General features: G+C 28.7%; 19 protein-coding genes and 2 pseudogenes across 26 annotated transcripts; 11 read left to right on the top strand and 10 right to left on the bottom strand.

Annotated features, from left to right (window-relative positions):
• The first annotated feature begins 1026 nt into the window (after nt 1–1026).
• On the top strand, nt 1027–3635 carry LOC145755779 (uncharacterized). The gene has a single exon (XM_082572027.1). The coding sequence runs from the start codon at nt 1241–1243 to the stop codon at nt 2951–2953; it is 1713 nt and encodes a 570-aa protein (XP_082428153.1). The 5' UTR covers nt 1027–1240; the 3' UTR covers nt 2954–3635.
• On the bottom strand, nt 3504–38132 carry LOC145755761 (dynein axonemal heavy chain 1-like). 2 transcript variants are annotated; one of them, XM_082572011.1, is made up of 78 exons: nt 37935–38132; nt 37540–37641; nt 37206–37278; nt 36762–36942; nt 36221–36513; nt 35717–36008; nt 35334–35456; nt 34861–35018; nt 34577–34680; nt 34100–34210; nt 33714–33881; nt 33308–33479; nt 32918–33122; nt 32733–32831; nt 32169–32394; nt 31757–31959; nt 31359–31500; nt 30826–30981; nt 29639–29837; nt 29310–29458; nt 28849–28998; nt 28451–28618; nt 28098–28262; nt 27855–27976; nt 27579–27684; nt 27097–27310; nt 26684–26868; nt 26346–26428; nt 26070–26180; nt 25674–25911; nt 25297–25467; nt 24997–25086; nt 24706–24817; nt 24180–24401; nt 23693–23865; nt 23275–23414; nt 22943–23075; nt 22476–22649; nt 22269–22388; nt 21283–21441; nt 20866–20991; nt 20528–20668; nt 20111–20242; nt 19737–19923; nt 19436–19609; nt 18624–18805; nt 18313–18441; nt 17946–18050; nt 17524–17720; nt 17053–17212; nt 16703–16887; nt 16346–16515; nt 15991–16187; nt 15684–15803; nt 15268–15444; nt 14976–15137; nt 14401–14561; nt 13513–13670; nt 13061–13263; nt 12558–12779; nt 12106–12279; nt 11742–11902; nt 11350–11575; nt 10934–11129; nt 10597–10712; nt 10267–10419; nt 9888–10052; nt 9401–9622; nt 9164–9295; nt 8680–8850; nt 8282–8461; nt 7820–7996; nt 7223–7393; nt 6826–6956; nt 6456–6600; nt 6070–6276; nt 5380–5555; nt 3504–4325 (listed from the first exon to the last, which is right to left on the bottom strand). In XM_082572011.1, the coding sequence occupies exons 1-78, from the start codon at nt 38070–38072 to the stop codon at nt 4145–4147; spliced, it is 12702 nt and encodes a 4233-aa protein (XP_082428137.1). In that variant the 5' UTR covers nt 38073–38132; the 3' UTR covers nt 3504–4144. The 2 variants fall into 2 exon arrangements, with proteins under 2 accessions (XP_082428137.1, XP_082428144.1); XM_082572018.1 differs by lacking the exon at nt 3504–4325 and having other exon boundaries at nt 5476–5597.
• A 614-nt stretch (nt 38133–38746) lies between these two features.
• LOC145752266 (lariat debranching enzyme-like) lies at nt 38747–42691 on the bottom strand. Its single transcript, XM_082568524.1, has 10 exons — nt 42365–42691; nt 41391–41593; nt 41025–41137; nt 40742–40890; nt 40554–40641; nt 40336–40481; nt 40050–40229; nt 39826–39880; nt 39502–39637; nt 38747–39260 (listed from the first exon to the last, which is right to left on the bottom strand). The coding sequence occupies exons 1-10, from the start codon at nt 42638–42640 to the stop codon at nt 38939–38941; spliced, it is 1668 nt and encodes a 555-aa protein (XP_082424650.1). The 5' UTR covers nt 42641–42691; the 3' UTR covers nt 38747–38938.
• A 313-nt stretch (nt 42692–43004) lies between these two features.
• LOC145763800 (malignant T-cell-amplified sequence 1-like) lies at nt 43005–44426 on the top strand. The gene is made up of 6 exons (XM_082575326.1): nt 43005–43095; nt 43280–43432; nt 43527–43624; nt 43770–43906; nt 44005–44072; nt 44190–44426. Exons 1-6 carry the CDS (start codon nt 43085–43087, stop codon nt 44269–44271), a joined length of 549 nt encoding a protein of 182 aa, XP_082431452.1. The 5' UTR covers nt 43005–43084; the 3' UTR covers nt 44272–44426.
• LOC145763799 (thioredoxin domain-containing protein 9-like) lies at nt 43908–45573 on the bottom strand. The gene is made up of 4 exons (XM_082575325.1): nt 45368–45573; nt 45174–45292; nt 44943–45099; nt 43908–44667 (listed from the first exon to the last, which is right to left on the bottom strand). Exons 1-4 carry the CDS (start codon nt 45527–45529, stop codon nt 44446–44448), a joined length of 660 nt encoding a protein of 219 aa, XP_082431451.1. The 5' UTR covers nt 45530–45573; the 3' UTR covers nt 43908–44445.
• Nucleotides 45574–47112: 1539 nt separating this feature from the next.
• LOC145753780 (retinol dehydrogenase 12-like) lies at nt 47113–49190 on the top strand. Its single transcript, XM_082570231.1, has 6 exons — nt 47113–47390; nt 47640–47778; nt 48023–48132; nt 48279–48447; nt 48532–48757; nt 48846–49190. Exons 1-6 carry the CDS (start codon nt 47205–47207, stop codon nt 48937–48939), a joined length of 924 nt encoding a protein of 307 aa, XP_082426357.1. The 5' UTR covers nt 47113–47204; the 3' UTR covers nt 48940–49190.
• On the bottom strand, nt 49186–52231 carry LOC145753792 (14-3-3 protein zeta-like). The gene is made up of 6 exons (XM_082570242.1): nt 52013–52231; nt 50691–50825; nt 50414–50618; nt 50124–50287; nt 49922–50017; nt 49186–49846 (listed from the first exon to the last, which is right to left on the bottom strand). The coding sequence occupies exons 1-6, from the start codon at nt 52130–52132 to the stop codon at nt 49799–49801; spliced, it is 768 nt and encodes a 255-aa protein (XP_082426368.1). The 5' UTR covers nt 52133–52231; the 3' UTR covers nt 49186–49798.
• A 687-nt stretch (nt 52232–52918) lies between these two features.
• On the bottom strand, nt 52919–55228 carry LOC145757757 (14-3-3 protein gamma-like). Its single transcript, XM_082572464.1, has 6 exons — nt 55052–55228; nt 54617–54757; nt 54054–54234; nt 53821–53984; nt 53571–53666; nt 52919–53415 (listed from the first exon to the last, which is right to left on the bottom strand). Exons 1-6 carry the CDS (start codon nt 55163–55165, stop codon nt 53368–53370), a joined length of 744 nt encoding a protein of 247 aa, XP_082428590.1. The 5' UTR covers nt 55166–55228; the 3' UTR covers nt 52919–53367.
• Nucleotides 55229–57442: 2214 nt separating this feature from the next.
• On the top strand, nt 57443–60815 carry LOC145763523 (14-3-3 protein gamma-1-like). The gene is made up of 7 exons (XM_082574982.1): nt 57443–57557; nt 57755–57876; nt 58910–59086; nt 59299–59428; nt 59949–60112; nt 60185–60280; nt 60369–60815. Exons 1-7 carry the CDS (start codon nt 57551–57553, stop codon nt 60423–60425), a joined length of 753 nt encoding a protein of 250 aa, XP_082431108.1. The 5' UTR covers nt 57443–57550; the 3' UTR covers nt 60426–60815.
• Nucleotides 60816–60976: 161 nt separating this feature from the next.
• LOC145760182 (hypoxia-inducible factor 1-alpha inhibitor-like) lies at nt 60977–62994 on the top strand. The gene is made up of 5 exons (XM_082574062.1): nt 60977–61489; nt 61600–61753; nt 61910–62027; nt 62124–62497; nt 62566–62994. Exons 1-5 carry the CDS (start codon nt 61037–61039, stop codon nt 62646–62648), a joined length of 1182 nt encoding a protein of 393 aa, XP_082430188.1. The 5' UTR covers nt 60977–61036; the 3' UTR covers nt 62649–62994.
• Nucleotides 62995–64623: 1629 nt separating this feature from the next.
• LOC145752146 (uncharacterized) lies at nt 64624–71713 on the top strand. 4 transcript variants are annotated; one of them, XM_082568369.1, is made up of 17 exons: nt 64624–64765; nt 65426–65653; nt 65966–66171; nt 66279–66482; nt 66630–66785; nt 67105–67518; nt 67893–68015; nt 68200–68277; nt 68363–68453; nt 68571–68730; nt 68927–69024; nt 69233–69333; nt 69480–69593; nt 69800–69985; nt 70245–70481; nt 70604–70690; nt 71084–71712. In XM_082568369.1, the coding sequence occupies exons 1-17, from the start codon at nt 64722–64724 to the stop codon at nt 71335–71337; spliced, it is 2781 nt and encodes a 926-aa protein (XP_082424495.1). In that variant the 5' UTR covers nt 64624–64721; the 3' UTR covers nt 71338–71712. The 4 variants fall into 4 exon arrangements, with proteins under 4 accessions (XP_082424495.1, XP_082424504.1, XP_082424512.1 ...); XM_082568378.1 differs by lacking the exon at nt 67893–68015 and having other exon boundaries at nt 71084–71713; XM_082568386.1 differs by lacking the exon at nt 67105–67518 and having other exon boundaries at nt 71084–71711.
• Nucleotides 71714–72868: 1155 nt separating this feature from the next.
• On the bottom strand, nt 72869–80421 carry LOC145749072 (gamma-tubulin complex component 2-like). Its single transcript, XM_082565006.1, has 22 exons — nt 80245–80421; nt 80084–80159; nt 79866–79957; nt 79334–79529; nt 78917–79108; nt 78482–78638; nt 78194–78271; nt 78027–78094; nt 77688–77887; nt 77326–77412; nt 76732–76879; nt 76366–76500; nt 75869–76031; nt 75685–75772; nt 75540–75613; nt 75052–75173; nt 74788–74894; nt 74590–74710; nt 73918–74061; nt 73639–73761; nt 73391–73554; nt 72869–73213 (listed from the first exon to the last, which is right to left on the bottom strand). The coding sequence occupies exons 1-22, from the start codon at nt 80298–80300 to the stop codon at nt 73096–73098; spliced, it is 2709 nt and encodes a 902-aa protein (XP_082421132.1). The 5' UTR covers nt 80301–80421; the 3' UTR covers nt 72869–73095.
• Nucleotides 80422–80848: 427 nt separating this feature from the next.
• LOC145764238 (phosphopentomutase-like) lies at nt 80849–86356 on the top strand. Its single transcript, XM_082575853.1, has 15 exons — nt 80849–81131; nt 81237–81336; nt 81491–81558; nt 81704–81795; nt 81997–82081; nt 82333–82462; nt 82807–82957; nt 83250–83439; nt 83683–83815; nt 83990–84135; nt 84299–84392; nt 84592–84721; nt 85001–85220; nt 85448–85578; nt 85947–86356. Exons 1-15 carry the CDS (start codon nt 81060–81062, stop codon nt 86047–86049), a joined length of 1845 nt encoding a protein of 614 aa, XP_082431979.1. The 5' UTR covers nt 80849–81059; the 3' UTR covers nt 86050–86356.
• On the bottom strand, nt 86062–88429 carry LOC145764239 (uncharacterized). Its single transcript, XM_082575854.1, has 5 exons — nt 88305–88429; nt 87388–87468; nt 87226–87300; nt 86619–86717; nt 86062–86536 (listed from the first exon to the last, which is right to left on the bottom strand). The coding sequence occupies exons 1-5, from the start codon at nt 88342–88344 to the stop codon at nt 86517–86519; spliced, it is 315 nt and encodes a 104-aa protein (XP_082431980.1). The 5' UTR covers nt 88345–88429; the 3' UTR covers nt 86062–86516.
• A 1044-nt stretch (nt 88430–89473) lies between these two features.
• LOC145761681 (solute carrier family 23 member 2-like) lies at nt 89474–93885 on the bottom strand. The gene is made up of 12 exons (XM_082574602.1): nt 93778–93885; nt 92887–93053; nt 92587–92764; nt 92317–92498; nt 92103–92223; nt 91876–92012; nt 91619–91786; nt 91427–91547; nt 91126–91298; nt 90282–90463; nt 90085–90211; nt 89474–89594 (listed from the first exon to the last, which is right to left on the bottom strand). The coding sequence occupies exons 1-12, from the start codon at nt 93883–93885 to the stop codon at nt 89474–89476; spliced, it is 1785 nt and encodes a 594-aa protein (XP_082430728.1).
• Nucleotides 93886–94989: 1104 nt separating this feature from the next.
• LOC145745422 (dnaJ homolog subfamily A member 3, mitochondrial-like) lies at nt 94990–113276 on the bottom strand. Of its 3 annotated transcripts, none has more exons than XR_014281259.1 (12): nt 113103–113276; nt 112354–112496; nt 112050–112133; nt 111386–111610; nt 111068–111220; nt 97776–97923; nt 97588–97652; nt 96408–96536; nt 96162–96277; nt 95672–95766; nt 95283–95507; nt 94990–95153 (listed from the first exon to the last, which is right to left on the bottom strand). XR_014281259.1 is itself a non-coding variant. In XM_082563500.1 (12 exons), the coding sequence occupies exons 1-12, from the start codon at nt 113242–113244 to the stop codon at nt 95092–95094; spliced, it is 1461 nt and encodes a 486-aa protein (XP_082419626.1). In that variant the 5' UTR covers nt 113245–113276; the 3' UTR covers nt 94990–95091. The 3 variants fall into 3 exon arrangements, 2 of the variants coding, with proteins under 2 accessions (XP_082419626.1, XP_082419637.1); XM_082563500.1 differs by having other exon boundaries at nt 95409–95507; XM_082563511.1 differs by lacking the exon at nt 95283–95507.
• Nucleotides 104003–105461, top strand: LOC145763385 (thyroxine 5-deiodinase-like). 2 transcript variants are annotated; one of them, XM_082574824.1, is made up of 3 exons: nt 104003–104322; nt 104635–104705; nt 104864–105461. In XM_082574824.1, the coding sequence occupies exons 2-3, from the start codon at nt 104697–104699 to the stop codon at nt 105224–105226; spliced, it is 372 nt and encodes a 123-aa protein (XP_082430950.1). In that variant the 5' UTR covers nt 104003–104322; nt 104635–104696; the 3' UTR covers nt 105227–105461. The 2 variants fall into 2 exon arrangements, with proteins under 2 accessions (XP_082430950.1, XP_082430949.1); XM_082574823.1 differs by having other exon boundaries at nt 104505–104705.
• LOC145763649 (thyroxine 5'-deiodinase-like) lies at nt 105978–106895 on the top strand (annotated as a pseudogene).
• Nucleotides 107602–108997, top strand: LOC145763577 (type I iodothyronine deiodinase-like). The gene is made up of 3 exons (XM_082575042.1): nt 107602–107874; nt 108043–108243; nt 108413–108997. Exons 2-3 carry the CDS (start codon nt 108235–108237, stop codon nt 108776–108778), a joined length of 375 nt encoding a protein of 124 aa, XP_082431168.1. The 5' UTR covers nt 107602–107874; nt 108043–108234; the 3' UTR covers nt 108779–108997.
• Nucleotides 109654–110558, top strand: LOC145763647 (thyroxine 5-deiodinase pseudogene; annotated as a pseudogene).
• A 577-nt stretch (nt 113277–113853) lies between the features above and the next one.
• On the bottom strand, nt 113854–118857 carry LOC145757634 (uncharacterized). The gene is made up of 8 exons (XM_082572455.1): nt 118719–118857; nt 118355–118540; nt 118141–118190; nt 117806–117993; nt 115495–115696; nt 115232–115312; nt 114976–115099; nt 113854–114869 (listed from the first exon to the last, which is right to left on the bottom strand). The coding sequence occupies exons 2-8, from the start codon at nt 118530–118532 to the stop codon at nt 114175–114177; spliced, it is 1518 nt and encodes a 505-aa protein (XP_082428581.1). The 5' UTR covers nt 118533–118540; nt 118719–118857; the 3' UTR covers nt 113854–114174.
• Nucleotides 118858–119278: the final 421 nt, after the last annotated feature.

Raw genomic sequence — 119278 nt, 5'->3', positions numbered from 1 at the left:
AAACACAAGATAACATTGTCCTGTCTTGGCGATATTCGTATTTTAAATAAGTTTTGTATCGTTTGTGTGCTTTGTAACTGGGGCCTTATGAAACTTTAGTGGGATGTGTTTGTTGTTACTACAAAGTAGACAAATTCTTGACAAATCGTTTATGAGTATTCATTTTTACTAATCTTTTAAAATTTTAAACTTCATTTAAAATAACAAACAATATATTATTCGCGACATTTGAATCAAACTAAAATAAATAAGTCATCTGCAAATAAATACAAAAATAATTACTAATTTATATTTTTGATATCAAACAGTTACAATCAATCAAAAACATTGTTGTTTAATATTTTTATGATGACTTATTGATATATTTTGTAACAACATTATTAAGTTATGCAATTTATACTTGCCCAAAAAATCAAATTGATATATGGAAATTAACTTTTCATTTATTTAAATTATTGGAACGTAACGCTTGTGCTAGTGTTCTGCTCGAGATATCAAGTACTTAAATTAAGTAAAGGAAGATTAAGTTAAGGAAACATGTTTCAAAACATTTAACGGATTTCAGTCCATAGGAAGGATACAAGTTAAGGGGCTGTTATTTATGCCAGAGCACGAATATAACATGTTTGTTACAGCAAAGAAAACATGTCAGTAATAAAATTTTAAGACAGCAATAAAACTATGCCTAATTGTTTGGGTAACCGTATAACACGCTAAGAACAGCTACTTATAGCCCGCCTTAAATAAGTTCGGTGTGGTCGAGACAAGTGTTAATAAAAATGTTAATGTCTAAAGCCTTATCAACGGTTAAAAATCCACAATATTACCCCTAAGCACCTTGTTATAGATTTATGTTAACCACTACGAGAATACTTTAAGCATTAATCAGCTGGCACATTACAAACAAACCACACCTGACAGGATACACATGAGTGAACATCGTCATAACATATGACCTAATCTCATGACTACGGTAAACTAATGTTTCGTTTTTAGGGGCAACACCCTTGGACTTTAAACGTGACCAAATGGAAATTTTTCTGTATTGTTGTTAGTGTAAGATGGGTATAAATTAGTATGTCCCATGTATGTTTAGTCGTTAAACCTTGTAGTCTGTTACTAGGTTTGTTCTAAAAATAGTGAAGCATAGCCAGACTGCCAAGAGGGCTTGTAAAACAAAACGGTTACGGTTAACAATTTAAATTAAATTTTTATACTTATACAATTAGATTTTTAAGGTATGCGGATACTTAATTTTGGTTGCTTACAGCCAGAATTAAACAACCCGTTTCAACTGTCCATACCTTGTTCATGGAATCCCATAACCTGTGAAAATGATGGGCCAGCACAAAGAAACAGACACACTGTGTGCCTTCACCAAGGCTTTTTGTATCTCTATGGAGGCAGAAGTTTAAATGGAACAGAGAATGATTTCTGGCGGTATAATATTGTGTCGGAGACTTGGAGTGAAGTATGTGCAACTGGAGATAAACCTCCACCTCTTGAAGGTCATACGATTATAGAACATAACGAAAAATTGTATATTTTTGGGGGTGAGATGTCGTTTTCATGCGCAGAGGAAACACCACTATGGATATTTAGCCCCAAGTTTAACTTGTGGTCAAAAAAAGCAACACCATCCAATAACTGTAGCTCTCCATGTGGTAGAAGAGAGCATGTAGCAGTATTGTATAGAAAACAAATGTTTATTTATGGGGGTTATATTGACTTAAAAGGTCCAAGCCAAGAAATGTGGGCTTACAATTTTAAAAACGATTCATGGAGCCAGAAAAAATCTGCTATGACTGGTAACGTAGTTCCATCAGGCCGCTATAAGCATTCTGCCATTGTCTATGGTGACACCATGTGGGTAACAGGGGGATTAATGGGTGTTTCTGACAAAAATCAAATTGAGGCATGGAACTGGAATTTCACCAATGAGGTTTGGACGTTGTTACGAACGAGAAATGCACCACAGCAAATATTTGGGCACGCCATGTGTTTAGTTGGAAATCACATTTTTGTCTATGGTGGTAATAAAGAAGATGGTCAAATCGATTCAAAATTGTGGAGAATAAAAGTCTCCTGGAAAACAACTCAGGTCTGGCACACTTGCCATTTTTTAAATGATGTTCACCCTTCTTTGTCTTCCAGTCATTGCCTCGTTACTTTACCCAATTATAGTTTTAACAATTTAATTGAATTAGAGGATGGTAAAAATAATATTTCAGTTGCTCCTTTTCATAAAAAGTCAAACCGAAATTCTGCTAATTTAAGTGGCGTGACAAATAATTCCCAAATAAACAATAGCAAAAATTCAGATAATATAATTCAAGTATCTGAAGTGCAACCACAAGAAAACTTTTCAAGTGGGAAAATTGACAATTTATTCCATAAGGAAAAAAAAAGATCAAATTCTGGTGAAAATGGAAGTTTAAATAGAACATTCGAACTGAACAATGACAAAACACAATTGCTTGGCAAAGCCAGATCTTCAAGCATGACTAAAAGTTCAATTTATTCATACACAAACCCACTGTTTAATATTAACTCATCCCAAAGCAGTCTTCACAACTTAGAAACTGTCAATCATTATTCATACAATTTAAACTCAACGGAAAAGTTATGGCGCCCTTATGATAAAAAACAGTTTGTAAAATATGAAACAACATCATTCATAGAAACACCTCAAACAATTAACAGCAATAAAAATGATTTTGTTATTGAGTCTTATGATGAATTACCTGCTAAAGAAAACTCGTTTTACCAAAATTCAAAAATTTTACAAAATTTAGAAAATATTGAAAATGACTGTGCCAATCTTAAAGTATCGACAGGGGGTCTTATAGATAATTATTTGGTACTTGTAGGGGGTAAGTTGGATGGTGAAACCAGTCAGCATGTTGCTCACCCGATAACTATGTGGAAATGCAAATTTGTTACTAAAGATTAGGGGCATCGAATAAATGACTTACTTTTTTTTTAGCATAATTTTATATTGCAAAAACACATAGCTCCCAGCAACAGATGAATGTATATCTCTCAACAACATTTTCAATACTAGACTTTGTCATTTTTTTTCCAAAATCAATGTATTTAGTTAGTAGGGTACTAAAAATTGCACAATTTATTTTTTTATTAGTATTAATATTTTGTTATTTATATTTTATGCAACAACGAAAAGTGTGTATTTTTATTTGCAACATAAAAAAAGTTTCTGTACCAATCTAGTGTCTTATATTTTGTATATATTAACAGCTTTCAATTTAACATTCTTAGAATATACGTTTAAAAGAGATTTTGTATAATGTTACTTACTAATGCATTAAATTTTAAGTATATTGCCTATAATGGAGATGTAATTGAATTGTATTAAATTTTTGGTGGCTGCAATTTAAATATTTTTGTTTGTTTACCAATTTAAAATTTTATTTGCGGTACTTTCTTGGATTTTGTTTTATTTAAAGTTTTTAGTTTTATTTTTAAATATACATTGTTCCAGTTACAATTAAATAATTACACCATTTATTATAAATGTATGCAGATATAGTTTATATTTATATATTATTTTGCAGTATTTTTAACAGAATCTTACACATTTATGTTATACTAACAATAAATAAAAAAAACAATGCTGTGTTGTATTTAATATATGTAGGCATTACTTTTAGAAATATATGAGTTAAACAAGGAAGTATTATAATCATGTAGGCTGTTTTTAATTTTTCTTAAGCGGTTTTGTATCTAATTTGTAATCTGCCTTAGGCAAATTACTTGCTACGTACACAAGAAACAAATATTAATATACATTTTTAAAGCAAATACCTAATTTGCTAATTTAAACAAAAACGAACAATAAATTTTTTCCTACCTGAAATTTACAAACAAGGCAAAATATTAGCAAAACCTGTGTTTATTCGCTAATTTTAATACATTTCTTTTCTGATCTTATCTAAAAAAAGACTATTTAATAAATAAGCCAGCATCAATATAAAAAATACACTGAGTTGCTACAAAAAATATATAGTTTATAAACGCTAGAAAAACAAAAACTTAAAACAAATTTTTAAAAACTAAATACATAAAATAAAGCTTAAATACATAAAATCGAGAACACACAAAAATAACAGTGTCAGTATAGGAACTAATAATCAAGGGCACAAATCATAGCCACTCCTCTCTTAACCCAATGCTTTTGACTTTTGTTTGTTGGAACTTCAACAGCGATAACATAGTTGGTAGAGTGACCAGTTGTAGATAGGGTGCCAGCTCTTGTGAGGGTTTTGTAAATTGGGCACAAATAGATACCAGTAGTAGGTACAGTTCTTAAAAAGAAAAAAAAAAAATTTTGAGGCAAAGTTTTATAGCGTGGTATGCCAATTTTGGCTCTAGACTACTAGCTAAAAGATTTTTGTTTAAGCCGCACCAATGTCACACTATTCTTTCTTTAGTTTGGTGCCTACGAATAGCTTAAAACAAGTCCCAACAACACACCATATAAAATAATTACAAAAACCCCCAAAAAAATTACAGACAAAAATATTTTTTAACTAAAAATTTTTACATAAAAAACTGAATTAACTAAATGACCAAAACTGCACTGTACAACGGTAAAACTGCATGTACTCTAATAACCTATAGGCCTATGTATTATGTGCAGATTTTTACCGTTAAATAAATAATACAGTTTCGGATTTGGCGTATTTAGCAAATCTATGCATGTTTTTAATTATTGATAAATCAAACCAACTACAAGTTCTTATCAAATTATAGTTATAATTACGAATGAATAAGTTAAACATATATTCTACTAAAGGTGACTAAAGTTTTCTTTTTTTTAACTAACCTCGCAAAACACAGAACAACTACAAACTCTTATAAACCACTTTATTTATTTACTGCTAAGTTAAAATACTACAAACTAAAAGTACAATTACCAGGTATTATGCAGTCACAGAACCTAATTTTTCATACAATAAAAAAATTAAACACTAAAAATTTAACTCTTAACTAAGCTGTGTTAATAAACTCTAAACTTGTTAAGTGAATTCTAAAAATCAGATAAAGTAGCTAAGGGTTGGCCTCCCACGGCATTGGGAGGCCTCCCATTTCACCTAACACATAACTTTAAACAGCTACATGGCAGCACTACTTAATAAAATAATCATAGCATTTGTGGGTTATCATCAAAATTCTTAAATAATAAAACTACAATTTTGTAATAAAGTATGTAAAATGTGAATTGTAAAATAAATATGATATAACATGTGAATATGCTTTTTTAAGGATAATTTCTAGCTTATTAGAAATGAAATAATAACCTAATATAACTTGGTTTAAATCTAATAATGACTTAAGATAAACTTTATAAAATCTCACCTATTTCCAACAGGAACAAGCCACATTGGGGCCATGTCAGTGTACAGCTCCTTTGGTCTAGATTCACCCAATAATCCACTTTCATGATCCCATCTTGCACCCTCTACATATAACCCCCTGATGTAACAACCATCAACAGGGCGTTCTTTAATGTCCTCATAATTTCCCTTCATCACCTGATAATTACGTTATTATATTGGTGAATAGTTTGTCCTTGGCTAAACAATTTAGTTGCATTTGTTTAAAAAATAGAATTTAAATTGTGGAAATATATATGTAATATAGCTTAGTGGATGAAGTATTTGTATATGTACATGTATATTTAAATTGTAGACCTTTAAAAAACTGCTTTATGCGGTGCGTGAGTAACATACAAAGAACAATTTTAATTGTAACCTCATTGTAAAAGTAAATGGTGCAGCCAGCAAGACAGGCAATAGACTAATTGTGTTGTGAATAAATAACATCTTTTCATCAAACAGTTTATTTTTTTAGTAGTAAAAAGTAATTTTTTTTTTTTAATTAAAAAATTTGCTAAATTTTTTTAAAAGTTTTTCTTTTAATTAAGAAATTTTCTATATTTTTTTAAAAGTTAGGCTTTGTAACTAATATTAGTAACATTACAAACCCATTATTAACTAATAAAAATATATCCAAATCTCTGAAACTAAATTATAATTACAAACTTACAGTAAATCCAAAAGTGATGGTGTCGATAGAAATGACTTCTTTTCTTGCATAATTCTGCAATGTACCGGTCAAGAAAGCTTGGGGGAAGAAAAATCCAGAAATCCAAAACACGACCGGCACGCCATGATCAATCCAATGTTGAACAAACTGCATACGAGCTAATAAGTCTTCGATCCAAGATGCTAGAGGTTTAAGTGATGGGTATGCCTAAATAATATAAAGATTGTTTTTTATTTCTTTTTTACAAGTTTTTTTTAAGAACAATTTTAAGCATTGGTAAAAAAAACATTCTATATAAAATAGGATTTAATGCCCAATTTGAAAGACATTGTAAATTTATAAGTCCTTATTTTTAAATGTTTATAAAAAGAATTTAAGCTGTTTACCTTTCCAGCCCACATAGTAGGAACTTCGTTAATGTACAAACTATTAAACATCTTTTCCAATGACTCTGACATTACAACCAGTCCCTTTATGGCCTTTAACAAATCTTTAGATGATGAAATAATGGTGTTCAATAAGCGGTTATATCTAAAATGCAGGCCAAAACAATAAAAAGTGACATATTAACATTCATTGAATAATTAAAACATCAAAATTATAGAATTTCTATTTAAACATCGAAATATAAAAAGTTAATATACGGATAAATAGGATAAGGCAATATAAGAATAAAAATATAAAAACACATTATATAGTAATATAAATATATAGAGCTTTCAGTTGTGTTTATAATAAAGAATTAATAGGTCAAACCTGATAACTTCCTGTATTAACACAGTGTTCATAGATTCCTCATACATGACAGGATATTTTTTCATCACAGCTTCAATATCAACAGGTGGGGGTACCTGGGATAATATTCCTTTTGCAACTTCCTCAACCGTCTGAATCAATTAAAACAATTTAAGATGTTAAATAAACTAAAAAATGGCCAAAGAATTAGTTAAGATGAGATAAAAATTGTAACTTATTTTCTATTGTTTAATACTAATATGTATTAAAAATATTAACAAAAAAAAATTTTTTTTTATTTAAAAATTAAAATTTGGCCTTGTTTATAGTTATATTAGATAAAAATATCACTTAAATTTGCATTACAATATTATAAAAAGTTAAATAAAATTGCTAAGAAAATTATTTTTGAACTTACATCTTCACTAGATCTTCCAGAAGCAGATGATGTCTTTGGTTGCAAGTGGATTAGGGAGGAAAGAGTGGAGGAAGACTCATTTTGTGCAAAAGTGATGTTAGCATTATTGTGCATGCTGAATATTTCAGGTGTATCATTGATGGGCAAGGTTCGAATATATTGAATGTAACTCTAAAAAAATTAATGCATTCAATATGATTTATTAAATTGTATATAACACTTATTTTTTAACTTTTTTAACTAAATTTATTTTTTTACGACAATTAAATGTATCAAATAATTTATATTTGGATATTATTATAAGCTTGTTGTAAAACAAAAGTAGTGACTTTTGTTAAAACATTTTTATTAAAATGTTGGAAACATTATCATTGTTTTTACATATGACTTTTTCAGCCTTAAGTGAATAAAAAACATATTGGAATGGATTTTCATAGTAAAAATAATTGTAAATAAAAACAGTTTATACAATATAATATTATAATATATAACATAACAATTATGAAATAAGCAATTTAAACATAAATATAAGATAACGTGGTAAGAGTGTGCTTATAATCACACCATAATATTTAAAAATATTAAATAATTACTCACATTGTTATCACAGTCTGTGTCAATCTCTTTATACAACCCACTCTCAGAAAACTTATGATCAGGTTTCAAAACATCAAAACTATAGAAATCAGATAAAACATTCATCATACATCTTCTATCCCAATCATCAGTTACTCGACCTCCATAATTAATGTGGCCCGCCGTGTAGGTAAGACACTAAAAATTTAAAACAAGTTCTGTTTTGAAAACTCAATCAAGATACACAAAGACAAACCTTAGTAACTAGTTATCTAATGTTACTATAACAAGAGAATCCATAACACCATACAATTATGATAAAACAAAACTAATGGGACTGTCTGTGAATACTTTTAAGTTAAGTATAAAAATATTTTTGGACTAATCCTATTAATACTGATTTACTTTTTAAAGTAAAATTATTAAATTTGTATTTTATATAAAGTTCAAATTTAATGTGCTAAAACAAAAGTTTTCAGCTACCTTAAACGGAATTTCTTCATATTCATCCAAAAACATCTTCAACTGCGAAATACAAATCCTCAAATCTCCAGTAGTAAACTCATAAGGAATGTTAAAACCTAGAGCTCCAAATTTTCTCCTTTCAATAGCAACTCCATGGAACAAACAAAGAGAAAAGAGTAAAGACTTGAACACACCAACCTTTAACAAATGTAAATGCTCTAATATTATTTTTTTTAATTTAAATACAATTTTTATAACATGCCATTAAAAAATAACAAAGAAAACTAAAATAACAAAAAATATGCATTTTTAAAAACACAATCCGAAATAAAACCAATTTTACAAAAGCCACACTAACCTTATGGTTGGGCTTTTATTAATAAAGTAAAAAAAAATTTAAATTTTAACACACTTACCTTACTACAGGAATTTAGGAAGTCATCATTTTGTGCCATGTAAGCTCTCAACAGGTTAGCTTTGATACCACGAGGGGGCTCAATTGTCATTTTACTTCCATTCTGAAGAATTGAGACTGGAAATTTGTTGCTGGGCATCGATGTTAGCCATAAACGGAAATCGCGATGTACCTGAAGTAACAGATTTGTTAAATTTAAAAGTTTTCTGCTAAAAATATTATTTTTATTGTTTTAAATTATATTAAATTACTGTTTGTTGTTAAAGTTTCTAAATTTTACCTTTACAAAAAAGAACTAGATATGAGTTAAAAATGTAAAATTGATAATTAAATGTAATTCACTTTTAAATTTTAGTTGTATACTGGTTGTATTAATATTGTTGCTGCTTGCAACCAATATACTCTTCAAGTAATTTTACATATGTGTATATACAGTATAAATAGCCATCAAGCTTGATCACATATAAATTAACATTGTTAAAAACCTTATCAGGATCTATGGATTCAATCAACCTCTCAAGACTTGGCATCCAACTTGGTGCAAGATGACAGTTTTGGAAGAAGACCCATTTTCCTCGATCCATTGCACTTCTTATCAGTGCCTCTGCTCGAGGACCCTACAGTGAATATTTACAAATATTTATAATGCTTAAAAATTATTTTGCAAATATTCATTTTTTAATAATTTTTTTATATTAACAGTAGTTTTTAAAATAACAAACCTGCCCTTGGCCAAGTGAAATGGCTGACAACTTTTTTGAAAATCTCATTTCATCAGCAAATTTATACAAATCAGCAGCTGGGTCAGTACCGGCTGACAAAACAAAAATAAGGGGAGTGATGGGAGATGAATCTTTAAATACAAGCCCCAGATCGCTTGTTTGGGGCTCAATAAACCGTTGACCCATGTATCTGGCAACATAATCTTGCATGGCATTGGTAACCTGCAAAGTAAAGTATTTTGTTATAATATGTAATTTTTTTTTAAACGTAAGATATCAGGTTATTCTTATATTTTTAACCCTTATATATCTACTATGCAGAGTAAGATTAATTTGTAATAATTTCTACCATTAAAACAATCTAAATTGTCACACTTTATTACAATGCTAAATTTTCTTACGATATTTTAAAATATATTTTACATTTAAACTTGAACAATTCAAATTTTAGTTAAATAGTAAATTATAATAATCCAAGTGAGTTTACCATATCCAGCCTCAAGCATCTGAGCACAATAATCTTCTGAAAGTCATCCAGTTCAGTATTCCACTGACCAGGCATATCTTCTCTGTGGGGTTGCGAGGAATCAAATATTCCCTTGAATCCATCCAAGTGGTTTTTAAAATCTTCAGCAAACTTGGAGAACTTGGGCTAATAAAAAACAAAAAATTTAGAAATACAAACTTTTAACCCCTCTTTCATTAAAAATTTTTAACCCTTAAAATTTAAAAAAAAATTTAACCGCTAAAATTTTTAACCCCTCTTTCTTTTCAAAATTAAAAACTAACAATTCTTATTTTATATAAATACTTAAACTTTAATAATTAAAGAATTTTATTTTTATTTATAGTAAATAAAATCTTACTAGAGCAGCTAACATGAGGATGTCACCCCAGGATCGATCGGAGATCCAATCCGGAGAAGGATTCGGAAGTTTCTCTGGGACATGGGTTCCACCAGCTAACATCCACCTCCATTCATCTGGGTTGATCTTGTCTTCATTCATTTGGATCCGGATCTAAAAAGAAAGAAATTCACAGATTTTCATTATTTCATGTAACAAAATATGTTCGTTTTTTTTTTTCAATTTTTAATTTAAAAAAAAAATTAAAGTACTCTTTTTTACTATTATAGAAATAATATCTAGACGAAATTTTTATAAAAACATTAAATTAATGACAAGAGATAAACTTACACAAAGCAAAAATGCAAACATGAGCTTGTGTCTCTCAAACAAGGATCTACAAACATTTGAGTAAAGACTGAAAGTGTTGTATTCATTGATGTTAACAATTCTTTTCTCAATGGTGTCTAAAAACATTATTATCTGTTAGTAAGTATACCTTAGTTTTTTTATAACCTTATTTGTTTTGATCAACATAGTTGCTATTTTAATTAAAATGTCAAAATTTATTCCTACAGTACGTTTCAAAATATTTACAAAAATCATAACTAAAAAAGTAAACAGAAGTATCGATATCCAAGATGTAATTTCGACTTAAATTTAACTCTCTCAAAAAGTATCGACTTACCTGCTCTTTCAGCATTGGCAATAGAGCTCAAGAAAATGCCCACAAACCACTCCAATGAATATTGATACATGGGATCAATGTTAGCGAGATCAGACACACAGAAGAACAAGATTTGAGTGCGGACAGCCACAGGAATGTATTGAGATCGTGTTGCATCAATGTCTTTCTCTGTTTGTTCAGCAATTACCACTTTAGCCTGGAATATAAGATGAAGAATAATTTATAGTAAAATAGAAAAAAAAAATTTTTTAATTTAATTTTTTAGAAATTGTACTTTTAGGTTTACAGAAAAGGGTAAACTTAGGTTAATAAATAAAATGTAAAAATTTTTGGAAAAAAATTGTGCACATAAAAAAAGTAAACTAAAAATAAACATTTATATAAATCTTAGTCAAATATATATTTCATAAAATGACCTTAATTTCCCCAGCTTTTATTTTCGATTGTTCCAGAACTTCAATCAGTTCAACATTGTCAACAGGATTCCCTTCAGTGGCACTCAGTCGGTATAAAATTTGATCTTCTATTTCCTTTAATTCTTGTTTCATTTTGGCGTTGGAGACAATCAGCTGGTTCTTTGCCTCTTCCAGATCTGGTCTTTCTTCTGCAACCACCCGACCGAGAAGTTGGTCTTCCAAACCACTAAGTGAACCAATTTATAAGTTAAAATTTTTAGGTGAAAACTTTTAAAATTTGGTAAAAAATAACAATTAAAAAAAATTTGCCAAAAGCTTAATTTATTTTTTCTGTGTTTTTTTTAACATTACAATATATTTATCAAAAAATATAATACAATGCTTTATATTACCTTGGTGCAAGGGTGAAATTGACCACAGTTACTTTTACAGATACCTCAGGGGTGTAGTGAGGATTGGGTAACTTGGTTGTGATGTAAAGTTTAAAGTCGTCGTGGTATGGTATTACTGCATCTCCAAGTTTAATCACAGTACCTCCTTGTTGTTTAAATGTCTAACAAAATTTACAAAGTAAAACAAAGTTGTTTATATACTGTTTACTTATTCCAAAGCCGTTATTACTATAAAAGGCTGAAAAACATATTTTTTATACCTTAATTTTAACTAGCATGTAATAAACTTATGGTTAACATTTTAAAAATTAATCTATTTCTGTATTTAAAAATTGTATGTTTGTAAATAAGAAGCACAATTAACCTGTTTAAGTAATATAGGTTCAATAGCTGGATCTAATTCTTCTAATACATTCTCTAAAATCATTGGTTTTCCAAACCTAACGGCATTCTCTAAACTTCTTAAGAAATCACGATCAGTCAACTTTATTACATCAAGACCATTGTCTTTTTCCATTGATTTAATCCATTTGTTAGCCTAAAAAAATTATTTAATTTCAGATATATTTATATTATCTTCGAATTTTTAGACTAATATAACAAGCAATAAAATCATTTTCGAAAAAAAATTTGGCAATGTTAAATTACCAAAAAAATGCTTTAAAATGTTATTAAGTTAACTATCAATTTTGCTATTCTATATAATTCAACATCTTAGTTTGATGTTGCAATATATTAAAAAGGTTTTAGTTCATTTAAATCAATATTTTTATAATTGATTTATTCATAAACAAGTTAACTACCAACTTAACAAACCTGTCCTTGGGGATCAATAAAAAGTGACCACCTCTTAGAATATTGAACAATGACACCGTTTTCAACACTCAGGTTGTCACGGGGCAAACCATAAATCTGCCAATTTCTGATCTTTACAGGGTCACCAAGGGTTGAAACAAGACTTGGTGATTCTGTTCTAGGTACATTACAGGAAACCAAATGATCTTTCCATTCATGTAACAAGGAAGCTCTATACTCTCCCTAATACAAGTTATAAGATAAGTATATTAACAAAATAAATAAAAAAATAAATTTTAACTAATTTAAAACTAACACACTTTATTACATGATTTTGTAATGATATTCTGTTTTAATGATACATTTACTAGTTTAAATCTGAAAAATTATTTAAAATATAAACTTAATCTTATTGTATCTTTATGTTAAGAAAAATCATTACAATTAAAAATATAAACTTCAATTTAAATTTTTCTCTATTTTATGCAATTTTAACAACAATTTCACTTTTCAAACCAACTTACAGTGAAGGCACCCAAGTATGCCACAAAGCCGGCGGACACCATTACATCACCAATTATATTTGCTATCATGTGATTCAGGTTGGTGACCGTTTCATGCCATCGAATTTTCTCATCAGCCAGCCCATTAATAAGTTTATCAGCTCTTATTAATCTTTCCTCACACAGATTACATTTCTTTTCTAGTTCCTCTTTTTTATTAACACCTGTTTTAAAAAATCAAAATATTTTAATTTAAAATTGATTATTTATTAATGTGAATTTTGCAATTAATAAATACTTGGTTACCAAAATAAGATGGCCTTTAGCTCAATTTTAATGCAAATATATTTGTACAAACAAATTACAAAACATTCATTTCATACAATAAAACAGTTATAATCAAAAGGCAAAATATTTGACAAAAAAATCTTTATATACTGATTACCAAAATAACATATGATAACACTACTTACATTGTGTGAACTTCTCTTGTAGTGTTGCAATACCTTGTTCAACTTCATCTAATTTAGCTTTGGCCTCATCCAAAATTTTTTGGGTTTTGGCCAATTCAGATTGAGCTTGTGCCAAGGCTGCCCTTTTAGGAGCAACGCCCTTTGCCACATAATGGTATCTAAGATTAAACAACATTTTATTTGGCATTTTTACATAAACCAGGCTCTTTTTTTTCTTTACCCTCGATGTGGGAAAGTTGAATGCACAACTTACTCTGACCCAGTCTCGAGTTGCCTGTGGCAGTTTGGGATATTATGTATTATAATTGCCCAATAATTTTACTGCTAATTAAGTGCTGGGTCAGCAGAAGTTTGTACCGTTTATAGTGCCTTACTCAAGGGCGCTACAGCATGAGATCAGTGGGGATTGAACTCACAACGTCGTGTGTGGTGTAGCAAGTGTTCTCACCACTACATCAAGCTGCCGGTCTATACTTACATATGGCCCTAGATTTAATCTTACAGCTTTTATACTGCAGCAACCTTAAGGTGCCATAAACAGTATAACCCAAATTCAATTTGCATATTAGTTATGAGGTATTTAAAATGTAATATCCCAAACTAAATATGTTACTTTATGTTTGGCCATGAAGTTGACTTTTTCACATCAAGGATAAATAAATTGAAAGAAAAATTAATTAATAAAAAATTTCATATAAATTAATATAGATCAACAATTAAATGCATTATAATTTGTATAGGATCGCAATTAAAACTGGGAATTGTATAAGCTTTACTTCAACTGTTATATATATTCTCATAATCGTAATATATGGTAATGTGTTGTTTTATAAGTACGTAATTTAGCTATTCACAGTGACTAAACTGATATATTTTACTTGTACTTACTTGTGCATAGCTCGCACCCACTGACAAATAGATGTACAAGCTTTAGATACTTTTGCTATAGCAGCTGGCATAAAATCCTCATTATCAATGTAGGGTTGAATTTTTGTTATAGCTGTCTCAGTGATGTTGTCCTTGTCATATTTAAACAAAGACTCTAAAAACTAGAAGTAGATTTTGTATTATTAGGTTAACTTAAGACTTAAAAACTTTAAATTGTCCAAAGAAATTAAAGATATTTTCATAACACTATTTAAAATAATCTACATAAAAACGTTAAAAATAAGTATAATATAAAGCTAACTACAATATAAAATCCATTTTTTAAATTATTTTATTAAAAATTATTTTGTTTAAAATGCTATCTATATATGATTGAGCTAAGTTGACAATATTAAATATGTGTTTAATTTATGGGCCTTCAGAATAAATAAAACTGTCATTTGTGGTAAAAATTATTGCAGGTATGTATGAGTTTAGAATAGTAAACATATGACAACAATTGAAATTCCAACTGAAAGGCAGGTTGTTGTCAAGTTTACATATTAGTGAACCGTTAACATAAAAAATAAACCCACCTTTGTAGGATCTTGCAGCAAAGCTTTTCCAGGTTCCCAATAATCATCAACTTTTGTTCCAATCTTCTCCCCTGCTACCTTCTTTGCTTTAACATTTTGCATAATACAAACTGCCTCTATTACCATTCTTACACCAGCTGGTGGCCTCATCATAGCCCTAACCTATAAAGGAGTTTTTAAGTCCTATTAAATTTTACCCTTGTGCGATTGCAATAGCAATATTTTCAATTAAATACAACCAGGTTTTACTTCCTTAAAAAAAAACTAGTACCAAAAAACCACAATAACCAACCTCAGTGACATCGTTCTTGTTTAGAGATTTTAAACTGGCCAAAGCAGCTTCCAAGGCAGGTAAAGCCTCATCCAAATCTCTCTGTGCATCAGCAGCAATCTCTTGCGATGTCTCAGCCTGTATTGTAGCCTCTGCTTCCTGTTTCTGGACAACTACCTGAGTTTCTTTTGCAACAACCTGAAACACAAGTTTGGTTATAACAACAACATTTATACCCCTTTTATTAGGTAAACAAAATAAGTTATGTAGTTATAAAAATTTTAAATAAATATAATCTCAAATAACTAGAAAATAAAACAAAATTTTAGCAATATGTAAAATATCGGAAGAGCATTTCATTAAAAACTTTTCTAGTTTAATTTTTTTATCGCTTAACTAATTTATAAAATATGTTTTTAAATCAAAACAGAAATTACCGTGTCAACTTCAATTTTCTCCATCGTAGCCACAGTTTCCACTTGTGCTTCAGTTAAAAGTGGTCGCATTGTTTCCAGTTCTTCCTGCATTTTTGCCACATCATCTGCTGTTCTTAACAACTACAATACAAAATAAACACTTTATTAACATTGTGTGTCCAGGATAATAAATAACCACACAACTTAGGCAAAATATAATAAGTACCTATAATAACCTAGGTTCAAAAAAATAATGAAAATTTATTGAAAAATAAAATTTTATTTGGGTTTTTATATATGTTTTAAATCAAATATATTGTTACTTTACCTTATCAAGCCCAATTTTCATTCTGTTTCTATTTGTTGTCAGCTCTTTAAGTTTCATGCCAACAAGTTTGCTAAAAATGCTCAATAATTGCAAATAAGAAGTTGGAGTAACATAATTATGCCTTGAAAGTTCGGCCAAAAACAGTTTAGATTTTGATGCAACAGACTGGTGCATTGTAACACACATTTCAACCATTCCTAAAAATAACAAAAAAATAAATTAATAAGACATAAATTAAACCAATACATAGAAACCATATTCTGACTTCAAGTTTTGCAATTTTTTGCTTTCTGAAATATATATTTATAACAATATATGTGTATCTGTATAATAAATAGATAGCTTTTACATTCACCTTTCATAAGTGCTTCATTAGACATATCAATGTCTGTAATTTCACCCAAGAAAGTGTTGGCAACACTTTCCAAAGCCTGATCTGGCCACTCACTAAACCAATCAATTGTACAACATGTGATAAGGGAGGGGAACATACGCAAGCGAGCACGGAAAATTTCACCAATGGGGCTAAAATACAGATAAAAATAAAATAAATGTACTTTTGCGTTTTTTTAAATAACTTGCATTTACTAAGACAAATTAAAATTATAATTCACTTTTTTTAATAAAAATGGTAAAATATTCTAAAATTTAATAAGATCTTTAAAATAACAAAAACTATTAAACTTGAATACCTGGGAAAAATATAACTTACCTCATGCAGCAAATGGTGTGAAGATTTGCTTTGACTCTCTTTGTAAAAGCATTAAACAAATTAGACTTGGTTGGTGGAAGTTCTTGATCCATGACTATTGGTTTCATTGCACCAAAAATATTATCCTGATCTTCCAATGCATAAATGTTGGGCACATCACCAGAGTTTAAAATGTTGTTCAAATCCTTAAAAATGGTAAAAAATGTAAAACAATTTTTTTTTCCAAAAAAAAACTGTTGCAGAACTTTAGATTTTTTTTAAGAACTTGGTTTAAATTTATTAATGGTTTGCTAGGAATAAAATTAAAATCTGTTTTTCATCTAACAATTCATTTTGCAACAATTACTTACCTCCAAAAACGATTCGCTTTTAATTTGTGTATCACTAAACAAGAAAGTGATAGGTTGGTTTTGTAGTCCAGCCTTTAACATACATTTTTTTATATCTTCTCTCCACTCTGGTACACCATAATTCTTCGCCAACTCAATTTGAAACAACTCATAATCAGCTCTATTAGAAAACAAGTTAATTATAATTTACTTAATATGGAATTTAGCATTAGGCCTTGAACCTTGTCGAAAAAAATTCCTTATTTTGATGATACATTTATATTAAAAGCTGATAGCTGAATACTAAAACATCTGTAGTTGAATTTTAATAATACAGTTGCCTTAACTAGCTTTTTAAATAATCTTAATGTATTTTTTTTTTTAATATTTGTACTAATAATTATACTAAAGACACCTTTCTTGAATGGCTTTGACAATCTTATAAACAGGTAAGAAACATTAAAAAACAAATACAATATTTTCGAAACTTACATGTAGGTTGCCAGTCTTGAAAGTGATTGCCTTCCACTTCCACCCACACCCAGCAACAAAGCATTACCAAGAGGTTGTCTGATGATTCGAGATATTCGACAAACATGCTGCACAGCGTCCATGAACAAAACCAACTTCATTTGAGCTGTATTGACTTGGTTGTAATCTTCCAAGAATTCCTCCATTATTGAAATCATCTAATTTTTTTCATTTTTGAAATTTATTTTTAATAGAAAATCCAAATTTTAATCTTTTTTAAAGAAGTGATCTTGGCTTGATTTTAAATTAATTTTTGAATGCAAAATTACAAATTAAACTTATACCCCTGTGTTATATACCACTAACAAAACGATGTGTTATATACCACTAACAAAAAGATTTATGGAAGACTGAAATTTGTTTAAAATAGTTGAACTAAATACCTTTGGTTGGTCTTCAATGTAGACGTAGAGTTTAACATCTGAACTTGTGTTGAAAAAATCACCAAATAGAACAGGTCTTTGTGGAAGAACTGCATCAACATCAAGCTAAAAAGAAATAAACATTTAGTAAAATGTTTTTAATATAATTAAATGTTTAAATACGAAATACGAATTTATTATATACAGTTGAATTTTCTTTGTTTAATTTTTCACATTTAAATTTAACAGCTTTTTATTATAAGAAAAATTTAGCCTAGTGTTTTTAAGCAATTGCATTTAACAAAAAATGTTACATATATTGGACTTGCTATTTTTTTTAAATCGAAATAATTTTATTTAGAAAAATCATTCCTTTGGGAAACCAAACCTTAAAAATGTTCTTGATTTTATTTTCGAGTTGATCAGAGAACCAATTTCGGTCTTCATTGTTTACCAATCTATCTTGAAACACTCGACAACTTTCATGATACCATAATCGTAAAAGTATCTCCTTTGACTGCAAAAATAAGTTTTTTATGTTAAAATAATAAGTTATTGTAAGTTTTGTGTTTTAACCAAAAATAAGTTAAAACATGTGATATACAATATACAAATATTTTAAATAAAAATTTAAATAATACCAACAATTTGATTGATTTTACTACAAAAACCACGAATTTTTTTTTTATTATTATTTACCTCGACTTTTGAGACCTCCATCATTAGCATGCCTTGAAACACTTTGGATAAATCTCTCAGGTTAAAAGTGTAATGAGATTTTGCAGGTGTGGGTAACAACTGGGTGGTTATAAGTTCGTAAACCTCAACTGTACTGTTTACAAGGTCACTGCATAAATCTTGAATGTCCTGTGAAGCAGGAGCTGGAATAAAAATTAGATTTTAATCAAAAGTACATTGTTTACATACAAAACATATTATATTACAATTTTAATTTATTAAGTATTTAAAGTTATTTTGAGATATTCATATAATATTATTTTAAGGCATAAAATTTTATTTGAGCTAAGTTAAGCAATATAATTTAAGTTCCTTACAATATCTTTTCTAAAGAATTAAATAAAACTAAAATGTTCTTATTTCACTAGTTTCTGTATAAATTTTTTTTATTTTTATAAATTTACTCTTGCCATTTTATAATAACTTCACTTACTTTTAAAACTAATGATGCTTCTAAGGCCCCCTGTGAAAAAAAAAATAAAAGCAGATCTAAATCAACAGTGCAGACTAAAGTACTTGACTAATAATACTTTCTTAAACATATTTTTTTAACTTAACTTTTATTTTTTTAATCTTACTATTTTGCAATACTTATCCAACCTTGTAATATGTACTTCACATGAAACTAAATACTGTTTACTATATTTTAATACTTTAAAACTAGCAGACACTTCACCAAGTTAAACAAGTAAATTATTTAAACAAATATATTATACCTAAAACATTTCAGAGAATTTATATTTTGATATTAATTATTGAATTCAATAACTTACAAAGCCAACTTGAAACAATTGTGTTGAAAATTCTTGATTTGCTCTCACCACCCATTTCAGTACATGTTACATAGTTAAAATGTCGAAGAAATCTAGCTGTGATCGGGTTACGACCACCACCAGGAGGCCCCATTGCGCACAAGAACGATATGTCAACAAGGGTTCGGAAAGAACCTAGTGAAAGTGTTAAATAAATTTGGTAAACACATTTCTAAAAATATTTAAACCTTTCCTTTATAAAATACAACAGTTACTTTAACAAAATGTTTATTTTTTTGCTGTATTCACTTTTGACACTCACCGATTGCTTTTCTGTCATACCATCCATGGTGATCCATCCACTGTCTTAACAACTCAATAGGAGGTTGAGCTCCATAAGTTTCAAGTGATGGCATGTTCAGATCATCAATAAAGAACACTGCATATTTGCCCAATGGAGGAGCAAACACACCTTTACGACGTTTATCTAATTTTCCATCAATAAGATCCTAAAATTAAATAGTTGAATTTATTGTCAGATGTTTGAATATTAAATTTTTTTTAAATTTTCTAAAAAATTGTCTAAATTAAACCCTGTTATTTGATATAAATTTACAGCTAGAATTATTGATGTTAATTTACTGATACATCTTAAGCAGGTTTAAAATAAAAAACACAATATAAAACTTGTTATACTTGTGTTTGATTGGCAGATGTCTTAGCAGAAAACATCATAAAGTTTGGAATATATTCTGCAGGCATTCCTTTCAACAACTTTTCAGCCAACACCACAGTTTTACCTGTACCTGTTGGTCCAACTACCAAAACCTAGATAACAAAAATTGAATGTTCAAATAACATTGGTGGCGTGAAAGAGTAGTTGGGATCCTTGGCTTTACAACATGAGGTCGTTGGTTTAATTTTCACTGACTTTATGTCAAAGTGTGATTAAGTAAGGCGATAAACCACCCAAATCATATTAGTAGGTTAGTTATCTTGCAATATCATATAATACCAAAAACAGCCAGATGCAACTCGAGACTGGGTTAGGTTGACTTTTGTGATCCTATGTTTGAGTTGTAAATTTTTTTAAATAAAAGAACTAAGTACAACCTGATGTTTATTTATAATAAGAAGTTCGGTAAGCATAGAAGTTCTAATTGTGTCAATAGTAGGAACAATAATATCAGCATAAGGAGTGGTTGGCGAGATTTTAAAATTTTGAGCACTCTCCATCCAATTTCTCCAACAAACCTTTCAAAAAAACATAATTTTAATATAAAAAGTTTTAATCTAAATAAGTGTTATTAAAAAGAAAAAAAATTACTACCGAAAAAATTAAAAAAGGTCGATGTAATAAAATTGTACTTGAGTTTACAATTTTTTTACATAAAAAAGTATTAAAAATTAGAAAAAAATAAAATATTAAATTAAAAAAAAAAAATTCAAACCTCATGCAACTCATTATGTGAAGTTTCTTCATCGTCCTCATCCCCTGGTTTTGTTTTCTTTGAAATCCCTGCATCATCCAACTGATAATCATAAACTAAACCAGCATCGGGGAATTGCAACTCAATCTAAATTAAAATATCTACTTTAGTATATAAATTAATTAGTTTAATTTAAAGAAGGTCCTTACTTAATGTTAAAAGGGTTATTTTACGGTTTAATTAAAATATTTACCATTAAAAATTATGATTTATCTAAAAGCTTGTTGGCTTACTTATTTGGTACTAAAAGAAAGAAAATTCTAAAACCCAACTTAAAAGTGTCACAAATGGCAAAAAAAAAATTAAAATTATAAATGTAGAATGGCCAGAGTCTAACTTATGTTACAAGAGAAAGCTAGTTTAAAAATAAAGCCATACATTTTCCTCTTTCATTCTCTTTTTTAAATAATCGCTGAACTTTTGTCTTCCATCATTGTCAGTTGTTCCACCCACACTCCATATTAGTGCAAAGAAAAACCAGGGTTCAATCAACTGCGAGATTTTTTCCAACTGTGAATCACTAAAAGTTGGTTCTCCCTGCAACATTTGATTTAATAATTAAGTTAATTTACAGGTAAGGTTATATACCGCATTTAACAAACACTTACAGTTAACAAAACAACAAATATTGTTTTTTAAACATAAGAAAAACCGTCCTACAGTATTTAAACATACATGCAAAATATACCTATCTACACATAAGAAATTAAAAAAGTTAATTAAAATTACTGATTTAATAATAGAATAATTAAGGCTTAAACAATTTAATACTATTTAAAATAAGGTAAGGTATAAACAAAAATACATACAGTGCTAGTACAGTAATAACATGCAAATTGTAAAGAGGTATCTAAACATTTATCTATTTCTTCCTTTTTTCTAGCAATATAACACTAAAAGTCAGCCTACTTTTTCACAATTTAGATTGATATAAGAAAAAAAGCAAAATAGTCTAAAGCTACATGCACATAACTTTATTTATTCAGTCTAAAATATCAAATTTTGTTAGTTTTTAATAAAATAAATTTTGTGGTAAATTAGACCAGTGCTAAAATTACTTGGATGCAAACTTACTCTGCTCATATACTTTGCAAATCTGCTGTTTGCTCTTGTGCTTGCTTTTACAACAGGCTTACAAACCAAGTTAAATTAGTTTGGGTAAGATATTAGATTTAAAAAGTTATTTAAACAGCAGTTTTTTTAGTTTTGAGAAAGAACAATGTATCCAAATCGAAGACTTTTTTTTATATATATAAAAAAATATATAAAAAACAAATATATTTGTAGCATGGGTTGTTAACATTTTATGCAAAAAATAATTAGCCTAAATTAGTTTTAACATTAACTTTGTTTTAAAAAAGTACCTCTTTAGGAATAAAAGGGGCAAAGAAGCAATCCAAAAAGTTAAGAAGGCCAAAAGTAAGATTGGCGTCAACAGATGCCACAATTTCCCTTAGATCATGCCTCACAAAAGCAACAGACGACTAAAAAAATAAATTTTATAATTTTAATTTTCAAAAATATCATATTCTAGAAAAATATATGTAAAACAAAAATCAAACTACACTAACCTCTAAAAATCTATCAAACAAGCTTTGTAGTTTTTCTTGGTATGGTAAAATGGGATCAGGTAGTTTTAGCATCCAGCATAGAACAAACGGTTTCAAACCAATATAACCAGGTTCTAAATACACCATTCCACATCTTGACACAGTTGCAGGTGAAGCTACAGCTAGATCAGCAACCTGAATAATCAATTGGTTTTAAAATAAAATTGTTTTATAATACATTTATGTTTTAAATAAACAATAAAATGTAAAAAAAACATATTGAAAACGAATATTTAACACTAACAATTTTAACGCATCTTTTAACTTGTTATCATTAAATTTTCTTAATAGGTTTAAAAAATTTATCAAATGTTAGTATTTACAACTTTTATATTTTTAACTTTAACTTTTATATTTTTAACTTTATCAACTTTCTTTTATATATTTAAATGTTGTTATCATAAACCTTATATTCACATTTTTTTTACCTCAAACATCATAGTCATGTGCTCGGTTAACTTAATGATTTCACCACTGCTTAAACACAATTTTTTGTTGTCATCCAACACCGTGTTCATGTTTTCAATCCATACAGCATCTACCGGACCATCAAACATGTACCTAAAACAAAACAGCAAAAATTTAATCTCCTACTTAGTTAAACCCAAACCACAGTATAATTCAGACAATTATGATTGTTAATATTCAAAATGCCTTAGTCAACTTAAGACTGAGTTAGAGTAACAAACATTCTTAATTCGTGAAGATTAAGAACAAAAATCCAAAAAAACAATTTTGATATTTAACATTAATTACATACCATCTTTTATCATGATCAGTTGCAGCAACTCCTTGTCTGATGAGAGTTGATAATATCCCATCAGTCCACTCATGAGTCATTGCATCAAATTCACCATACAACTGACCCATTGTAATTGATTTTGGGTTCAACACACTTGTCTGAATTATAATGTTATAACAGTTTAACTACTTAATATATCATAATTTGAGCAAACTTAATAAGTAAACTAGTATCCTAATTTTTACTCTTACCCAAAATGTAGACAAAAAATACAAAATGGATATTCTAGAGATATATTTCAATACAATTTTTTGCTTACTTGTAAAATAATATTTAACATAATTTAGATATAAACACATGGTTAAGTAACTAAAATCTCATAAATAAATGTTGCCAAAAAGTTAAAAATCTATTGTTTATTTTGACTTTGACATACATGTACAGCTTCATATGTTCCACCACTAATTGAAGGTTGTCCTTTGAGTTGAGTCAAACCTTTTGCCAGCACATTATAACATTTCGTTTTACCCGAGCAAGTAGGTCCCACCAACATGAGACCGTGTCTCACCACTGTGGTTTCATAAAGTTGGATACATTTGGTAACAAAACCTGAATAAAGAAACCAGAAAATCAAAAAAAGGTAAATTTGAGTAATTTGAAAAAACATTTATTCAATGTCTCATGTATACAATATCCAATATAGCCTATAGCATTTAAGTCAAAGCCCATTTAATTTCACAAAATCAATTAATTACTGTAACTTTTATAATAAATTTTTTTTTTTAAATTGGAATTCAAGGTAGTTATGTTTTAGTACAATCACTATTTAGATAACAAAACCTTTTAAATCAAAAACTTGTTGAAAGGTTTGGTCTATAAGACACATTTAAAATATTTTAAACATTTTCAAATACAAAATTTACCTTCAACAGCTTGCACCCCCATTTTAGGGCAAGCATCTTGAATAGACTCCATTAGGATTCCATAATCAATTGCTTCTTCTTTAATTTTGGGGAACAAATCAGACACAATACCTCGGAAAAGTTTTAAATCGTCCAATAAGAACTTGGGCACGTTGACATCACGGATCGCACGCAGACAAATCACTTCTTCATCCATAGTTTGATGTTCTCGTTTTAAGTTACCTTAATTTAAAAAAAAATTTGCAATATTTTTTAAGTCATAATTTTTTTACTACTTAATTGCATGCAATACAGTAGGCACTTTGATTGTCGTATTATAGTTGCAACTCTCAACTGAGATTTGTCCGTGATAATTTACCTGTTCACTACAAATGACAGCTTTATTTATTTTGTAGGATTATAAATTTCACATACATTAATATATATTGTCCATAAGCTTCATTTTATAAAAATTATAAAAAAATATAAAATTTTATTGTAATAAAAAAAGTTTAGATGAAAAAAATTTATGTATAACAATAATTACCAGCAGCAGAAATGACAGTTTTTACAGCTCTCATGCCAAAGTCATAATGGTCCTGAGAACTAAGTTGTTCTGATGACAATTTAAATGTTGTTACAATTTTCTTGGCTAGATGCTACAAAAACAAATTTAGGCATAATTAATAATTAACAGACCGAAATTTATAAATTCAGTTTGTCCAAAAAATACTAAATTAAAACTCTTAGACTAAAATGCTCAATATTAAAAATAAAATATTACAATTATAAAAATATATATATATAAATAAAAAAAAAAATTTAATTCAGTATTTACCTTTGCATTGCTGAACCCAAAACTGTAGAGTGAAATTTCAGCAATCATGGCATAATCAGGAACCATCATGGCTACTGGCCGAAACAAAGCCTAATAAACAAAATTTAATTAATACAAAAATATATTAAGTTAATACAAAAATTTACTAGTATTCGTTGTTTAAAACCAACCACAATCAATAGGCAAAATTTGCCGTGAAAATTTATTGCACATATATAATGGGAATTAAAAAGAAACACAATAAAAAAAATTTATACATTTGTTAAAACCAACCAAAATTTATAATACCAGTTATAATACCTTCAAGTTATCAGGCAATTCAGTTCTTCCTGCATACCCAGGGTTCATGGTGATAAACACAGCACAAGCTTGTTTTAATGCAATTTCAACACCTTCAAACATAAACCTCTCCATACCAGCAGCTTGGGCATTTTGAATAGTTGCGATTTGTTGGGCAACAACAGACAACACCTAATTTTTATGAGAAATTGAGTAGAATTTGGTACAAATATAACTTATAACAATGATAACATTTATATTAAAAATTAGAAAACTATTTACACAGAAAAGCTCTTTAACTAATATACCAACGTTGACATACAATAGCAATATGGCAAAAACAATTGTATAACATTTTTTATTCACTAAAAAAATAAAATAATTTTAACTTAAATTACTTCAATGTCAATTCGATTAAACTCATCAAAGCAAGCCCAGGCTCCTGAACTTGCAAGTCCTTTAAAAAACTTTCCCATAGCCATGAAATCTAACTGATCACTACAGTTAAACACAACTGTTTGAATGGCTAATGCTTTTCCTAAATCTTTTGTTGTCTCAGTTTTACCGGTTCCAGCAGGACCAGCAGGTGCACCACCAAATTTTAAATGCAAAGCTCCAGTGAGTGTAAGATAGCATCTAATAAACAATTACAAATTATTTCACTGTATTTAAAAGACACTAACAAAATTATTCAAATGCGAAAATAATGATAAAAAGAGCATTCTATTTAGTAAGCCATTTGTGTGTCAGTGAAATTATTTTAATTACTTAAAAATACAACCAAGAATTTAAACCTGTCAGTCAAAGGTGTGATGACCAGTCTACCAGTGTTTCCCAAATATTCGTAGCCATACTTAAACTCTGCATTTACTGCTCTTACCAACATATCATTTTGCCAGTAATACCTTAAATAGAAAAAGAATTTAAAAACTTTTTACTTAATCTTTTTTCTTAACACAATAAAACTTAATTTTAGGAATTAGAGAAATATAATAGGTTTCTACAACAAAACAAGTCTTGAATTTAGAGGGTTATTACAACATTGTTTAATAAGTTTAATAAAATAATACCTAAGTTGGCTAATCCATTCGAAATCGTTGACAGTTTTAACTTCTTCGTCGCACAATGTCCCTACAACATCTCGAGCATGCACCTAAATGTTTTATATTAAATAAGATTAATTTTAGTTCACCCAAATAAAAAAAAACTGTATTACAATAACAGAATGCTTATATGACAAAATTAATAAAATTTTAAAATTAACGAAAAAATTTTTAATATTTTCATTGATGTATATAGTAATGAAGATAAATGGTGAAGGACATGAAAATAACTATCTTTAAAGAAAAAAGATAACAAAAATAACAAAAAATAAAATTTTAATTTTAAGCCAATCATTCTAACAAACCTCAATGACAATTAAAGCTGACATCATCATTCGTTGAAGACCTGTTAATTTTCCTCTTACCAGGTTTACCAAGTCATCCAACATTTGAATTAGTTTTTGATGTAACTCAGGCAATTTTCCAGATTCGATTGCCTCCTCAACTGTTATTGCCCAATAAACTTGGGAACCGCCTATTACCACTTGGCCTAGTAACAATTTTTTTTAATTTTAAAGTAGGTGAAAAAACAAAAACTGTCAAAAAAAATAAAAATTTTCCTACCAACATAGTCCTTTATTATGTTATTGATCAATTGCCATTTGTAACAATTTAATAGTTTTTCTTTATTTAAGCAATTTACCAAATATTGCTTGTAATAATTATAGTTTTCTAGCCTCAAAATTTTATAATTTAAATGTTTAAAATGTATTCAAACCTGGCCATTCAAGGACCCATTCAGTTCTCTTAGTGTTAGGATAAGCCTCAACAGCTTTTTCACATTGTTTCCTTACACTCTGCATCATCGTCGTTTCCACCTCTCCTAACCAGTCCTCCACATTCCCAGTTGGATAAAGATCTCTCGAAAACTCAACATGTTCTCCTTCTCCTGAGATCATTTCAGTCATCTTCATATCGCTCTCAAATTTGATCTGTTAAAAAAAATCATTATTTTTTAACAAATACTTTAGTAAGATATTTATAAGAAATTTTATAATACCTGAAACAAAAAAAATCGTTAAGCAGCTGTTGAAAAAAAAAAATCAACAAGTGTAATTTATTACATGTTTTTAAATAAATGTTATTGTTATTTAAAGTAACTCAATATTAAAACAGAAATTTAATGCTTCTGAGTTGAATTAAAAACCTATTTAAAAACCTATAAACAAAATACATAATTGTTAATCTCATTATATTTACCTTAAATATATTTTCAAAGCATTTTCTGAGATGAGGTTGCACAGCAGTGGGATCTTTAGTTTGAGACAAGATTTCAAGAAGTTCATCATCAGACAAAAAGTAGAACCTGAAAAAGTTCATCATTAAACAAGCAATCATGTTTTGTGGAATTGTCATAACAGAAGCCAGAAACATCATTATGCCAAAAACAAGACTTCTTTTATTAACCAATAAAGAAAATATAAAATAAGATAAATATAAAATGGAATTTTCAAGTTATTTATTGAATGAACTAACCTTGGGAAAGCAGCTCTTTTAGTCTCCAAATATTCACTCAATCCCTTTTGTACTTGTTCAAGAAGTTTGTTACATTCTTTTAAACTTTCAAGTAATCTTGAATCAGAACACAAAGAGATAACCTAAGCCGCAAAAAACAAAAATTAATAATAATTTAAAACTATTAGGTATAAAAATTGTTTTTTTTAAATTTATGTCCAAAATTAAAATTATTGTTCTTAAAATAAAAATGTTATTGTTTACCTGTTTGTTATCATTTGCATTCTTCATGATCTTCCTCCAAACTCTTTCCATTGTCTGATATCTCTTTCCTTCCACTGGAAGTTGTCGATTGATGTCCTCGGAGCTAAAAATTGGCTCCAAATACAACCAGGATCTTTGGCATACTAACCACTCATCCAGCACATCCTAAACAAAAAATAAGAATTTTTAAATATTTGTTTGGCCATTTGCGTTTTAACATATTTAAATTAAAAATAAAATCTTAAAATGTAAGATGTAATAACTCCAGTCTACCGGTGAAAACAGACTCATTAAAATAAAATTTACAATGTGATGACCAGTCTAACAGTAATAGCAACTAAAATGAAATATACCTGAGTCATGTTTAATTTTCCCTCCCAGGTGTTAATCCTGTCTTCAAATGGTTTCTTGTAAGGTGAAAATGACATGGTTTGTGTCATTACAATATGGTCGTCAAGCAATTGTGAGGCTTCTTCTGGTGACTTGATAATAAAGGTTCCAGTTTCTTTGTAGGGTTTAACCTTAAAATGTAGTGACTTAGTTATTTAAAACAAAACTAATTTCAAATTTACATTTGCCTTGTTTTTGTTAATTACAAATCACTGTTCTTAAATTTTCAACAATATGTTATTTCTTAAAATTTTACCAGATAATTTTATTTGTTTGTATATTTTTTTCCATTTTAATTCAAGTGTAGTTAAAGGCTCATGCTAAAATAAATAAAAAACAAGTGACGTTAAATAATACTGACCTCAAATTCGACAGGACCCCATTCTTTTTCCATCTTATCAAGGGCTTGTTCAATATTGAACTCCTTGCCAGCGACCTCTGCTACCTTTGCTATCTTGTCAATATGGTCAGCTAGGTTCATTTCAAGACATTTACTGAAGGTCAGTGCTGCCTGCAAACAAAAGTTGTAATATTAACATCACTCTATTAGATGCAATACTTATTCTAGAAATAAAACACCTTACATAAAAACAAAAATTCCAGAGGTCAAGTAAATGCTTTTATGATACTTAATTAGTTAGGGACATTTTGAGGTTAAACAAAAATTACCTAAAAAGGTGAGGAATTAAAAAAAAAATATATGTTTAGCAGAAGGTACAAACATATTTATAAAGCAAATTTTATTGGCTCGATGTGTTAAGGTCTTCATGAGATTAAGTGTGTATAACGTAACAAAGTGTGTTTTATTATTAAGCACTTTACCTTTGGTTGCACAGGGAAGCCAAGATCTTTAGAAAGCATATCCCAATGCCTTATTCTCATTCCTGGGTTTCTCAGGCCTTGGATGAGGGGTATAAATGGTTTAAAGTCCTCCACTTGACCTTTCATTTGCAAAGCCACTTGCTGAACACCTGTAAAATCGTAACAATCATATTTTAAAAAACAGTATCTACTAATTTTTTTAAATGGTTTATGTTTAACTACACTTTTTATCATATTCAAATTTAAAACAGATAAAAAAACTAAAAACTTTTATTAAAAGAATACAAACAAACCCTTTTCATAATTACAAATATTAAAAAATAACAAACCAGGAATCTCTTTAAATTGTTTTGCACATTTGTGCAAAACTCTAAAACTTTCATTAACAGTCCTCTCCAGTTGTTCCGGATCAATGGATGTAAGCGGATCGTTCATCCATGACTCGTGCCATCTGATCCAATCAGAAGTGTTTGTCCAAAGGTCACGATAAGGTTGAAAGTCTTTGATTAACTTGTTCAACTTATCGTACTATGTTGGTTGAATTTGTTATTGATGTTGCATGGAGAAGCAATGTTGATGACAACAGAATTATTGATGATACCAATAAAGTTGAATGATTAAAAAATGATGATAAAAGCAAATAGATGAACATGAAAATAAAAAAGGTAATGTATTAAAAAAGTTGAATAATATGTAACCTTCGAGTGAAAATTATTTAGATTTATAAGATAAAAACAACAACTAAACTACTGGTGATGACAAATGAAGCCAAACATTAAGTTTAAACAAACTAAAATTTAATTAATCAAACAATTGAGGTAAAATGTCAACAAAAAATTAAATGAAATATTAGATAAAATTAGATGATTTAAAATAGGCTTACCAACAATTTTGAATGTAAGTATTCTTATATTACATAAAAAACTTTAAATAACATGATTACAAAGCATACTACCAACTAACTACATGAAAACATAGCTTTCCATAAAAATACAAACAAATTTTAATTTCGTTTACAATATTTTAAAACATTTTTTGTTTAAAATTTTTTAAATATTGTTGAAATAAAAATTGATTCATATTTTTATGCACGAATAAGTTATTCGAATTATTTAAAGACCTTCAAAGCTTTAACCAAACACTTCATAATTAATCATAGATGAATTGACAAAAAGTTTTTGTTAGCTACTATTTAATGTAACTAACAATAACTTGTGTATTGCCAACACAAAAATTTTTTGTCACCAATCATAAAATCATTTTCGCTTATGTATATATAATTTCCCGTCATAAATCAAAAAACAAAAATTTAAGTGAATTTTAACAAACTTTAAAAATAACAATCTAGCTTATATAATGTGGCATTTTTACTATTACCATGCCAACTTATATCTATGTGCAAGTTTTTTAAATTTAAAATTAGGAAAGTAAAACATAATATTAAACTATCTATTCTTAAAGCCCACTTTTTTTTAAATATTATAAAGTTAGTAAACAACAATAGCACGAAACTTACGTTTGTGACAGACATTCCAAACAACCTTTCTCTCTGGTTATAAACTTGAGCAAGTCCTTGACATTCCTTAAGTTGTTTGTTGATTCTTCTCACCTCATTTGCAACCTCATGAGCTTTGTTGATCTCATTATGAGCAGCAAAACCAGCAACAACCATCTAGTGATTAGAAAAGAAAATTAATATAAATACAAATATTATTGTACCAAAAAATCTACTAATTCAATGTTTAGTTAACGAAAAAATTTAAATTGTTCAGTTAACGAAGAAATTTTAGTGTACAAAGATTTTAGATTTTTCAAAGTTACTGTAATAATAAATGCATTTTTATTGCATCTAAATATATACTAAAACCATAAATAGAAACTGTTGTTTTATAGGCATATTTACAGTGTTTTTTTATAGGCATATTTACAAAGCTGATTAGTCATATTTTGACCCTAAACATTTTTTGCTAAATTTAGAAAGATAGGGTTAATATACCTTGAAATTTTAAGTGAATTTTAATTATTTTACTGAAAGAGTATAAGACTTACCTGCAAAGTATCCATCCGATCTTGGAAGTTGTTCTGATCCCCGAGTTGAAGTTTATGGAAATGTTGTTCAAGTTCCTCCAAGTTGTTGTAAGTTGCTTCCATCTGATCTTCCAACTTCTTTGGCCATCCTATTGCTGTCCATCTAAAAAACAAAAGTGTTTTAATAAATTTGATCACAGATCTAAAACGTTGAAACATTTTTAAATATACTTAAACAAAAATATCTTAATTTCTTAAACATTCAAGTTATTTATATACTATATATATTCGATTGTACCTTGAATAATACCTTAAACTACAATGCTATAATGTTATATTGTAAACTATATAGACCAAAAACTTATTTTTAAAAAAAAATTACAATTTGCTATGAATTTACATTTTTTTCAACCACTTACTTTGCAATAAAATCATCTTGTGAAAGGTTGTAATAGAACTCTTCAATAAGTTCGTAATCTCCCATTGCCCTGTCAATCATCTCTTGATGCTGGAGCAATTGCTCTGGGACTCCCTTCATCCAATCACGCATCTCCGTCAACTCTTCAATTGAGTTTGGTTTGTCGTACAACTTTCTACTGATCATCTTGCACTCTTCACAAGCCTAAGTTATAGTAACAACAATTTAAGCTAGTTCGAAAAAAAATGAAATCATTTCTTAAACTTTAACTTTTTATTTGTATTTAAAATGTTATTTATTAAGTAAAAATCCAAAAGTAAAGCTAGTTATATTGCAAAATGTTTTTATTCTTCTAAACTGAAGCAAGAATAGCACCGTAATATGCTAAAGTTATTCTAAAAACATATTCAAACCTCATCAGCTTGTTCCCTTAATTTCTTGGCTAGCAACTCCAACACCGCATTTCCAAGAGCTTTACGTTTCTTTGAGAGCATTTGTCTCATTGTTTCAGTGTTGATCCAAAAAGTTCCTATCACAATACTGGAAGGAATTGTTGTTTCAAGTCTTTCCTTTTCAGCCAAATGCATGTCTACTTCTTGCTTGACTTGAGCAGCAGTGTGTTCTTGAGCATCAAATTCCCTTTAAAAAAATTTTAGAAAAATTTTATTATTATTTTTAATTGAATTGGATTACATTGAAAACTGTAATTTTTTGTTTTTGAAATTCAAAGTAGTTAAAATTTGGATTGTGATAGTTAAAATATTTATCAAGAATAATTTAAATAATAAATTAATACAGAACTACAGTCAGACAAGTTTAAATCAACCTATAATATTTTTCTATTTGTTAAAAAATACTTTTTGTGTTACGGAATTTTAGCTTATTTAGAAATAAAAGTTTGTATTTAAAACTATTACTTTAAAACACCACAGAGGCCAAGTTTAAAATTTTAGACTAATATATAAATACAGACTTACTTGATATACTCATCAATGTTAAGGTTAGCAAGCTCTAAATGTTGTTCGTAACACTTTGCGTATGCTCTCATTGGTATAAGAGATTTTCTGACAGCATTGCTATAATGATAATAACATATATTTTGACGTTTGAAAACATTTGAGAATTTTTTAACAATTTTAATAAAAAGTTGTAATATTCTTACATAATCTTTTGCCTTAGTTCCTCAACTCTTGGCTCATGAGCCCCTACAGATTCAAGAAGAGCAGCTCCTCTCCAGAATAACTCCTCCAGGACATATTTCTCCAATTGAGGTACATGCTGGGTAGAAGCAATCGCTTTGTCAAACAAACTGATTATTACTGGTTCAAAGCTGTCAAGGGGTGTAGAAAAGTGTACACCAGTGTTATCTAAAAAAATGAAATATATAAGAGTTAATAACAAACCTAAAATCAAACACATTTAATTTAAAAAAAATTTTGTTGAACTTTTGAATCGTAGACAAAAAATTCAAAAAATAGGTTCTACAACAATTTTCTATTGAAACATCACCAAATTAAAAACAAAATAAAGTTTGCCAAAATTACTACTTTACCCATCATAAGATCGATCAAGAAAAGTGGATTTCTTTTTGGTTTGTATTCAGATACTAAAAGGGAATTTCCCCAAACCATGTCCTCATTGCAGTTGATAACTTGGTAGCAAGCATCCATAATCATTTGTGTGAAGTTGGCCAGTGAATCTTGTACTAAATATCTCAGAGAATCCTTTTAATATAAAAAAAAATTATGTTAATTTGGAATAAATTGAATTCATTAACAATCTTATGTTTATAAACCCGATAAAATATAAACAATTATCAGGCATTTAAGATTGCTTTAAATAACAAAAAATTGCAACAAACAAATTTAATTCAAAAATATTCCTAATTTTATTACATTAATAACCACATATTTGCTATAAGTCAATTATCACAATTATTTTACCAATAAATGATTTACCTGCATACAGAACTTGACCATGTCCATGTATTTTTTTAACTTGGAAATTCGATAAACCTCCCAATTAGTCTCATACATGTTGAACCAGCCTTTTCCAACATACTGAAAACTTCCACGCACAACTGCACGGAGAGTTGATATCCATGAATCTCTTAAAAACAATTGAACCTAAAAGAAAACAAGTTAGAGGCAGAATTTAAAATAAGATCAAAGTGTAATGTTAAAAACAAGTTTTTAAAAAATCAGTTTTTTTAATTAATGTTTGTAATGGTAGGCAGAATATTAAAAAATAAATATTCTTAAAAGCAACCGTTAATCAAAAATCATGTTTATTTTAAATTTCAACAAGTTCAATTAAATAAGGTATATGTATTACACAAACATGCCTGTGTGTAAGCCTGGGATTGATTTTGTTCAAATTCTTCCAACTTCATACTTTTAGTTAAAGTTGTATTAAACAGAGACATTATTTTAACCTTGTTACATTCTGTGTGAACCTGAAAAATGACAATAAACTATGATTACTAAAATTTAATAATGTTTAAATGCAATTACATTTTAAAATATAAGACATTTTTAAAATGGAATAAATTATTTTTTCTGGAAGCAAAATAAATTGTTTGTAGTAATGTGTTACAAAAACAAGTCTATACATGTAGTGTCAGGTATATCAAATAACAATTGTTTTACAAACCATCAACAGTTTAAGAAATAAAAGTGAAACAAAAACTATTGCTACAATATATATTTTTTTTGTGCGAAAAGATTTAATAAAATTTTGAAATTGTTGATAAAAATAACAATAAAATGCACAAAGCTAAACTTTATAAAAAAAAATATAAAAGCAAAATGCCAAATTTTACCTTGCCAGATGCCACAATAGCCTCAATTCTTGTCCACAAAGAATTAAAAGAAAAACTATCTCTCTGTTCTTCAAAATCATAATCTGGCACATCATTTACAGAACCTACAAAAATTATTATTTAAAAATCAAACATAAATAGGGTATTTATTAACCCCACTGTAGGGTATTTATTTTATTTAAGGTATTTATTAACCCCGTTGAATTAATAAACAGAAATACTTTTCCACTTGAAATATTTTTTAAAATAATTTTTTTTAAACCTAAACCCAAAGTTTTACTTACTAGCATGAGCTCTGCACTCTGGTAAAGGATCTGGTAAAGTGACATAAGCAAAAGATTTTGGATCATTTGAAACAAAGTTGTCAAAAGTTAGTTTGTTCATTGTTCGCATGTAATCAATGCCTACTTGTCTTCTCATTGTGTCCACATAATTTAGTATTCTAGAAATAATTTCTAACAAAATTCAAAAAGTGGCCTTTGCTTACTTTACAAAAACAATAAAATAGGTTTGTTGTACATCAAAAAAACTATAAATTTACAAAATTATTATTTTATATAACAAAATTAAATTTGAAAAGAATTAATAAGTAACACATTAAAATAAAAACTAAAAATAATATACAGCTACAATATTTAACATTTTTGGTTTAGTTTAGTTGTTTTTTGGTTTAGTTAATTTTTGAGCTATTCCCTAAAATCTACAAAAGTTTTAAAACCAGATTAATAAAAATTGATAAAACGACAAATAAATTTACACTGAATCTTCATGTCTTAGGTTTGGAGTAGCTAACGAACGCTTTGTCATTTCTTCAAAAGATTTTGCATCTAACCTTAACACATTTTCATCCAGGGGCATACAGTCAACATAAAGATTGTATCTAAAAGTTAATTAATAAAACAAAATATTAAGTTAGAAATAAACAAACAGTTACAAAATAAACAATGGCTTTATATATCATATAGGTATTACATAATCAATGGCTTTATCGTACAAATTTATATAGGTATAAAATAGTCTTTTAAAAATTATTAATAACACTAATAGCTGTAAGAGAAAACTCAAAGTGTGCAAAAAAGATTTAAAGTTTACATTCAAATTTTGTAAAAAGTTCACGGTACAGTACTACAAATGATTTACCTTATTAATCCTTCAATTTTTTTCCTCAAGTTATACGCTTCAGCTACTCTATGAGCAAAAACTTGTGCGTCTTCAGCTCTAAACATGAGTCGAACCCGAGGAATCCAATATTGGGGTAACCCTGACATTCTTGACCCAGGTGGACCCCCATTAGTTATCGGATGACCCCTAGTGTCAAGTACCCGACCCTGGTCGTCAATTTTTTGGACAAGCCATAATTCTTTGTCCTGGTTGTAATCTAACACACCCACATTGATCCATTTGTACACAATACTTGGATCAAGTGGATCACCTAAAATTTACAAAACATGTAAAATTCACATTTTAATGTTCATAAAATATTTTAAATAGGATATACACCTTTTTACATTTAAATAAAACACCTTTTAAGTTAACCTTTTTTTGCTTAAATATTTTAAGGATTAGTAGGTAACTGTACTTCATCAGCTTTTAAAATTACTTTCTTTGAAACAGTATTTCTGTTTCAGTGTAAATAGTATTAACCTCTTCCTAATCGATCATCAGTAGGCAACAATGATTTTCCAGGAATTGGATTTCTCACATTTGTTGCTGGGTCCACTCCAAGTGATAACCACTCCTTTGGGGTTCTGCAATCATACTCCGCATCATCAAAGATGTCAAGTGACAAAAAAGGAGGAAAGGGAGCAGGATCTGGCGACTTGTTTAGGAGTACTTTGTGATCTTTAGATTGATGTTGTGGCATCAGCTTGGCGGAGTCAATGCCTTCAATGTGCAGCAAACGACTTAAACTTTGCTTGGCAAAAGTTCTTTTACCCCTGTGTAATAAAGAGTTTTTTGTTAAAAGATTGAAAAACAGAAAACAGACCTGATTAAAATCTAAACTTAAAGTTTTAATTCACTGTTTACATTTTTTTATCACTTTTATGTTCATTTTATATATTTCTACCAGCAGCATGACAAGTCAAAAAACTTGACGAAACTACATAGGGAATTTTCACACAATAGATAAATAAATATAAAAAAAAGTATTTGCATATTTTAGTAACAACTTGAATAGTTTTACCTTTCAATCTCAATTTTTCGTGGAACTTCACCAGGAGGAACATAAAAAGGAGTTTGAACTTTGGGTTGCCATGACTGCGTCAAGAAATCAGTTTTAGTTGTCAGTTTGGTGGTCGGACCAAATTGTTGGGTTTGTAAGAGAGAATCAAAAGTTTCTCTGTCAGGCTCTTTAAATGATGTTACTGTAATAACAAAATAAATGATATTACCTTGAATGAGTTAAAGTTAATTTGATTGTTTTTTTGAGAAAATTAACAGCAATTTTGTATATTTTGTAAAAGTCATATTATAAAACACTAAATCTAACTTTAAACCCCAGTATTTTAAGACAAAATCCTTAAAATGTAATTCGTTCCCTTTTTTCTATTAAGCTTGCATTTTGTGCTAAGAATACATGCATTTTAAGCAAGAATACAAAAATAATTAATATGCTATTTGTATAAACCTGATGGCAAGTTTTCCTTCTTTAAACTTTTGTAATAAAGATCTTGTTGAACATCAGGGCCATTTAATATGTTCTGAAACAAAACAAATTTTAATTATAGTTTACAGACAGCTAATACACAGTCTGTTTAATTAGTTATTTAGTGAAAAATGTTAAATACAAACTGCAAAAAGAATTGAGATTAACAAGGAGCTTTTGTTACAATTATGACTTAGGCAAGTAAACTAAAAAAATTTTAATAAAAATTACTGAGCAAAAACTTCAATTTTATGTAATAACTTTCAACACATTTTTTTAGTTTGTTCAAGTGAAATGCAAAAGTTATTTTATTTACTCCAAGTTGCTCAGAAGCTCCCGGATTAATAACGTCGGAATAGAATCCGCGCTGACAAATTTCCGCATGTCTTACAGGTGCAGCAGTACTTTCTGCAATAGTCTAAATAAAAAACATATTTAGTAATTTAAATCATTCTTAGTATTATTATGGTGCAGTCCACTAAGTTGTCAATTTGTCAACTATATCCAAACTCCCAAAGAAAACTCGAAACTCGGTTGAGTTCAAAAAATGTTACCCTTTGTTTATGGCTGTAAAGCAGGCCTTTTTACAAGAGGATAAAAATATACAAACAAAACAAAAACCCTAAAATACAGTGTGGTCATTTAACATAAAAAATTACAACAAAATTGTAAAAAAAAATTGTATATAACCAAATTAAATTCACAACATACATGTTTTGAGGTTGATCTCATGCTGAGTTGAGAAGGTTGTGCTGATGGAAATCTACGTTTGTTGTTGGGAGCAGTAGAAGGCGGGTAAGGACTTCTCTTGTTTCCCAAAAACTCGTTTCCAGAAGAACTTCCATTCATGATGAAAAGCTCTCGTTACACTTTTAATTTACAATTTTATTCTATTTAAAAATTTTCTTTTTCTGGTAAAAAAAGCTTTTTACAATTTATATTAAAAATACGTTTTATTTGTTCAGTTTAAATATACTTTTGAATGAATTCTGCGCGGCCAAAGTTATCGTAAATTGTTGTCTGTTTGCAAGAAAATAAGCGCGTACAATTGTTTTTGAAAAAGGTTTTCGTAAAAATTACCTTAACTAATAACAATTTATTTTATATATCAAGTTTAAATTAAAACAGTACGCATAAAAAAATTAGCTTAATTGTGCTAACTGCAAAAAAAATTAATACATAAGCTCTAACTAACTTTCCACCATTTGAAAAGCAAAATTTGTTTCTATAGCTACAGACATTCTATAGTCATGTTGCCAACAATTTTTTTAAAATTTTTTATATGTTCGGAATATCACAAACTTAAAGATCCCACAAAGTTTTACTATAGAAACACTCATACGGAATTTAATGTAAAATTTTACTGGTGAGTTATATTATTGCATCTATGGTTTTATCAAAACTCTTCTTATCCGTCTATGCTGTCTTGTTAAAACAGTAAAGACTCTTAAAAACTTTCGACCCGATCTTACAGCAAAACTTAAAAACATTTACTAAAAAATAATTCAAAGGTTGCTGACAAATTTATTTATTTTTCACAAACAAAATAAACTAAAGTACCATTTAAATCAAAATTTTCTGTTATCAGAACATTAAAAATGAGACAATTATGATTTTGGATTGAATTTTTTTTAAATTTGTAACAATCACAGAACAAAATACTGTACAGTACAGTTAACAAAATACAAACTAAAATCTATTTAAAACAATAAAACTTAAATATTATCGTCTTCACTTTGTGAAGCATAAACTGCTTGATTTCTTCTTTTAAATTTACGATTTAAGGGCACTGAAATTAAGGCTTCTGTATTATTTTCTGATAGTTCAGAATCAGGGTCACTTGACCTTTTATTGCTGTTGCCCCTTTTTAGGGGTTTAGGCAAATAGGTTTCAGTTTTATTTTCATTATTGGTGTTGTTTATATCATTAATAGGTTGTGGCAATACTAGAGATGATGAATTTTTGGGTGAGGGTAATTTCATCGTAAAATTAGCAGCTAGCCTGATTGGGGTTTTAATGTGTGAGGAATCAGATTTTCTAAATAATTTCAAATTTGTAAAATTTTTTGGAAAAAATAAATGCATTAAAAATTTTAATTAAATAAATAGATTTTGGTAAATTAAAATTAGTTGATAAAAACATAGCAAAATGAAATAATTTAGAAATCATAGCTTTAAATAATTTTATGTGTTTAATTCGTTTATAAAATTTTTTTAATTAGCTTAGCCAAAAAACCTAGCCAAGTCTAAAATTGAAAAACTAAATATATATTTTTTACTTGTTTTTATTATCTTCTTCTTCTGCACTGGACAAAGAAGAGAGGGATGTGGTGGCAGTCGACTCTGTAGGATCACTTGATTCTGTGGGATCACTTAAAACAACTTCACCACTGTTTTTGGTATCTTCGAGTTCTTCTTCATTATAAACAAGTAAAGTCAAAATTTAAGGCAGGTATATTTTTTAAAAGAAATCGATGATAAATGAGATTGATGAAATATGTCAAAATATGCATCAAATAAAATAGTTTTTTTTTACCTAAACTAAAAAAACACTGCATAAGCAATTAAATTCGCAAATTAAACAAACAACACTAAAAGTTTACCTTCATCGTCATCAATATCAATTTCATCTGGGTTAATTACAACAGTTTCTTCTGGCTTGATACCAAAAAAAAAAGTTTTTAAAATTTATATGACAAAACATAAAACAATTTTTAAGAAAATATTATTTTTTTAAGTCAAAATATTTCTTAGAGAGCATTTAAGGCTTAATTTTATTTAGTCAGAATTTAATGAAAATCTACTTTAAGCAACAAAAACTACTCACCTGCAACAAAGTTGCTAAAGGGTCTTTAATTTGCAATTTGGCACAAAATTTTGTTGTCTGTGAGTTAATTCGACATTCAACTGTTTTAAAGGGAAAATGGTTTTCTGGATTGTATATACAAGAAGAATCTGGTTGAAAATTTTCTGGAATTGTTAAATCATTGTCAAAATCTTCAACAATCTAAAACAAATTGAAATTAAAAATTTAAAAAAAAAAAATTTCATGTAAAACAAAACCCTTACTTAAACCAAGAAAACAAAAATAATAAAACTAAGTTAATGCATACTTTTTCAATTTTTGTTGCATCTACACTGTAATCCCACTTCTCATTTAGTCCTTCTGTTGGTAATAAGAAAGACATTGGACTGGTTGATGTTAATTCATTTGTTTCTTTTAGTATTGCTAACCACTCTGCATCATACATAAGCTTATCTACACAAAATTAAAATTTTAAACTTAAGGACAAGTGTAATTAAAAAAAAGTGTTTTTTTCAAGTTTTCTACCTGATGAATTATCAGTGGATTCAATTTTCAAAACTTGCAAGAAATCTCTTTGTGGCAAGCACTTGTCCAATGCAAGAAATTGAGTAGTCTACAATGTGTTTAATATTTAAATTTTATTTTAAATTAAATTTTTCAACATTTTTCAAAATTTGTTATTTTTTGGGTAAATATTTATTTGTTGCTAAAACCTTGTTGTTTGTTGTTGTGTTGTTTTGTTTATGTTCAACCACAGCAGCAAACTTAACATGCAAGTGCCCAGAAAACCAATATTTTGGTTGCACAAGATTTAAAAGTTGCCAAGCAGGCAAGCTACCAAGCTGGTTAATTCTAATATCCTCTAAAAATTATAAAATTGTTTATCCATGGTCTAAATTCACTAACCAGTGAAACTAAAACAATTTAAATAAAAATAAATTATCAAAAACTTTTAAAATAATGATCGTAATAAATTTATATTGATTTTTGATATACTTTCAAAATGTCTCTTTTTTCGAATTAAATTATTCACATCACCATGATGAACAATTCCATTTGGCCAATCATGCGACATCATGATATCCATTGGTAATTTTACCTGCTTTAATCTGTGTACAATAAAATTTGGTTGCATTAGTTACTCTGGTAAAAAAAACAAAGCCTACATTACTAATTTTATGGTAGAATCTGTTTGTTTTTTATCATCATACATTTCAATATTAATTAAAGTTAAGCCTGTAATGCCTTAGTAGTGTATTCCTATTTTAGTCAATATAAATTTTATTAAGTAACTACACTTTTAAAAATTTTGAAAAAAACAAATATTAAAACTAGTTAAACTTAGTTATTTCTTTGTAGCACCTAAACACTTCAGTATTTCTTATATGATAAACACTTCGTTTGGTTTGTTCACTATAAGGTGGTTTCTCATAATGACCTTTAGAGTAATCATGTTGTTTAAAAATGCCCGAAATGCCTGATATCCTAAGACCCTTATAGTTGATAACACCGGCATAACCAAGATAGTAGATGTTAGGAGCTACCCAACCACCGTATGGAAGTTCCTAATTTAAAATAATAACAAATTTTCTAATTACGTTCAAGAGACAAAATGCAGTTGAGAAACAAATTTTACATTAGTTATTTTAGATTTGCAATATTAAAGCATAAAGCATTGTGTTGTATTATATATAATTAAAATTGCAATGCCAATATATGTATTGCATGTAGGTCTATAAAAAAAGTAATATTTATATAGTTCACTAAAAAATCATTAGAGTTTACTAGGCAATAAACTTGATATAGCGTACATAACTTGTTTACCTTCTTATTTAAACAAATAAATTCCAATGTTCATATAGGTAATAAATTTTAGGTATAACAACTCCTACAATGTAACGTCAGAAAGACAATTATTGTTATTCAAGAATACCAAAACGCACTTTGAGAAAGTGTGTTTAACCCCAAAATCAAAAATTACATTAATTAACATAAACAGACAACTTGGTGTACCAACAGCAAATGCCATGCTTAAAACATTTGGTTTTACTACACGAGTTTCTGGATTCAATCCCCACTGCTTTTACGCACAATGCAATAAAAATAGTAGCCCGAGTCAAAAACAACTACAATAATTATCAGACAATTATGTAAAATATTATTCAAAACTACCAAAGTCAATTTAACTTTATGTCTAGGCCGTCAAATCAGCTTTTCCACACCAAAATAAACAAATGCAAAAAACTACACTGAATTACCAATATCGTCAAACCAAACTAGCAACAGCATTTCAAGAAAATGCTTAAAAGAAGTTAAATTCAACTGTATATACATACTTGTAAATAGTTTGAAGCTTCATGATTTCCTCCAATAAACACCGTAAGGCAAGGTGCCTTTTTCACTCCAGAATAATATTGCCAAAAATTTTGCATTGACTTGTACTTATCAGGTACTGCCATGCATTGCAAATCAGCTTCATCACGAATCGACTCAAAATCGCCACAGCAAAGCAAAATGCTTATTTTAATTTGCTCCTTTTCTTCAATATATTGTAAAGTTTCATATATTTTATCTAAAGCACCGTGACAACAACCTTCTATGGCTATATGCATGTTAAAAGCTGTTTTAAGACAAATTAATAGGTTTTACTGAAAATCTGTCATCAAAACAATGTGTAAAACCGCTTGAAAACTTGATTGACATACTACGCAGTGACGTCATAACAGTGCTTCCCAGATTTTAATATTTAAACTAACCATTTTTTTAAATCTTATTAAGATTTTATAAACTCATTATCTTAATAAAAAATAAAATAATAAACATATTTTTATTTAACAAAAACTGTTTTTAAACTAATCAAATATTTAAAGTTGTTTTAAAACAAACAAAACTGTTCAAGAAAATATTATGTTATAAAACAAAATTTCCTTTTTGGCAACCTATGTAATTTTTGATACGCATGACTGGTTAAAATCAGATAATTTGTTGATTTCATAATTCCTTTGATTTAGGTGTTTATTTTACTAAACGTCCGAGAAGCATTACTCGATATCAAAATGTTTCGAAAGTGAGTTAATAAACTTTAAATATTTGTGTAATGATTTGTATATTTTAAATTTTATTTGTTATACCATATATCTGTATATGCAACTACATACTTCCATGTATTTAAATTAATAAATTTAAATAACTGTTAAATAATCTAACTACCAGATTAGGCATTTAGGTAAAGTTCTATACAATTTTTTTAGATTTGATGAATCTGAAAATATATCATCAACAAATCAACTAAAAAGTTCGGTACAAAGACAAATAAGAGCAGCTGTAATTGAGCAGATGCCAAAATTGGAACCATATTTATTAGACATATGGCCAAAGAAAGAGAATGCAAAAATAATAAAATGGTAAAATTTTTTGATCAATTATTCATTATCAAATACTGGCTTTTTAAAATGTTTTTAAATGTAAAAACACTTTTAATGATTAATTTTGTTTTAGTCATGATCATATTGAAATTCTTACTGTGGGAAATGAATGTTTATTTTTTAAACAAAGAGAGGTTACCTGGTACCCTACTTTAAAACTTCTACATAAATGTAAGCTTTGATCATTTAACAATTAAACTATTTAAGCTCTTTCTCAAACCCAAAACAAATTTTAAAGGATCACATAAATATTGCCACAATAACCTTACTTAACATGATATAAATCCCCAAAATTTTTAATAAATTTTAAATTTAGATCCATTTATTTTACCTAAGCAGCAAGTAGATAGAGGGGCTATTAAATTTGTTTTAAGTGGTGCCAATATAATGTGCCCTGGTTTAACTTCGCCCGGTGCAAAACTAGATTCCGATATAAAAAGCAACACTGTTGTGGTTGGTATACATGTATTTAAAATATACAAAAATAAACATGCAATGCAACAACAACACAATTACCAGTAAATAATTTTTGACTAATTTTTTTGTTTAAGGCTGTACATGCTGAAGGAAAAGAACATTCATTAGCAATCGGTTTAATGAAAATGGATGCCACCGAAATGTAAATATTAAAGTTTAAAGTTGTTTTTATATCCATAAAATTTTTTTTAATTTATAGAACTGTATTTTTAAAAAGAGTTATGTTTATTCAATTTACATTTCTGTACATTTGTTTTAGATTAAAAGTTAACAAGGGAATAGGAATTGAAACCATCCATTATTTGAATGACGGATTATGGCATCTAAGAGCAAATAGATGATAAACATTTTTTCAGTTGAATACTCAAAAATGTTTTATCAGGTCATTACATAAAAAAAATTTAAAAGATTTTTTTTACCACATATTAAATATTTGGTTAAATTTCAACAATAAAATATTATGAAATCACCAGCTAATAATTTGTCGTTTTTAAATTGAAAAACATTGAAGAAATTTATTCAAAGTCTGAATCTATATCACTATCATCATCATCTTTTCCTCTGATTGTCTTTTTAGAAGTTGAGGCTGTACTTTTCTTCTCAGTTTTTCTGTTATCAGGTGGATTAGACAAATCACCTTTGTAGGTTATAATCTCACTTAAACCTAGTCTCCATTCTAACATATCAGTGGAAAAATCGTCACAATTTCCCATATCAGTAAATCCTACAATATAACCCTAAAAGTAATACAAAATGTTTAATAGCAAAACATATTGGGAAAAATATCACTTAAGCTATAAAGTTCAATTAAGCTAATTCTTTTATAAAGCTAATCTTTTTATAAAGTTAAAACTACCAAATTTACCCTAAAGAATAACTACAAACATTCATTTAGAAAAAAACACTTCCCTATTTTGTGACACTTAGTGCAAACAGAAAATAATGACAAGAATCGATTAAATATTTAAGACAAATAAACCTAAAAATAAAGGACTTAACTCCCTTTAAATACCTGAGTTTTTCCATCTTTAATAAGGCCCATTGTTGGTATGACCCGAATTCCTAAGCGTTGAGTTAAAAATGGAGCCTTTTCTACATCAAGTTTAATAAATCTGGTTTCAAGATGATTTTGTGCAAGTGTTGATAAATGACCATCAAGGATTTTGCATCTGTAAAATTAAAAACAATTAGTGATATTTTCTAGCAATTTTATAAGGTTATGACTATAAGCGATTTAACCAACCGGAATGTTGTGCTTTTGTAAAAATGACAGACGACATTTTTGCTTTCTTTGCAAACATCAAAGAATTCTTTTTCTGAAGAAAGTTCAGTGAAGGTTCCATGTCCTTTACTTTGCCATTCCTTTAATAAAAAGCTAATTAGAAATGAAAACCTTTTTAAAAAATATGTGTATTAGCATAAACTGTAAGAACAAACTTGTTTTAAATTCTGTGCTTTTTTCATTGCTTGCAATCTTCTTTCACGAATTTTATCCAACTCATCTTCATCTAAATTATCCAAGCGTTTAATTTCTGAATCAAGTTGCTGTTCAACAAGCTGAGCAGCTTGCATGAGCTGGTTTTCAATTGCTGCTTCCATTATATTTAAAATGTATTCCTAGTTATTTGTTTAAAAAATTTAGATTTACTGTAAGTAAGACACAAGAATGACAAATGTTTTTTAATGAACAATAATAGATGAGTTGTTAAATAAATTTTTGTTGTAAAACATAAGCAAATGCAGAAGTTAAACTAAAAAAGGAATCTCATCCAAATACTCTTGTGACTACGTTGTTTTACTACAATTGATATTATCTGGTCAGCTAGTACCAAAAATAGCATAACTGATGTTAAAAACGCCAATTTTTATGGATATCCTTACTTTACCAACTGTCCACTGCCCATGCAGGTTGCAGACCAAGCTCGTTTGCTCGATAACTTATTGTATAATACTTAGCGTCTACTGACAGTGACAGACTGAGCAAACGGAACGGATAATATTTACTAATACGCTGATATAAAATTATTTTACTTCAAAAAAATTGTTTATCTTTTAACATAGTCGTAATAATTATACGCTTTATATCATTCAGCCGTGGGTACAAACTTAACAAGAAACTGTGCCGCTCATAGCAAATCACCTACGAGATTTCATTTTTAAACATAACAACCGTTGCTAGAAAAACTAACATGGTTTAACAAGAGTTGTAACCCTAAAATGTTTAACAAAAGATATTACACAATTTTTATATATTGGGGATAAACTATTCCAGTAGTTAACTTACACAACAACATATAAAAAAATATTAAACGTTGGTATATGTATTATATTTGTTATATTATTATTATATTTGTCTAATTGTTTATTTATGTATAAAATTTAAATTACATAAACCGACTTTTTTAATATTTACTTCTTACCTGTACTACTTACTAAATCATAAAAGTAATAAAGGTAATAATCTTAAAAAATGTTATTAATAAACCTATTGTTTTGGTTGAACAGAGTAGTCCCGCTATTACGTAAGTAAAGCGACATTTTGGTATCCACATGAGAGCTTTCGATGGGTTGAAAAGTTCACAACTCAACCTGAGTCACTCATTCGCTTTACTGTGTTTAACAAGCCGATTCATACTGTCATTGAAGTATTTAGTTACAGCATTATAAAGTAAGTCTTATATAAAATATAAATTAAACTTGTAATACTTTGTAGTTTAACTTATAAAGTTTAGCGTGTATTTCAATGCCAGAATATCAAATGCAATATAAAAAAAGGCTTGCAAATATTTGGATAAAACAATTCAGTATTTGTATTAAAAACTAAGGTAACGATAAAGTATTTTAATTTAATTGTATTAAGTTAGTGTTTTTTAAAGGACGCGCTTTAACTGGTATTTTTTCATTCAGGTAGAATAAGAAATAAAATGTAGTACCTGGGTCTATTTAAAAGCAATGACGTAGTTTTTAGATAACCAATTATCTAATCATTAATCTTAGCCTTAAAAAGTGCAGTTTTTTGGAAAAAACGTTATTAATTTTGGCGTTTTTGGAAACTGCAAATGGCTTTTTTGATATGCAATGTGATAAAAAGATATGGCAGCCCGAAATTATTCTATTTATTGCTTAAAACGTGATGTCGGATTTACAGATATAATTGCTCATGTAGTCTCATATGTTGTTTTATGTAAAAAGATCTAATTTGTGCTTTTAGTGATGCGAAGCAACATGATGTAAACACACAAAAAACTGATACGTTTATATTTAAAACAAAACAATGTCGCTTACTGTAAGCAATACTGGCTTGGTCGAAAGCAATATTCAACTAACAGGCAAAACAGCCATTATTACTGGATCTAACTCGGGAATAGGATATGAAACTGCGCTTGATTTTGCTAAAAGGGGAGCTAAGATTATTTTAGCTTGCCGAAATTCGGAAAAAGCAACCGCAGCACGAGAAAGGGTTGGTTTTAGATTTGTAAAGCATGCTTATGCATCAAATATTTATAATGCTTAAAAAGATAACAGGTCATATTTGTTAGCTTTTAACTTTATAAGTAGTTTATTTAATAAACCACAAGAAACATTTATTTTTATTTTCATACCAGTTAAACCTTAATACACTTACTTTGAAAAGAGTGTATATATTTTAGTTGTATTAAGCATTGGCATAGGTATGATAACAATTAAACAATTAGATTGTTTTTATTAGATAATAGCATCAAGCGAATGCAAAGCGGAACTAATTGTATTTAAACCATTAAACCTTGCCTCATTTAAAAGCGTAAGGGATTTTGCAGATGCCATAAACAAAGAAGAAAGTAGGCTGGATATTTTGGTCAACAATGCTGGTAAATTACCCGACGTTAATTAATTGTGCTTTAATAGTTTCTTTCGTGTATGTAATAGATTAATTTAAAACATAATTAACTTACCGAAATTTAGCAATGCCGACACAAACAAAAATTGTGATTTTGTTGTGAACAAAACTATAAATTTTTAACTGTCGAAAAAGTTATGTCGCATGTAAAACGTAACAAGAAAACCTGAATCAATACGATGCTAAGTGTTGTAATGTATTGTTTTTATGGTTAGGTGTCATGATGTGTCCTCAAACAACAACTGAAGATGGTTTCGAAATGCAATTACAAGTAAACCATCTAAGTCATTTTCTACTAACCAATCTCCTGCTGGATTTACTAAAGGTTAGTTAGGAAATATTTGACTAAAATTCAAAGATTGTTAAACAAAATTTCAGTCTAGTCTAAAGTTATAACAAATCTAGAAAATATGTGTTTTAAGAATATAAGTGTTATTGTCAAATGCTCGTAATTCGTTTTATATTGTTCAGAAAAGTGCGCCTTCTCGAATTATAAACCTTTCTTCTATTTTACACGAAAAAGGCTCGATAAATTGGAACGATTTAAACATGAGCACAAATTATAAAGACCAAAACGGGTATTACCAAAGCAAACTTATGAACGTTCTATTTACAAGAGAACTCTGCAAAAAACTAGAGGGTAAATGTAGATATGACTTTTGCCATGTTTAAAACAAAAAAACAAAGTACCCCTTAATTTAAAAAAGAATTATTTTATATTAAGGTACTGGCGTAACTGCAAATAGCGTTCATCCCGGATACGTCCAAACTGACATTACTAGACACATTAACCGAACAGGAGGCAATTTTCTTTGGAAATGTCGTCTTCTTTTTTCGTACATGCCTATTGTCGAATCACTAATTTGGGTTGATTCTAAACAAGGGGCGCAGACGACTATATTTTGTGCTATTGCGCCTCAATTAGAAAATACGAGCGGCAAATATTTCAGGTTTGCGCATTGAAGTGTAGTTTTCTAAAAACTTGAAATTAAATTTCGTTTCTCGAAAAAATACTTACTATTGTCAATTTTTACTTAGCAACTTTAAAATCACTAAAGAAAGCAAACAAGCACGAAATGATAAGTCAGCGGAACGATTGTGGAACATCAGCAAAGAAATGACGAAATTGTAGTTGTAAAAAATGCGATTTTTTGATATCCATTAAATAGTATAATACACTTTTTGTAAACACTCAACAGCGCGATAGAGTTTCCTCATTAGCATAGGAACTAACGCATTAACTTCCCCCTTCAGTAAACAATAAACGAATTATTTTCAATCAAATAAACGTCGGTAGTAAACGTTCAATATTTAAAAATTCGATATAAGACTGTTATTTAAAACTCAAGTATGACAATGCATTTTTGTCAACTCAAAATACAATTCTGACCAAAGCTTATTTTATTCATTTTGTCTGGTTAACATAAAAAACGAATTGGCAAAAATCGAGTACAGTTAAATATATGTTACATTACAATATCGATGCTAGGCTAATATATAATACAATACAGAGGGAAATTTTAGATAATTTAAATTCCAATTAAACGAGTTAAAGAAAAAGGGCGTTATCATTATAGTGAAACAAGTACAACAACAAAGTTAATACCATGCTTTAAAAGTCAGAACTAAAATTTTATTAATCTGTTATTAGTGTGTACACCAAGTGTTATTTTTCCTACTAAATAAAGCAGAAGGGTAAAACATTGTCCTTGGAGAATATGCTTCAAAATTTTATTACATAAATTGTTTTAAGGTTTAATGCAAACTATTAAAAATTATTTTTCGATAGGTTGTAAACAAAAAGGTAACTTAAACATTTTTAGGTCAGTAAATTATGCACACCAAGTTTTAAGGGGAACTGATTTGTTTATATATTTTTTTTAATACTTTCGGTGAAAAAAATAATTTAAGAAATCCTAACTGTGTGCAGCTGACACAAATTTGGGGGAGGAGTGTGAAATAATACCTGTACAATTCGGACGGAAAACAAATTAATCTTCAGTCTGTTCCTCTTCCTGTGCCGTGTCATCAGTCCATAGCTAAAAAAGGTAAAAAAAATGATGAGCCGTAAGAAACTAAACACGCACCATTTAAAAATTTTAAATTTTACTTACAGTCAAATTGTCTCGAAGAAGTTGCATTATTAAAGTGCTGTCTTTGTACGCACTTTCTTCGAGCGAGTCCAACTCAGCTATAGCATCATCGAATGCCTAAAATACAATTAAAAAACTCTAAAAAAGATAGTAAACAAAGGATTCATTGAAAAATACTGAGTTGAAAAAAAAACAGACATGTTATTAATATAATGTTTATTACCGACTTAGCCAGCTTGCATGCTGCCTCTGGATTATTTTTGATTTCATAATGAAACACAGAAAAATTGAGAGCTAAACCAAGTCGTATTGGGTGAGTTGGAAGCATGTTTTCTGTACTAATGTCGTAAGCACCTCTGTAAGCTTTCTCTGATTGCTCTACAATACCTTTTTTCAAAATTTAAATAATAAATTATAGTCAAGAATGCAGTTACCGTAGCACAAAAAAATAAATAAAAAGTTTCAGAGAAAAACAAAAAAATATTAACATTAAGTAAAGATGGAAATTCCTACCTCCCTTTTCTTCTTCACTTGCTACCTCCGCAATATAACGATGGTAGTCACCCTTCATTTTTAAAAAGAAAACACGGCTCTCATTTTTTTGCTTTTTTTCTTCATCCGATAGCCCTCCTTGGTCTTCACTTTCGCTCATGGGAATTAGAAAGTCATCGAGAAGCTCTAACACTTCATTACAAATTTTCCTAAGCTCGTCTTCAATCTAAACATTAAAAAGATTTTTAAATATAACCTACCATAGTGGTATGCAAAAATTTTGCTGATTTAAACTAACCTTTTTCCTATATTCTATAACTATGTGCGTGAAATTCTTGGGACTATCTTTTTGTTCTATTGATGTTATAACTCTCCAAGAAGATCTTCTTGCACCAACAACATTTTTATAAGCAACTGACAGCAAGTTGCGTTCCTGAATACAAAAACTTTTTATTTTTAGAAATAGAACTCACTTTTTTTTCAACAAGGCATATGAAGGTAATTCATTTGGGGACGCGTAATTTGAGGGAATGGAAAATGAAGGAACGGAAATCGAAGGAACGGAAAATGAAGGAACCGGAAAATGAAGGAACGGAAAATGAAGGAACCGGAAAATGAAGGAACAGAAAATGAAGGAACCGGAAAATGAAGGAACGGAAAATGAAGGAACCGGAAAATGAAGGAACGGAAATTGAAGGAAAGTGAAAAAAGGAGAGGCGGAATTCTAAAAAAATAAAACGCGGAAATACCATTGACTATTTATTTGTATTTAAGTCAATATTATTTTAGAAATAAACGGGCATTTTATAAAAGAGGGTTAGGGTATGCTGGGGTAATAAAAATTAACTTATTATCGCTTATCAGTTCTCAAATAAATGACAGTAAACCTAAATAAACAGTCAACGGTATTTCCGCGTTTTATTTTTTTAGGATTCCGCTACTCCTTTTTTCACTTTCCTTCAATTTCCGTTCCTTCATTTTCCGGTTCCTTCATTTTCCGTTCCTTCATTTTCCGGTTCCTTCATTTTCCATTCCTTCATTTTCCGGTTCCTTCATTTTCCGTTCCTTCATTTTCCGTTCCTTCAATTTCCATTCCCTCATTTTCAGTCGACCCATTCATTTGCCATTGTTCCATTTATAAAATAGTAAAAATTTTAATACCATTAGTAACATAACTATTTTTGTATTTTTACCTATTAATAAAAAATACCCACTCTGATATTACTATTTTAATAAAATAACAAATACTTTAAGGTAACGCACTGGTTTTTATAAGGCATAGTTATTGATTACCATTTATTGCAACAATATTTTTTACATATTAATCTGGTATAAAGTTTCAAATTTAAAGTCACAGGATCATTAATAACTATCAATGCAAAGAAATTAGAATGTAAAAACCGTGTTTTATAATAGACAAACTTTGTTTCTGAAATTATAGACGGATGGTTAAGATATTGTGCGGATACAAAAAGGGGCGTACAACAAAACAGTGAACACAAATCAACCAACTCTATTTCTCACTAATTTTAAAGGTTTTGTTTTACACAATTAGGCTAAAATACAAAAGGAGGTATCGTCCATTTGATTTTTATTAAAAGAAACATAAATGTTTTATACCTCGACTGTGAGTAATCTTTTGCAAGTGGTTACAAGTTCTTTCATGTAATCAGACATGTTATCATATCGTTCAGCTTGTTCAGCTAATTTAGCGCGTGGTAAAAGAGATGATGGATCCATCTTGTTATTTTTAGCTATTTTAACACTAACAAATATTCTGAAGAAATGAAATAACAGAAGCAATTAGCTTTAAAAAAAACTTTATACCAATATCGAACAAATCGTAGGTGTCAATCTAAATTCTAAATTTAAGCAATCACTCAGCCTTGACCTGTTTAAATTAGCGACACCCAACGCTACAATATTCCTATTAAAATTTTTACATTAGCATTTTTACAATTCAGTTAAGAAATAAAAATAACATTTTATTTTTATAAAATATATTGATTTTTGTTGACCTGGTTTTGGAAAAACGCAATATAAAAAAAGTAAGAAAATAGTAGAGAAGAGCATTCAAGCCCCAATAAAAAAGACACAATTCAGGAATATTTACATAGCTTATTATTTATTTAGGAAAAAATAAATAAAAAAAACACAAAAATAACCAATTATACCCAATAATATATACTAAACATGATGTGTCTGTTATTAATTAATCATTGATTATATATCGCACTTTTACAATATTTTTTTTATACCGTGGGATGAAAAAGGTACTGCTTTTCTACCCACATGAAAATTTGGCTCTTAAAAGAAACTGGTCAATTAATTAATGCCTTTATTGATAAAATGATAAAAAGTGATTTTAAAGAAGGAAATTCGTGTTTTAGACTTTAAATATTTCTTAGGTCAGATGAACTAAAAAAACTAAATAATATTTAAACCTTATTTCATTTAGTTATTTGATCATGTATTTAAACAAGTCATATTTTAATTGTTTTAACCTAGTAATATATTCAAAATAAATACGATATTGCTGTCATATTTATTTATTTGTAATATTATTGATTTACTAACACAAAAATTGAGTGGAAAAAATTACAGCCAAAAATATAAATGTCTACGCATAATCGTATATAGCATTTCAAACCGAAATAATTTTTTTATTTTAGGGAACACCAAAAAAGAAAAATTATATACAGAAAACTTGAAACAACATCTAACTTACATTTAAGTCAAAAAAACAAATTTTGCAACAGTGGGACAAAAATTTATAATTTGTAAAAAGCTAGCTAACTTTGGGGGCTACTAAAAATCAACCTAAAAATAAAAGTTGCAACATTGTTTGTTAAGGTGTTAGTTAAAAACTCTAATTTAAAAAAAATTGTCGGTGATAAACAAAACGAATTACTGGGCTAAGGTGTTTAGGCTTAAAATTTACATTGTCATGCTGCAGATATTTGCTTGGAAAGTTGTTAGTCTTCAATTTGTGCTTCATCATCGCCTTTGTCAGATGTCCACAACTAAAAAATTGTTTTATAAAAAAGTCACATGTAATATTTGAAAAAAAAAGTTTATCTTAAAGTTTGAAAATTTAAATTGTGTGTCTACAGAAAGTCTTAGACTAAAATTTTATGTTTGATTCCTATAGCATTAAAAGGCAATTTAAAAATCTTACTGTTAGATTGTCTCTAAGCAACTGCATGATGAGCGTGCTGTCCTTGTAAGAGTCCTCAGACAAATCATCTAATTCAGCAATTGCATCGTCAAAAGCCTATTTAAAATTATAAAGTTTATTGTTATTGTGAAGAAAATAATAAAGTATATTAACCAAATTTATGCAAGAGTGCAAAAACTAGCAGCAGTCAGTCTACAGATGCTGTATGCAAATAAAACATTTTTGTTATTTAAGATGTTTTTTAACTTACCTCCTTCGCAAGTTCACAAGCTCTTTTGGGGCTGTTTTGGATCTCATAGTGAAACACTGAAAAGTTAAGAGCTAAACCCAACCTAATTGGGTGGGTTGCTGCAAGCTTTTCACAACTTTTTTTATGAGCCTCACTATATGCATCACAAGAATTTGAGATGACCTCTATAAAACAAAATTTTAAGTTTTTGTTTGATTTTTTATAAAAGTTTAGTTTAATGCATTATATCTTGCCTTTTTTTCCTTCCCCAGTTACAACTTCAGCAATGTATCTGTAATAGTCTCCCTTCATCTTAAGGTAGAACACACAAGCCTCGTATTCCTCAACTGTAGCAGTCTCGAGGATATCTTTTTTGATCAATAGATCCAAGAGGTCTAGAACAGCTTGACAAATGTCACGAAGCTCCTTTTCTATCTGTATATAACAAAAAAAAGCTTAGTACTAGCAAAAAAAAACAAGTTCAAGTTAAAATTTGAAGATGTAAGTGTAAATAAAAAACAATGTTGTCGTTATATTACACCATATATGCCTTTTCTGTTATAAGTAAATCTTTTTCTTCCTGTATAAATTTTGTTTATTAAGAGGGGACCTAATATTAACTAAACAAAAAAGAACTTTTTATACCTACTTACAAATATATATAAATGACTGAATTGTAATTACTCTACAAAATTAAAACTTAACCAGTTAGATGGTTATTTCGATGTTTATATTTTAATCTAATGCCCTTTAACAGCAAAAGTTTTCACTTAACAAACATACCCAACCAACTGTGGGATTAGTTGTAAAGCTTTACCTTTTCTCTCATTTCCTTGGCAATAGATAGCTTTTTTTGGTCAGGGGCATCGATTTTGGATTCAATGCTTGACATAACCCTCCAGGAAGAGCGACGAGCACCGACAACATTTTTGTAAGCAACTGAGAGAAGATTTCGAGCCTGAAATTTATTTTAGAAATAAAACATCTAACCAAAGAAAATTATTATAGGACAAAATCTTGAATTAAAATAAATTTGTTGTATGGCTATGTAAATAAACTGGTCACTAATGTTTCTAGGTTTGAGTTAGGTGTTAAAAATAACTTACTACTACACCAAAAATGAAACATTAAAATTTAAAAAAGTTTATAATTCTTTTAGAATACTTATACTTGACAGTGTTGAAGTTGAATAGCTAAAATTCCTACATCTAAGATTAATAATCATTTAAAAATAAAACAAGCAGACAAGTACCTCAGTTGTTGGTGTCACTCCCAATTCAACATAGTTCTTCATATAAGTTGACATATCATCATATCGTTCTGCTTGTTCTGCTAATTTAGCACGGGATAGATATTCAGCTTCCATTTTAGGTCCGGTTTTGGAAAATTAACAGATACTAAAATAACTTTAAATTGACAAAGCTAAAAATTTCCTGAAGAAAATACAAATGCAGGCACTAAATTAAACTATTTATTTATATATTATTAAAGTTAAAGGCTTAGGAAAGAATTTAACTAAATTTATTTTAAAACCTCCAACAAGTTTAAAATAAGTCGTGTCACATTTCGGTCATAACTCTCATACACAAAACTTTAAACATGATTACTCAGTTCCCAAGACAGTAAGATTAATTAGTTAAGTTAAATAGTTTAAACTGCCGCAAAAATATATATATAATTTCTATAAAAAAAAAATTTAAAATAAAATATATATTTTAAGATAAAGTACACAATATGGTCAGATGGTGATTTAGGTAAAAAATACAATTATGTATTTCTGTTTGTTTAGGAAGTTATATTACTTTCCCAAACGTTTACAAGACGTAACAAACTATTTAGAAATTGGTAAAAAATCATTTACCACTATTACCCTATTCTTACTGCCTGTCCAACATTAAAATGTAACTATTTTTCAAAAACAAATTCTGACCGCGAGGGCGACAAAGAAGCGAGGTTGGTAGTTGCGCAAACAGCGGAACCGCCTAAAAACCGTCATTCATTTTTTCAGAGTTGCCAACAAAAAATATTTATTTGGTGACTACTAATCACACACGAAAACAGTCATTATTACTCATAAGCCTAAGCACAAGTAAATCTAAATTGTGTAACAAAATTATCTGTACCTTCTGTGACTCGCTAAATAAAGTATATAAGGAAAGCTTTATAAATTTAACTTGCATAATATTGTACACTTTTTGTGGTAACGAAATAGCTAGATTAAGTTATAAATTTATTATAGTTCAGTAGGGGTAGATACAAATAGTATGTATTATATAGTTTTTAAATAAGACAAAGAAACTATAGCCCTACATTTGTTGTTCAAATCAAAGTTGCAATTCTGCAAGATGTTTGACAAAACACGCATAAATAGTAGTCGACTTGATTTTTAACGTTAAATTTATTAATGAAAGTTTTTTTTGACCCTACACGACAGAACGGCAAGCAAAAAAACATTTTGGTACCTCGAAACTATTGAAGCCAAACCTGCAGAAATAATTCAAACATGTTAATATATCCAAAAATGGCATGAAGGAGCCTTTCGACCCTCAGGATGAGTTTTAACATGTAGTCAGTATATTTTGTGCATTAAACTACGCAACAGCCGGTTCATGTAATAAAGAAATACCGGTTGCTCGCATATCTTGTAAAGAGAAAAGCCGAGAAACATGATAAAGTAAAGAGAATAAGAAAGAGGAAAATAGGAGGTCTACGGAAGTCGCGCCTCATACGCATTCTGTTTCTATCCCAATAAGAAATAAAACTAGTGTAATGAATTATGGTAAAAGAACACCGTGCAAATATACCTTGACTTATTTAAATAGCGTTAAAAATAGTTTAACGTGAAGTTATTACTATTTAATAAAATGCACCAAAGCGCATATTAGAAAAACTGAAGAAAAGTACAGCATATATGAATTTACTAATAAAAAATAGTTTAATTAACGTAAGGTGGGTTTTTAAGTTAAAAATTTAGCACAGGCATAAATTAAAAAAATATTAATAAAAGTGTAGTTACTATAGTAAAACAAAAAAAAACCTTTAAGTATTGACCGCATTTGGTTGTCCATGTTGTTCGCAGTTAGTGTAGTAAGTTTTAATATGGTGATCTACAAAAATGTCGTCATCTTTCAAAGTGGATACTATAAAAGAAATGCTATTCGAAACTAGAAAGCGTTTTATTTTGGTCAAACCGCATATGTGAAAGCACAATTTGATACGACGTCATCTTTGCATTGTCTCTTTTGGTTACCGGCAACAACGAGACCCCAGCCGAAAACCAGCAATCGATTGAGGCACGACTGGAAATGAATTATTTCACAGCGATCGATTAAGAACTATGCCAAAGGCAATTTATGACGAAGTAACGCTGGTCTAAGGCAAATTTTCGTCGTCTGTGCATAAGCATAATTGGCAATATCAAACCTTACTAGTACCTAGCAATTTTCAAATATTCCAAGCTTAATGATAGGTGTCGCGCTTACGAATCTGATCTAATTTTGACGTCATGACAAGATAGTGTCACCAAAATGTAGTATATGCAGCCGTGAGGTGTATGTAGAAACATATATAAGCTTATAATTGTGTTGTGTAAAATTAATTTAATTTATATATTTATATACATTTTGTTTGGTCAGATAAATCAGTTTTTTTTTCAGATAAAATACGGTAATAATTAAGCAACTTTATATAATAAAAATCTGTAAGTGCATCTTTTAAAAAAAATCTATAACAACATCTTCAAATCAAAAATATGTCTGGTAAGTTAAAATTATCTTGACAGTGATAACATTTTAATTTTGAAAACTTATTTGTAACTTAATACAAGTAAAGTTTTTTTTTATGTAATTTATTTTGTTAAGATTGTGGCATAGATATAACGTTTAATAACAACGTAACTGTACTTTGAAATATCCATAATCTTTTAAGCAATCTCTTAAACTATTAAAATACACAGAAGGAGAAATACGTGATTCTTTGATATCATCGGCCAAACTAGCTGAACAAGCCGAACGTTATGATGACATGGTTGATGTAATGAACAAAGTAGCAAAACTAGGAGTTGCATTAACCGCAGAAGTAAGAAATAAAATGCCTTTTTAACAATAAGTAACACACCTATAACTTTATGAATTTTTTTAAAAAATCATTAGCATGCGTTTTTAAAATAGGTGTTTTTTGTATTCCATTACTATATTAGGTAAATGAGATAAAACCGGTTCTCATAAACTCACTGTTTTTAAAATTTAAACCTTCCTTAGTTATTTAAATATTTCGTAGAAAATTTGGTCAACTTGCACAGTGCATTGCATAGAAACTTATTGAGTCTTATATTTGGGAGATAAATTTAAACTAGAACTTTTCGTGTATTGGTGTGTAACGAACTTTTTTAGTGACTGTTTTCTTTAAAAGACTTGTATTATTGTTGTTAATTACACTGTGAATATTATCATAAGCGAGTAAGTAGCGTTGCTTATCCAACCGGATATTGTTCGTCGATGCTTCCTAGCTCGTTGGTCACGTGACACTTGTCAAAGCGTCATTTCAGTTTGGTTATTACGCTAACGCCTTAAGTTGTTCCAATTAGGTCATTAATTGTTTTCTTAGTCTGTTTATTTGTGCAAGAAGTTTACTTTTTTTAAGTCGTACTAAAGATATTATGATTGGCCATTAGCAATTTAAATCAATTGATTAGCTTAAATATATTGTTATTCATTAAAAGAAACTTAAAATGAAAACGCCCCTCGAACAAGTTTGTTTTAATTGATAGTCTTTGTTTTTGCGGTTTTGTATCGATTACACATGGGTACCTATAACGTGTGCCGTCTGCAATTGTGCAACTGGGCCCATTAATAATTCATGCTAAACACATCACATGCTTTGAAAGAAGCGCTTGTATACAGTTGGCATGTTTCTTTAATCGATGTTTTTATTTTCCTAAAACTTTTGCACATTTATGAAATTTTTTTCAAAATATTTAATTTACACAAAAAATATCCATAGAACTTTGGTCAACGTCTATATTTCTTTGCTGTACTAAACTAAAAGGCAAGGTATTTTCGCGCAAAACCCCTATAGGGTTCCTTTTAAAAATTTTAATTATTTCTTGTAGGAAAGAAACTTATTGTCAGTTGCTTATAAGAATGTGGTTGGAACCAGGCGGTCATCATGGAGAGTAATTTACAGCATTAACCAACGAGAAGATCATAACGAAAAAAAGAAAGAAATTGCTCAACAATATCTGACCAAAATCAGCTCTGAAATCGAAAAAATTTGCGAAGATGTTGTGGTAACCAGTTTTTAATTTAGCAAAATTGTATTTAACTACACTGTTACTCTTGTAATTTTATCACCATACGTTATAGTTTTATTATAGACCCTGTCATGGTCTGGGGCCAAATGTCTTTCATTAAATGTTTTAAAGACATTGTAATGTTAGCTACAAGAAAATTAGAAAAAATGTTATAACTTTTAGATATTAATTTTTTTTTTAAATTAAAGGAATTGATTGACGCCCATCTTCTGAAAACAGAAGACAACAGCGATTATGATTCGCAAACCTTTTATATGAAAATGAAAGGTGATTACTACAGATATGTTGCTGAAGTTGTACCCGAAGAAAAAAAAGAAGGTTTGCAGTTAATTTTACTTTCAATTAATATAAGATTAAAATAAAAACTAAAATTCAAAGCTATTTACATAAAAAAACTTAAGTTTAGTGTAATGTTAAAATAAGGTTTAAATAAAAAAAGAATTTTTGTAAAACATTTTTAAATAACCGACGATAATGTGAATTCATTGACACACATTTATTGTCTGGTTCCCATCTGTTATCTTAGTTGTAGAATGCATATTGTTAATTGAATTCGATCGCCAGTATACCTCCCGATGGAATAAAATTGACAAACGTAATATACAAATTCAATCGTGTCCTCATTTTAAGCACTATTAATTAAACTGATTTGTTTTGATCGTAATTTTTTGTCTCATATGTTTTATGGCTATTCTGTTAAACATTATGCTATTAAATATAATACGACACCTCATAAACATAAGCTGCCTAAGTCAAGAAATTTATGTTAAAAACTTCAATTATGGTAAAAATACAAAATATGCAATTTTTTTTAAAATATGATCATAAACTTTTACAGGCTTTGCAACGAAAGCCGACACTGCGTACTCTGAAGCTTACGAGCTATGCAAGAAAGAGATGTTGCCATACCATCCTATTAGATTAGGTCTTGCTCTTAACTATTCGGTTTTCTACTATGAAATTAAAGGCGAGCATTCGAAGGCCAGTGAAATTGCCCAGGATGTAAGTAAAATAAGGGCGTTTGTTGGATTTATTTGACAGTGATGATTTTTTTTATGTTATTTTGTTAAACAGGCCTATGATCAAGCCATTGCCGAGATTGATGTACTTGAGGATCACCACCATAAAGATAGCACTTTGATCATGCAGTTACTGCGAGACAACCTTACAGTAAGATCTTTGTTTCTGTTTAAGGTTGACTTTAATACGGGTTCACGTCTGTTGTTTTGTTAAAATTGTTTTTTGTTGCGTTGTATAGCTTTGGACAGCAAAAGACGATGATGACGAAGAAATAGACGATGCGCCTGCTGAATAAACAAGCTCCTGACTGCCATCTACCGGTCGTCAAAATAATTCAAAATACTGAACTGTGACTTCAGTTGACTTGAGTTATAAGATACAATTGATTTTATCTTAAAACATATTCTACTGCAGTTATTTGCTTGATTATTGTACTAAAAATGTTGTTTTAAAATATGGTTTTAAAGTTATCATTTATGTTATTTATCCACACGTTTTTTTGCCTAAAACAAATAAGTTTTTGTAGTTAGACAACTTTATCCCAATGTAGTCCTGTGAATTAGTGAAATAACCTGTTTTTATAAATACCACTATTTAATATTAACGCTTATGTTATAGTTGTTACTATTTGATTTTTGTTCGTTTAATATATGTGTTACGGCAACAAATACAATATATAGAATAAAATTGCATATGCTTAATCGTGTTTTTTTTTGTTATTATCATTAGGGGCAAAATCACAAACTAAAAAAAAGAAAAGTTTTTTATAGTTAAGAGAACCTCGCAGGAAGTTATTTATATGTAAGTCTGTAGGCAGTTGACTCAAATTCACTTTAGACCATACGTTTTATAATTAACTCTATTATACAGTGCAGCATATAAAACAAAGTATGACAAAAATTTAACATGGCAAAATATAGCGTACGGTATGCCAATATATTTATCATCAGTTTGCTAGTTCAAGTCAAAGGTGCATATCTGCTAAATCCACTTGGATATAATAACCCACCTATTGGAAACATTGCAAGTTTAGATCAACTTAATTCAAACAGTTTTTACGATCAGTATGTTAGTCAAAATCAACCTGTTATAATCAAAGACTTGCTTGCTGATTTTAAGCCTTTGAAATGGACTGATGAATACCTGAGAAACAGGTTTGGTGATTTAAAATTTGATGTGGACAATAAGAAAGTAGATGACCGCTCGTCAGGAAGAAAAATAACAATGAAAAAGTTTCTGTCGATTTACAAACACAGCTCATTCGAAGGTTATATGATATCAACATTACCAAAGCTAATGCGAAATGAATTTCCTGTACCAAATATTCTTAGTTGCGATATATTTTTACATCGCATGCAAGTAAGTAAATATTTCGTTCTTTATATTGTTTACAAAGATTATACACACTTTAATATTCCAAAGTGTATTCCTAAATAAGAATAACTTAACAACTGGCATTTGTGTTTTAGGATTATGTGCTTTGGTTTAGCAGCGGTGATACAAAATCCAAACTCCACTTCGACAACGTGGAAAATGTGTATTGTCAGTTGTTCGGGGTTAAGAAGTGGTTTATGGTTGAGCCTAAACACGGAAATATGCGAATTCCTCTGGATAGGCCAGAAGGTAAGCCTTATTGTTTATCATAAATGCATTTACATTGAAAACAAACACTGGACTTTAGTTTGTTGTTTGCAAACCTAGTGTTACATTCTTACTTAATTGGTTGGTTGTTAGTGTTGTCAGCATAAATTAACTCTGATTTCCTAATATACAAAATAGGACAATATTGTGACGTAAATGTTTCTTCCGTTGATTTCGAAAAATACCCAGGCCTGCAAAATATTGAATGGTGGAACGCTACACTCAACCCTGGTGACTGCCTATACGTTCCTTACAAGTAAGTATAAAATGGTTAAGTATATGTTACTTCATTAAAAAAATATACAGCACTAAAATGACACAATATATAATTTATTTAAAATGATTATTTTAGTTGGTGGCATCAGGTTAACTCAATGCCCGGTAAAAACATGGCAGTCAACATTTGGTTTGCGCCATTGTTTTTAAGCAAAAGCAAAAAATTACAATGCAACGAATCAAAGTCAAATCAATATCTTGGCGACCTTAAGTTTAACTACGGAGAATGGTTTCGATTTGTTTTGCTTGAAATGTTATTAAAACATGGTGGCAAGATATCGACAGAGCATATCAAACGAATTGTATTGCATGAACACACTAATAGGCAATTATTTACCAATAAACGATTGCAATTGCTGGATATTAACAGAGATGGAATACTCGAAATAAAGGAATTGGAATTTGTCAGTTCACAGATTGTACACGAGTCTGTTAAGTACTCAGAAATAGGTAAAATGCGTTTTTTTAAAAAGACTACCTTAATACTTGTAGCATTTAAACTTATTATTATATTCTAGGAGCTGTTTTTGTAAATGAATCCAAGGCTGTGTTGTCAACGGTAACAAAGCACAGCAACTTCGTGAATCATGATTTTCTTTAGTAAAATCGTACAAAATTCGTCCTCCTTAGAAAAGTTTTAAAACCAGCGTAATACTAGTTTTAAAACCAGCGTAATACGTTACTTAATTTATAACAAACAATAAACCTTTTTTGTTCTGTGCTTGTGTAATTTGTGGTGGGAAAATACCGCCTGTTTCCTGGAACCAACCTGTACTTTGTTTAATAGAATAACTTACTTTGCATATATTACAAAAAAAACAACATTAAGGTTACATTAATAAATTTAGGCTTTTAATGCAGACTCATAAACTAAGTTATTGTTTAACTTGTACTATGATTAAAAAATCTTCTATCTGTGTTTTGACTTTTTTTTCAATAATTAATGATTAAAAGACACAAGTAAACAAAATTATGATTATTTGATTAGGAAATAAGTGACTGGGCAAGATGAAACAAAACCTTAAAAAAATTAAACCAAAAGTCTGATGCCTACGCAAATTGTTTCTCCTATTATCGCCTTGGGCGAAATTTGTCTACGATTACATTACGTCATCTTTTCAACAAAAGTCATGCATGACAAGAACAGTCCAAACTGTCATGTTTACACATTAAACCACTATTTATCCCACCTAGTTTTAAAATAAATCTTGTACTTTAACTTTATAGGCAAGGACAGTATGGAAACTTAGTTAAATTTGAGTATAAGTGTAACTTCGAGAGGTCGATATCATTAAAGAGTAAATAATTTTTTGTTGACTTAATTTCGTTTCGTTTTAACTTTGTACTGGATGCGTAGTTCGGCCGACAAAAATAACAATCTCATAAACATTATATCAGCGATTTTAATTCAATCCCGTAGCGGGAGTTCTATTATGTTATCTAAAACCGACTGCAGCTTGAAATTCGAGTACTACTTTACAACTACTGTAAACTTGTGCTATTCTGTTGTTAACAAAAGCCAGATACAAAGAAAGAACAAATACGCAAGTTATGTTAGATTTAGTTATTTAATTGATTGCTGTATAACAAAAATAAAATGCTCAGGGCAATATAGTTTTTTAAATGTAAATTACGTCATTGTTATACAAAGTTTTACGGTATTAAACCTTGATTTCTAAATGTTTTAAAAGTAACAGGTTTTGAAAGCAGAAGCAGGTAGTGTGTGATATGTTATATGGTGTATATACATAATGTTTAATTAAATATATTGCGCCACGAACAGCTTCGATGCAGTAAACTATCACGATGTTGTGTAAATAAAGTCGTTGTCAAAAATAAAATAGGAATTCATCTGCATTTGGGTCAGAAAAACGAACAAAATTTAATTTTACCTAAATTACATTTAGGACATATATTAAAGTACGTAAATTAGTATGTGTCAATTTAAATAAAACTACGTCAAAAAAAGTCATTCAAAAGCGTTTATTTGGGTTAGTTGGTCAACAAAAACGTCGATCTGTTAAAATTGAACAACAACAATAATATTTAAAGGTTAGAATTTTGTTGGTAGTGTATACAACAAATTATTTTCCAATGAGGAGATAAAAATGTCTGCAGATTGTTTTTCTTATATTAAAGAAAGTAAGTTTAGAACAAACAAGTGTGTCATAATGCATTTACAGGTCAAATATTTACGCGAATTATGCATTTAGTTAAATAAAGGCAAAATAATACTTGGGCTATGAATAATAACTCTATACCTTTGTAAAAAAGAACAGTAGAATATTTTAGGATCTGAAAATACGACACCAGTCCTTATAAGGACGTAAAACTTAAATTTTATTTAACGGGTCAGGAACTCAGGGAAATTGCATCACAATGGATTTCGAAATTGTGCTTTCATCAGCAGATATTTTAAAGAAAGGGGTTTATGAAATATATTTAACAATGACGCAGTAAGGTTCCGGTAAAACAGAGGTTAAGCAATTTTCGGTTATATTAAAACGTGCACCTACTGAACTACCCAGTCTGCGAAAATTGGCATGTTTAATTTGGCATGCTTTGTAATGATTAGCATTTAGCAAATACTGTTACAAGAATATGTTATATTGCAGATGAACGTTAAATAATACCAAATAGTATAAAATATTGATAAAACAATATAACGAAAAAAATGAACCAACAAACAATTTTTGGACAACCGAATCGATCGATATTGTAAGTTTGTATAATTTTGATGTTGCTTCTGTATGAAAATCGTTTTCTGTTCAATTTAAAACAAAAAAAATGTTTTATTAGTATCTATAACAAACTTATAAGCAATATGTAAGTATTTATATATTTTGATTTAAAAATGCCTACTATTTTATCTTTTAACATTTAGAGTTGGAAATTATATTTTATATTATTTTAAAGGGAATACAAAGTAGTAAAAGCAATTTTAATTGGCAAATGGAAATTTTTAATTTTGCAGTAAAATTTGCAAATTAAAAATGCTGTACTTTGAAAAGCCAATTAATTAAACATTAATCTTCATATTATTTGACGCATGTAAATGGTAGTTCACTTAAATTTAAATAAGGAAATATAATGGCTTGCAAGAGTAATAAATAGCACAATTGCGTAGCAATAATCAATAATTTGGTCGAAGATGTGGCCACAAACCCCTTGTACCCATTTTATTGGCCCCAATTGTAAAGTAAATAGTTTTGTCACAAATGTGATTTCGTAATGCATAGCACAATTAAGTAAGAGTCATCGTATTCATTCAAGGGGTTTTTAGGCAGAGAATTACGTTAAACCCTTGCGCCCAGATAAGGCCAATGTAACAACTTCGAATATTAACATAATTTATTTTGAGTTTTGTTAATTTTTTAGGCTGTTTCTTGTTGCCGCGCTATCAGTCCTACCTGTCGCATTTTCACAATGCGGAGAGGTCATACAGAACTCTGGTTCGGGTCATATCACTTCACCTTACCACCCAAGCAAGTATCCGAAAAATGCAAATTGTGCATGGACTATCAAAATGCACATGGGGGAAGGAATAAGGCTAGTTGTCGATTATTTGGATAACAAGGAAACTTCGTCAAGCGGCCAAGGCCGATGGTAAGTTATGATTGTCGTTAAATAGTTTAGAATTTCGATAATCTAAACTAATTTGTTAAAAAAAAACAAAGCACTACCATAAAATTTTGTGTTTTTTTTTTAACTTTTGCGAGATTTTTAATAAAAAACAAATCAGGCTAAGTATAAATAATTATCTGTATAAATTGTTTATTGATATAACTTAACGTACATAACAAGAATTTTTTTGTTTTCCTTTCGTCCACCACTAATAACGATCGAAACATATTTTTTTCCACTGTATGTTTGTATATTGTGTAATAAAATGTTTATGCTTAAGTATATATTTTACAGCTATGACACTCTGATTATCTTCAAAATTTTACCAAATGAACAAAAAGAAAGGGTATCAAACTACTTGTGTGGCTCTTCCGTTGCTGATTTAGAACAACGTATATTTGATGTTTCTTCAACTGGAGATGATCCCACCGTAGTTAGAATCGAATTTAAATCTGACTACGCAACTCAGTTAACTGGATTCTCGATTTCTTATTCGGCGCGTAAGTTATAAAAGTTTATTAAATGTGATTTATTCAGTTATAATATATATTATATTTCGCGCGACAGCATGGTTTTATTAAGAAAATGAAAATTTATCTTAATATAGTCTGTAATCAAACCATCAATTCAATATCTGGTGTCTTGACATCGCCATGGTACCCAAGCTACTTTCCCAAAAACAGCAAATGTTTGACCAAAATCCAAGTTCCAATAGGTGAACGAATAGCAATTCAATTTACTAACTTTGATCTGGGAAACGAAAACATCGTTTGTGACCACGATTATATTTCGATGACTACGGGAGACGAAGGTAAACACAGGCATTTCAAAAAACTGAAGTCATATTTATTCTCACCTGCAATCTAGATATATTTTTTTTGTATAGAGCTAAAATCTGTGGATAACCTAGCGTATATAGACAATTAACAATACTTAAATTGGGTTATATAATTTTTAGATAGTTTTGGATATGCAATACTTGGTGGACAACAAAAATATTGTGGACATGAAAATCCAGGAGAGTTTGTAACACCTTCGAATGAGTTTTCACTTTTATTTATATCTGACGACAGATTTCAATTTCCTGGGTTTAGATTGACTTGGGGTATCTATGGTAAAAATTAAAACTTTTTATATTTATAAAAAAAATTACACCAACCTACAATTAGCAATTCATTAGTATGACTATATGGCAAACAGTTTAATTCAATAGCAACTAATAACAACTGTGGTGTTATTTTTTAATTGACCTGCTTGCATTTTTGTAGTGTTGTTTATGACTCAGTGTTATTAATTTATGTAATTTACATACAAGTAACTAGAATATGCATGGCATGTCTTTTTGTAATTATTTTTCCAAAGACCACCATTTGTTGCTGGGTTTAGCAGTAAATGGTTAGGCCTTTAATTAATTTTGCCAAACAATGACACAGAAAAACCCACAACTACTACAATTCCAACAACAATTTCCACAACTACAACAATACCCACAACAACAACAAGAACTTCTACCACAACAACAACACCAAGAATTTCTACAACAATGACAACATCTTTAGCTTTAACAACAACCACATCTAGTCCATCATCTTCAACATCTGAAACAACAAATCAACAAATAATTTTTCCTACTCCAATACCTATTATCGCCTACAATGGAACATGTTCAACTACGAGACTAGGCTATACATGTCAATATTGGAATACAAGTAGACCACACGAGCCAAAGTATACACCAACTCCAGACAATCATAACTATTGTCGAAATCCAGACAATGACGAAGATGGTCTTTGGTGTTATACAACAAACCCAAATCAAAGATGGGATAATTGCGATGCAGAAAATTGTAAGAAACTCAAAAACTTGTGTTCTTTCACAATCCACTTTTAATTTTTGTTATTTTTTGTTGTTGTTAACTTTTATGTTACAATATATAATTTAAAATGATATAAATTGTTCCATACTGCAATAAAAAATGTTGAATGTTAATTTTTATTGCCTCACTACTGTACCCAGCATGATTTTGCATGTGTTTACCAAACTTTTTTAAAACTAAACACTTTTGTTGTTGAAAATGGTTTTTGTTGATTGTTATTTCACATTTGAACATTATTTTAAATCACACCTAGCATGTACTTTTATATTTCTAGTGTTGCAAGAAAAAAACTTATCAACATTAAAACTAATTTTAAGTGTGTAGCAACAACTATTTTTGTTTAGGTACCACAGAAGAAACCACAACACTTGCTTCAACAACAACTCAACAACAAATTTCCACCACTACAAATTCTGTTTTTATTAGTTCCATGTTAACAAACAAGATAAATGTACTTGATAGCCAAGGTGATACTACTCTTGTAATACATTAATTCAAGCATGTTATATTAGAGGCTTTACAACTAAAGCTAGCACAATACTGCATGTGTTTTTTTTTTGCATGTACTTTTAATCTTTTTGGTGTTTTAAGGTAAAAACTTGTTAAGATAAAATTGAGATATGGTTGGTAACACCAACGACATGTGTTTAGGTATTACAGAGACCACTTCAACTACTGTTACAACTGAGATATCAAACAATGATAAAACAACTACATCCACACTTATAAGTAAGTGTAACTTTATACAATTTTGTTGTAACTTGCAAAATTAAAAAATTACTGATGTAAATATAATATCAATTTTTTATGCAAGGTTCAACAACTGATATTACAAATCCAAACAAAACAAAACCAATTATACCCATAGCAGGAAGAAATGCCACACCAACATCACAAAATTCTTGGTAAATTTTAAACTTAAAGAAAGAGATACAATAAATAATAAACACACTTTGTTACTGGGGTTTTTTAAGTAAAAATATTTTTGCCGAACAAATAAAAATAAAACTTAAAAATTTTAGGTTACCTTATTTGTTGGTGAGTATTGGAGTTGCCATTGCTCTTATTGGTATCATAGCGTTCTTTATTATACGAAGAAAAAAGAAGAAACATGAAATACAGGGCAATGATGTCACTTTCCATCATTTGCATGGCGATGAGGGTGATTTCTATGAATCAAGGGTAAAACTTGACTTTGATTTTCCATCTTAACAAACTGGAAATTTTATGATTAGCTAATACGCCCAACAGATTTTTGCTTTGGCCTTGTTTTGAAATAAAAACCATCATTTGGTACAGCTTGAACCTAATATTTAATCATAAGTTTTAATGTACCTTTTTTGTACAATCACTAATTACAATTTTGCAATGAATTTAGGCTAGAGAAAACACTTATGCAGAAATCCCATTTTTAAGCACAGAAGAAGCTAATTTTAGTGCCAGATTGCATCAACAATCTCCAACTCTACCTGCAAGGTAAATTAAAAGTTTTATGTAAATGATTGTTTTAAAGATTTATTTAATGTATATACATATCATTTAGATTGATAATTTAAGTTCTTTAACAACAATCTTGTAATATAACCATTTTTTTCTATTACTAAAACAAAAAAATATAATTTTAATTAAAATAGGTCGAGGTTGTTATTTAAAAAAAAAACTTTTAGTTTATTTGATTTTTTAGACCACCATCTCAAGAAAGCATTGACTCCGTTTTAGTGGAAAAGTTAAGGGCAGTTGAACAAGATCATTATAATAAAAAACATAACGCCCAAGAATGCCAAGGTAAAGAAGTAAACACCAATCGAAATGGAAAATTATTAACATTTTAAAAATAGCAACATGCTTTATTTATTTTAAAATAAATAACAAGTAGTTGATAAAAGAATTAGTAACAGTTTTAAAAATAAGGATCATATATTATAAACCAGAGCACGAAGAAAATTGTTATGCAATGGCTAGTGATGTTGGTTGTAATGTACAAATTTTACCAAATACTGCCGGAACAAGTAATTCAAATCAAGTTGGTGGTCAACCAACAACAGGTATTGTGTGAAAAAAATGTTACCATTGCTGCATAAAATGTACTGTTTTTTTTAACAAAAAATTTAAATGTAAACCAATTCTTTGGCAAATACATGCTTACCAAAAATATTACTGTTAAGTTAGCAAATGAAAACTGCTGAATCTTGTAAAGTGTTAAAAAAATTATACCTACAATAAGATGTCAGCAATGTTGATTTATTGTTAGATACAAAAGGAAATGTGTCAACAACCGAACAAAGTACATCGAGTCCTGCAAAAGCACCAAAGAAAAAGGGATTAAGCTCTTTATTTAGTAACAACAATAAAAAGAAATCCCATGACCTGGACAATATTTTCCCTGATGCAATCCCAGCAAGTGGCTCACAAACTCTCCCACCCACAAAAGGACAAGGTTTCTTTTTAAAACAATAGACAAACGTTAATGGTGCAAAAATTTACCTTTGTACTGTAAACTTTAATTAAAACACGCTGGTTTGCTAAAATAAAAGGAAATATATTAAACTGTTTTCCTAAAATAAATAAAGTTAATTAGATGCCTTATATCAAATTAAAAAAATTGCCCAAAAAAAGTTTTTATAGAATATATACTATTAAAATAACTTTTAATTGAAGTTTAAAAATTTAATTTTAAATAAATTAAAAATACTCAGAAAGCACTTCAAAAAAGACTCCAGTTGCCACACCAAGAAAAAATAAACCAGTGAACCGTCAATCTACAGAAACAGATAATGTCTTTACTGAGGAAATAGTTGGAAACCATTATGCCTCCCCCCTTTCAATAAAACAAAAGTTTGGTTTTCCTTCTACTGACCAACCTGAAGAGTCAAATTATGCGGTACCAGATGAACCCAACATAGCTTACAAACAAGAATTTAAAGAAACAGAAGGTATATATTTAAAAATTGAAAATGACAATTTTTGTAAATTGAATACAGAGTGGGTAATATATATATATGTATAACCTTTTATTACTTCATTAGGACTTACTTATTAAAATGTTTTTTTACAGCAACTGTAGATTCCCAAACTGAAGAAACAAAACTTCCATGTTCCTCATTTAAAGTCCACATTGATCCATCTATAATTGACCAAAAAGGTATAAAATGTTAAATTATGACTATTTTAGCAAGTTTTTTTTAAAACAACTACAACGGAGACTTGGTGTAGAAGTTGAAACATTTGGCTTTACCATATGAGATAATTGGTTCAAACTCTACTCCCTGTATGTTGTAGCACTCTTGAGTAAGACGCTATAAACAGAACTGAACAACTGCAAGCTTAAAACTGGGAGCTTAATTACTTGGCAATATCTAATAATATCCAGAACTGACAATGTAAACTTGAGACTTGATCAGGACAATAACTGTTACCCCTATGTTTAGGTCAGAAAGGTCAACCTTCTCATATTGGGGATAAATACACACGAAAAAAATTAATAAGCTATGTTTTTTAAAAATTGTAATTAAAATAAGCCAACATATATTTTTAGACACTCACTTGAATGAACAAGAAAATGCTGAAGGGTTTTATGCCATTCCCACATCTCCAACAGTTGCTCCTGAAAACATAACAACAATATATGACCAACCCAGATCTAATTCAGACCCAGAAGCTGAAGCTTTAAATGCACTTGAGAATAGTTATGTCTCCATGAATAGCAATGGTAATTCTGAACCTGGTATTTATACTGCAATGCAGCCTCAAGTTGGTCTTCATCTTGATAATGTTTCATATGGATTGTAAAAATACAAAATCGTTTTTTTCTGACACTTTAACACAATGTTAAATCATGTTTTTTTTCGCAAAGTTCTGAACAAAAATGCATTAGCAGAAGTGTTATAAATATATATATATATATATATTGAACAAGTAGTTGGGTTTTAATAAAAACACTGCCATTATGGATTGTAAAACTAACTTACATTTTTTATTTTAATATTGTGCAATTTATGAAAATATTATGCCTATCATTTTTTTTTGTTTACTTTGTAATATTGTTGAAATTATATTCCAGAATACATTTTGAATTTAATTGTAAACTGTTATTATGACCAAATGCAATAAAAACATTACATGTATTCCTAAATGTAAACAAAAACATTTTTCTGCAAACTCTTTGATGTTGCTTTCTAGTCTAGTACCTTTTTGTTATTTTTTCTATATTGTCGGTTTTTTTAGCAAACTGTAAGTATATTTTTACTTGAAATATCATATTTAAAAAAAAACATTGCTTTTCTTAATATTAAGATAAATCTTAAGCCTGTAAGTGGTTTATAGAAAATGCCCATGTGTGAAATTGTTTAAATGCCCGCTGTAAGCGATACACGCGACCTGAAATTGTTTAAATGCCCGCTGTAAGCGATACACGCGACCTGAAATTGTTTAAATGCCCGCTGTAAGCGATACACGCGACCTGAAATTGTTTAAATGCCCACTGTAAGCGATACACGCGACCCCGATATGCGCCTGATGTTCCTGTCCGAAAAATGAATAAAACTTTTTTATATTTTATAAAAAAGGATCTATAAAATGAAATGGTCGACCGTTATCATAAATTGTAAAATAAATAAAAGTTCGAAGAGGACCACTAAGGTAATGAGTTTGTTAAAGAATCGTAAACCAGACGAGATAACTCATAGTAAGTTTGCTTCCTTACAAAGGTAAACTGCGTTTGGTCCCCAATGTAGGGTAAGCCAGTTGTTAAAAGTTTTGAAGCTGTCTTCATTTGGAGAGCTTATTTAGTAAAAATATCACACACAGTAAGTACTGCTTTTAGGTTTTGTTGCATTGGGCGATTCTCCTATGATTACATGACAGGGCTTTTGTGTACCTTTATAAAATTACATTCGTAACTTTTTCACTAAAAGTCCGTGTTTTTTCTTTACTGGTACCAGTTATTCCTTTTCCTATAATCTTGCAGCAACAAGAAACACTAAAAAGCCATTTTGTAAAGCTGCATTTTCATATACTATAGCAAAATTTAGATTATAGGCTAAAAAACACGAGCTGCGACATTTACTAACAACTCTTGGTAGAGAAGTTTTTTGTTATAGCCTCGTTATTTAAATAATTACTTTTTCTTTTTCGAAATTTTGATTTGGAATAACTTTGTTGTTGATGGTTAAAAAGTTTATGTAGCTACAAAGTATTATTGTAATACTATTTTCATTTTTAAGATGCTTGTTGGTCAAAGATCAATATTAAGTTTTAAAGTTCCATTAATTTCTGCAACCAATAAAACTTAAAACATCACTTAAAAAAATATTACAAAAAATGTTTTATTAGCAAATAACAAAGCTAGTAAACTACGTTCGGAAGCAATTAAAAATATAAATATTAGAGACGGAGGAACCCCAAATCAAGTTTTTGTATAGACATTTAACAAATTAAAAATTTACACAAGGTCAAAATATATTGTTTGACTTAAAATTAATAATTTTTTATTATGTGAAAATATAAATAACCAACAAACACCTAATTTACATCAAAATGGTGCTTATTTTAGCTTATACTTGGTTTTTGATGTTTTGAAATAAGGTCGCTGTTAAGACTAGTTGATTTTTCCTTATTTTTCTCCTCCTTTGTCATGTTAGTTCGATAAAACTTATTAAAATCTAACCTGGAAAATATTGATTTGTTTGACACAAACATAAAAATTTCTGTCTATAGAAATTTAAACTTAAACAAAAATTTTAACTTTTTTGAATGACTAAACTATTACTGTAAAATAGCTGACTATATTTTTTTCTTTATATTACAACCAATTTAAAATGCCGCTAAATGTATCACTACTTACTTGTGTAATATATTAAACAAGCAGTGTTGTCCTTGTTCTCGACTTATAAATGAAACCTGTTTTAACAAACTCATTAAAATAGTCGAAAAGTTTGTCTCAAAAGTCTTGACTGTTGTAATATGCTCTTCAGAGCTTGCAAGGTCCTCCAAGTGAATGCTAGTTTCCTGTACAACAAAGAAATATTCACAAAAATCAAATTTACTAAACTTGTAAAAAAATTATTTTACAACAAAAAATATAATTTCCACCTTTGCAGCAGTAAGAACTCGGTCTTTAGCAGCTTTCTTTTCTAAAGCAGTAGGGGGACCAGATAATGTGGAATGTTCAAGGGTTTCTTGCAACATACTTGCATCTACTTGTCTGCCTAGTGACTTTTTAAAAAACATTTTTGTAATAAGTTTGATCACTAAAGGTCCATAGGTATTAATGGCTTATATATTAAAGTTCCTTAGCTATAACAAACTATTCACTGTAAATATAGGATTTTTTCAAATAGTTTTACATATAGAAATTATAGTTATTTATACCTGCATGAAGTTACTAAATTGAACACACAACATCAACAATTTGCTCAACAACCTCAATAATTCAGTGTTGGTGAGCAAACAATCCTGCAAACACTGTCGCAAGAAATCTGCGTGAGAATCCAGAACTTCATCAACATTTACAGCCTAAAAAAACAACAAAATTTTACCAAATTGTCAGTAGAAAATACTTTTACATAGATCAGTTAAATTGGTGACCATGCCATAACATACTTAAAATCTTTATGTAAACATTAATACTTTTGGCATGTTTAAAATCATTAAATTGATTTTTTTTTTTTCCCGTTGCATTGTTGTAATATTAATTGTATATCGTATTTATTATTAACTTTCATCAATGTGCGAAAAACCAAAATAAAAAAAAAATTGCCTAACAAATATTTCTAAACATGGCAGAAAATTTTTTACATTTTTAAAGGACAAAAGTATATGATAACTATTGAATAACACTGATAAATAGAAATGTAGATTAAAGGAATAACAACATAATATTCAAATTTTATACAAATTTTTCAATATCTTAAATGTAAAAGGAAAAATTAATTTTATTTACAAATTGTTATATTAAAAATGCCTTATAACAAAAGTAATGTAATTTAAAGGTTTGCCTTACTCAATAATTTAAAATAAACTAACAAGAGATAAATAACTTACTGTTTTTAGTTTTTTCTCCAGTTTAATCCAGTTGGGTTCCAATATTTCAAACATCATATAATATTCAAAATTTTGAATAAATTGAAGCATCTTGTGTAAGTTATTCATTGCTTTCATAAACCTAAACAAAATACTATTTAATATATTTAATTTTAAATATTGCATTAATTATAAAACTATTCAAAAACTGTAAGTTACCAATGTTGTGAGTTCATTTTTTCTTTTTTGAGACTTTTAAACTTGAGCCAAACGTTACTTAAATGTCTTTCTACATGTTTGCAATAAAACAAATGACGAAATAACATCTAAAGAAATAAATATAATTATTTTATTAATTAATTTAAATGTATCTGAAGTTTTACTACCTAATACAAAAACTTTTTAATAAATCACTTTTGTTTTAAAACTAGTCCGTAAATACACACGTAGTTAGATAGAAATATAAAATAACTTTAGCAATACCTGATATTCTGTAAGTGATTTTCGAGATATAACAAGTGATAAGGGCCAATGTACAGTGTAATCTAATGCAAATGATTCAAGACCGCTTAAATTTAACTCAGTTGGATCCAATGACTTAATCACTGAACAAAAAATTTCATAAAGTAAAAAAAATTTTTTTTTATTAAACTGAACCCAATTTGTTGCAATTCGCAACTATTTAATAGCAGTGATGATTTATGCCCCATAAATTTACAGAAAATATATTTGTTTATCTAAAAACCATTCACTATGCTTCAGTATATTAAAAAAATAGTCTCCCCTTATTAACATTCATTTTTTAATCATCTAACTAGTTAAAACTTAGCAGAGTTATTAAACAGACCAGTTATACTGCTACCTATAAAACTTATTTAAAGCTATCTGTGCCAATTAAAAATAACTCCAAGATATCTAAACTTATAATTATAATAAATATGTATTAATTAGAAAGACCAAAATAAACATACCGCTTTCTTCAACTGTGTCAATGGAAAGAACTCGAACCAGTTGTGTTATAAGATCGTAGTTTAACAATACAACTCTAAAAAAATTTTTAATAATTAATTTACGTATATTCGTTCATTTAAATTTTTTTAAATTTAACAAACTTACTTTAAGTCATCTTTGTAGGGGTCCTGGCCAGCCATACTTGTTCTTAAAGATAATTCCAACAGTGCTTCCAATCGATTTGGCATTATTTCTACAAAGAATCAAAATAAAAAAAATTTTTTAAATATTATATATAATTAAATTTTTAAATGACAGTATTTTTTTATATTTTAAGTACACAACAAACCTTCCATGGGCATTTTCATTTCATTCTCAGTAAGGTCCATAAAGTGTAACAAAAAGTCACCATCATTAAGCAAAAAATAACTTTTAACAGACCTCAACCTTGCAGTTAAGTTGTGTTCCTCTAATAATAGGTCAAGAAGTAATTGACTAGCATAACTGTGTGCCTTAAAAGTAAATTAAATGTTTAAACATAATTTTTCTCAGGTGAAATAAACATATATTAAAAGGGAAAAAATGTATACTGTAGGTCTGATAATTAATGTATGTTTTTTAAATCATTGTTCAATAGAATTCAGTGGACTTAAACATAAATGTGCATGTTTAAAATTCCTGTTTGAGTGCAAGAGTAAATTATCGCTGCCAAATATTTATTGGGAGTTGTGACCACATTAAAACAATTACTATGTCAACTGTAGGGCAGGCTACCAACCAGTTAAAATAAATAAAGAATTGTTTAGCATAAAAATGTAAGACTTTAAATTTTAAAATTAGGCTTACTTTTTCAATCTGCTGCACATACTCCTTTTTAGTTGGACTATAAACTATTTCCCGCACACCAGGGCAGGACACCATTCTACCACATTCATGAACAACATTTAAGTATTTTCCTGTACTTAATATCTTGTCAGCCATCTATTCATAAAACAATTATATACTAATTACAAACGCTTCGCAAAAAATTTTTGTAAATCTAATCAAAAATTATAAAAAAAATTGGTAATTTTCTAATTCTAACAATAGCTTTGGTATTACTACAATTTAAAAAGCTAAAAGTAGTTTTTAAAATTACTTTTTTTAAATTAAGATTTTTAAATATAATATTTTTTATAAAAAATAGTTTTCGTTTAAAGCAAAAGAATTAACCTGTTCCAGGTAGACTGGAATTCTGTCACGACACAGAGTGTAACGAGCTGTCCAATAATGATCGTTATAATCCTCAATCAACTTTTGTTTACTAAACTTCTCCTGTTCCTCTATCAAGAACTCTCCATATCTATCCTCTATTTCACCCCTGAAAAAAATTTTATGATTTATATTTGCAATTTAAATTTTATTATTTCGTTAAAGCAAAAATAAAGGTAGTAACTTTTTGACAATATCAGATGGCAATGTGTAATGATCAAAATTTTTGCTTTTTAACTTAATTTTTCATTATTTCATGTAAGAGCCCTTGAGTAAGGTGCTGTAAATAGTCTTAACCACTGCCGAGCCAAAAACCAATCAGTAGATTAATTATTTGGCAAAATGCTCAATAAAACATCCCAAACTGCCTAAGACAACTTAAGAATTGCTCAGGATAACATGGTACCCTATGTTTAGGTCATGATTTAGGCCTTCCCTCATCAAGGATAAAAATAAAAAAAAGTTAATAAAGTGTTTGCCTACTTTACCCATTTAAACTTTAACTTTTATACAAAAATAACAGTATAATTTGTTAAATTAATAAATCATACTAACTTATAAATCCATTTTTCTAGCATTTCAAGATAGGGAACATTAGCAAGTTGTGCAAGGTAAGTATATAGTTGTTCAGATACTTTGTCACTGCAGCAAAAATAAAATTTGAATAAATTTTTTTAATAATATACACAATAATTTTTTTAAAATCCATTTTATTTAGTCATAAAAAACAAAAAGTTAGATCTAGATTATCTTACTTGCATTTCAAAATAAAAAAATAAAGTAAGAATCAGTAAAATAAATACTGTCTCAAAAAACTTAAAATTGGCAACAAAATGCCCATATTATAGAAAGTATTACCTATTATTTACAAAAGTTAAAAGGCCTAGTTTTAGTACAGCCAACTTGATATTACTTACCCTACACTGGACATAACACGATTATGCAACAGAGACAACACTGAACCTCCCACACAGTTTCCTTTATCTATAGCAGTTGCAACAGAGGCCAATATATTCATATGTTGTATGACTGGCTGAAGTAAAAACACAAGTCTCTGCATAGACAAGTCTCCCTTTCTTTTCTGGTCATCCAACTGTGCCAAGCATATTTGATGCTCCTGTGTAAATTTTTAAAAAATAATTTTTTTGAGTTTACTTAAAAAATAATTATGAGTTTAATTTATACTATTTAATTATTTTTATCATTTAGTTTTTTTTCAAGGTGGGATTTTATGTAAATTTGGTGTTTATAAATACCTGTAAAATTGATTTCATAGCTGAACATAGAGCATGATTTACCTGACCATACTCAAATATACATCGCTCTAAAAATAAAAAGATTACATTAAAACTTGTTTTCGTCCTATAAATAATTAGGTTTTAGTAGAAAACGATTTTAATTACATAAAGATTGCATAAACCACCTTCTATAAAGCTTGTAACAATAGAATAAGAACTTGCAATGGACACAACAATATTACTCATTCCAGCTAGTGACACATCTAAATAAAAAAAAAATCATGACTGTGTTTTTTCTTCAAAAGCTTAATTTCCGAATATTTTATAAAAGCTTCCAATTAAAATGTGTAATTTACAATAACTAATACTTGTTTTTTGTTTTGGTAACGAGTAGGATTGATGATAAACTTAAATATATCCTTGAAAAAAATTAAATTAATGTATACCAAAATAACTGAAAGGATAAAAGTTACCCATCGATGGTTCCAAGATAAATCTTCTGGGGGCATGTTTATCTTCACCTTGTCTTACAAGAATATGACTACCCTCCACACCTGTTAAAAGTGAAATTAAATCTTTGATAACTTCCTGGGCTTGATTTTGGTGACTTAGTTGACCAATTGGAGTTACCTAAAAATTAATAAAAATTAGGTGTATATATAGAATAACTAAATCAATTTTAAATATTTATTTATTCTTGATTTTAAAAACCAAATTTACAGACTCAACAAAGGCTGATATACAATAGTGCTACATCAAGAAAACAGAAGTGATAACCAAATGTATTATAGAATTCAGTTAACAAGTCTAACAGACTTTCAGTTAACAAGTCTTATATAAGTCTAACAGACAGAATTATAAAGTTAGGTAAATAAACCATAGTATTGGATAAAATTATTAAAATTTACTGGATGTTGGGTGCTTGAGTTAAACGAAAAATCAGAAGTCAGATGGGGTTTTCTCATTGGTCCAACAAGCCAAGGAGGTTGGGTTGGAAACTTGTATTGTGTTTTACGAGCAAGATGTCGGTCTTGCAACATCTTCCGGATTGCATCAGAAGAAGGATGACTGGGAGTTGCTTTTTCCAGATTGCTGTGAAGCTATCAAAAGAAATTTTGAAATAATTAAAGCTACTCCATTAAGTTAAATTTTTTAATTAGTTGAAAATGCTGTATTAAAAATTACTATAAAAAATAAAAAAAACGTTTAAAAATTAAAGTAGGACGTAATGAAAAATAAAGTGTGGTCTAAGCAATTAAGCAAGCATGGTCTTTTAAAACATTTGACCTATCAATAAATGTAAGGATAAAAAATATTTTAAAAACCTCCATTAGTTCTTTTTGTGAAAGTTTTGTTCCAGATCCTGGCACCACAACCATAGAAGAACCACCTGGTAAGTATTTGGGCACCAATTTGGCAGCATCCCCCCTCTGATTAGCACATTTTTTTAAAGTTGCACATAACTCAGGTTTGTCTATTAAATTAGATAGCAGAAAAACCAAAGAGTCGATGTTGCGAACACTAAAAGATGAGTTATCTTATGTAAGAATTTATTTGCACTGTTTAAAATCAAATTATTATCAAATAAGAGAGTAGGTAACTTGCTGGCAGGCAGTGCGAATAGAACACTTTGTCTATCAACACAAGGTTATTGGTTCAACTTTTACTGCTTTTATGTTACAAAGCTCCTTAAAGCAATTTAAATCAACCAGCAGAATAATTATCTGAAAAATGCTTAGTATTATTCCAAACCGTAAGGGTAACAAATGTTATATTTGGGTTAAGACATCTTCCTGATCATATTGAGGACAAAAATATACAAAAAAACTATTAACAACATAAAAATACAAATTTTACTTTTTGGATTTTAATTCCTCATATTTTTGCACAAATGCTTGAGGCTTGCTAGCATTTTCAGTAATGTGGACAGTGGCAGCATGAGTGTTAACCTAAAAAATAATTTTATTTATTTTTAAAAGAATTCAACAACTAGCAGAATAATATTACAAGACCACAGAATAATATTACAAACCTTTCTATTTTTTAACAATAAAAAATTGAAAGTTCATTTTTACCTGAGTTGTTATAAATGGTGTTCGATTTTTAAGAAGTAATTCTGTTGCCTCTGACAAACCTTTACCACCATCAACACTAAATACAAAAAATAAAAGTTTTAGCTTAGTTTAAAAACAACACATTCATTTTAAATAAATAATAAAAGTAAAAAAATACTTACCGCAACAATCTATTCAACTCATTAACACAGTGGTGCACACGAAACTCATCACTCATGATTTAATCAAGCTTAACAAACTAAAATACAAAAATAATTTTGAATTTTTAATACTCTTCCATTTTGAGTTGTTATTTGCGTTTGAAGTAAGGTCAACCTACAAAACGTTTATCACAGAAAGTATTTAAGTTTGCATAGGCGTAATTATGTTATTAATTGCTTGTTTGCAACATAAGACTTTGGTTTCATGGAAAAGGTCTTTTAAAATACAGATATCTGCACATTTTAAATTTAGCATGTTCTTTTATCCTCAAATTTTAAAAAGCGGTTTGTTTTGTTTGCCGCGCTTGATTGGACACACAACTTGTAGCAATGGTAACTACTTTAAATAATGGGATAAAATTAAATTTTTTTTTTTTTCACAATACTAGGTTTTATTGAATAATAATTTAAACAAGGTAAATATTAGTGCTTAATTATTTGTGGTTTTATAATTACCCTTAGTGCTTATAATAAGTTAATACAACATTACCAAAAAAGTTACTTTTCTAAATCTCGTATATATCGCTGACTCAAATTTGAAGGACGTGTTTTCATAAACGTAGTTACGGTAGTAGTGCGAACGAAATATTTGTAGCTCCAAGCAAAATTGGTTTCACTACTTGAAAACTAACACACGTGTTACGTTATTACGTTTTCTTGCATAAGCACTTGCTAAAATATCGGCTATAAAAGCAAGTCGCGTTTAATATTTATTACGCATTTTTAAATGTTTTGTCAAATTAAAAATTTAGTTTTATTAAATTTATATAAACAACATGGGAGACTTTGAAAAATCTCAAGACAAAGTCCTAGACACCGCAATTGCGAATTGGTTAGAATGGGATAAGGTAATATTTAAAAAAAAATTGTGTATACGTATTTACTATCTGACTATATAAAAAATAATTTTAAATTTACATTTTGTAATATAATATTAACTTAACTATTTTTAGAACCCTACAAGTCGAAATTTAATTATAAAACTTGCACAAAATAACAAATGGGATGAATTAAAAAAATGTTTGCTAAAACGTATGGAATTTGGCACAGCAGGTACATAACTTTTTAAATTGGTCAATTATTACTACCTAAATTTGAAAAATAAACTTTACTTTTAAATTAATATAAATATGTATATATATACATGAAATATGTATTAAAAAAAAATTTTAAATAATTTTTAACTTTCTTTGATTTTTTTTGATAGGTCTAAGAGCAGAAATGGGGGTAGGAAATGCAAGAATGAATGATCTAACAATTATCCAAACCACCCAAGTAATTTAAAGATTTAGTTAAGCAGTTGAATTTATATTTACAAGTTACATTAAAAAATAACATTTGTCTATGTTTTTTTTATCCCTTTTTTAATACAAATTTTAAATAAATCAAACATAAAATAATTTTGTTGTTGTACTTTGAGGGGTTTTGTAAATATTTGCAATTCAAGTTTCCAAATGATCTTCAAGAAAGGGGAGTTGTTATTGGATTTGATTCAAGACACAATAGTACAAGGTTTTAATATAGCCAATCTTTTATTTTTATAGCAAACTACCATAATTTTGGTTTTCTTATTTATTTTTAACACTTTTTGTACCAAAACATTAAAAATGAATTTCATTTTGTAGTAATTAAAAATTGTTATAAATTTTTTTTTACCATTGTGTTAAACTGCTTGTTGTTTGACATTGTTATATTTTTAAATTTTATTTCCAGGTTTGCAAAACTAGCGACCAATGTTTTTGTTTCAAATGAAATTAAAGTTTATCTTTATCCAAAAATTGTTCCAACTCCATTTGTAGTAAGTCAATGTTAGTAAACAAAAATAATTTGAAAATTGATAATGATATATTTAAGAGTATCTAGACTAGACATATTAGCAAATCATTTATATAATTTAAGTGTTATACTGATTAAATTGTTTTTTTTTAGCATTAAGTTTATATTTTTTTTCAAATTAAGTATTATTAACTATAATCAAAATAAATATAAAAATGATTTGCTTCAAGAAAAATTACCAGTATAATAGGAAAAACACTTTTATTATTTTAGCCTTACGGAGTGAACAAGTACAAAGCTTGTGCAGGAATAATGGTAACTGCTTCTCACAATCCCAAACAAGATAACGGTTACAAAGTTTACTGGGAAAATGCTTCCCAGATTATCCCACCACATGATGCTGGTAATTTCACTGTTTCGTTAAAAACCAACTACAACTCCCAATTTTCACATAAAAAGAGCCTCAAATGTTTACAATCTTGATTAGAAAATATTTGTACTAAGAAGTACCCCCACAGATTTCTTTTTACTCAGTTCTTTTTATTTTTTGAAAATGAGACTTGTTTTTAGAAAAGTGATTCCATTAAATATTTGTACCCAGCAAAGTAACTTATTGGAATGTCATCAATTTAATAATTAATTCCAACGTATTTTTGGTAAAAGAAAATTTACAATATAAAATTATATTTGTTAATATTTTATCTTTTTTTTTAATTTCACGTATTTTTAGGCTGTAAATATTTTTAGGAATAGCATCATCCATTAATAATAACCTGAAACCATGGTCAGATAAAATTTGGGAGGAAAGCGCTTTTGAGAACTCCTCAAAAATTGTTGACCCTTTGGAAGCTGTAATGAAAAGTTATTACCAAGACTTGAAGAAATACTCCTTGTACAGGTTAATTTACTAATATTCTTTGTCGATTTTTTGTTACCATACATAATACTCCTTAAAACATGTTTTTAAAAATTGTTTAACATCCTGGGAAAAGTTTTATAGCTTCCTTTTTAACATGAATATCACATTGCACGTTTGTTATGTACCAGGCAACTTCTACACATTGTTAAAATATCAAAAAAAAATCAACATTGATGGCATTTTTATTTAACAAATGTTAGAAAATAGCATTTGAATTATCTGACAAGAAATGTAACTTTTTATTTCTTTTACAAATTTTTATTTTGTTTAGTGAACAAAACAAAAACACAACACTGAGGTTTACATACACTCCAGTACATGGGGTTGGGTTGGAGTATGCCCGCGAGTCGTTTAAAACTTTTCAGTTACCCATGTTTGAGGATGTTCCTGAACAAATGAACCCCGACCCCGAGTTTTCTACTGTCAAATACCCGAACCCAGAAGAGGGGAAGGGGGTTTTGGTAAGTTAATTACATTCCGTTTTTTTTAGCAAATATTATTTAAACATTTAAAAATTCAAAAAATGGTATTATTGTTGATTTCTATGAGATCAATTTACAATTTTTTTTTAAGTTAACATTAAATTGATGTAATTTAGGTACATTAAACAATAACAACTTTTTTGCTATCTGAAGTACTACATGAGAATACTTGAAAACTTATACTTAAGTTTACGCTTGTAATTTATTTTTTTTTTGTTGAAGAAACTATCGATGAGAACAGCTGATAACACTGGATGTAGAGTAATCCTAGCAAACGATCCGGATGCGGACAGACTTGCTGTTGCCGAAAAGCAAGAGGATGAATCTTGGAAGGTTTTTACAGGAAACGAGCTTGGTAAATAGGCTTACTATAATTTATACAGAAAATTTTTTCTGGAGACATTTTACTTTTTTTATATTCATGGCATTTGATTAAACTTTTGGAAAATGCAGACCTTAATTGTGGTGCTCTACATTAAAGTATTTTTTTTTCTGAACTAACTTAACATACTCCTTTTTTTTATTGCAGGAGCACTGTTTGGTTGGTGGGCGTGGCATTGTCATCACACAAAGAACCCGGATAAAACCGATCATTCTGATGTCTACATGTTGAGTAGCACGGTTTCATCTATGATCCTTAAATCTATTGCTGACAAAGAGGGATTTAAATTTGAGGTTGCCACAAATGAAAAAAATTTACTTATAAAGTTCTTTTTTATTAGAATGTTTTACTGACAATATGGTACCTTTTATAAAAAGCATCTATACCAATACTCTGCCTGTAATTAATCTGTGATTGGATATATTGAGCCTGTAACCAGTCTGTTTATTGTTATAGGACACACTGACTGGATTTAAGTGGATGGGAAATCGAGCAAATCAACTAATCGATGAAGGAAAAACAGTCTTGTATGCTTTTGAAGAAGCAATTGGTAATAAAAATTGTGCCTTTTAATTTTAAATACAAAGTTTTTATGGCTGGTGTATTTTAAAATATTACACTTCTAAGCACAAATGTTCTAGGCTTCAGTTACAACTTTTTTTTATAAAACTGACCTATTAGCAATTCAAACTAAATTTAGCATTATGTTAAAGCACTTTATACATTTACATTCTAACTTCTCTATGTAGGTTACATGTTTGGAAAAAATGTGCTTGACAAAGATGGCATAAGTGCAATGAGTGTTATAGCTGAATGTGCTTGTGACCTTAACACTAAGGGAATTACTCTTACCCAGCAATTGCAAAAAATTTACGAAAGGTAATTAACAGTATGAAGGTTTAAAAAAACAAAAAATCAAAAGTGGTAAACTTAAAAAAAAAAGGTATTTATAAAACATATCTTTTTAAAAGTTATAGCTAGCTATTTATTTTAATGTTGACAAATTAATGTAATGAGTAATTAAATTCACCCAGGACAACTACACTTATAAACAAATCAACAAAGGGTTAGTTTATAAAAACAAACAAACAATCAAAGGGTGTAAAAATCGTTTAAACAATTTTTTTCAAGCTTAACCTAGATTAAATATTTTTACAGATATGGTGACCATGTCAGCAACAATTCCTATTTTATATCACACGATGGCGCAAAAACTGATGCCATGTTCAACAGATTGAGAAATTACACAGATTGTAAGGATCAAATAATCGACTCAGACACTGGAAACCACTACCCAGCAAAATTAGGCCGATTTGGGATTTCTGGTATTAGAGATCTAACTACAGGGTTTGATAGTAGAACAAGTGATAAAAAAGCAGTAAGTTAATATTTTTATGCCAAAATTTTAAACTATTTTAGCCAATTTAAACTTTCAATTTGTAAGCTTAAAACTCCTTGATTCATTAAGAAATATATAAGCACGAATGCAAAAGCCATTACTGCGTTTTATAGTGACATTTAAAAAAAATGGGATTTAATTTCTTGTATATATACACTTTTGTTTCCTAATTGCAAAAAATCTGAATAACTCGTTACATTTTGAAGACATTGCCTTCATCTGCAACCAGCCATATGATCACATTTTACTTTGAAAATGGAGTTGTTTTGACAATAAGGACAAGTGGAACAGAACCGAAGATTAAATATTATTCAGAGATATGTGGAAAGGTTGGAGTGTGAGTATACACTCTTCATGATTTATAAATAAAATAGTTATTTGTTGCAATAGTTTCTACAATACCTAAAGTCAAGTTAATATTAAACTTTTTGGTATAGTGTATGACACTTGAGAATGTTATAGGTTGTGGGTTTTTGTTTATGCTTTTTCAATTAACCTTAACAGTGTGGATATTAATTATATATACTCTTTATGATTTATAAACAAAATAGGTATTTGTTGCAATAGTTTCTAGAATACCTAAAGTCAAGTTAATATTAAATTTTTCGGTATAGTGTATGACACTTGAGAATGTTATAGGTTGTGGGTTTTTGCTTTACAAATTAACCTTAACAGTGTGGATATTGATTATATTCCTTTTTTTAGGCAAAGAGATGAGCTTGTTTGGCAGCTCAACGACTTGGTTTCAGAAATGTCAAATGATTTTTACCAACCTGAACTAAATGGATTTCTTGCAAGGCCAACTTAAATTATAATTAAACGATTTGTTTCAACTTTATTTGCAAAACACATTTTGAAAATTGTATATAACTTGTTTCGTATATTTGCTCATGTAATAAAATAGTCTACAATACACATTTGTTAATTTTTTTGGCACGTACTTCTTTTTTATTTAATATTGAATTGTTTTGCTAAGGTTCCAATTATTTTATTGTTTTTATTAAAGGCTTTGGTTTCTATTTATTTATTTATTAGAGGTGTTATCAAATTTGTTATCGAAAATTTTGTATATATATTCAATTAATTATTTGCTAATTAAATATTTTATTCATTGACGTTTTGTGTCTATCAGCAAATAAGGATATTTAAATTTAGGCAGGACTTTGATTAAAACTAATTAATACTTAAGTCATGTTTTTAAGTTGTTAACTTTATTAATATTTAAAAGGAAAATTTAAACACATTGAGGAAAAGAATCTGTTTTAAATGAAACGGCTATTCTTCTCTTTTTGCAACTAAAAACATATTTTAATAATAAAACACTTGGTCATCTGATAGCTAATGCTAAAAAACGAAACAAAAATAATGTGAAATTACCTGGATATTCATAACAGGTGTTAACATACTTCTCAACTAATAGTTTTCTCCGGTTATAGTAAAATTCATCATATTGTAGAAAGAGAACTCCTAATGGAACTAAAATTGAATAAAAAATATTATTTACATGGTTTTAAATATAATTTGCACTATGTTCTTTTAACATCTTGCTTAGCGTTTGGATAAATTTTAGTTTATTTACATTTGGCTTATAATTCACGGTTTTAAAATATTTGGTCATTGGTTTAACCACCACTGCTCTCATGCTGTAGTGCCCTTTAATATGTCCCTAGAAACAGTATCAACTTCTGCAGAGCCAACACTTAATCAGCTGCTTATAATTATCAGGAAGTTATAATAATATTTCAAACTGCCCAAAGGCAAAACAAGACTAGGACAGGGTAACATATGTTACTCTATGTTTAGGGGTGAAGTTGATCTTCCCCCATTGAGGATTAATAGATACGTGAAAAATTTTTTTTAAATGTATTTGACCTTGGAATTTGCTTTATTTGAATTTTATTTATTATAAAACCAACATTAATACAGAAAAATAGGCCTTTAATTCAGTAATAGAATTTTAAATCATAATAAAACATTAACTTACTTAAAAAACAGCCAGCAAATGCAAACAATTTCTCTCCATCAATATATAAGAACTGCTGCCAGTACTTCGACAGTTCTACAAATAAAACCTACTTTAGTATACCAATTTTTTTTAAATATTGAATTTGTAACAATTTTTAAGAAATAATAAAAATGATTTTACCATGAGGTTTTGCATTCCCGCCTCGAAATTTTGGATGAACCCATCCTGCCATCTTTCTTAGCTGAACTGAGCGAATCAGCCCTAGAAATATACAAAATAAATTATTATTTTTTTAATGTGTGATGTAACTGTAAGAAAGCAAACTTTAGGTCTTTGGAGATTAAACTTGAAATTCAGTGCTCGCGTTATCTATGTTTAGGTATTCACGCAAGTTTTTTGGACACCAGGTGTGTAAAATGCTAATTTTAGGCAAGCATTTTTTAAACGAAAATTATCTTGTGCGTGCACACTGCCTTACTTTCCAGAGTGGCTAATAAGGGGGATCAGAAGCTTCGGCCGTGAGAGGCTTCGGCCAGAAGGTTTGGCCTGCAAAAAAACACGAGGGGTCGGTGACGAAATTGCCACGTAAAATGTCAGCTTAAAATAAAATTTGACAAAAAGTATAATACGTAGAAAAAATTAAATCTTAAAAAAAATAAATATTCTAAAAACTAACATATGTCATTAACGTAACAACCAATTACAATTTATGTATTATACTTTTTGTCAAATTTTTTTTTGAATTTCGATGAAATATGGTCTTAAGCTGACATTTTATGCTGCAATTTCGTCACCGACCTCCCGTGTTTTTTTTGCAGGCTGAACCTTCTGGCCGAAGCTTCTGGCAACCCCTAGTAAGTATATCAAGCATATAACTCATTATAGAAAAAACACACCCAAACACAGTCATAGTCTGGAAATTACATAGCTATCATGGCGGTAGACATAGCTGTCTAGGCACAATTATGTTAGTTACGTTTAGTTGGTATTTTATAACTGGTAAATTTAAAACCACAATTTTAAAATTGAAATATTTAACAAACTTAGAAGAATAGCCTACAAGTTCTACACAAATTCTATATTTAAACATTACGTACCATTTCCTCGTCTTAAAAGACGGGTAAGTTGGAAGGGCATGATTTAAAAGTTGTTATTAGTTCTTTTCTTTTGGTATACAAGTTCAACAAACTCTAAAAAAACTTACTTTGTATTTCCAAAAATGATTTGTTGTGTTGACCCCTTGTTAATCAAGCATGTCGGATTAATGCAATTTTGTTTTATCCTCCACAAAAAAATTGCTGATCATTAATCGGTAACGATTTATTGCTTTCATATACTGTTTAGGTTGTTTTTTTAATACATCCTTGACTTAATCAGTGTTTTAACCCGGTCAAATCCAGGAAGACGCGAATGTTATGAGAAAGAAAACAGTAAAAAGGGTCTAAAAGAAATAAAAACTGCTGAAAGGGGTGTAAATGGGGGAAACAAAAACAAATGGGACGAAAAAAATGAATTTTTTAGAAAACAAAAACAAATAGGACGGAAAAAATGGAAGGGTGGAGGTAGGGTGAACGAGAGAGACGATTTACTATAGGCGATAAAAAAGTGTTGAATTTTAATTCTGGACTGTTTAATTTGCAGTTGATAATGGCAAAACTAGCGTAAACTTGATTGATAGATGGTTCTATTCAGAGGAACTTTAAAAGGTTAATAATTCAAATAAATTATTAAGTTAGCTTGTGTTCATTAAATGTTTTGTTTTTTCGCATTAAATCAATGTTAATAAAATTTATGAACAACAAACGGTTATTATTTGTTGTGGTCTAATTTAAGCATTAACGTGCAAAATTTAACATCGAAAATAAAAAACAGTACTTTTGCAAGATGAGGATTAATAAACAATTTTTGTGCACTTAGAGGTTAGTTAGGAATAATGTTCACATAATTACAAAAATGTCAAATTACATAAGTGAGCACAGTAAACTAAGAAATAACTTTCTATAAATAGAAACTTATTGATCAGTTTAAGTTAAATTTATAGGAATATAACGGAGGTTATTAAAAAATGACACGGCTAATTTTTATTTAAAAAAAAAACAGGTGTAACTAAAGTTCATTTTTAAAAATACATGAATTAACAAATTTTAACGGAATCACAAAGTAACGAAAGTTAACAGGTTAATGATTTTAAAAGTGATCTTGAAAGTCAAATCGTTAAAGCAAAATTTTTTAAATTAACGGATTAACCACTTTCTAATAAAATGTGTTAAATTTTTGTGCTATCACAACGATAAAGCAGTGAGTCATTGTTTTCTTCAGAATCGCAATTGGGAATTTGCTTCTCGTCGAATTGAGGAAAAATTGGAACATATCTCGCAAATTTACAGCTGTAGGAAAAAAACTATTTTTACATAATGTTTATGCTAAATTTGGTTTAAATTTTTGTTTGTTTTAATATTGCGAGTTGCCTAATAGTTATCGTCGTCTTAAGTTTTATTTGGCAGTTTGGAATACTTAGTCTTCTTATGTAATCATTTATTTGCACATTTTTTTGGGCGCTGGAATAAAAAAAACGTTATTAACGCTTACTGAAAGCTGTGGAACTGGAACGGAAGGACCCATGCCAGCGCGACTGTTTTATTATTAATATAACAAACTAAGTTTTAAAAAGTTGTGCATTTAGGAATAAGATAATAATAAAGTTAAAAACACATGCCTGCAATACGAAAACATTGGGAAATTGTAAACATCTTTGTTCGAATTATCATTTTCATCGGGCCCATGCCAGCGCGACTGTTTTATTATTAATATAACAAACTAAGTTTTAAAAAGTTGTGCATTTAGGAATAAGATAATAATAAAGTTAAAAACACATGCCTGCAATACGAAAACATTGGGAAATTGTAAACATCTTTGTTCGAATTATCATTTTCATCCAAAGAATCATCTTGATCTATAACTATTTCTTTATTCCAAGTTGTCATTCCTCTTTCTCTTGGTGTACCTAACAACAAATTCATCAAGTTATTTTTCTAAATTTATCTTCACCTAGATATGATATAAGAATGAATTACCTGGAAGTGTGTTGTCTAAAAGTAAACCCAGAAGACCACCACACAACATAGCTGTTCCAAGCAGAACATTTAACACTTTGTCGACTTCATCTGAACCTGTTTGTATGGCATCAGGGTGTTGTTTAATCCAGTTGGGAATTGCTAAACCGTTGTAGATTGAAAATCCAACAATGAAAATGTTTCTAAAAATTGAAATAGTTTAATGTTTTTTTATCAAGTAATTTAAACATGTATTAAAATACTGAACTAGAGTTGATTAAATACAAATGTAATTTTTTATATCATTTTGTTAAATTTTTTATGGTAGAAAATAGTAAACCATATTTTTAATCCACCTTGTTTAAGAAAGTTTTAACAAAAAAAAGCTTGATAAAGGAAAGCTAGATAAGGAAAAATCATTTTGGCCTTGAAGTGTATGTTTTATTCAGGAAAAATAGTCAATCGATATTAGCGCCTTGTACGGTATAACGTATTTTGCATGAAAGTAAATGTTTATCGCAACGCATTTGCTAGTTGGTACCGTATTTATAATATATATTCGATAATTTTTGATTAATTGCTTGTTTCATAACTTACTACAATGACACCATTCGTTCTTTATTTTAAATATTCTGTTTGGCTACGATAATCAAAAACAGGTATCAATTTAATTATAAATAATTAAAAATTACTACAAGTAAAAACAAAAACAACTGTTGTTCCAAAATTCATGATTTAAAAAATTTAAAATGCACGTCATGACCAAAGAATTTTTTTTAATTTTTGGTGTGTCTATACACCATTGCAAAATAAGAACTCTACGCTTGAACTACAAATCAATTGAATTAAATTTTATTCAAATTACCTCGGTGAATTCATATCAACAAATTGAAGATTTGATAACCCGATGGCTGTTAACATACCAAACATAACCATGAAAAGTCCGCCAATAACCGGGCCAGGCACGGTAACAAAAAGACTTCCAATTTTTGATAATAAACCAAAGCAAATAAACATAAATCCAGCGACTTGTAAAACCTGCAATGCAATTTTAGTTTGCTGTTTATTAATAGTAAATTTTGGCTTTATTCAAAAGGTAAAATGCTATCATAAAAATGAAAAAAATTATATATTTATCGTTGCCTTCTCTAATAGTTTAAACTTACTCGTCTACTCCCCACTCGTGTGATTCCGATCGCGGCAATGTTTTCACTAAAAGAAGTCGAACCTGTTGAAGTTCCAAATAATCCACACAATACACCCCCTAAGCCTTCCATAAAAATTCCCCTGATATACAAATCGAATTAAATAAAGTCATGTACTTTACTTAAAACTCACAGTGTATTTAGGTGCTTTACCTGTTTACTGCATTGCGAGGTGGTGATGGGACCATAGCAATTTTTGCGCAGGCGTAATAGTCCCCTACAGATTCAACTGTGCTACCCAAAACGCCAGACAGCAACGCAATGATACCTGCTGGTGTTATAACTGGCAGTCCCCACTGACAAGGATAGGGCATTCTAAACCTGTTAAAAATTCAAAAACTTATAAAAACATTTAAATGTATGTTATTGTAAAAACTAATGTATGATTTTTTTTTTACTGAATGAGCTACCATGGCGTGTTTTGTAAAACTGACGATCTAGCATCAGTTCTTGCGAGGTATCCTGAGCCGTTTGGATCTGGTGAAATTGTATCCGTAACAGTTAAAATCCAGGAGACGAGCCAGCCAACTAGGAGTGCAATTAAAACCTAAAATTTTAATATAACATTGTTGGAAAATAAACATGCATTTTGTATTTGGTTTAGTTATTTTTATATAAAAAATTGTTTTAAACTTACTGGAAACATTTTAAATACTGGAATTTTTGTGGTGTGGCAATTCTTTGTTTTGCTGTACAATGGAATTGGGACCTTCACATTTTTAAGATATTGAGAGCAAAGAACTAACGTTGTAGCTGTTCTAGTAATAAAACAATAAAGATAGAATTTTTGTATCGTAGTTAAAGTGTACTTTATTTTCTATTATCTTTATAAATGGTTACGTTATGCTCACAGAATAGCTATGCCCCAGTGTGCCTCAGAGATATGTGGTGCTACATGAAATAAGTCTAATCCGAGAAGTGCAATGGTAGGTGTTATAGTCAAAGGACCCATATACTTTAATATGTAGCTCACTGTGCCAGTTATACCCAGAAATACTTCAAACAAAGATGCTATCATGATCGCCCCTTGAACCTATATACAAAATAAATGTTTTGACTTAATAAAAAAAACAATTTTTTAAATCCTGAACCTTTGGTATCACAGAATTTAAATTAAATACCTCTCTTATTCTTCTCATCCATAATTCTTTTCCGTCAACTATGGTACCATCAGTGTCATTATATAAAAGTATAGACGAGTTAATATTTAGAGGCTCCGGGCATTTGTTGTGGGGTAAGGAAAGAACTGCCATGGTTGCTGATAGAATAGCAAAAGAACTTCCCTGGAGAATTGGAAGTCTGTAAAAAATTTAAACGTCTTGATGATATTTGCTATAACTTCATATGCATGTAGCGGTTTAAATTACTAACCCTTGAAAAACAATTGTCTTACTTTTAAAAAAAACACAAGAATAATTTACCTGGTTCCTACTGTGCTTTGCAGTATAGTGCAAATTCCCGAGACTAACATTACACTGCTGATCAAGTAAGAACGACCCTGGTCGCCAATATCATTGTCAAATAAACATAGCCAGGGAGCAAGCAACAAAGGAGCACTTATAAGCCCACTAACAGACAGCAGGCAATGCTAAACAATTTATAAAAATAAGTTTTTGTTTATCTGATGCGATCAATTTAAATTGTATTAAATCATGCCGTATTTTGGCATATAAGTTATTCTAAAGTTAAAAAAATATATTTTTGATCCTATTTTCTTTTCTTTTTTTTTGTTTTAAGCCTATACTTACTAATTTTTTTTTAAATTTAAACCGAGACGATTTTCTAACTACCAACATTTTACGTTTTAAATAAACTTAACTTAATAAAAGAAAGCGTTGTACAATTATCAAGCCAAAATTTGCATTTATATACAAGACTCGTATAGGCTACGTTTATAAAATGTTGAAAAAAAAATTATAAAATATTGCCAATAAACAAGAATTTAGATTCACACGCAAATTACCTCTTATTTATCTAAGTAGTGGTTACAAAAAATTGTTTAGTTGTTATATTTAATACCACTACTAAATTTTCACAAGTTCATTTAATCCCACAAAAGTATAATATTTATAACGTTATGATTACGACACGCCAAAATAACTTGTACCATAGTTAATGATGTATTTTTTTCTATTTAAGTACAATGTTATTTTATCGTTGGCGTTTCTGGATTTAATATTTTTTGTGTTTTTTTTTAAAACCAGTACGAATATGATGGCACTACGTTAAAATACTCAAGAGGCCTTAATTGTTTTAAAAAAAAATCTGAGTTTATTTATTTGTGTTTTTTTAATTGTTTTAACAAAACGTACCTGTATACCAAACACCAGACATAGATACCATGGTGGATTGTCGTTTATACCATAGACAAGTGAGTGGTCAACATCTTCCCCGGCTTTTTCTTCCGTCGAATTCTTCATGCTTAAAATTTAATTTTTTTAGAGCAACGCGATTCAATACCAACTCTGCAAAGCAAAGTTTTTAAAAATTTTGTTCCGTTTTATGCGAAAAATTTTACGATGTCATGTGCGTACATTATTTAGCCGACTTTATATAATGGGGGTACAAACAACTTTTTAAAGATTTATTTTGTGGCTACTAAACAATTAAGTTACGACAACCTAATGTTGTATAGTAAATGATTAACTTCCTTTAGCCCTTTTTTGTAGTACGCAAGGTCAAATTGCGACGTTATGTATGTACATTATTTAGCTGACTTTATATAATGGGGGTAAAACAACTTTTTAAATATTTATTTTGTGGCTACTAAACAATTAAATTACGACAACTTTTTTTTACGACCTTTAGCTTTTTTATGTAGTAATCTAGGTCAAATTAAGTAAAATATTTTATGAAACGATTGATAACATTTCGCTAAGCAAGTTTAAGTACTTTAATAAGTATTTACACTTTTTTTAAAAAAATATTTACACTTTTTTTTAAAAATATTTACATAGCATTACTTTTGTTTTACACTTCTATTTAAAGATATTTGTTTTTAAAGGTTTTTTAAGCCAATAAAGTGTAGCCTCACAATATTTAATTAGTAGTATTTAATAAAAAATTTTAGGCTATGGTTTTGATGGCTATAAGAATGAATATTTAATTGTCGATCAAAGTTCAGGATCGTCAGTTGTTAAGAAAAATTTAAAGTAAAGCAAGGCCATAAAAACAGGAGGAATAGTGCTTCCAATCGCTGCGCCGCGTTATCAATTAGTAAATACCCGTTGTGCTTATATTCATCGCAACGCTACGTAGATAAACAGTTCTGACGAATAAAAAAGTAGAGCTATTAAACAATATTTATTTTAGTTGTGCCTTTGTAACTTAGTTTAAAACAACGCGAAAAAAAAAACAGAATAGAAAACCAAAACAACTTAGCCTCTGAAACTCAAAATCTTTATTTTTTGTACAAAAATTAAATTTGAACTGATTTTGAAAACGTGTCGGTAGCGTGTTGTGATAATGTATCACATAACTTTAAAAAAATCCTATTTTCCAAACAAAAATTAAATAGGTCTAAATAGAGTATTTTAGGCAAATTTATTGAATAAAGTGACAAAGACAAGTAAAGATAAAAAATAAAACGACGCGAAATGTCCAAGTACATAGCAGATGACAACCATTCAAGCAGATTTTTTGCTTTTTATATTCTCATTTACATCTTTAATTTCTTTAGGTTTTTTCTCTAAAAAGAAAAAAAAACTGTTAAAAACTCTTATCACAATTGATATATATAGAAGGGTTGTTTTTACATAATGTAATGCTACAGGTTTATTTTTAAACTAGGCAAACTGTTAACCTAAATTAAACATACCTTTTCGGTAAAAGAGAGGCCACCATAAAAAAATGTTTATTTGTGGATTAAAAACGAAAATAATAAAAATAAATTGCCTAACTTTAAAAAAACAACACTATCCAAAAATCGCTTTTTTGATTTTACCCAGAAACCCAGGTGACCTCTCTCTTTTTGGTTCCTCTTTTTCAATTTCTGTTTCTCTCAAATTATCATTTAAATTATTTTTCAAATTTCCATTTTTGTCTGAAAATAGAAAAAGAGAAACCAATTTACAGAGCAAAAATTTCTCGATACAGCAACATATTTATGGTAATTTAAAATGCCAAAACTAAGAGGACCTTTTATCTAAGGATAACAAACATACCATAAAATAATAATATTTTAAAAATCTTTTAAAAATTTCTTACTTTCAGTTTTAAAATACCCTTCAACGGTTCCTTTTAATTCTTTTTCATCTTCAACAAATTGAAGCAAAAGTTGTTTTTGGCGAGAAGATAATTTACTAAAAAGTTACAACATTTTTTACGTATTTTTAAATATGCCAGGTGGGAAAGTTTCGCTAAAGAAAACTTGCAAAATGTTTGGTAGTCTTATGCCCAATTAGATCAAAAAATACAGCTAAAAAATGCCTTGGTTTATTTTTTGTTCAACTTTTATAATAACAATCAATGGATTTTAATTTCAGTTTTGCCTTGCTTAGCAGCAGCATTTTATTGCATTACAAGTACATATTTACCTTCTACCATCTTTATTCATATTAATGGTTTTTAAAAAACAATATTTATTAACAATTTTTAATTAATTTGAATAGTTTAATTAATTGGAATAGTTTAGAATGAATTTAAAAACAATAATTCTTAATTTTAGTATGGTTCTATTGCTAAATAAAAAACTTACGCTGGAGATTTGATTTTTACATGAACAAAATGATCTCCAAATCCAGAACTATTAACTTTTTTAATTCCTTTTCCACGAAAGTGGAATATTTTGTGTGAATCTGTTCCTGGTGGGATCTTAATAAAAAAAAACACAACACAAGAATCATGAGACATTTAATAAATTTTTGACAACAAACTTTGCTTGTAAAATACTTAAAAACATTTTAATTTGAATAAAACTTGATAAATAACAACAAAAACTTACCACTAATTCCCTTTCACTATGTATTCCAGGTATTCGAATAGTGCCACCTAGTGTTGCTTGTGCTATCGAGATCTCAACATCCGAGTGGACGTCTGCTCCTTGTCGTTTAAAAATTCGACTTGAACTAACCTATATGCAAACACCATTTGTTGGTTGATAGTCAGCCATAAAATTAAATTTCGAAAATTACATTTTAGAGCATTTTTCAGGAGAAGTCGAAGTGAAAAAAAGGACAAAGGAATTTTGTAATGTCAAAAAAGACGTTTTCGTGCAAAAAGAATTAATTAATTCATTAAATAAAAAAGCATTTTCGTGCCAAGCAATGCCGCATCATTTGCCCTTTAGCCCAGCGTTCACCAATAGCTTAAACAAGTCACAACATCATACCCTTTCCCAGTAAAATATAAGGTCTATTATCTTAAGGTGATATAGGAAAGGGAGTTAGAAATATACGTCTTATCACTTTATTGCAAGTTTGTATTTTGAATATAGTTTTTTTATCTACTACATGGTTTGTTGTTTGTAAATGTAAATCAATGTGATGTTGTTGCATATTTAAAAATTAATTTAAGACCAATCTTATCACAAAACATAGCGTGCAAACGAAAGCCACGAAAATTCTTGCCCAGAACGATTTAACCTTTTTTAGTATGCCAAGTTGGATTACTGCCAAGGCTCTATTTAAAACAAACTAACGAGTCATGATTTACAAATAATCCACGCAAAATATTCTGATTTTTGAGATATTACCAAAAACATTTCTTTTACAATTTACACAGTTTTTTTTTTACTGGAATAATTCGCAAAAAATGATATGTCATATATTTTGCTTAACTATGAAACGTTTGTTTTACGGCTTGCTTGAAGACGCATGTTAGCTTGATTTTATTTAGTTTTACTACGAAATTATTTTGTTTTTACATAGACGAGTGGCATTAATTAGAACATTTTTAAGCCAGTTTATTTCCTTTAGTTACCACCAACAGCAGCAGGATGCATATATTACGTTAGCCGAGGTATTTGTGTTTTTTATTTTGTTGTTATAAATATAAGGCATAGAAAATAGAATTTAAAACTGACAAAGGCAGGTCGTTAATACGAAGGGGTAACAAATGTTACCCTATGTTTAAGCTGTCCTTATATAACTATTTTAATTTATTAATAATAAAAAAAAATTTACCCTAAAAGTGACAAAAACCTCACGGGTTCCAACTTGCATGCGAACAGTTTGACGATCTTCAATTCCTAAAAAAATTAAACTTTTTTTTAATTATGATTTTTGATTTTTTTAATAATGATTTTTTTGAAAAATGATATTTGCTTGATAAAAATATAAAAAATATCGTAAATGTACAAAAATTAACCCACCAGCAGGTACAGGAACCACAACACTTTTCTTTTGCTTTACTTGGCCACTACTTTGACACATCACACAAGGAAAGGTAATAAGTTTACCAGTACCACCACATTTTCTACAAGTTGATCGCATAACGAATGGGCCAGTTGCAATTTGCTCCTGTGAAATAAGTTAGGGTTTTAATTTTTAATAAACAAATCATTTAATAAATAAATAAGTTATTTAATCCAAACTTGATTTTAAAAACAAACCCAACATGTCAACATGATTGGTTAGCAAACACTTTAATTTTGAGACACCTGTTTGGATATAATATGACGTGATTCATAACAAGGTCTTTTTAATTAGAACACCAAATCAATAAAATGGTCAATGAAGTTCTTATTTTCTTTGTTTAAAAACTCTTATCACGGCCAAATTAGTGTCAACACCATGTTTGTCATCAATCATTTCCCTACATAAAAATTAGAACAAAGTGCAATTATCTTAAAACGTGTTTGTTTAACCTAGTAAATTAGTATTTCAATCGAGAAATGCTCTTTAAAAGCACAATATTAGCGCAGAAAATAAATTATAAAAAATACATAGAATAGCGTCGTTAGCGCGAAAAGTACAACATCATTTGTTTTTTAATTAGTTATTTAAATTATAATGTCATAAAAACATGATAACTGTCGTTAAAACTTGCAAAACGCAATGTAATGACAGTTGCATCATTTCAATCATAGCAGTAAAATTCTTTTTTGAAATAACAGCTTTTTAGATACAATGGGATTTTTTAACTTAATATGGATACATATACTTGTGTATGGATCCACGTTTTTACAAGTTACTTATGTGTTGTTTTTTGAAATATTATCAACCACAAAAAATAAAGTTAGATTGCTTTTTGGCCTAACAGAAGAGTACAAGCTGAACGACACAGTTTTAAAGGTATGAAAAACAAAGTTTTAAAAAGAGGTGCAAAAAACAGAAAATTTAATAAATTTAAAGTTTAACTTTTGTATATTGTATTTTTGAAACATTTAAATACAATTTATTTTTAGAAAAGTGCTATTATCCAAATATTAAAGCAATCTAAATGTCATTTTAATCGTGAAATAAGAGTTGGAAAACTGGCACCAATTTTGCAACTTCATAAGTTAGAAAATGTGAATAAAATTTGCTATTTGACCGATTTTATGAAGCAAGGTCGCCCACTTGTGGTGTGTTTTGGATCATGTTCCTGACCCCCATTTATGAAAAATGTAAGCTTTATTGCTTATTAGAATACAAATTGACAAAAATTTTGAAATTAAGTTGTGAAAAATATAACCACAACTGTTTAAATTTTAATTAAAAAACTAATTAAAATTATTGATTATTTTTTTTTTAATATTTTCAATAACTTTACAGGTTACGAAATTTAACAAGCTTGTTAAAAAGTATTCAAATCAAGCCGATTTTCTTATCATTTACATTGAAGAAGCTCATGCTGCTGATGGTTGGGTATTGGGAAACAATCCTTATAATTTACACCAACATAAAAGTATAGAAGACAGAAAACAAGCAGCTATGATTTTCGCCGACACTATCCAGCCTAATTGTTCAATAGCCTTGGATTCAATCGAGAATAATGCAGTAAAATTATATGGATCTATACCTGAGAAATTATGTATTATCAAAAACAAGCAGATTGTGTATGAAAGTGGTTTAGGGCCATTCTTCTTTGACGTCAATCACTTAGAAATGCATTTAAAAAAACTCATTTCACTTTAAAAATTTTAATTATTAGTGAAAAATGAATTTACTTCTAAAGGTTTTTTGGTTTTTATATACAAAGAATATGAATGACAATTTTAACTAAAACATAAAGTTAAAATTTGAGAAAACATTCTTAGTCTTAAAAGTTAAAAAACATTTAGGTTTTAAGTTTTAAAAATAAATACCCGTTAAAAAACACAAGGTGCTTTTTTACTTAAAAATGCTGGGTTTAGATGTACCAGCTTAAAAAAAATATTTTGCAAAAAAAAAAAAATAAAACAGTCTTCATAGGTTAAGAAGTTGGTGTATTAATTAAGTAACTATATTACCCAGCATTGACTTATAAATATAACATTTGGTAACAAACAAATAGAAGTAAGTTAAAATCAAAAAATCACATACTGCTACTTAGTAAAAGACTTTTTTAAACCAAAAATGGGTAAAATAAGTGTTTTAAACCAAAAATGGGTAAACTAAAACTAATTTTTCCAGATTTTAAATTAAATGAATTCAAAAAAATCCATTCCCTATTTATTAAAACCAACAAAAAGTCACTTGATTCAAATGAAGAGTGGAAAAGCAGAATTTAAATTTACAATTTTATAAATTAGATAAAACTTTAAATTTACACATTTTATGGAGCATGGTCGCCCACTAGTGGTTAGTGTTTGATCATGTTCCTGATAGCAAATAAACACATTTTGTTTAGTTTACCACAAAGTACAAAGATTATACAACTATTATAATTTATTAACCTCTCCAAAAAAACAATTTAAACTATTTTAAACCTTTTTTAAACTATTTTAAACTTATTTCTGCTGTCAAATTAAAAACAAAAAATACATGTGTTATTATCTCTTCAAACAAGTTTAAAATCCAAATAAAAACCCATATTAATAATGACATGCTATCTATATATATAGCTGCTAGCCTATTAATGATTTAGTTTATAATTTTTACTTTCAAGTTTGCAAATCAAGCCGATTCTCTTTTTATTTTGGGCAAAATAAACTTATTTTGCTGGTATTGGAAAATAATCCGTAAAATTTTAATCAACATAAAAGTACAAAAGACAAAAAGCAAGCAGCAATGATTTTTGTTTACGTAATCCAGCCTTACTGTTCAATAAGCCCCGAATAACACGATAAAAATATACATGGGATTACCTGAAAATTATGTATATTTAAAGACAAAGCATTTGTGTACAAAAGTGACATAGGACTTGTTTTTTTAGAAAAACATTAAAAAATTATTTTAATTTAAACCCTAAAAATTTTTTTCGCTAAATAAAATTTAAATGGCAATTTAAACTTAAAACCAATATTAAAATTTAAGAAAAACATTTGGTGTATGAAATACTCACATAATTGCAGAAGTAACTAATATTCTAACAAATTAATAGTTGTTTTTATCAAGAAACTTAAGTCTCCATAACACTACTGATCACTTTATCTTAGATATTAATTAACAACAAATGATAAAGTAAATATTTATGACATTTTTTTATAAATTGTGTTTGTACAAAAAAGTCAATGTATAACTAATCAAGTAAATAAGAAGGGCCAAAAAATAAAGATAGATTGCCGCATCGATGATAAGGCAACATGTAGAGCATCTATATGAAGCTTAAGAAACTTTAAATTAAATTTACAAAAAAGGTTTACCGAAGTGTATAGAATCTTCAAGTAGCATAACTTTACAATAACCTTTCTTAAATTGTTCAAAAAAAAACATTCTGTTAAAATATAGGTTAACAATAGGTATATAAAATGGAATAAGAAAAGTGTAGTCTATAAAGAATTACATGTCATGGGGGTTATTAATTCAATACGAGTAGGTATACTTTCATATGGGTTTACTTTTGTAACTGTTCTTTTCTTACTTACAATTGACATATTATGGACCATCAACTCAAAGCTCGGACTACCTTTTAAAATGAGTTCCATTGCAAAATTACTTAAACCGAATGAAAGAATGTTAAAGGTGGACAACTTATTTAAAGTGCAATAAAAGTTTTGATAAAATAGAAAATTAAATTCAGAATACATTGAATCCAAAATATAACTTTTATAACTTGAGTATGGTGAATTTTAGAATATAAAAATATAAATTATTTTCAGAAAAGTGCTATTATCCAAATATTAAAGCAATCTAAATGTCATTTTAATCGTGAAATGAGAGTTGGAAAACTGGCACCAAATTTACACCTACATAAGTTAGAAAATGTGAATAAAAGCTACTATCTGACCGATTTCATGAAGCAAGGTCGCCCACTTGTGGTGTGTTTTAGATCATGTTCCTGACCCCCATTTATGAAAAATGTAATCTTTATTGCTTATTAGAATACAAAATGACAAAAATTTTAATATTAAGTAGTAAAGAATATAACCACAACTGTTTAAATTTTATCAATTATTTTCTTTTTTTTAGGCTAAGAAATTCAAAAAGCCTGTTGAAAAGTATTCAAATCAAGCCGATTTTCTTATCATTTACATAGAAGAAGCTCATGCTGCTGATGGTTGGGTATTGGGAAACAATCCTTATAATTTACACCAACATAAAAGTATAGAAGACAGAAAACAAGCAGCTATGATTTTCGCCGACACTATCCAGCCTAATTGTTCAATAGCCTTGGATTCAATCGAGAATAATGCAGTAAAATTATACGGATCTATACCTGAGAAATTATGTATTATTAAAAATAAGCAGATTGTGTATGAAAGTGGGATAGGACCATTCTTCTTCGACATTAATCAAATGAAAACACATTTGAATAAACTCATTTCTCTTTAAACGTTTTAATTGTTGACAAAAAATAATTTTACTTATAAATCTAAAGATTTTTATGTTTATATACAAAGAATATGAATGACAATTTTAACTAAAAATTTAAGTTAAAATTTGAGAAAACATTCCTAGTATTAAAACTAAAAACTTTTAGATTTTTGGAAATTACAGAGTACTTTTTTGTTTTAATAAAATAATCAGATGTGTGTAATAATAAAGTAACAAAAAAAAAAGTTTAAGTTAAAAATCATATATAAAATCGCAACTGAGAATTTAAAAGTCTTTAAATGCATTGCCATATTATCTAGGCAATAAACAAAATTCTAGAGATTTTTTGACATTTATGCCCTTTTTAAATTAAAAAAGGGCACTTAATAGTACTTGATAATTTTACAATGGGTCACTTGATAGTGTTACAACTGATCTTTCTAGAAGTATAGATACAAAAACGTGCTCACCTTTTAAATTATGTAACATAAAAAAATTGCAACAAATAAAAACAAAAAATGACATGTCAAATTATAAATTGTTGATATTAGCAAAAACTAGAATACAATGCTAAAAATTAATAAAATAAGAAAAGACAAATACTAAATAAATTTAAAAACATTAGGGTAATTTGAAAAAAGTCATTCCTTATTTGTTAAAACTCCTATAATTTATTTTAGTTGTGACATAAGTTTGAAAATAGGAACCAATTTTACAACTTTATAAAAAAAAACTTTATTTAACAAATTTTATAAAGCATGGTCGCCCACTATAGGTTAGTTTTTGTCCATTTCCCTGATAACAAATATAAGATTTTTGAACAGTTTATCAAGAACAAAACTCATACAATAATTATAACTTATTGCAAAACAATTTTAAACCAGTACAAACAAATTTAAAGTTTTTTTTTTGTGGTAATACTAAAAGCAATAACTATATAGGTTTAGTATCTTTTCAAACAAATTTGAATGCACACAACAAGACCATATTAATGATGATATACAGAAATATACCAAAGATATCATGTATACGAAAAGACAAAGCAAATGTTTGTAAAAGTGGTGTGGGACTGTTTTTTTGCCATTATTCACATGAAAAAAAGTTAAAAAGTTAGTCATCTCTAAATTTTTTTGCTAAAATAAAAAAATACAAATGACAATTTTAACCCAAAACTAATACCAAAATTAAAGTAAAACTTATTTTAGATAAAAAAACCAACAATTGCAAAAATAATTTATAATTTTATGAAATGAATAATTTTTTTTAGTAAGAAACTTATTTCTCCATAACTTCACTGATTGTTAATCCTAATTAACAAAAATCCTGATTACTTAACCCTAATTAACAAAATTCTTTACTCCTAAAAAGTAAATATTTATGACATTTTATTATAATTTGTGTTTGTACAAAAAAGTCAATGTATAACTAGATCAAGTAAATAAGAAAAACCAAGAATAAAAATAAGTTTGCCGCATCGATGACAAGGCAAAATGCTGGTATTGGAAAATAATCTGTAAAATTTTAATCAACATAAAAGTACAAAAAACAAAAACCAAGCAGCAATGATTTTTGTTTACGTAATCAAGCCTTACTGTTCAATAAGCCCCGAATAACACGAAGTTTTCCGCATCGATGACAAGACAAAATGCAGACTGTAGACCACATATACAAAGCTTAAGAAACTCGATATTAGATTAAAAAACAAAAAGTTTTAGCGATGTGTATTAAAGCGTTATATAACTTTACAGTATTGGTTTATTAAATTACTGCAAGTAGTTAGCTAAAAAACATTCTGTTAAGATAAAGATAAACTAAATTTTTTAAAAATGTTTTAAAAAGTGAAGGCTTCTGATAGAAATAAATATAATGGGGGTTATCAATTCAATACGAGTAGGTATACTTTCATATGGGTTTACTTTTGTATCTGTTTTTCGTTTACTTACAATTGACATATTATGGACCATTAACTCAAAGCTTGGACTTCCTTTTAAAATGAGTTCCGTTGCAAAATCTCGTCAACCTTTTGAAAGAATTTTGAAGGTGGGAAAATTTTATATACATCGTTTACCTTGGTAATATTAACTGTTTTAAAAGTAATTGGGTATCATCAAATCTCAGGACCACCTGGTCATTTATTAGATTTCAAAATATATTCTTAATTAGTAAACTACTTGATTTTTAAAAGATCAGCTTTTTTTTATTATATAACATTTGATATACAGATGAAAGCCCTTGGTCAAATATTGAGAAAATACAAATTTTATTTTAATCGCGAAATAAAAGTTGGAAAACTTGCACCAAATTTACAACTCCATAAGTTAGAAAATGTGAATAAGAGTTGCTATTTAACAGATTTTATGAAGCAAAGTCGCCCACTTGTGCTGTGTTTTGGATCATGTTCCTGACCCCCCTTTATGGCAACGGTGAGTAAAAGAATAACAAATGTGGTTAATAAATTTATATGGTAGTATATATGACAAAAGTTATCCCTTGGTGTAAAACAGATTTGATTAACTTAAAAATAAATTTTGCTACAAATTTTGGGTGTTTTTAGCTAAACTTGATTTTTCTTCTTCTTCAGGCTTCAAATTTTTTTAAACTTGTTGATAAGTATTCAAATCAAGCCGACTTTCTAATAATTTACATTCAAGAAGCTCATTCAACCGAAGGTTGGGTTATCAACTACAACCAGTACACAATAAACCAACACAAAACCATAAAAGACAGGGCACAAGCAGCAAAAGTTTTCATTCACGATGTGCAACCCAACTGTCCAGTTGTGCTGGACTCGATAGAAAACAAGTCTACTAAAATATATGGCTCTGTTCCTGATAAGTTATGTATAATAAAGAACAAAAAAGTTGTGTATGAAAGTGGTGTGGGACCTGATTTTTTCAGTGTGGACCACATGGAAAAAAGCTTACAAAAACTGTTGCAACATTAACTTTTAACCATAAAAAACTGACATTATTGTGTCGAACATAACTAGTGATTAATTGCGATGTATATTTCAAAGTAGGTTGTTCAGGTTATTTGCAACAAAAGAATTAAATGACAATTTTGACTAAAATTTAAGTCAAAATTTGAAACAGCATTCTTTGTGAAAAAAAAACTTAGCAACTTACTTTTGTAGAGTTATTTTACTATGTATTTATTCATTTAATTAAATTAAAACTGATTAAATTTTGGTGCTTAAATTGTTTTTAACAAAAATATATAAAAAGGTTTTCCAAAAAATATAAAAAACAGTTGTTAATACCCTCAAGTCAGTGCAGTGCAAGTACAGCAAAGCATTTAATCTTTAAAAAAATATTTAGAATATCATAATAACAAATGTTACCCTCAAGCCCTTACTTCTACAATTATAAAATAATATTTATATTTTTCCCATCTTGTTTTTTCGCATTGCAGACTCATATTTAAAATTTTTACTATAGAGTGAACACAATTATTTAAAACCAATATAAATATATTCAGATCTTAAGTTTTTTTAAATTGCTTATTGTGACATTCTCAAGTTATGTCAAAATAAACAAAAAAGTTAAACAGTTTAATAAAAATAATAGACAGCAAGTTAAAGGATGGGTGTGATTTTGCCCTACATTAAGGCAATCCTGCTAGTTTGCACTTTGGCAGTCAAGCTATTGCTGTATGACATTTTTCGTCCAAAAAGATATAGACTGGGCATGAAAAAAATGATAGCAGATGAGTTTATGGGACCTGGCCAAAGACTAATTCAGGTTAAAGATTTTTAAAAAGTCTTTTTAAAATTTGTGTACTTGTGTGTGTGAGTGTATTACTTTATACTATACAAACAAAATACAAATAAAAACATGATTTTCTAGATGGTTACTATTCGGGAAATATACAAAACAACAACATGTCATTTTAAGAGAACTGCAAAACTTAACCATCCAGCACCAAACATAGATGTACATCATCCAAGAACTTTGCAAATGATTAAACTCTTAGATTTTGTGAACCAAAATCGACCTCTGGTACTCATTTTTGGGTCTATCTCCTGACCTCCATTTGCGAAAAAAGTAAGATTAACATAATAATATAAGCAGCAAAAACAATTGAGCTTTAAACAAATTGGACATAGTTAGGCACAATGCACAACTTTTGTTCAGTGTTTATTAGCACATCTACACTTGTACAAAGTAAAACTAAACTACTCAAATTAAGAATTTAATTACCAAGACTTAAACTTCTAAATTGTAAGCAGACTTCTCAAATTGTGTTTTTAGATAAATCAACTGCTGTTACTGGTTGAAGACTACAAAACACAGGCCGACTTTCTTTTTGTATATATTCGTGAAGCTCATGCGGTCAACAGTTGGAGATTTAATTTATTGGAACACAAAATCCAGCAGCATGAAACAATTGCAGATCGTTCTAAGGCAGCAGGAATCTTTAAACAATCCTTCTGCATTGAAAACTGCCCAATTGTTTTAGACTCAATAAAAAATGGTGCTATGAGTGAATATGGAGCGTTGCCAGATAGATTGTATATAATTCTTGATGGGATAGTTAAATATGAAAGAGGCATGGGACCTTTTTCCTTCAATGTAAAAGATATGGAAAATTGTTTGAAAAAATTAATTAAGTAATGGGCTATTGACTTAATAGACATAGTTTTACTTAATTAAAATAATGTGGTTTTTGGAAATTTGTGCCTGTTGTTTATTAATTGTCTAGCTTAATAATATACATCTGTTGTAAATTAAAATTTATGAAGATTTTAACACAAACCTTAATAATGTTAAAATTGGAGGTCATCTTTAATTACAAAATGTAATATTAGTTAGCAGGAATATGTTTCGTTGTAAATTAAACGCTGTGTAATTTTTCTGTAATAAACACATGTACAAAATTTTTTTTTAGTAGTTTCTTAAAATTAATATTGTTATAATATTATCCTCGTTATAATGCTTATTATTATTTACTGCAAGTTTTAATTAATTAGTTGGTAAAGTCACACTACTAAAAAAATTACTAAGACATGTTGTAGAAAAAAATCCACAAAACTTAATTAACAACAAACTAATAAAATATTTTTTTTACTAAATGAGTATTGGTACAATAACCGAAATTAGCAAATAAAACCAAATATTTCAATTAAATAGTTTAAGAGATTTAAATTATACCAAGTTGAAAAAGGCACATTAAATTTGCTGTGTCATTCTTAGCTAGGTTTACCACAGATCATTGCACACAGAACTAGATCAGATAGCTGATATGTTAATGGCATTAAATGCCCTAAGAGCATAGACCATCCTTAGGTATTAAACGCATAAACCCAAAAAATGCCTCTGTTATACTTATATAATAAAAGTAATGACATTTTTCTCTGTATTTCATTAATTAAAATTAAAAATGGCTTAGGCAGTGTAATATACAATAGGTTGTCATTTCAGCAAAATGACAGTTTATGGCCAGTCTGTAGGGATTTTTATGTTTCTTATACGTGTTATTCGAATATTCGTGGTTGAAGTTATAAGATATATTCCAGGCTTATGGAATTTTATAATCACACATGCAATAAAGAAAATGCCTGTGCAGCTGGCTGAAGGGGAACATATATTTAAGGTTGGCAAAGTAAATAAAACACACTAACCTGGCTATTTCTAAATAATAAAGAAGAGTTTTGATAAAAGTTATACCAGAACATATAAACCTTTGGCATTTATGACAGACGTTACTCACATAAAAATATGAACATAATTATTAAGTAACCAAATATATAAAAATTTTAAGTGGGAAACAATCAAAACATTGTGGAGAATTTCTAATTATGAAATAAACGCGAAATCTGATGTCGGAAAAAGAGCCCCGAATTCAGTTATATATAACTTGGAACAACCACCTCAACCAGTATATTTGCTGAGTTTAATAAACAAAAATCAACCATTGGTTGTCAACTTTGGATCATGTACATGACCCCCATTTATGCAGCAAGTAAGTTTTTTATTAATTCAGTTTCTTACCCAAAATTTATAATTAATCAACAATTAAAAGTATTTCAGTTCAAACAAATTATTAAAAATAAACTTTAACCAGTTACCATGTAAATATTCATCATTTTATTAACAAACTAAACTTGTTAAGTTTTAAAAATCATTCATAGATCAATGAATTCAAAGAGATCATGAGCAAGTATTCAAAATATGTTGATTTTGTGACCGTTTATGTTGAAGAGTCCCATCCTATAGATGGATGGCAAATGCAATTAAACTCCAATCAAGTTTATAATCACAAAACAATTAATGAAAGAAGAAAGGTTGCAAAAGAATTCGCACACGACACTGGATTACAAAATGTTTATATTGATGGTATGGACAATTTAGCTGTAAAGGAATATGGTTCTTATCCAGATAGATTGTTTATTATATTGGATGGAATTGTTGTTTTTAAGGGCATGATTGGCCCATTCAATTATAGTGTTAAAGAAATGGAAATAAAATTAATGAAAATGATAAAATATTTAAAATAAAAAAAATGTTTTTATGTCTTTTAAACTTTCAAATATATTTAATTAAAATTAATAAAAAAAGCATTGGTTACCATAATATTGAAACATTTAAAAAAAATAAATCAAATTAATTTTACAGCATTTATGATGAGATTGTTTAAAATTTAAAACAAACTTTGAATTTAAAGTTGATAAAACAAATTTGTTTTAATTTTTTTGAGGTTGTTTAAACCCTTGTAGCCAAACATGAGCAATAATACAAATATATAATTTTTGTTTATTTTTGTATTTTTTGTACTTTTAAATTGTATATATACAAATAAAAGTAAACCTAATTGTATTTATACAAATTATATTGTAAATATACATATTAAAATACCTATAGTAAATTTTTCTATTTTATTGGAACACCTCAAATTAAGATAAATTTATGCGTTGTCTTAAGTACTTTATGTATTTAAAAAAAATTTGGGTGACATCAAAGCATCACTCGTAATCTTTTCTTAAATGTTTTGTCATTTTATAAAATATTTTCATTAAACTTATACTTGACCAACAACTTGTTTAAATAATTGTTTATTGTTGTAAGCTCAGTAGGGTGTGTAAGATTGTAAAAATAATGTCAGCCTAAAATGTGAATTTATTGCCTGAGGCTAATGGGAGAGGTCAATAAAACGATAAATCTGAGACACGTTTTAGCAACTATAATTTTAGCGTTATACAAAAGTCGAAAGAGTAAAAAAATCCTGGTTAATATAGATTTTAGAATGGATTCTAAACAAAATGTTATGAGAGTACTGAAGTTTGTTTTAAACCTTACTCGAATATTTGTGGTGGAAGTAATAAGATATATACCAGGCTTATGGAACTTTCTTATTAGACATTCAATAAAGAAGATGCCCTTAGAACTAGCACAAAATGAACATGTGTTTAGAGTAAGTATGGCAAATTCATAAATAAAAAACCTATTATTGTAATAAAAGTTAAGTAAAAGTACCCAATTAAACAAACTTAAAATATATTAATAATAGTGGGAAACAATCAAAGCATTTTGGAAGATTTGTTGTTATGAAGTAAGTGCAAAATCTTATGTCGGAAAAAGGGCTCTGAATTCAGTTATATATAACTTGGAACAACTACCTCAACCAGTTAATTTGCTAAGTTTAATGAACAAAAATCGACCATTAGTTGTCAACTTTGGATCAAGTACATGACCCCCATTTATGCAACAAGTAAGTTTTTAATTTTTAAAATCAGCAATTTGAGATTATTTTTTTACCGAATCTAATGAAAGTTATTTTGTAAAAAACTTTATAAAAACAAACTAATTTTATAAAAACCTAAACAAAAATAACAACCAAAATATAACATATAAAACTAATACTCAAATAAGACCATACATAAAACCCTTAGAACCAACAAAAAACAATTTTAGGTCAAGAAATTTAAAGAAACAACAAAATTGTACTCAAAATATGTTGACTTTGTGACCATATATATTGAAGAATTTCATCCTATAGATGGTTGGAAAATGGAATTAAATCCTTACCAGATTCAAAACCATAAATCAATTAATGAAAGGCTGAAGGTTGCAAAACTATTTGTCACCAATACTGGTTTACAAAATGTTTATATTGATGGTATGGACAATTTGGCTGTTAAAGATTATGGTTCCTATCCAGATAGATTGTTTATTATATTAGATGGAATTGTTGTTTTTAAGGGCATGATTGGCCCATTTAATTATAGTGTTAAAGAAATGGAAAAGGAATTAAATAAACTGTTAAAGTCTTTAAATTAAAAATCAATGTAAAATAAAACTATTCGAACAATTTGCATTGCTGCATCATAAACTAATAATGTTTTGTTATTAATATTAAATAAAGAAAAAGATTAATTTTATTTTACAACATTCATGATGAGCTTGTTTTAAATTGAAAACACAATCTTTGAATTTTTTAGTTGCAAAGTAATGGCATTTTTTCGTTTTTATGTTGTTTTTATAGTTATATTTACCTATTTACCCCTAATGCATAAAAAAAAACTTAATAAATATCTATATATAGTTAAGCCAGCATATAAAAACTAACCGAAATCGACTGTTTACTATTTGTAATACAAATACAAAAAATATGTGTCTAAATCCTATATAGATATGTAATAAAGTTCTATCTTGCTAAGTAATATAACTTAAACATCTTTAGAATCAATAATAGTCATGGAAGATCACTAGTAAAATTAAAAAAGCCAACAACACAGAAAGTGTATATGTGGAAAATGACAAAAAAAGACCAAAAAATTCTCACTTACCATTCCTGTGCCTCCACAATATCCACACTTCGCTACTTTCGTTCCTGGTTCATTTCCCTTTCCATTACAGCGTGTACAAGTGTCCATGATATCAATATCGAGTGTTTTATTCACACCTTTTGCTGCCTCGGTAAAAGTCAAGTCCATATAAACCTAAATTTGTGTGTGTATTTATATTAATAGGTAATAAAATTAGGTAATAACCAAGTAAAAACCGAAGAAATATAATATTTAATAATGTCTTTAAAAAGCAAAACAATTTCCAGGTAGATTAAGTTTTAAAAATGAATGAAAACAAAATAAACAACTCAAATTTACCTCCATAGGGGCATATTCTCGATAATCTTCGAAACCTCCCCTTTGACCCCCTCCGCCCGAAAACTCCTCAAATATTTTACGAAACAAATCTTCTGGGTCCATGTGACCTGCAAATCCTGCATTGGTCCCACCCCATTGTTTAGCGCCACCTCCCTGTTGTCTTGCTTGATAGTTTGTGGCACCGAGCATATCATATTCTTGTCGTTTTTGCTCATCTCCCACAACCTAAAATTAAGTTTAGTTTATTTAATAAAACTTTGTAGTCTATATAAGTTGTGGAGTACCTTTGATATTTTAGTATTACTAGTCAATAAGCTATTTTTTATGGTTGCAAATAAATTCACAATTGATATTTGCTTGTGATATTTAGCTGCACACCACAAACAGCATTTATTTTATTCAGTAGCCTCTAATTGAATATAAATATATTGTGCCCTATGCTTTATTATTTATAGATGTTGTGATATTTTTAAATTACCTTCAACTTAAACACAAAATAATACATAAAATACACTCTGGTATTAAGAGTTAAGCTTTTTTTGTTAACAAAATTCAATGCCCAACCAATTTTACAAACAATACTTACCTTTTGGTTTACACATTGCATTTATTAGATAATTAGAACAAAATAAATACAAATATCATATAAAATTTATCAACAAACCTCATATGCTTCAGCTACTTCTGCAAACTTTTTCGAGGCATCTTTATCACCTTTATTTGTATCAGGATGAAACTTTTTTGCCAACTAACAAAAAGTTAAGGTAAAATCAATATTTTAACCAAATAATTACACTTTTTAAAAGATATGTTTTACACATATATATATACATCTTAAATAAATGAAAGAATATACAAAAATTAATAAATTTAGTTTTTTAACAAAAATTTATATATATATATATATTTACTTTAAGTTTTACTTATAAATACATAAACTTTAAAATGTTTTAATAAAAGTCACTTACTTGATAATAAGCTTTTTTAATTTCTTTTTGCGATGATTTTTTAGAAACTCCTAATATATCATAATAATTTTTTTGTTGTAACTGATTAGATAAATGAAAATTTCTAGAAGATTTAGGTTGAAGGGATGCAATGTTTATGTTACCTGTTGAAAATTGAGTTTATCATTAAAATCATTAGTGACTCACATAAATAAGTTACTTTTTTTTATTAATTCTTAATAAAATAATGACGAAATTGATGACTATATAAAAATACAGTATTTTTGATCGGAATTGCTTAATAACAAATTTGCTATTGTTTGCTACTTCCTTAAGGGTGTTACAGCATGAATGCAGTCGGGATCAAACCCAGAACCATTAAGTACCATCAAATGTTCTAACCACTACACCTCTAAATAGGCTGTGTTCAATGTGTACGAAGTGTAATGGAGGTAATAAATGCAAGTATATATTAAAAAACTATACTGGATAGAGTAAATAGGCTGTATGCACAATTGCACACACTGTCAGCTTGAAGTCTGGACAAACTTAAAGGTTATGTGTCTGCACATATTTTCAGTTGGCACATACTGACAGCGACAGACAATTAAATACATGCAATGTCTGAATGTGTGTAATAATTAAAACAAACAATAAAATAATTAAAACAATCAGTTTTAATAAAAACAATCAATCAGTTTCAATAAACAGTAAATAATAAAACAGTTTCCTTGTTAGATCTTTATAAACTAAACAAGAAAATTACAAACCTTTTAAAAATGAGTTTCGTCTTTTTTTAATAGTAGGAATGTGTGAAAGTGTATGAAGTTGTAAATTAAAAGAATTTGATAAAACTCGAGCTTCATTAAAATTAATTAATCTATTACAAATTCGTATTCTAAGGGCAGCCATACTAGATTATGCAATAGGTAGTAAACACGTGGTGGGGCACTCAGTGAACTGCCAAGAAAGGGGCTTTTTTAACCATTGACATCATATAAGCAAACATATTTTTTAATCAACTACATATTTTATTTTTATTGATAAATAAATAACATTTGTTTAGAATCATATACACATTTTTTCATTGTTTTTACAACTTTTAAAATATCTAATTTTTTAATTTTAACCAGCTTAAAAATATAATGGTGTATTATTTTATTTCATTTACTCTACATACTCATCGCCTTCAGCTCGTAAAAACAATTTTTGGTTTAATTAGGTTTTTCTAGCATATCAAAAAGTTTAAAACTTTGTTAGCAATAAAATTAACTTTAATTTTCCTAGGCACCAAAAGGGTCCGTAAGCTAAGATGTTTTGAACTTTTCCCCACAAATCAAAACATTTCTAGCTTTTATAAAATAGGGAATATATAATTAAAGTTACTGCTTAAAAATGTCAGTTTAGTTTTAATTAACTAATCTATTTAAATAAAAATATGTTCTCTGAATAACCAACAAATCATTGTCTTGAAAAAAAGTGTATTTTCATGTTTAAAAATTATAAACTAAGGAACAAGTGTAATGCAGCAACAAAGTTAAAACATTTGTAAAAAGGTAATTGCAAAAAATCAGTCAACATTTTATAACTTTATACAATAAAATTGGCAAGAAAGTATTTTAAAAATGATTTTCAAAGATTTTAAAGTAAAGTTAGCATACATTTTTAAAATTAAATTTTTATACCCTGATAATAAATAAGAAGCTTCCTAGGCAGCTTTACAAACAAATAGATAAAATTTATAAACAAAAACGACACAAAAATTTTATTGTAATAAAATAACCTTAAAAACTTAACATTGTTGATCACTTTAAAAAAATTAACTTAAAAATTAAATATGTATTACAATACGCTGCTATTTAATAATACATCGGACGATTCCGAATAATTTTCCGAAACACTTATTGTCCTGAACCCAATTGCTGGAGTCGCTGCGTTACTGCGCGAAATACGCGCAGTATTTTCGTAGCTACTTACACTGTTTGTCCTCGCTGTAGAAGATGGCGTCATTTGCGTACCGCATGCGGTGCTAGGGCGCGACGCAGGCCGCGAGTTTGAACGAGTTACCGCAGTACCAGGTGTGGTAACCTGCGTCACCGGGTACCTCTGGCCGTTCGCTGCAATACGACGTACTGACGAGGGCAAGGTTTGATGTTGTTGGGGGACGGGTTTGCTTAGATTTTGAAGAAGTTGGGAAGTCGCTAAAGAGGCTGTTTGGGGTTGTTGTGGCGTCGCTGGGTGATACAACATCGGGGTGGACTGGTGCCTTGCTACATTACTGCGTTGCTGTACATTTTGTTGCTGTTGTGGTTGATTCGGCATGTAATATATCTGCTGGTGTTGCTGAACATTTTGGGGTTGTTGGGAAAGTCCCCGTTGTAATACAGGCTGTGTAGGACCCACAATAGCCTCGGGATGTTGTGGAGTCATTTGTATTGATGTGTAGACTCCACTTGGTGTGGTGTGACGTGGAGTCGCTGTTAAGCGAGTAAGTGGCATTAGTTCAGTGGCGTCCTGGTCGCTCTGAACTGATTGACCTATTAGGTGAAAATTGTATAAATTTATATCACATTTTTTTTAAAATAGTCCCAACAACATTTTTTTAACAAATTTTATTTCCTAATTACATATAGCATTATTTACCTTCTGCACTGCGACCAGATTCAGTTAAGGAAGACGAACCAGGCCTTTTTGGTGTAGAAACGAATACTTGAGTGTATAATATTGCACCTATTACGCAACCAAGAAAAGGGCCAGCAACGTAGACCTTGATAATAAAAAATCACAATAACATATTTTATTTAAGGATATTTTATAATATTTATGTTAACAAATAAGACTAAAAATGCATTAAATTAAATGCAAAAATTTGTGTTAATTTCGTTATCACTTTTCTTACCCATAAGTCTTTGGTAAAGTGACTTAACAACGCCGTGGAAAGTGACCGGGCTGGATTCATACAAGATCCAGTAAGTTGGCCCTTTATATAATAAAAACATAGTTCTTAGAACAATAAAATATAAAAAAATAGTTATTGTATAAATCGGTAAACAAAACAGTGTGTTCCGCATATTATAGCACACTAAACTTATTATTTACTTATAGCCTAAGTTGTTGACGTTTACGCAACTTCGTTAATTACAATTTCAAATTTTAACTTGCCGCCCATAAACTGTTTGCAAGAAACGCCATGCCTACTGGCATCGCGGAGGAGCCGAGCTGACTTTTGCTTGTTGCAAGCGTAGCAAGCCACGTCACGGTAACAACTATTGTTTGCAGAACTTCAATTCCGAAGCCTTGCAAAGGTTGAATTCCAAGGTTAAGTTGTGAGACAGAGTTAACTCGTGCAGAGACCGGTAACATTCTTAAAAACAATACAAAACATTTACTTTATATAACCACTAACTAATGTACATAACTATTGGTCTATAAATATATGTGTTCAAATTTTTCTTTATACCGAAATTGCTTGGTCAGCAATCTCTAAATCCTTAAAAATTTCGCGGATTAAAAGTTTTTAAAACTGTTTTCGATTTCCTAAGTTGAATATTGATCATTGGGCATAAAATTGTAAGTATGACCTAAATCCCAGGCAATTCACGCCTTCCTGCACAGCGTAAGTATAAGGTGAATTTCGTTGTGATTGGTGGAAAAATAACTAAATTACGCAAAAGTTAAGCTAAATATCGGGTTTAAAATATCTCTGTTTTTTGTTTTATCTTCGGTCTCGCTAATTTGCAACGGAATCGTAATTTTCAAGCCAGAATAAAAGTAAAAACATGGATATTTATAAAACTTAAACGTACAGATAGTATTGCATGACCAGTCTTGCATAAACTCTAAGCCAAAAAATGTTGATAATATGTTTTAATGGGAATTATGGATCGAATTACGGTAAAATGTTTTAGTTAAAAAAATAAGGCCTAATCAAAAATCAAAACTTGCCAAATTAGAAATTTTGTCGTAAACGTTTTTTTTAATTATAATAAACTCTTGTCGTATAAATTTTTAAGCATAATTATAATTAAAACTTTCTAATAAAATATAAACTTTTGATTGTTTTTTTAACATAAATTTAACAACGACACATGGTCCGACAACTTTCTAAATTAGGGCGTAAAATTACGTCACGGTTGGAAGACAAGAGACTTGATTACGTCACAATTAAACGCAAGATGACGAAATCAATATCTATGTCACAAAACTTGTACGACACAAATCGAATTTAAATTTAAAAGTGTCGAGTATTTTAAAATAAGTTTTAGTGATAAAATAACTAAAATCCTAATAATAAATGGCGGAACTCAAGAAGAATAACATAAAAAAAAACATCAAATATTATTTTGGATATTTCCATGTTATATTTAAATTTTACAATAAAAAAGATTTAAATTATTAAAAAATAAATATCTATAATACCGTATTGCGAATAAGTTAATAGGTCGATTGTTTTTAAGAAATAGAAATTTAAATTCGAAGTGGTTCTTAAGTTAACAAATACGGCCCAGTATTTATTCAACACACTAGAAAGTTGTACATGGGGCTTAATATTAGGTTAAGTGCCAAAAGTCAAACTTTACGTAAATTTTTAACAGAATTAACATTTTTTTGTATTTATATTACACAAAAAGTCGGCTCCGTTATTTAAAACAATTTAAAAATTTATTTTAAAATTTTAATACACGGTGAATTTAAATTTGCAATTTTTAAAAGGTATTGATTAATTTGTGCATTTTTTAATTATTTAAGTACTATTTTTAAATACAGAGTTTTTTAACTTAAGTTACTCAGTTTTTGCGTTTACATTGAGCATTTGTTTGCAGCAAAAACACTAATTTACACCTAACCTAACCCGGGATTACTAAAAAACTAAATTAATCCAACATCAACATCATTTCAACTCAACCCGTTACAATCAAAATAAACCGCTGCACGCACTTCTATAGAAGCACAATTTAAGTGCTTATAGGTAAAGAAAAGAGGTCGTCAACTACGTTTGTGACGTCATAGTTAGTTGTAGTTTTCCGTGCAGGCTACATTTAGTTTCCTGTGGACGGATGCGAAAGCACGAAGCGTAAACATGGCTTTGCTTTGCATAGGAAAGCGCTTATAAGGCAGGACTAAGGTGCTAAATATTGAATTAGATTAAGGGTACAGGTGTGAGTGCTTAAATATTATAAGCCATTGCCGCTTGGATAATAAATATTTAGTTACTAAGTAAACTTAAATCAATTACCATATTGCGCATAAATTTACTGAAAGCGTTTTTTTTTTATGTGAAATTTTTTTAAATTTAAAATCCGATTTAAACGTTATTTATTTCACTTTGCGTAACTATAAAAACATTATAATACATACCAACGATCTAAAAAAACAGCTTTACAAAATGTATTAGATAACTGTTATAATGTTTTTCCAAAAAAAAAAACTATAAATCAAATAATTCTTATCAAAATTGAAAGTTTTTACATACCCGAAACATAATGCTACTGCACTGAAAGCACCAGCCATTTGAGCAATGCTGTATACGATAGCTTTAAACACACTTATATGTCCAGCTATGACCATTGCAGTAGATATTGCTGGGTTCATATGACCTCCACTAATATGCTCAAAACTTTGAATTAATGTAGCGTATGTTAACGCAATTCCAACGCTGGTCTAAAAAGTAAAATAGTTGATTAAATTGCAAAATCCTTTTTTGATAAAAGTATTAAGAAAATTTTAATAATGCATAATGTATATATTTATGACACCTCTTTTTAGAAGAGTAATGCTACATATTTATAAACCTAAGTTATATTTTACCTGTAATGGGATTCTTGCTGTAGGAACTTCGGTACCAACACTAACATCATCTGTAAAAGTAAATATTTGATTAAAAATACATAAATAAATATAAATTACATGTTCTACAATTTCCTAAATATTAAAACTAGTTTTTGTTTTGACAACTGGGTATAGCTGAATTTGACTCCAAGGTGGACTAAAAATGGCGCAATTTATTTTGACAATTTCTTACATGTTGAATTGGGCATCATATTCGCAACACAAACTATAAAAATAAATATGAAGGTGGCAAGAAACTCGGCGGCAGTGGCTCGCCAAAGGTCAATGTTGCGAGCTTGTTTTTTGATGCTTTCCATAATTCTTCGGTTTCCGCGACGAGGTTTGGTTACATCTTGATATTTCGAGTTCATCTTATTGCCTATAATTATTTTCACAGTTATTAGTTTGTGTTTTGACAAGGTATAACATATAAAAAGATGTAAAAAATAAGGGTGTTTTGTTATTCTGGTACTATTTTTTGATTTTAGAATCCAATTTCTCTTGTATATATCTTAAAAGAAACCTTATTTAAATTTACACACTTTTTTAATTCTTACTTGTTCGTCAGGCGGACCCTTTCCGGCTAAATTAGTTGTTTCTCGACTGAGCCTCACAGTGCCGGCTTATTTGCACAGAAACTTAGAAAAATACCAATTTGTTATCTATTACCTACTTGTTTAAGCAACTTAATCACCTAGAACAGCAAACACAACAAGATTAGATTGAGCTAACATTTAAAAACCAATGATTTTCGAAAACGGGGATAAAACTGTATTTAAAATTCTCTGATAGGGATTGTCGTGCAAAAAAATACCCGCAAATAAAAATTTAAAAATTTTTATACATCTATGAAGGCTATATCTTAATCAATGATGCGATTTTAGTTTTAGAATACTTCAGGCCAGCGATAACACAAGGCTGCCTTTCAGTAAACTGTCAACAGGATAAGCTTCGTAAAGATAAAGCGCATTCCAAACTTGTTTGTCCGTTATAGCCTTTACTGACCAGTTAGAAGCTATCAGTCAATATATGAGCTCGTGTTCTACTCGAGTGGAAGGATTATATCACTTCGTGGAAAACAACTTTATTGATAACATTCGGTTGTTGTTTTTAAACA

The sequence above is a fragment of the Corella eumyota genome, chromosome 1 (genome assembly GCF_963082875.1).
Source record: "Corella eumyota chromosome 1, kaCorEumy4.1, whole genome shotgun sequence".
Classification (NCBI taxonomy): Eukaryota; Metazoa; Chordata; class Ascidiacea; order Phlebobranchia; family Corellidae; genus Corella; species Corella eumyota.
Note: the sequence above shows the minus strand (reverse complement) of the source record. Positions and strands in the feature narration are given on the sequence as shown.

Excerpts from the sequence above, each read along its gene's own strand:
- LOC145752146 (XM_082568369.1), top strand. The coding sequence starts at position 64,722 with ATGAACCAACAAACAATTTTTGGACAACCGAATCGATCGATATT. Across the intron at positions 68,278-68,362 it reads AACTACATCCACACTTATAA|GTTCAACAACTGATATTACA; the intron begins GTAAGTGTAACT and ends TTTTTATGCAAG. Across the intron at positions 68,454-68,570 it reads CCAACATCACAAAATTCTTG|GTTACCTTATTTGTTGGTGA; the intron begins GTAAATTTTAAA and ends TAAAAATTTTAG.
- LOC145757634 (XM_082572455.1), bottom strand. The coding sequence starts at position 118,532 with ATGAACTCGAAATATCAAGATGTAACCAAACCTCGTCGCGGAAACCGA. Across the intron at positions 115,100-115,231 it reads ACTTTACCAAAGACTTATGG|GTCTACGTTGCTGGCCCTTT; the intron begins GTAAGAAAAGTG and ends TTTATTATCAAG. Across the intron at positions 114,870-114,975 it reads ATCTGGTCGCAGTGCAGAAG|GTCAATCAGTTCAGAGCGAC; the intron begins GTAAATAATGCT and ends TTCACCTAATAG.
- LOC145763800 (XM_082575326.1), top strand. Across the intron at positions 43,625-43,769 it reads TTTAAAACTTCTACATAAAT|ATCCATTTATTTTACCTAAG; the intron begins GTAAGCTTTGAT and ends TTTTAAATTTAG. Across the intron at positions 44,073-44,189 it reads AAAATGGATGCCACCGAAAT|ATTAAAAGTTAACAAGGGAA; the intron begins GTAAATATTAAA and ends CATTTGTTTTAG.
- LOC145753780 (XM_082570231.1), top strand. The coding sequence starts at position 47,205 with ATGTCGCTTACTGTAAGCAATACTGGCTTGGTCGAAAGCAATATTCAA. Across the intron at positions 48,133-48,278 it reads TCCTGCTGGATTTACTAAAG|AAAAGTGCGCCTTCTCGAAT; the intron begins GTTAGTTAGGAA and ends TATATTGTTCAG. Across the intron at positions 48,448-48,531 it reads ACTCTGCAAAAAACTAGAGG|GTACTGGCGTAACTGCAAAT; the intron begins GTAAATGTAGAT and ends TTTTATATTAAG.
- LOC145745422 (XM_082563500.1), bottom strand. The coding sequence starts at position 113,244 with ATGGCTGCCCTTAGAATACGAATTTGTAATAGATTAATTAATTTTAAT. Across the intron at positions 96,537-97,587 it reads AGGTTTTTGTCACTTTTAGG|GTTAGTTCAAGTCGAATTTT; the intron begins GTAAATTTTTTT and ends GTTTGCATATAG. Across the intron at positions 96,278-96,407 it reads ATAGTGAAAGGGAATTAGTG|ATCCCACCAGGAACAGATTC; the intron begins GTAAGTTTTTGT and ends TTTTTTATTAAG.
- LOC145764239 (XM_082575854.1), bottom strand. The coding sequence starts at position 88,344 with ATGCCCTTCCAACTTACCCGTCTTTTAAGACGAGGAAATG. Across the intron at positions 87,301-87,387 it reads CGGGAATGCAAAACCTCATG|AACTGTCGAAGTACTGGCAG; the intron begins GTAAAATCATTT and ends TTTTATTTGTAG. Across the intron at positions 86,718-87,225 it reads ATTTGCTGGCTGTTTTTTAA|TTCCATTAGGAGTTCTCTTT; the intron begins GTAAGTTAATGT and ends ATTCAATTTTAG.
- LOC145755761 (XM_082572011.1), bottom strand. The coding sequence starts at position 38,072 with ATGAATGGAAGTTCTTCTGGAAACGAGTTTTTGGGAAACAAGAGAAGT. Across the intron at positions 22,650-22,942 it reads ACATGACTATGATGTTTGAG|GTTGCTGATCTAGCTGTAGC; the intron begins GTAAAAAAAATG and ends TTGATTATTCAG. Across the intron at positions 8,462-8,679 it reads TCCTAAATTCCTGTAGTAAG|GTTGGTGTGTTCAAGTCTTT; the intron begins GTAAGTGTGTTA and ends CATTTGTTAAAG.
- LOC145757757 (XM_082572464.1), bottom strand. The coding sequence starts at position 55,165 with ATGGAAGCTGAATATCTATCCCGTGCTAAATTAGCAGAACAAGCAGAA. Across the intron at positions 53,667-53,820 it reads CTTGTGAACTTGCGAAGGAG|GCTTTTGACGATGCAATTGC; the intron begins GTAAGTTAAAAA and ends AATTTTAAATAG. Across the intron at positions 53,416-53,570 it reads TGCTTAGAGACAATCTAACA|TTGTGGACATCTGACAAAGG; the intron begins GTAAGATTTTTA and ends ACAATTTTTTAG.
- LOC145760182 (XM_082574062.1), top strand. The coding sequence starts at position 61,037 with ATGGCAAAATATAGCGTACGGTATGCCAATATATTTATCATCAGTTTG. Across the intron at positions 61,754-61,909 it reads TCCTCTGGATAGGCCAGAAG|GACAATATTGTGACGTAAAT; the intron begins GTAAGCCTTATT and ends TATACAAAATAG. Across the intron at positions 62,028-62,123 it reads TGCCTATACGTTCCTTACAA|TTGGTGGCATCAGGTTAACT; the intron begins GTAAGTATAAAA and ends TGATTATTTTAG.
- LOC145761681 (XM_082574602.1), bottom strand. The coding sequence starts at position 93,885 with ATGAAGAATTCGACGGAAGAAAAAGCCGGGGAAGATGTTGACCACTCA. Across the intron at positions 93,054-93,777 it reads GTCTGGTGTTTGGTATACAG|CATTGCCTGCTGTCTGTTAG; the intron begins GTACGTTTTGTT and ends TAAATTGTTTAG. Across the intron at positions 90,464-91,125 it reads GTTGATATGAATTCACCGAG|AAACATTTTCATTGTTGGAT; the intron begins GTAATTTGAATA and ends TTCAATTTTTAG.
- LOC145763799 (XM_082575325.1), bottom strand. The coding sequence starts at position 45,529 with ATGGAAGCAGCAATTGAAAACCAGCTCATGCAAGCTGCTCAGCTTGTT. Across the intron at positions 45,293-45,367 it reads AAGCACAGAATTTAAAACAA|GAATGGCAAAGTAAAGGACA; the intron begins GTTTGTTCTTAC and ends TTTTTATTAAAG. Across the intron at positions 44,668-44,942 it reads TTAAAGATGGAAAAACTCAG|GGTTATATTGTAGGATTTAC; the intron begins GTATTTAAAGGG and ends TATTACTTTTAG.
- LOC145763523 (XM_082574982.1), top strand. Across the intron at positions 59,429-59,948 it reads ACCCGAAGAAAAAAAAGAAG|GCTTTGCAACGAAAGCCGAC; the intron begins GTTTGCAGTTAA and ends AAACTTTTACAG. Across the intron at positions 60,113-60,184 it reads CCAGTGAAATTGCCCAGGAT|GCCTATGATCAAGCCATTGC; the intron begins GTAAGTAAAATA and ends TTTGTTAAACAG.
- LOC145753792 (XM_082570242.1), bottom strand. The coding sequence starts at position 52,132 with ATGGATCCATCATCTCTTTTACCACGCGCTAAATTAGCTGAACAAGCT. Across the intron at positions 50,619-50,690 it reads TTATAGAATATAGGAAAAAG|ATTGAAGACGAGCTTAGGAA; the intron begins GTTAGTTTAAAT and ends TTTAATGTTTAG. Across the intron at positions 50,288-50,413 it reads AAGTGAAGAAGAAAAGGGAG|GTATTGTAGAGCAATCAGAG; the intron begins GTAGGAATTTCC and ends TTTTGAAAAAAG.
- LOC145752266 (XM_082568524.1), bottom strand. The coding sequence starts at position 42,640 with ATGCATATAGCCATAGAAGGTTGTTGTCACGGTGCTTTAGATAAAATA. Across the intron at positions 41,138-41,390 it reads AGAAATACTGAAGTGTTTAG|ATTAAAGCAGGTAAAATTAC; the intron begins GTGCTACAAAGA and ends TATTGTACACAG. Across the intron at positions 40,891-41,024 it reads AAAAAAGAGACATTTTGAAA|AGGATATTAGAATTAACCAG; the intron begins GTATATCAAAAA and ends TATAATTTTTAG.
- LOC145755779 (XM_082572027.1), top strand. The coding sequence starts at position 1,241 with ATGCGGATACTTAATTTTGGTTGCTTACAGCCAGAATTAAACAACCCG.
- LOC145764238 (XM_082575853.1), top strand. The coding sequence starts at position 81,060 with ATGGGAGACTTTGAAAAATCTCAAGACAAAGTCCTAGACACCGCAATT. Across the intron at positions 84,722-85,000 it reads TTGCAAAAAATTTACGAAAG|ATATGGTGACCATGTCAGCA; the intron begins GTAATTAACAGT and ends ATATTTTTACAG. Across the intron at positions 85,221-85,447 it reads GAACAAGTGATAAAAAAGCA|ACATTGCCTTCATCTGCAAC; the intron begins GTAAGTTAATAT and ends TACATTTTGAAG.
- LOC145749072 (XM_082565006.1), bottom strand. The coding sequence starts at position 80,300 with ATGAGTGATGAGTTTCGTGTGCACCACTGTGTTAATGAGTTGAATAGA. Across the intron at positions 76,880-77,325 it reads CTAGAAAAATGGATTTATAA|GGGTGAAATAGAGGATAGAT; the intron begins GTTAGTATGATT and ends AATTTTTTTCAG. Across the intron at positions 76,501-76,731 it reads TTCCAGTCTACCTGGAACAG|ATGGCTGACAAGATATTAAG; the intron begins GTTAATTCTTTT and ends TTTTATGAATAG.